Source organism: Poecile atricapillus, chromosome 5, assembly GCF_030490865.1.
Source record: "Poecile atricapillus isolate bPoeAtr1 chromosome 5, bPoeAtr1.hap1, whole genome shotgun sequence".
NCBI lineage: Eukaryota > Metazoa > Chordata > Aves > Passeriformes > Paridae > Poecile > Poecile atricapillus.
The window spans coordinates 1,089,001-1,210,896 of NC_081253.1; the positions used below are offsets into that span (position 1 = coordinate 1,089,001).

General features: G+C 51.3%; 3 protein-coding genes across 3 annotated transcripts; 1 reads left to right on the forward strand and 2 right to left on the reverse strand.

Annotated features, from left to right (window-relative positions):
• Positions 1-30,619: 30,619 nt before the first annotated feature.
• Positions 30,620-59,227, reverse strand: KCNJ3 (potassium inwardly rectifying channel subfamily J member 3). The gene is made up of 4 exons (XM_058840356.1): positions 59,150-59,227; positions 58,037-59,042; positions 53,249-53,465; positions 30,620-31,911 (listed from the first exon to the last, which is right to left on the reverse strand). The coding sequence occupies exons 2-4, from the start codon at positions 58,712-58,714 to the stop codon at positions 31,325-31,327; spliced, it is 1,482 nt and encodes a 493-aa protein (XP_058696339.1). The 5' UTR covers positions 58,715-59,042; positions 59,150-59,227; the 3' UTR covers positions 30,620-31,324.
• Positions 59,228-64,238: 5,011 nt separating this feature from the next.
• Positions 64,239-106,739, reverse strand: GALNT13 (polypeptide N-acetylgalactosaminyltransferase 13). Its single transcript, XM_058839847.1, has 13 exons — positions 106,677-106,739; positions 98,765-98,858; positions 97,728-97,941; positions 97,024-97,192; positions 93,493-93,659; positions 92,076-92,283; positions 90,466-90,636; positions 85,323-85,440; positions 79,506-79,686; positions 76,147-76,286; positions 73,130-73,228; positions 71,582-71,716; positions 64,239-64,596 (listed from the first exon to the last, which is right to left on the reverse strand). The coding sequence occupies exons 2-13, from the start codon at positions 98,777-98,779 to the stop codon at positions 64,456-64,458; spliced, it is 1,758 nt and encodes a 585-aa protein (XP_058695830.1). The 5' UTR covers positions 98,780-98,858; positions 106,677-106,739; the 3' UTR covers positions 64,239-64,455.
• Positions 106,740-113,269: 6,530 nt separating this feature from the next.
• RPRM (reprimo, TP53 dependent G2 arrest mediator homolog) lies at positions 113,270-113,938 on the forward strand. The gene has a single exon (XM_058840093.1). It carries the CDS (start codon positions 113,396-113,398, stop codon positions 113,861-113,863), a length of 468 nt encoding a protein of 155 aa, XP_058696076.1. The 5' UTR covers positions 113,270-113,395; the 3' UTR covers positions 113,864-113,938.
• The last annotated feature ends 7,958 nt before the right edge of the window (positions 113,939-121,896 follow it).

Below are 121,896 nucleotides of genomic sequence, written 5' to 3' on the forward strand. Positions count from 1 at the left end.
GGTGCTGGAGTCACCATCCCTGGGTGGGTTAAAAAACGCTGGATGTGGCACTCGGTGCCAGGGGCTGGTGGAGGTGTCAGGGCTGGCCTCGATGGCCTTGGAGCCTCTTCCAGCCCGGTGATTCTGCTGGATTCCATTGCTGAGTTCTGTATTCCTGCCTGGGAAGGGATGGATTTGCTCAGAGGAAACACCAGATTCCTTGCTTGAGGCTTCCTTGGAAAATGCTGCACGATAAAATCAGGGAATTGTTCAGGTTGGAAAAGACCTCCAAGGCCATCAAGTCCAGGCACCAACCCCAGTGTTCAGCGCTGGCCCCTGTCCCCACATCCACACATTTCCTGGGAATTCCCAGGGATGGGGGCTCCTCCACTGCCTTCCAACGCTTTACAACCCTTTCCAGGGAAAAGTCTTTCCCCATCTCCACCCTGAAGCCCCCAGGCACAGCTTGGGACCGGAATTCACCCAGAGCTGAACAATGCACCGGAGCACCCAGATTCCCAAAGGCTTTTCCCTGATTTTCCTGAACGGTGTTTTGTGTGGATCTGAGCTGCTTCTGCACGGATTCCAGGCTCCATTCCTGGGGTTCCAGCCCTGCTCCTGGCCTGGGAGCAGCTCCTGGCATTGCTGCTGCCTCTGGAGAGATTTCCTTCGGTGCTTCTTTACAATATTTATTATTATGATTATTTTATAAATAAAATTTTAAAAAATATTTTAAATTCAATTTAAAAACTAAAATAAAGTAAAATTTAAAAACTAAAATTAAATTAAATTTTAAAAATCAAATTAAATTCAATTTAAAAACTAAAATAAAATAAAATTTAAAAACTAAAATTAAATTAAATTTAAAAACTAAAACTAAATAAAATTTAAAAAATAAAATAAAATTAAACTTAAAAACTAAAATTAAATTAAATTTAAAAAATAAAATTAAATAAAATTCAAAAAATAAAATAAAATAAAATTTAAAAAATAAAATAAAATTTAAAAAATAAAATGAAATAAAATTTTAAAAATAAAATTAAAAATTAAAAAGTGAAATAATTTTTTTTACAAAAATTAACATTTTATTTTACCTTTTTTTTTCTCCCCTGAATCTTGTGTCTCCCAGCAGGAATTGGCATGGGCTTGCTCGGGATGAATCCCGCAGGAGATTCCCAAGAGGAATTTCCATGGACCAGGCACGGGAGGAAGCTGTGGCTGTGCCATCCCCGGTGGTGACTGCGGGATCCCCTCGCCTCATCCCACTGAGGGGAGCTCTAATCCCAGCAATCCGAGCCGGCCACGGGAGCTCTTCCTCCGCATCCTCCGGCAGCAGGACCAGGCTGGAACAGAGGAGAGCTCACCTGGAACCCCTCACCTCTCCTTGGGCTTGGGCTGAAGGGACAGGCACTGAGAAAATGTCCCGTTCCTTGTGGGAATGGATTTCCCAGCCCTTCCAGAGGCTCTGGGCAGGTGGGATGTGGGGCTGGGATCCTCCTGGGCTGGGCCAGCTCCAGGGGAGAAACAGAGCTGGGAATTCCAAGCCTTGGAAACCTGGTCCTGCTGGGGAACCCCCTGGCACAATGAATAGTTACAGTGGTTGTAGCTGAAAGTTAAATTTGTTCTGGTGCAACAACTTTAGAAAGGCACGTTCCTCCCTCTAGGTATTCACCTATCCGAAAAACGGGATATTTGTTCTCCAGGGTCTCTCCAGGGAGAGCTCAGAGCCCCCTCCAGGGCCTGAAGGGGCTCCAGGAGAGCTGGAGAGGGACTGGGGACAAGGGATGGAGGGACAGGAGCCAGGGAATGGCTCCCAGTGCCAGAGGGCAGGGATGGGTGGGATATTGGGAATTGGGAATTCCCAGAGCAGTTGAGGCTGCCCCTGGATCCCTGGCAGTGCCCCAGGCCAGGCTGGAGCACCCAGGGATGGTGGGAGCTGTCCCTGTCACGGCAGGGCTGGATTGGGATGGGTTTGAAGGTCACTTTGAACGAAACCAATCCGTGATTCCAGATTTTCCAAAAAGCAAGAACAGATTTTGTTCTCTGCAAACCACATTTGCCTTTTATCTCCTGCTGACTCCGAGTGGATTTGGCCCCCCCAGGTCCCTCTGTCCTCCCCAGGCCCTGTCGAGGGCTGGAAGCCACCTTCAGCCCCAGGTAACACCTTCCTTCCAGAGCCACCTTCCAGCTCCACATTCCCAGGTGTTCCTTGGAATCTGACAACAGCTGGGCACTTCCAGAGCATAAAAACCAACCCAGGGAACATCACCCCATTCCCAGAGCCGCCTGCTGACAGCCCAAGGGGACAAAATCATCATCCAGAATCTTCCCTGGGAAGCTCCTTGTTCCTGAGGTGGGATTCGCCCGTGGAATATTTGGCTCACCCCTCGGTAAAGGGGAATTTTCCCTTCATTTTTGGACGGGATTGTGGCAGGCTCGGCGTCTCCTGTGCCTGCTGGCAGCTCCCTTATCTGGGGTGCTGGAGAGCAGCTCTGGGGTGATTTGTGGCTGTCACATGCTCTGTGCTGGGCTATTTCAGGATCCTTATCCGTGCACAGCCGTCCCCACTCCGGGGGCACCGGAGCCGAGGTGGCAGCAGAGGAGCGACAGGGACGGGCACAGCAGAGGTGCCAACGGAGTCGGGATCATCCTAAAGGCCTGGCAGGGGCTCCAGCAGAGGATTTTACGTCTTTGGGGCTGTTTCTTCCATGGGGGATCTGTTCCCGGTGTGGGAATGTCCATGGGATGGACCTCGGCCACCACTGAGGAGCCTCAAGCCCAGCTCCGCTTTTCCAGATCCTTCAGGACCTTCCAGTGACTCTCCAAAGGAATTTTATTGGAAATGGAACCTCTTCTTCCTCTGTCCTCAAGCCCAGCCTCCATGGAAGGCTGCTCCAGCTCCCAGCCCCCTTCCCTGGGCAATCCAGACCCTTCCCTGGGCAATCCAGACCCTTCCCTGGGCATTCCAGACCCTTCCCTGGGCAATCCAGACCCTTCCCTGGGCATTCCAGACCCTTCCCTGGGCATTCCAGACCCTTCCCTGGGCATTCCAGACCCTTCCCTGGGCATTCCAGACCCTTCCCTGGGCAATCCAGACCCTTCCCTGGGCATTCCAGACCCTTCCCTGGGCAATCCAGTCCTTTCCCTGGGCAATCCAGAGCTGCTGGGGGCAGCACAGTCCCCTCCCCTCTCCAAGGGGCTCTCCAGCCCCTTTCTCCCAAAAGCAGGAGCTTCCCCTTGGAAGCTGCTCTGGTCCCAGAGGACATTTTGAGGTGGATCCTTTGCTGGAAACCACTTCCATGTGTTGGTTTCCAACAGGAAAACAGCGATCTTGGAGAGCAGTGCCCAGTTCATGGCACAATCCCATCCCAAATTCCTTATCCCAGGACATCTTGCTGGAATTCAGAGCAATCCATGGTGGGGGGATGGCAGGAGCTGGCTTCCCACAGACACCCAGCCCTGGCAGAGCTGTGGGAGCTGGGAGGGAAGCAGAGCCAGCAGCTCAACCCCAAAAAAACCCCAAAACGCTGGGATCTGAGTCTGCAGTCTTGTAGCTGGCCAAATATAGCTTTTCTCCAGTGAGGAATATCGATGGATTTCATCTGACTGTGCCCAAAATAACCTCTCGAATGTGCTGAACGAGGAGTTTCTCCGTCGGTAATGGGAGCAGGGATTTCACTGAGCCCCACTTTGTGCCTGGGGAACTCAAAGCTCACCCCAACCCCACGGGCAGGGCGGCCTCCCACCATCCCAGCCGGCTCCAAACCATCCAGCCCAGCCTGGAACAGCCCCACGCCCCCGGGGCTGCTCCAGAAATCCCTTTCAATCCCAACTTCTGTGGGAAGGACAAAAGGGGCGGCAGCTCCAGCTCTATTTCTGTGCCACGAGGGTGGCAGATGGTGCTGCTTTTGTGCCTCCCACTCTCCCAACGTTTAATTACAGCCCAGAAATAGCTGCCTCGATGACTTATGGTCAGCTGCTCCTCCGGCACGCTGGGACAACAAAAGAGAACAAAACCAGCTTTTATTTCCCCCTTCCCTTCAGGAAAAATCCCCAGGAATGGTGCCAGGGGCCTTCCAGAGAGGGGGCTTCTGTCAGGTTTGTGTTTAATCTGGTTTTTCGCCAGCCACCTGAAGGATCTGGTGATGGTGGAAGGGCTGGTCCCTAGCAGGAGTGTTTATTACACTGAAAAATTCCAGATTTTCTGCCCCATCCCTGTGCCCAAGGCCAGGTTGGACATGGTTTGGAGCAGCCTGGGATGGTGGAAGGTGTCCCTGCCCATGGGATGGGGTTTAAGGTCCCTTCCACCCAAACCATTCCGGAATTCTGGTTTGATGAGACAATGGCTGGGCCAGTGCATCCCTGGGCCTTCCCTGAAAACCATCCCTGTGGAAAAGGAGAACAGCTGGATGTAAATGCAGCCATTCAACCTTCACTCCAGAAAAAAACGGGATCTCTCCCTCCTTCCCTGACCCTGCCGAGCCTCATTCCAATGAATCCAGCACCAGCAGCTTGGCTTTGGGAGTAAAACCTGGAACCTGAGTTTGGAGGGACATCCTGAGAGCTTCCACATGCCCCCAGCCACGGGGAAATATGGATTTCCTCAGGGAAAAATCAGTTCCAAACCTCGGGACAGGGAAGAGCAGGGGGTTGGGAGCAGATCCCAGGCAGCCCTGGAACATCCCGGGCTTGGATTCTGCTCCTCCAGCTGTGGGGAGGGAAAATCTCTGCAGTTAGGGGGAATAACAGCCAAGGCTGGGCAGAGAGGCCTCAGCTCCAGTGGGAATCATTCCTGGCCCTCCTGGGGGGGCTCCTTTTCCAGCAGGGAATTGCTGGGAGAGCGCGGGAGTGCCGCTGGAATGGGAGCTGCCAGAGGGGAACAGGCGCTTCCTGCAGAAAATCAGCTGCCAGGGGAAAAACAATTTTATTTGGAAAGGTGGGGAGGAAAACCTTAAATTTGAGTTCAACACAAAACCAAATATCCAGTGGATTTCAACACGAGATTTAAGTTTTCAGCTCCACCAGCTGTTTATTTCTCCAGGTGATTTGGGAAGGTGGGGAGAAAGAATCTGGAATTGGAGTTAAACATGCAGCTAAATATCAAACAGGTTTAAAGCCAAGATTTAAAATTGCAGGATGTCTATTTCTCATCCATGGCTTTGGAAAAGGTGGGGAGAAAGAATCCTAAATTCAAGTTTAACACAAAACCAAATACCCAGTGGGTTTCAACACGAGATTTAAGTTTTCAGGCTGTGCCAGCTGTTTATTTCTCCGGGTGATTTGGAAAGGTGGGGAGAAAGAATCCGGAATTGGAGTTAAACACGGAACCAAATATCAAATATTTAAACAGGTTTAAAGCCACTGGATTCCCAGAGGAGAGAGCAGACCCAGGCACAGCTCCAGAGGAAAGCTGCCCCTCTGTGCAGGATCCCTGCTCCGACAGGACCCGTCTGGCACTGCAGGAGCGCTGCCACCACCCTGCCCAGGCTGTGCCCTGCCTCTGACAGTGCCTTTGGTACTCCTGCACTGTTATTTTCATTTTCCTGGTCCTGGTCCCACATCTTTGCCTGGGATCCCCTTGGTTTCACGATTGCAATAATTTGGGGGGTGGGGCGTGGTTTATTTTTTCTTTTTTTCCGGTTTCAAGGGAGGTTTCTGCCTTCCTTAGCAGACACCTCTCTTTCCAAACCAAGGCAGGATCCAATTCAGCACCACGAAGTCACCCCAGGACAGCCAGCAAAATCCAAACAGAACAAAACAATACCGCAAAAAAACCCAGCAGGGCTCGGGGCAGCCAAAGTCTGTCCAAACCTGGCCAGGGATGTCCCAGAGGGACACTCTGGTCCCCAGCCCCCGGCTCTTGATGAGACCAGAGCCAAGCCCTCATGTTTCAGGGCAAGGAAACACTGCCGAGAGCAGGGACTGCAGGGAGGGACCTTGGCAGTTTCCTGGGAATGTCCCTGGACTGGGAATCCCGACAGGTAATTGTTGGGTTTGTGTGAAATTTCGTTAAAGGACCGAAACCTGAAATGAGGATGATTTAATTACGGTTTCTGGGCAGGTTTGGTTTGGTGCTCTGTGTTTGCTGCAGGCAGGGAGTGGATGTTTGCTTGTGGGAGAGGAGCAGGAGGCAGGACAGGGCTGAGAGCCCGGCAGGCACTTCCATGGGCTGTGCAAATCAGGGAATCCCAAAATTCCAGCATGGGCTGGGTTGGAAGGGATCCTAAATCCCACCCAGTGCCACCCTGCCATGGCAGGGACACCTCCCACTGTCCCAGGCTGCTCCAAACCCCAATGTCCAACCTGGCCTGGGACACTGCCAGGGATCCAGGGACAGCCACAGCTGCTCTGGGAATTCCAGCCCAGCCCCTCCTGACCCTCCCAGAAAGGAATTCCTTCCCAAAATCCCACCCAAATCTCCCCGTTTCCAGAGGGAGCCATTCCCTGGCTCCTGTCCCTCCATCCCTTGTCCCCAGTCCCTCTCCAGCTCTCCTGGAGCCCCTTCAGGCCCTGCAAGGGGCTCTGAGCTCTCCCTGGATCCTTCCCTTCTCCAGGGGAACATTCCCAGCTCTCCCTGGATCCTTCCCTTCTCCAGGGGAACATTCCCAGCTCTCCCTGGATCCTTCCCTTCTCCAGGGGAACATTCCCAGCTCTCCCTGGATCCTTCCCTTCTCCAGGGGAACATTCCCAGCTCTCCCTGGATCCTTCCCTTCTCCAGGGGAACATTCCCAGCTCTCCCTGGATCCTTCCCTTCTCCAGGGGAACATTCCCAGCTCTCCCTGGATCCTTCCCTTCTCCAGGGGAACATTCCCAGCTCTCCCAGCCCAGCTCCCTTCAGGAGTGGTTCCAATCCCCTCAGCAAAGGCACAAACTTTTTCCATCTGGATCCGAAACTTTGCTGTTATTCAGCAGAACAGTCTCTCTTTGATTGGGATTTGATTGATTATTGCTTTTCCTTGGAGAAATCCCATTAATTGCCTCATTAGCATAAATTGGAATGCTAATTGGCCTTGTCTCCAGATTGGAAGGCACAGCCCCAACCTGTGCCTGGCTGTCAGTGCTGGCAGCGGATCCCTGTGCCTGGCAGCATTCCAGGGGTGCTCTGGTTAAGGGAACACAGCCTGGATCTGGTTTGTTCCTTGGAAGATGAGGCTTCCAAGGCCATTTCTGAGCTGGGTTTAACACCAGGCCCGTTGATGTTTGAGGTCTGGCCTTGGCTCTCTGGCACCCTGGGATCACCAGGGATGGTCCTGCCCCTTAAACAGATCCCTCTGGCTGCAGGGAATGCAGGGAAAACATGGATTCTCCCAGCCAAGGAAAATGTGGTTTCTGTGCTTTCCGTGACCCCGCTGCTCCTCAAAAGGAGCCGAGGCCAGAGCTGCTGAGTGTTACTGACACAATGGGGCTGAAGAGGACACCTGAATGTTTAAATTATGGATAATCACTTCTGATGGGATTTGGGAGAGCTCTGGGAAGGTTCCCCATTCCCTGGGAGTGTCCCAGGCCAGGCTGGACAGGGCTTGGAGCAGCCTGGGACAGTGGGAGGTGCCATGGCAGGGGTGGCGATGGATGGATGATGGATGATGGATGGATGGATGATGGATGGATGATGGATGGATGGATGGATGGATGATGGATGATGGATGATGGATGGAGGGATGGATGGATGATGGACGGATGGATGGATGGATGATGGATGGATGATGGATGGATGATGGATGGATGGATGATGGATGGATGGATGATGGATGGATGGATGATGGATGGATGGATGGATGGATGGATGATGGATGATGGATGGATGATGGATGGATGATGGATGATGGATGGATGATGGATGGATGGATGATGGATGGATGATGGATGGATGATGGATGGATGATGGATGGATGGATGGATGGATGATGGATGATGGATGATGGATGGAGGGATGGATGGATGATGGACGGATGGATGGATGGATGATGGATGGATGATGGATGGATGATGGATGGATGATGGATGGATGGATGATGGATGGATGGATGGATGGATGGATGATGGATGGATGGATGATGGATGGATGGATGATGGATGGATGGATGATGGATGGATGGATGGATGATGGATGATGGATGGATGATGGATGGATGATGGATGATGGATGGATGATGGATGGATGGATGATGGATGGATGATGGATGGATGATGGATGGATGATGGATGGATGGATGATGGATGGATGGATGGATGGATGGATGATGGATGGATGGATGGATGGATGGATGGATGGATGGATGATGGATGGATGGATGGATGATGGATGATGGATGGATGGATGGATGATGGATGGATGATGGATGATGGATGGATGGATGGATGATGGATGGATGGATGGATGATGGATGGATGATGGATGGATGGATGATGGATGGATGGATGGATGGATGGATGATGGATGGATGGATGGATGGATGGATGGATGATGGATGGATGGATGGATGATGGATGATGGATGGATGGATGGATGATGGATGGATGATGGATGGATGGATGTTGGACGGATGGATGGATGATGGATGGATGGATGATGGATGGATGATGGATGGATGATGGATGGATGGATGATGGATGGATGATGGATGATGGATGGATGATGGATGATGGATGGATGATGGATGATGGATGGATGGATGATAGATGATGGATGGATGGATGATGGATGGATGATGGATGGATGATGGATGATGGATGGATGATGGATGGATGGATGATGGATGGATGATGGATGGATGGATGATGGATGATGGATGGATGATGGATGATGGATGGAGGGATGGATGATGGATGGATGATGGATGGATGGATGATGGATGGATGGATGATGGATGGATGATGGATGGATGATGGATGATGGATGGATGATGGATGGATGATGGATGATGGATGATGGATGATGGATGGATGATGGATGGATGGATGGATGGATGATGGATGGATGGATGATGGATGGATGGATGGATGGATGATGGATGATGGATGGATGGATGGATGATAGATGGATGATGGATGATGGATGGATGATGGATGGATGGATGATGGATGGATGATGGATGGATGGATGATGGATGGATGGATGATGGATGGATGATGGATGGATGGATGATGGATGATGGATGGATGGATGGATGATGGATGGATGATGGATGATGGATGGATGATGGATGGATGATGGATGATGGATGGATGATGGATGGATGATGGATGGATGGATGGATGGGTGATGCATGGATGATGGCTGGATGATGGATGATGGATGATGGATGGATGATGGATGATGGATGGATGATGGATGATGGATGGATGGATGATGGATGGAAGATGGATGGATGATGGATGGATGATGGATGGATGGATGGATGATGGATGGATGGATGGATGGATGGATGGGCTTTACGTTCCTTTCCCAAACCATCCCGAGGTTTTAGGATTTTCTGGAATGTTCATGGCTAAATTTTCCACTGTTATTTAAGATTCTGGTGGGACTGACCTCTAAACCCAGCTGGGAACTGGGAACAACACCTGGAACAATCTTACTTCCGTTTTTAGTCGTGTTGTCTCCTAAATTTCTTGGAATCTCAGGAAACATTTCAAGAGGAGGAGGAGGAGGAGCAAACCAGCTGCAGTTGGTTTTCTTCCTCTGGGAAAGGATGGTGAGGCTGGAGGAAAAGGAGGGAAGGCAATCCCAGGGACCTGGTGCACTGGGGATCCATTCCCTTTGGAAAACCAGTCTTCCCTCAGCCTCTGAAATTCGGGAATCGTTTCCGTGGCGAGGTCGGAAGGGATCACCTTACTCGGCTCCTGGGGAAGCTGGGCTTTGCAATTCCCAGTTTTTGGAAGGAAGGTTGCTGGAGTATTACAAGGCCACACCCAGCACATCCTGGCAGGGGATGTTCCTCTTCCACAGCCCTTGGAATCAGGAATTCCAGAGAAGCCTTGGAGAGGTCCAGGGCTAACGCAGCAGTGAAATATGGGATGTGTCAGGAGTTTAATTAAAGAGAGAACGATCCCAGTCCCTCAGCTCATTTAAACCACAGCTCAGGAGGGTCTTCTCTTCTCCCAGGTAATTATCCAAGCGTTCCCTGCAGTATTCCCCAGGAAAAGTGGAGTGTGCTCATCCATCACCTGCTTAATGCCAGGGCTGGTGATAAACAGGAACGAGGAGTTACCGGGGTGAAATGGGATTGGGATCTTCTCAGCTCCCTCAGCACCAGAGGAGCCTTTCCCAAACCAACCCCAGGAGGCATTTCAAAGCAGAAATACTTTAAAATATCAAATAATTATTAATAAAATTTAATTAATTCGATAATTGATTTAATTTCATTTCAATAACTAAATGATTAAATAATCTCTTCCCAGCGCAGAGAGGAAGAACAAACCCTTCCATGGCAGGGATGAAAATCCACCATTTCCCTGTGTCCATCCTCTCCAGGGGTGGGAGCAGGAGCCTCAGCCAGGCTGAACCTCCCTGGGGGTGCTGAATCCTCAGCATCCCTGCCGTGAATCCTCGGGAAAGGAGAGGGAAAGCTGGGCAGAGCACGGCTGCTGCTCCTGGCAAAGAGCACCTGGAAGCTGCACCAGAACCTTTGGGTTCGGCCCGGAGCAGAGCCCAGAGCAGAGCCCAGAGTGCTCCAGGAGGGCACAGCTCCTGTGCTGGCAGCTTCTGTCAGACACGGCTGCTTTGTGCCCTCTGCCTCCCATTCTGGTGCAGAAAAACACAATTTAAGGGGCATAAAAAGCCCAATTTAAGGGGGGAGAAAGCCGAATTTAAGGGGCACAGAAAGCCGAATTTAAGGGGCACAGAAAGCCCAATTTAAGGGGCACAAAAAGCCCAATTAAAGGGGAGAGAAAGCCGAATTTAAGTGGCACAGAAAGCCCAAATTAAGGGGAGAGAAAGCCCAATTAAAGAGGCACAAAAAGCCTAATTAAAGAGGCACAAAAAGCCCAATTAAAGGAGCACAAAAAGCCCAATTTAAGGTGTCTCCAAGCAGGGCTGGAAGGTTCCCTTCCCTGCCCATGGAGGGGGTAGAACCAGATGAGTTCTAATGCCCCTTCCAACTCAATCCAGTCTGGACACGATGGCCAAAAGGCTCCTTAGACCCCGCAGCTGCACCCCTGGATGGGCTGGGAATGCAGCAGCAGCAGGGGTGGAATGGGCTGGGACCCCCGGGCTGTCCCTCGGTCCTTCCCGCGGGTGACGGGTGTCCTGCGGGAACCCCAATGGCCCCGTCCCTGCAGGGCTGCTCGGGGGGCTGCAGCTCCACATCCCAACCCCAGAACCCCCAACCCATCCCGGGGGGGCTGCAGCTCCACATCCCAACCCCAGGACCCCCATCCCATCCTGGGGGGCTGCAGCTCCACATCCCAACCCCAGGACCCCCATCCTGGGGGGCTGCAGCTCCACATCCCAACCCCAGAACCCCCATCCCGGGGGGCTGCAGCTCCACATCCCAACCCCAGAACCCCCAACCCATCCTGGGGGGCTGCAGCTCCACATCCCAACCCCAGAACCCCCATCCCGGGGGGCTGCAGCTCCACATCCCAACCCCAGAACCCCCATCCCGGGGGGCTGCAGCTCCACATCCCAACCCCAGAACCCCCAACCCATCCTGGGGGCTGCAGCTCCACATCCCAACCCCAGAACCCCCAACCCATCCTGGGGGGCTGCAGCTCCACATCCCAACCCCAGAATCCCCAACCCATCTCAGGGGGCTGCAGCTCCACATCCCAACCCCAGGACCCCCATCCCGGGCGCTCCAGAGATCCCACCCTGGGGCTCCCTGATCCCAATCCTGCAGGAGGCCCCGGATGCGGCGGCTCCTGCTCCGAGGCTGCTCCAGGGCTGAGCTCGGCAGCTCCAGAGGAGCAGGGATATATTTGGAGTGGGAATGATCTGCATTATGGATGAAGGAAGGCGTCACGCCAGCCCTACACGGAAAGGCACTCGCAGCTCTCGGGCGGGCACTGGCTTTCCTGAGGGAACAGGACTTTATTCCTTTCTCCAAGGCTCATCCATATGCAAAGCCTTTCCCGGGAGGCAGAAACCTTTTATGCTCATCCATAGATAATGAGGGACAGAGTTATAAATACCCGATGGTGCTGAGATCTTTCACAAGTTCCTGCTTTCACTCTTCTTCTGGGCTCGAGTTTTCTCCTGCCAGCCCCATCCCAGCCTGTTTTCCCTGGAGAAGGGGAGCGCACTTGGAGCCAGGAATGGATTTAATGAATAACTCTGGGCTCTCAAGGAGTGCTCAGAAGTTGTTCCAGTTGTGTATCCGCACCGAGGGGCCGGGAGGAGAGGGGTGAACAGCTGAGTCACGCAGGAATGTTCCACGGAGCAGGAAAAGGATGTCAGGAAAACTGCAAGCCCCAGGAATTCAAAGGTGTAACTCATAAATCAGCTCCCCACAATAGGAGGCAGAGAGGAAAAAAGCAGGAATGGCATCGCTAAGGTTGTTCCCAGCCCAGAGCATCCCGTGATTCCCAGCCCGAGCAGCAGCGATGATTCCAGCGGGAATGATTTGTTCCAGAACATTTGGAGTGCAAAGAGAGCCCAGGCCCTCCACGTTCCCAAATGCCGCAGGGGCTCGGGGATGGGGACAGTCCCCTGTCCCCGGGGAGGTCACACGGGCCTGGCCCTGCCCAAACCCCCCACATTTCCCCCAGGCTGGGTGGGACACTGGGGACAGAGGGAGAACAGGGAAAAGGAAAATCGCTTGGGAAAGTGCAAAACCTGCCTGGGGGGAAAAGGTGTCAGGGCTGCAGCGAGAGCACAACCCCCAAGCTGCTCCTGCGAGGCCAGGAAAGGGTTACAGATCGTGTGCTAATTAGCTGAAGCGCTAATTAGGATCACCGTGCCCTGTCCCGGGTCAGGCCCAGGTGGGAGCTGCCCTGGAAGGGGCAGTCTGGGATGCAGGAATTCCCTCCAGGAATTGTCCTTGCTGCTGGCCTGGGATGCAGGTGGGTGTGGGGTGTCTGTGGTGCCCGTGGGATGTGTGGGGTCCCTGTGGGATGTGTGGGGTGCCCATGGGGTGTGTGGGGTGCCCGTGGGGTGTGTGGGGTGCCTGTGGGATGTGTGGGGTGCCTGTGGGATGTGTGGGGTGCCTGTGGAATGTGTGGGATGCCCATGGGGTGTCTGTGGTCCCTGTGGGGTGTGTGGGGTCCCTGTGGGATCTGTGGGGTCCCTGTGGGGTGTCTGTTGTCTCTGTGGGATGTGTGGGGTGCCCGTGGGATGTGTGGGGTGCAGGGATGTGTGGGGTGCCCGTGGGATGTGTGGGGTGCCCATGGGATGTGTGGGGTCCCTGTGGGATGTCTGTTGTCTCTGTAGGATGTGTGGGGTGCCCATGGGATGTGTGGGGTGCCCGTGGGACATAGGGATGTGTCAGTGGGATTTTGGGAAGGGCTTTGGGTGCCTGGGGTAGGTTGGGGCTGGGCTCAGGGTGGTCCCTGCCCTTCCCGCAGCTCCAGGAGTGCCTGGGGAGGGTTTGTGCTCCTGTTTGTGCTCCCGCTTTTCCCGCTGCCCCTCCCGCCCGGGGGATGCGGTTCGGTGGTGTCGGCTGGAGCGGTGCATCCACAGAAATCCCATGGGAGCTCCACGGATCTTCCCCTCTTGCCTGGCTGGATTCCAGCAGCTCTGCCCATTTCCCACCCTTTGGACGGAAGGTGCCGGTGCCAGGCTCCTGGAGCAGCTGCCCTGGCCTGGGATGGGGCTCCAGCAGCTCTGGACAGACGGGGAGAGCCAGGGGTGTGAAGATCGGGATGATTCCAAAGCCCTGAGCATTTCCAACATCTGGGACCAGATCAATCTGCCTGTCCCTGTCCATTCCCCGAGCCGTGCTGGCGACTTGCTCAACCTGCGCCTGCACAGCTCCTGAAAAACGGCACCATCTCGTTATTCTGCAGCACACGGATCCATCCCGAGCCAGCACAGCTCCTCTGGAATGTTCGCTGCCGTTCCCAGCTGGAAGAGGGAGCCAGTGCTGTGAGAGAGCTCCTCAGGCTGGAGGAGCCCCGAGCTGCCCGAGGAGGTTCCGATCCCATGGGGCGCTCCCAGCTCCTGCAGCTGGAGCTGGATTTGCATCCCGAGCTGGCCGCTGGCTGCTCCGGCTCTGGGATCGCCTTTGGATGCTCCTGGATGCCGTGATCCCCCCCCGGCCCGCAGCATCCCAGAGCTCCCGAGGGCTCTGGTGGCTCCCCAAGCGTTCCCCAGCTCCGTCCTGCTCCCATCCCAGACCAGGGCGGCCAGGGGAGCGGGGAGGGGGAGCTGGCGCTGCCTGGAGCTCATTTCCATGGAGCTGAGGTGCCCTGGGAGCGGGAATAAAAGTCCTCTGGACGGGCTGCAGGCTTGGAAAACAAAGAGCAGAGCCCTCCTCCTCCATCTCCATGGAAATCCGAAGCTTTCCGGGCTGTGCTTCACCGTTTGGGATTTCTAAGGGTCCCTGCTGTATTTGGGCTCTGATTACTTTAACCCTGAAGGATTTAACCCTTTGCTGCTCCTGAGAGATCAATACACGCCGGGAATGGTTTTCCTGAAGATAAAATGGGAATTAGGGAGAGATTTTTCTTTTTCTGGAGGAGGATTTTCTCCCTGGATCTTTAAGTGCCCTTCCAAGGACAGTCTTTGGGTTTGGATAAGGAAGGAATTGGGCAGGAATTGTTCCCTGGGAGGGAGGTGAGGCCCTGGCACAGATCCCACAGCAGCTGTGGCTGTCCCTGGATCCTGGCAGTGCCCCAGGCCAGGCTGGACACTGGGGCTGGGAGCACCTGGGACAGTGGAATGGGATGGGATTTAAGGTCCCTTCCACCAAACCATTTTCTGTTTCCTTTCTCTTCACCTCCAGACCCCCTGGAAGCAGTGCCTGGAATGAGAATTTCCCCCCAGTGATTAAACCTGGGCAGGGAATGTCGGTTCCGAGCTCCTGGAGCAGCAGGCTGGCTCCTGGGTGTTTTCCTGGAGCAGGACGGATCCCAGACTGCTGAGGAAGGACGTGGCACGTGGGCACCCAGCTCAGGCCAGCCATGCAGGCAGAGCTTCGTTAGCAGCTCCGTAATTAAAGGGCTCTTGTGAGGGCAGCCCTTTGATCCCCTCTTGGTGAGCGGCTCGGCACGACCAGGAGCCAACGGGATCCTTCCCAACAGGATCCTTCCTAAAGGGGATCCTTCCCAATGGGATCCTTCCCAATGGGATCCTTCCTAAAGGGGATCCTTCCTAAAGGGGATCCTTCCCAAAGGGGATCCTTCCCAATGGGATCCTTCCCAACGGGGTCCTTCCCAATGGGGATCCCTCCCAAAGGGATCCTTCCCAAAGGGATCCTTCCCAATGGGGATCCCTCCCAATGGGATCCTTCCCAAAGGGGATCCTTCCTAAAGGGGATCCTTCCTAAAGGGGATCCTTCCCAATGGGATCCTTCCCAACAGGATCCTTCCCAAAGGGGATCCCTCCAAAGGGATCCCTCCCAACAGGATCACTCGGTTTGGAAGGGATTAGCACAAGGGCCAGGGTTAATTGTGGGGCCGGGGTTAATTGTGGGGCCGGGGTTAATTGCAGTGTGAATCCCGTGTGGAGGGAGCTCCAGCACCAGCGAGAGGATCCCCAGGAGCTCCTGAAACGATTTGGTGGGAGCCGCCTCTGGAACCCAGCGCTGGAATCAGCCGTGCCCATAAATGTCCCTTCTCCATTCCTGGGATGATCCATGGGTTGGATCCAGGCACGGGAACAAGCGTGGAACGGCTTTTCCAGCTGCTCTGGCTGTCCTGTCACCTCTGCCCCCCGGAGCTCTTCCTCTGGGATGAGTGACTGGATGAGCCCTAAGGCTCCTTCCCACCCAGACCCTCCTGGGATTTCGGAGTGCTCGGGGTCCGGAGCTGGGGCTGTGACAGCAGAACCTCAGAGCCCCAAACCTCTCCCCTGTGCCAAACCCCGCAGCAAAAACCCCTCTGCAGCCAAATCCCTGCTCCCATTCCCTCCCTCCTGCCCCTCCCCGCTCCCAGCATCCCGCTGTTTGTAGGGACAAACCCCAAATCCCGGAGAGGCTGCAGGGGCAGCTCAAACCCTCAGCTCGTGTTTACCCCCGGGCACAGCCGCTCTGCTGGGGAAAATGCAGCTCAAGGGTGCTGGAGAGGAAATTGGGGTTTTTTCTGGGTGTACAGGGCTGTTATCCTTTAAATTCAGACCAGCTAATGAGCTCCAGCCCACCCCTGTGCAAGATGAACTCTCGCTAGATAGAGAGCTGTGCTTAATCTTGTAATTAGCAAATGAATGAAATGATTCCTAACAGCCTGTAATTTCGTGGTCAAGCAGATAATTGCCACCCCTGCCTAAGGCAGGGAAAATCTGCCTTGCTGGAAATCCGCTCTGGCCCCCAGGTCCGAGGGCAGCGGCTTCTCCTCATCCCTGGCCCTGGAGGCTCCCAGGAATGTCTGGAGGTGACCCCCAGGGCTGAGCTGTGCAGAGCCCCTGAGCTCCTTCGCTCCAGGCTCAGCCCCTTCCCAGCTCCCTCAGGAATTCTCCAGCCCCTTCCCAGCTCCCTCAGCAATTCTCCAGACCCTTCCCAGCTCCCTCAGGAATTCTCCAGACCCTTTCCAGCTCCCTCAGCTGATCCAGGTATTTCTGTTTAGGGAGGGGGAAAAATTTCCTCAGATTTGGTCATTGCTAAAAATACGTTTCCCTCAAAGTTTTGACAGCTGGAAATAGAAAACCAACAAAAAACTGTTTGAGAGGGGAGTCACCTGGTGCTCAGGGCTGGGGAGGTGGCACAGGATGGATTTGATGATCCTGGAAGGGGCACAGGATGGATTTGATGATCCTGGAAGGGGCACGGGAGGGGTTTGATAATCCTGGAAGGGGCACAGGATGGATCTGATGACCCTGGAGAGGCACAGGATGGATTTGACAATCCTGAAAGGGACACAGGATGGATTTGATACCCTGGAAAGGGCACAGGATGGGTTTGATGGCCTTGAAAGGGGCACAGGATGGATTTGGTACCCTGGAAGGGACACAGGATGGATTTAATGATCCTGGAAGGGACACAGGATGGATTTGGTACCCTGGAAGGGACACAGGATGAATTTGATGATCCTGGAAGGGACACAGGATGGATTTGGTACCCTGGAAGGGACACAGGATGGATTTGATGATCCTGGAAGGGACACAGGATGGATTTGATACCCTCGAGGAGCACAGGATGGATTTGGTGCCCTGGAAGTGACACAGGATGAATTTGATGATCCTGGGAGGGACACAGAATGGATTTGATGATCCTGGAAGGGACACAGGATGGATTTGATGATCCTGGAAAGGGCACAGGATGGATTTGGTACCCTGGAAGGGGCACAGGATGAATTTGATTATCCTGGAAGGGACACAGGATGGATTTGGTACCCTGGAAGGGACACAGGATGGATTGGATGGTCCTGGAAGGGACACAGGATGGATTTGGTACCCTGGAAGGGGCACAGGATGGATTTGATGATCCTGGAAAGGGCACAGGATGGATTTGACGATCCTGAAAGGGACACAGGATGGATTTGGTACCCTGGAAGGGGCACAGGATGGATTTGATTATCCTGAAAGGGACACAGGATGGATTTGATGATCCTGGAAAGGGCACAGGATGGATTTGGTACCCTGGAAGGGACACAGGATGGATTTGATGATCCTGGAAGGGACACAGGATGGATTTGATGGTCCTGGAAGGGACACAGGATGGATTTGGTGACCCTGGAAGGGACACAGGATGGATTTGATTATCCTGGAAGGGACACAGGATGGATTTGATGGTCCTGGAAGGGACACAGGATGGATTTGGTGACCCTGGAGGGCTTTTCCAGCCCCAGGGACCCTGGAATTTTGCGGTGTCAGAGCTGCTGGGTGTGAGTTCAGCCGAGGCCCCAGCCTGGCTCTCCCAGCAGATCCCAGCCCCTCCTGGGGTGGACATCTCACCTTTCCAAGCTTTTCCTCCTCCTCCTCATTCACAGCCATATTTGAAACCCCTGCTGCTCAGGAGCTGCTGGAGTTTCATTTTTCCTTGCTCCCTGTGCTTTGACCTGACTGCTTTGCCTTTCATTAAACAACTGCTGACTTTCCCCTTATTAACATTTGCTGCTGCTTATAAATAAGAAACGAGGTTCTAATAATAACAATCGCTTTCTTTGCTTAATTAAGGCACTTTCATTTGAGGACTGCTGAGTGTTTTTCTGCTTCCCGCTTTGTTTTTCACCACCGTGCCTCGATGATCCCGGAGCTGGAGGGATGGCCCTCAGCAGGGGGAGCTTTCCTGGACAAATTAGGGGCTCTCTGGGGACCCAGCCATGAGTGGTGACACTCAGGTGTGAGCCAGGGCTCCTCCATTAATGACTTCCAGATGGCTCCAGCGAGGTTTTCAGGGAATATCCCGGGAGAGGCAGGTGATGACAGCAAATACCAAACCCAAGGGCAGCTCCTTGTTCCTCACCACCAGCCTGGGAAAGGACGGAGCAGGAATAAATGGATCCATCCAAGTGGGGCTGAGGAATGTGAACAGTGAAACGCTGGAGCTTTACCAGCCCTCCCCACATTATTTAACGTCATTCCCTCTAAAAGGTGCTTTTAAAAACACGGCGGCCTCGGAAGCAGAGGGAACCTGGAGATGACATTTTTATAAACACCCAGGGAATGGTGGAACGAGTCCATATCCCGGATAAATCGGGATGTTTGGGATAAAACCTGGAAGGGAAGGGTTGTTACCCGTGGTTGGAAGAGGAGCAGGTGCAAGGCGGAGATTCCTTTAGGGAATGTCAGCCCAGACCTTCGGGCTGTGATCGTCTCCCTGCAGGAGCCAAGAGGCTGGAAAAGGGGGACAGCAGCAGGGATTTAAACTGGGTTTAAGGGAGATTTTCACAGTGAGGGTGGGGAGGCCCTGGAAGAGCTTCCCAGAGCAGCTGTGGATCCCTGGAAGTGCCCGAGGCCAGGCTGGAGCAGCCTGGGGTAGGGGAAAGTGTTGGGGTTGGAATGGGGTGGGGTTTAAGGTCCCTCCCAACCCAAAGCAGGTTTCACACCCCAGAACGGCCCCGAATTCCCCTCGGGGTGGGAAGAGCCGATCCCATCTCCCAGCGATTGTTCTGAGGCAGACGCTGAGGTTTGCCTGACAAAGGCCGGTGATTGGGAATTGTTTGGGATCGCTGCCCCTTTTTGGAGAGCTCTGATTGCACCATCGGAATGACCAAAATACCCCTCCCCAGCCCCACCCCCCGGGCAGTCTCCCTCCGAAGGGACTCGGCTCTGGAAAACATATTTTCCGATGGTTTTCTATTTCCAGCTGTCAAATGTTGGAGGGAAATGTGGTTTTAGGAATGACCAAATCGAAGGAATTTCCCCCCCGCACCCCCAAAATAGAAATACCTGGATCTGCTGAGGGAGCTGGGAAAGGGCTGGAGAATTCCTGAGGGAGCTGGGAAGGGGCTGGAGAATTCCTGAGGGAGCTGGGAAGGGACTGGAGAATTCCTGAGGGAGCTGGGAAGGGGCTGGAGAATTGCTGAGGGAGCTGGGAAGGGTCTGGAGAATTGCTGAGGGAGCTGGGAAGGGGCTGAGCCTGGAGCAAAGGAGGATCCCGAGGGATCTTTTCCCTCTCTGGAATTCCCTGGCAGGAGGGGACAGCCGGGGGGGTCGGGCTGTGCTGGCAGGGAACAGGGACAGGAGGAGAGGGAACGGCCTCAGGCTGGGCCAGGGCAGCTCAGGGGGGATTTTGGGAACATTTCTCGCCCATCCCAGCAATTTCCCACTTTGTTCCTGGTGGGATTTACGTGTGAAGCCCAAGGAGTGACATTTCCTGCCCTTTTCCAGAAGGTTTCCATGGAATCCAGCGGGTCCTGCCAGAGCCCCGCAGGTTCCCACCCCTCCCCTGGCCTTTCCGTGCCCACCTGCTCCAAGGTGTGCTCTCCGGCTAAAAAAAGCTCCTTAATGAAACATTCCCACCTGGGCCAGATGGAGCCGAGCTTCCCGGGGCTCGCAGGGATTTGGGATCCTGGGAAGGCACAGAGGATCTGCCAGCCCCACTCTGGGAGGGATTTGGGATCCCAGGAAGGCACAGAGATGCTGCCAGCCCCGCTCTGGAAAGGATTTGGGATCCCTGGGAAGGCACAGAAGAGCTGCCAGCCCCACTCTAGGAAGGATTTGGGATCCTGGGGAGGCAGAGGAGCTGCCAGCCCCGCTCTGGGAGGGATTTGGGATCCTGGGGAGGCAGAGGAGCTGCCAGCCCCGCTCTGGGAGGGATTTGGGATCCCAGGAAGGCACAGAGGAGCTGCCAGCCCCGCTCTGGGAGGGATTTGGGATCCCAGGAAGGCAGAGGCGCTGCCAGCCCCGCTCTGCTGGGCAGGGGTGCCCAGTCTGGGGTGACAGCAGAGCCACCCCCGTGCTTTAAAGGGGCATTTTAGGGGAAGGAATTTGGAATGTTGCGCTCCCCGGCTGGGCTGGTGATGGAAGAGCGGCTTTCCAATTCCTCCTGCGAGCAGGGGAATGGTGAAATGTCCTTTCCAGGCAAGGTTGTTTCCATGGCAACCGGCCGGGATCGCTGGGACCGGGAATGGCTCGGCTGCCGGTGATGGGAATTGCGCTCTGCTCTTTTCCCCACGAGCGGGCAGAGCGGGGAAAGGGCTGGGAATAATCCTGGAGCTCCAGAACTTTCCTCTCACATGCCCTGGCTCGTGAGAGAACCGCAGGGATTTTGGATGGAAAACCTGCGGCTCCTCCTGGGCTGCTGGGCAGTCAGGGGCTGGGGGAATCTGCTGCACCTTGCCCTGGGATTATTTCCTGTGGGATGAGCTGGGAATGTTCCCCTGGAGAAGGGAAGGATCCAGGGAGAGCTCAGAGCCCCTTGCAGGGCCTGAAGGGGCTCCAGGAGAGCTGGAGAGGGACTGGGGACAAGGGATGGAGGGACAGGAGCCAGGGAATGGCTCCCAGTGCCAGAGGGCAGGGATGGGTGGGATATTGGGAATTCCTGGCTGGCACAGTTTATCCCATGGCTGCCCCTGGATCCTGGCAGTGCCCAAGGCCGGGCTGGAGCAGCCTGGGGCAGTGGAAGGTGCTGGGCTTGGAACGGGCTGAGGTTTAAGGCTCTTTTTCACCCCAGCCAGTCTGGGGGTCCGTTTTTGGTGGTATTTTATGATATTTTGGGTAAATACATTTTCAGTTCTGTTATTCCAGCGGGTCCCGGGGGAGTCTCCTGTTCCAGCCGGATCCCGCATTCCCTTCCCGAGGTTGTGCTGCTGAGCCACCACCGGGAATTCCTTTGTCCCTGATTTGGGATGAGGGACCCAGCCGGGATTTGGGATCCTCCTGAGCCCAAAAAACAGCAACGCCTGCCCTGCGGGACTGAGGGGACTGCAGCAGGGAAAACCTGGGATGAGGGATAGAGGGAATAGCAGCAGGGAGAACCTGGGATACGGGATAAAGGGAACAGCAGCAGGGAAAACCTGGGATGCAGGACAGGGAAACAGGAGGAGGGAAAAGCTGGGACACGGTGCTGGGAGAAGTGGGATTCCAGCAGCGAATCCGCTTTCCAAACCCTTATTCCCTAATTAGAGCCGGCTCTCAGTCCCAAACCGCCGCGGATTCCAATTATCCAGCGAATTTCAAGCTGGAATAATGAAGCCGTGGGCCGGAGGGGACCTGCGGGACCTCTGGGTGACGCTGCCATTGTCCCGCTCCCTGTTTTTCCAAGGCTTTCCGGGATGCAGGCAGCTCTGTCTCTATAGAAACGGGCCCGGGCTCGGCTGCAGGAGCGCTCGGAGAGGGAGCGGCGGGAGGGGGAGGAAGGCAGGGATTGGGAATGAGCAGCTGGAATGGTCTCGCAAGAACAAATGTGGGGTTGGGTCGCCCTCAGAGGGAGGGGAAATGTTTCGGGTTCCGTGGCTTGCGGTGGTGTTTAATGGAAATCGAATAACGGGAGGATCTGGGTTCCTCTTGACCCCAAAATGGGTGGGAAAACCGGAGCTGGATGGGAAATAAACCCAAATTCCTTCCCTTGGGAGAGATCGAGCTCCCTGCTGTTCTCCCCTCTCTGGAGACAAACCCCAAATGTTCCTTTGGTGAAATCCTGATTTTGGATGGATTTGTTGGTATTTAAGGTTGATTATCCCGTCGGGGTTTGGAGACCCATCCGTGACAGAATTCCTGCCCCATTCCCAGCAAGGGCTGCCATGGGCCGGGATTCCATCGGGAATTGGATCTCCTGGTGAAACTCATGGCTGCTCCCTCATTGATTCCCCCTTTGGAAGTAGATTTCATAGGAATTTTCATTCCTTTGCTTGAAATTCCAGGGACATTATTCCAAAGGGTGACTTGCCTACACTTTGGGTTGGGTTCATCTTTTTTTAGTGCGTGATTTAGCAAGAGCTGGAAATTTTACTCCATGCTCGTGCGGTCTCTGCCTCCAAAATATCCCAGAAAAAAGCCTGGAATGCAGCATCCAGCTCTGCCAGGAGCAGGGCTGTGTGGGAAGCGCTGTACAGAAACAGAAGCACTCCTGAATAGCAGCAGGAAAAGAGGAATAAAACCCGGGAGGTTTGTACTGCTGGAAATGACTAATTAAAAGAAATAAAACCCAAACCACCTTTCCGAAGCATTGTCTCCTGCTGGAAGAGGGATTTTCCATCAGATTTTCAGGATTTGGCAAGAAATGCCTGAAATAAAGCAGGATGAGTATTTCAGATGTTCAGCTGAAGTTCACTCCGGGAAGGAATTCCAGCTTCAAGTCATTCCCTTTTTATTTGGAATGATGCTCTGCGATCTTCAGGATGGGGCAGGTCCCTTCCCAAATATCCCAAGGGAGCAGGAACACTTCAGAATTCCTGGGATGAAGCAGTTTGTCCTCAGCTTTGGCCATCCCAGGTCCGTGAGGATTCGGTGCTGCCCTTTGAAGACTTTCAAAAGCAAACGGAGCCGGGAGGAAACCCAGCTAATATATAAAATATATAAATATATATAAAATAAATAAATACATACAAAAAATGTATTTATAAATGTATTTATTTATTTTTATTTGTTTATTTATATTTATTTCTATATTTATAAACAAATATAATATATAATATAATATATAGTTATTATATATATAATATATATACACTTATCATATAAATAAATATAATATGTTATATATTTTTATATATTTATTTTGATATATACATATATTTTTATATATTTATATATAAATATTATATATAATTTTATATATTTATATATAAATGTTATATATAATTTTATATATAATATATATTTATATATATGTATATATATTTGTATATATGTATATATATATATATTTATATATATAAAAATATGTATTTTATATATTTATATATAAAATACATAAAATAAACCAAATTTCTAAATATTTCTAAATATATAAATACATATAATATATATTTCTCACCCCAGGGTGAGATCCCCTCATCCCTCCCAATTCCCAGCCCCTGGAAGAGGCTGATCCCAAAACCCCGATGGGAAAAGAGGGATCCAAACAGGAATTTGGGATATTCAAGGTTTAGGAGAGGAGTGCTGAGACCCCAGCTCAGCTGGGATGTGAATCACGGCAGGATAAGAGGATGATTGGGATTCCATTCCAGCAAAAGTTGTATTCCAGGATTTCGGATGCTGGGAATGACTCCAGCTCCCGGCAGCATTTCCAGGTGGAAGGGGTTGATAATATTCCCGTTTTGCCATCTCCTGGCTCCAGAGCTCTCCTGGGTGGTGCAGAGCTCCCACCGGGCTCTCCCATGGATGTGGGAGCCAAAGCAGAACTGGGACATTCCAGAGCTAAGGACAAAAGGGGAATAATTGGGAAAAACATCCTTTTAAAAACAAAATTCCCTCACAAATAATATTCCAGCTTTGAAGCCTCCTGGCCTCCTTTACTGGCTGTGCAGGGATTTGCACAATCCCTCTGGATTTTCCAGCTCCCGACTGCTCCGTGGCAATGGGATCATTCTGGCTCCACAGACATTGGAAAACATCTGGGATTTCCTTTTCCCCCTTTTCCTGCCACCAGGATTGGGGAATTATTCTCTGTGCTGGCACAGCCCAGAAGTTCCTCATGATGTTTCATGGATACATCCCATGGTTTCCTCCATGGATCCCCACAGATGATCCCTGGGGAACTGGATGCCGGATTTTTGGTGTGGATAAGGGAGAACTGTGGGAAAGCAGCTGCTGAAGGCACCGGGACCACAACAATTCCTGGGCTTCCATCACCATGGAAACGGAGAATCCACGCGTGGGCCACGGATACAACCGGATTCCAGCGGGAAGAGCAGTGGGATGGCTCTGGAACAGCTCTGGGTGAGCAGCAGAGAGGAAAATGTGGGAAAAACTGTTCCCATCTCCAGATCATCCCAGTGTTCCCGGTGTGGGAGAGCTGCGGGATGGAGCAGGAGGATTCCACTGTCCACGTGAGGCCAAGGACAAGGAAAATCCCTGGGCTGATCCCACCGAGAGAATCCCAGAATGGTTTAAGCTGGAAAATCCATCCAAGATCATGGAGTCCAACCATTCCCAGCATTGCCCCTGTCCCCAGTGCCACATCCACAGGGATTGAAATCCCTCCAGGAATGGGGACTCCACCCTTTCCATGATGGAATTGTCCCCAAATCCCCCCTGAGCTGCCCTGGCCCAGCCTGAGGCCGTTCCCTCTCCTCCTGTCCCTGTTCCCTGCCAGCACAGCCCGACCCCCCTGGCTGTCCCCTCCTGCCAGGGAATTCCAGAGAGGGAAAAGATCCCTCGGGATCCTCCTTTGCTCCAGGCTCAGCCCCTTCCCAGCTCCCTCAGCAATTCTCCAGCCCCTTCCCAGCTCCCTCAGGAATTCTCCAGCCCCTTCCCAGCTCCCTCAGCAATTCTCCAGACCCTTCCCAGCTCCCTCAGCAATTCTCCAGACCCTTCCCAGCTCCCTCAGGAATTCTCCAGACCCTTCCCAACTCCCTCAGGAATTCTCCAGCCCCTTCCCAGCTCCCTCAGGAATTCTCCAGCCCCTTCCCAGCTCCCTCAGGAATTCTCCAGCCCATCCAGCTGGTTATGAACCAAGATTTTCCTGCCTGGATTGGAGCAGCACCTGGGAACTCCAGGAGGTCCCTCCAGGGTTGTTCTTCAGCTCCATCCCAGCTGGAATTGCGGGATTGGGATCATTTGGAGCCTCCGCCTTTCCCTCGCGGATTCTTCAGCATCCAAAGAACCGGGAATGAAGCACAAGGAAAAATATCCCGGAAAAGGCATCGGGATGCAGGGGAGGGATCGGCCTGGGGGCCTCGTGGGGAGGGAAAAATGGAGTGTGGGAAGGATTGGGATGAGAGCTTGGAAAATGGGGAAGAAATGGAAAAGAAATAAAAATAATAAGAAGAAAGATGTAAAATGTAAAATGAAAACTAGAAATGACAAAATAAAAAATATAGTGTATGAAATATTAAATATAGGGTATAACATAGAGAGTATAAAATAGAAATTGAGAATAGAAATTGAAAATAGAAACTGAAAATAGAAATTGAAAATATAAATTGAAAATATAAAAAGAAAATACCAAATATTAAATGCAAACTATAAAGAGTAAAATGCAAAATATAAAATAAAAACTGTAAAATATAAAATTTAAAAAAAAGCCATATATAGAATAGAAAACCCAAAATCTAAAGTTTAAAATATAAAATATGAAATAAAAAATGAAAAAAAAATTTAAAAATAATTTGCAGTGTACTGAGGAAAAGATAAAGAAAACACTTTGGCTTATTTAGTTAAAAAATTAATTTAATTAAAAAATGAAATGAGTTACCAAGTATGGATTTAGCAGCATTGCTAATTAACAGAAATTCTGTAATTCCTCCTTGGAGAGGGGAATAATATCTCTGATAAGATTTTATATTATTTATTTTGCTATTTATTCTTTATTATTATTAATTATTAACATTATTTAATAATTCATAATAACACAAACATTTATTTTATTATTTATTAAAATTATTATTTATTTTGTTATTTATTAATGTTATGTATTAATTAATGTTATTTATATTGTTATATAGTTATATTTGCATATATTTATTATATAAGTTTACATTATATGTTTTAATATTCTATTTTATATTTAGTTAAATGTTATATTCTTGACTTATATATTATATATATTTATTTCAAGAATAGTTTTATGTTTATACATAATTATAATTGTGTATAATTATATTAACAGAATGTACAAAAATTACACAATAAATAATATACTGACATTAGAGTTAACAGCAATATAACATTTATATTTAGCTTATATTTAAATATATTTATTATAAATATAATATAAAATAATAAAATAAAATAATATATATTTAGCTTACATTTAAATGTCATTAGATATATTTTTTTATCTATTATATCCTTATTTTCTATTATTTAATATTTTAATAAATAAAATAATTATTATTAATTAAAATTAAATGAATGAAATAAAATTTATTAAATAATATTATTTAATTGAATAGAAATATTTTATTATTTCTATTTCTGTTCCTCATCCCGAGCCTCATCCTGCCCCTGGATTTTATCCCAGCCTTGGAATAATTTGGGATTTTATCCCTGGTGCTGCAGGGGGCTCCTTTTCCTGCAGGGGAGCGGAGCTTGGAGCATTCCCAGGGAGATGCTGAGGGAAAAGTGTCCATGGATTGTTCCATGTCCATGGATTGTTCCGTGCCCATGGATTGCTTCCTGTCCATAGGTTATTCCATATCCCTGGATTGTTCCATGTCCATGGACTGTTCCATGGACATGGGTTATTCCGTGTCCATGGATTATTCCGTGTCCATGGATTATTCCGTGTCCATGGATTGTTCCATGTCCATGGCCTGTTCTGTGTCCATGGATTGCTCCATGTCCATGGATTGTTCCGTGTCCATGGATTATTCCGTGTCCATGGATTATTCCATGTCCATGGATTGTTCCGTGTCCATGGGTTATTCCATGTCCATGGCCTGTTCTGTGTCCATGGATTGTTCCATGTCCATGGGTTATTCCATATCCATGGATTATTCCATGTCCATGGATTGTTTGGTGTCCATGGATTATTCCATGTCCATGGATTATTCCGTGTCCATGGATTGTTCCATGTCCATGGGTTATTCCATATCCATGGATTATTCCATGTCCATGGATTGTTCGGTGTCCATGGATTATTCCATGTCCATGGGTTATTCCATGTCCATGGCCTGTTCTGTGTCCATGGATTGTTCCATGTCCATGGATTGTTTGGTGTCCATGGATTATTCCATGTCCATGGATTATTCCGTGTCCATGGATTGTTCCATGTCCACGGGTTATTCCATATCCATGGATCGCTCCATGTCCATGGATTGTTCTGTGTCCATGGCCTGTTGCATGTCCATGGGTTATTCCATATCCATGGATTGTTCTGTGTCCATGGATTGTTCCATATCCATGGATTGCTCCCTGTCCATAGGTTATTCCATATCCCTGGATTGTTCCATGTCCATGGACTGTTCCATGGACATGGGTTATTCCGTGTCCATGGATTGTCCTGTATCCAAGGATTATTCCGTGTCCATGGATTGTTCCATATGCATAGACTGTTCCATATCCATGGATTATTCCATGTCCCTGGATTGTTCCAGGCCCATCCCTGCCTTGCATCCATATTTTCCTGCCTTTAATTGGGGCAGGGATGCAGATCCCCAAAGCATCGGAGCTGGGAATAAATGCAGGAACTTGGGAATGGGGCTCAATCAGTGGGGCTTTAATACACAACATCATTACTATTATTACCATTATTATTATTACTATTATTGTTATTGTTATTATTATTATTATTAATAGTAACAATGTCGGTCTTATTAATTTTTATTACTTTATTATTACTCTATTTAGATTGTGATATATTATTTAATAATTTATTATCAACAAATTATATTTCTATTTTATGTTTATATTATTGTTACTATATTTATATTAATTATAATTATTGATGTATTCAAATTTTTAATTTTTTTTTTTTTCTCCCCAAGTGTTGGTGCCCAGCACTAAAATTTCTCCTCTAATCCCCAGTCTAACACTAAATTCACATTAAATCCCAGGGAGACAAAAACGCTTTCATTTCTTTTATTTCTTCTTTTATTTTAATGGAAATATTTACAATTTCCAGGAGAATTCAAGCGGGAATTCGGCAGGAGAGAACACAGACCGGCTGTGCAATCGATCAATCAATCAATCAATCCTTGTTAATTACAGTTCTTTTTAATGAGCAGAAGCAAGGGCCGGCTGCAGATGTTCATTAATTAATTAAAGTGAGCACACCAGAAAAATTAAATATGAACACGAGGAAGTTCCTAAAATAAATAAATCCAGGCAGGTGCCTGTGTTTGTACCTCAATCCCGGCCACAAACCTTGGGAATTCTGCATCCAGCAGGGATGGATTTAAAATCCAACAACCCCATCCCCTCCAGCACCCAAACTGGTTTTTACCACAGCAATAATTCTCTTAATATTTGCTTTTTTTGGCACATTTTCATTCAAATATCAGAATTTTCCAAGTAATCCCAACTTCAGATTTTTATGGCATTAATTGGATTAAGTGAGGCTCCTTTCCCAGTTTTTGTCCCACTTCCAGGGGGGTTTTAGAGGGGTTTTTTTTCCAGCTCCAGCTCTTCTCCCTGGAATGTTTTCCACTGGATTTGTGGAGATACCCCTGGGGGACCCCAAATTGCACCTGGGCTGCTGTGCCAGAGGCAGGAAATACAGTGGAATAAAATGGGATAGGATAGGATATGGAAATGAGAAAAAGGAAGAAAAGGAGAAAAAAAAGAGAAAAAAGAAGAGGAAAAAAAGAGAAAAAAGAAAAAAGATAAAAAATTTAAAAGAGAAAAAGAAGAGAAAAAATAAGCAAAAAAAGGGGAAAAAGAAAATAAAAAAAAAAAGAAGAGAAAAAGGAGAAAAAAGAGAAAAAAAGAAGAGAAAAAATAAGAGAAAAAAGGAGAGAAAAGATAAAAAAGAGAAAAAAGAGAAAAAATGAGAGGAAAAAGAAAGAGAAAAAAGAGAAAAAGAATAGAAAATAGAAAGGAGATAATATAATAGATTAGAATATATTAGAATAGAATAGAATAGAATAGAATAGAATAGAATAGAATAGAATAGAATAGAATAGAATAGAATAGAATAGAATAGAATAGAATAGAATAGAATAGAATAGAATAGAATAATAAATTAAAACCAGAATAGAATTAAAGTTAGAATAGAATGAATATAGACTAGAACAAGACAAGCTCAAGAATAAGAATAGGAAATAGAATATATTAAGAGGAGAATAAGAATAAAAATAGATCAAGACTAAGAATAGAAAATAGAGTAAGAGATTAGAATAAAATAAAGTAGGAGAGAAAATAGAATAGGACAGAATTAGAATGGAATAGGAATAATAAATAGATTGAAGAATAAAATAAGGGATAGAGAAGTAATGGGTTAAGAAGAATAATAGCAGCAAAATTATTAGAATAAACACAAATGAGAAAAAGCTATAAAACAAAATAAAGAAAATAATAGAATTAGAAGAAAAGAATAAGAGTAAGATCAGGATAAACCACAGAAAGGAACTCTGGGAATTGTCCAAATCCCTTGGGAATACGGTGACAGTCACACATTGAAGCTCCCGGGGAAATGGTGGCTGGGCCAGCTCCAGCAGGGTTGGATTCCCAAGCCCTTCTTCCATGTCTGCATCTATAAAATCCCAATTTTCACTCAGAACCTGCTCGGTTATTAATTATCCAGCAATCCATGGCTGCAGGGAGGGCTGGGAGCCAGAGGCGCCCAGGCATGGATGTTCCAGTGCCGGGAGCGGCTGGATGTGATCCCAAGGGTTTCAGGCACTCGGAGCCAGAGGTGCCCAGCCATGGATGCTCCAGTGCTGGGAGCAGCTGGATGTGATCCCAAGGGTTTCAGGCACTCGGAGCCAGAGGTGCCCAGCCATGGATGCTCCAGCTCCAGGAGCAGCTGGATGCGATCCCAAGGGTTTCAGGCACTCGGAGCTCCGCTCCCGGCTGCTGCCCGGTGCTTTCCCTGCCCAAGCTGTGACAGTGCCACCCCTCTATCCCAAACCTCCTCCAGGAGCCTCTGGAAGGCCCCAGACACAGCCCAGGGGTTCCACAGGCACCTCAGCCCTGTGGATTTTGGGGAGGTGCTCCACCACCTGCGGGCCCCAGCACAGATCCCAATCCAGGCGGGCAAAGGATGCCCAAACACCACCACAGAGGAATCAGCCCCAGCATCCCAACCCTCATCCAACCTTCCGCAGCGCCCAGGGTGACCTTCGGCTCAAAACAAGGTCCAGCAGGGCTCCCACCACCGAAGAGCCCGGCCTGGGACCACCCTGGGGGGGAAAGGCAGGCCCAGAGGGATCGGGGGGATCAGGGCTCTGCTTTTGGGGTGCAGTTCCTCCAAGGGGAGAGCCCACTTGGCACCAGGGGCACACGCAGCTTCCTTCGTGGTTGGATGTTTCAGCAACAGGAGAAATCCAGCACGTTCCGCTGATTTCCTTCCACATATGAAGATTTTATAAAAATGTTACCCATTGTACCTAAAGGGTGAACTTGAGTCATTTATTTATCACTTTGCCCAGGCTTAAGAACACAAGTTTCTTCTCTAAACAAAGCCTAATGAAATACAGATTATTTTTTTTTCCCCCCCCAGTGTTTTTCCCGGTGGCTTCGACACAGGGAACAAAACCCTCCCCCCCAAAAAAAAGAAATCCCTGAAAGCAAACTAGAACCCAGCAGTGGATTTAAGGCGAGCAGCTTCAGTGTGAGGGGTGAACCAAAACACCTCCTTGGAGGGAAAAAAAAACAAACCACATGCAGCAAACAACTCGGGTGAGCAAATCACGACCCACAGCAGGAAAAACAAAAACCCCAAACGCTTCCAACTCAAGTTCAACTTACCCTGCAGGTTCCCCACTCCGTGTCGGCCCCATTCCCTGGGGAATACAGGGGAAGGAAGGCCCCTCTGCGTGTTTTTCGGGATACAGAGTATAAATACAGGAGGAGTCATGCCACGGACTAGATGCAGAGGTTGCACACTATTATTGCATGCGCTGGGATCGTACACGCCGAGGACGCGGCCCTGGCTCAGAATCCCGCGGGATGCTCCCATCTCCCGGAGCACCGAGTCCATCCCGGCTCCCTCCAGTCCCTCCCGGCTCCCTCGAGTCCCTCCCGGCTCCTCGGCGGCCCCGAGCCCCCGGCAGCCCCCGCTGGCCCCGCGGTCCCGGCCGCGTGGGATCCCCCGGGCCCGGCGCGTTATGTGAAGCGGTCGGAATTCATTTTGCGCAGTTTGGGCGGGAGGTTCCCCTCCATCCTCCCCCCGCCCCCCGAGAGCTTCTGCAGCTTGGGGGGCAGCTCGGCCACCGACTGGCTCATGGGATCCGACATCATCTTCGTGGTCTTAGAGCCCAGTTTCTCCTCGGAGTTGCCGGGCACCGAGCTGATGCGCTGGAGTTTCATGGGCAGATCGCCCATGCTGTAGGCCTTCTCCGAAGTGGTGGAGCTCATCCTGAGCAGTTTTTTCGGGAAGTCGTCCCTCCCGGTGATTTTCTGCAGTTTTGAGGGCAGCTTTGTGCCCACCTCGTCGAGCCCATCCAGGCACTCCACGGAGTTGTTCCTCTCCTTGCTGTTGCTGACGGCGGGCGGGATCAGGGGCGAGGACATGAGGAGCATCTCCTCCTGCTCCTTCACGCTGTAGGGTGGGGTGGGCACCTCGAAGGTGGCGTGGAACTGGGAATAATCCACTTTGAAGAATCCTTCCTCCAAGGAGATCACCGGGAAGAAGCGATGGCCCCAGAGCACCTCGTCCTCCGTGTAGGATGTCCTGGCTTGGCACGTCATCCCTGCAAGGAGAAGGGAGGAAAAGCTTCCACCAGTTCCAGGAAATTTGGGATGCACAGAAATCCTGGAGCAATTCCATGGAATTAATTCCACGGGTTTAAATATATATTAAAAATAAAAAGCACTGGCCTGCCCTTGTTTGGAGGAAATGATGCACCAGGGGAGGTTTAGTTTGCTATGAGGGAAAGTTCCTTCATGGAAAGGGTTGTCCAGGGCTGTGCTGGAGTCCCCAGCCCTGCAGGGACTTCAAAGCCCTGTGGATGTGGCACTTGGGGACGTGGGGCAGTGGCACTGCCCCATGGTTGGACTTGGCAGCCTCGAAGGTCTTTTCCAACCGTAAGGATTCCGTGGTTTTAGGATTCTACAGCTGCTAAATCGTCATTCCCGAGGGGAAAGGAGCCAGCATCCATGGAAGAGGTGGAACTGAGGAATTCCCACCTACATTTGCAGGCCCTTTGTGAAGGTGCTGCTGCCAAAGGGACACCGGGGCTGCCTGAGAACCCTGGGACCAATGCAGGAGCTGCAGGGGTGAACGGGACTTGTCAGCTCCTAAAGCATCCCTGAGTTATTCCATGTGTCCCTCATATCCATGGACACACACAAAACCAGCCCCTCACCAGCACATCCCAACCCAGCAGCCAGCCCTACAAATTCCTTTATTCCTCCTCAAAGGCCTCCCCAATCTGCTCCCACATCCATCGCTGCCGGGCCGGGATCCAGCTCCGAAACATTAACAGGGAATAAAATCCATGACTAAGGCACAACACTGCCCTTCCTCTTCCTCCCACCATGGAGTAAAGTCCCCCCAAGCACCAGACCTAGCCACCCTGGTGACCCCTGGGAATCAGAGGGAGATGATGCTCTGGAAGTTTCCAGAAGAAATCCTGCTCTTTTTTTTTATCCTCGTTATTATTATTACCATTATTTTTAACCACTCTCTGCAGAAATCTGTAAATAGAATTACGCTGCCACTCGCTCCTGCAGCCGAGTGGAAATGTGACATTTGGATTTCAGGAAGCTCCATCCACCTCTGCAAACACATCCCCTGCCTGGCTCACCAGGAGCCAGGAGCAAAGGGAAGGAACTTGGGAAGGCACAGGAAAAACAACAGCGGGGCTGCAGCGAGAGGGAGTGGGATGGAATGTGACACACAGCCAGGAAAATTCCAGTTTATCCCACCTCATGCTACTGCTGATGGAATTGGTGATGGTTTTGCTGCTGGTCACAAGACAGAACTCCGTTTCCCACTTTATCTCTCGGGAGGAAAACGTGAATCCAGGGATTTTAGCACTGGATGCTGCTCCTGCTGCCAGGGAGGCCTCACATCTGCAGGAGCCATCCCACAGCCTCACCCAGGACGTGCTCTGTAGTTCCCAGGGAATTTCCACCCAGAGCCAGGTGCTCCTGGTTATGGAGTGCAGTGGGAACAATCCCATTCCTGAAGGGTTTAGGGAAAAGCTGCGATTCTGAGGGAAAGGGCAGTTTGGGAGAGCTCCTCTTCCAGCTGTGCCCCCACTCTGCAGCTGCTCAGGAGCTCCTCTTCCAGATGTGCCCCCACTCTCCAGCTGCTCCAGAGCTCCTCTTCCAGCTGTTCCCTCGCTCTGCAGCTGCTCCAGGGCTCCTCTTCCAGCTGTGCCCCCACTCTGCAGCTGCTCAGGAGCTCCTCTTCCAGCTGTGCCCCCACTCTGCAGCTGCTCCAGGGCTCCTCTTCCAGCTGTGCCCCCACTCTGCAGCTGCTCAGGAGCGGCTTCAGCAGCAGCTCCCGGAGCTTCCCCTCCTTGGCCTCAGCCTCGACTCCGACTGGCACTTCCTCAGGGACTGAACGTGGGATTCCACATCTGAATCTTCATCCACATCTGCATCTGCATCCCTATCCATATCTGTATCCCCATCCACATCTCCATCCCCATCCCCATCCAATCTGTATCCCCATCCACATCTGCAACCACATCCCCTTCTGCATCCACATCTCCAGACCCAGATCCATCTGCATTCCCATTCCCATCCAAACTCCCACCCCAATCCCCGTCCCCTTCTGCATCCACATTCCCATCCCAGCAAATCCCATGGCAATGTCCCAAGGGCTATTTCCACCTCCTGCCCCATGGTCCTGCCTCTCCCAGCAGGCTTTTCCAAGGAGGAATTTCATACCCACTATTACCACGGAAAAACGTATCAGCAGAATCTCGGGAAAATCAGCTGCAGATTCTGTCTTGTTCCCACACCAGCTCACTGGAGGGAAAAATACTTGCAGGAATATCATTTGTCCTTCAAATCCATTTCTCTCCTTCCCCAGCAAATCCAAGGGCACAAATTATTTAAGAGCCTCTCAGGATGAAGAGCAGCAGCCAATATTCCCAACATTCTTGGGAATACGTGTCAGCCAACGAACAGTGCTGAGAGGTGCTGCCATGGACAGGACAAGAAATCAATTCCCAGCTTTTCTTCCAGCTCTGCTGTGTTTTCCAGCTTTTCCTTTGTGTTCCATTCTCTCAGCAACGCCTCAGCCCCGGCTCCGAGCTCCCGGTGTTGTTCTGCTGTTCCACACTTGTATTCCAGCAACACCAGGATTCCAGAATGGTTGGGATGGGAATGGATCTTAAATCCCATCCCAGCCCTGCCATGGCAGGGACAGCTCCCACTGTCCCAGGCTGCTCCAAATCCCAAATCCAGCCTGGCCTTGGGCACTTCCAGGGATCCAGGGGCAGCCACAGCTGCTCTGGGAATTCCCAGTTCCCAATATCCCATCCATCCCTGCCCTCTGGCACTGGGAGCCATTCCCTGGCTCCTGTCCCTCCATCCCTTGTCCCCAGTCCCTCTCCAGCTCTCCTGGAGCCCCTTCAGGCCCTGCAAGGGGCTCTGAGCTCTCCCTGGATCCTTCCCTTCTCCAGGGGAACATTCCCAGCTCTCCCTGGATCCTTCCCTTCTCCAGGGGAACATTCCCAGCTCTCCCTGGATCCTTCCCTTCTCCAGGGGAACATTCCCAGCTCTCCCTGGATCCTTCCCTCCTCCAGGGGAACATTCCCAGCTCTCCCTGGATCCTTCCCTTCTCCCGGGGAACATTCCCAGCTCTCCCTGGATCCTTCCCTTCTCCAGGGGAACATTCCCAGCTCTCCCTGGATCCTTCCCTTCTCCAGGGGAACATTCCCAGCTCTCCCAGCTGGGCTCCAGAGCAGAGGGGCTCCATCCCACATCAGGACCTGTGTCCCCTCCACCCCTCCTGGAAAGCACCAAACCCCAAATCCCTGAGTATTTCCATGTTATCCCACAGAAAGAGCGGGATCAGTTGCCTGCTCCCCACCTCTGCCAGCCCTCCTGCTAACCACCCCAGGACTATATTCCATTAATTTTCCTCATGGATATCCCTCCTGGCTCCCAGTTTTCAGTTCCTGCTGTTGGCATGGGTGGGTTCTCATTTTCTGAGCTTTTTTCCCCTGAGCAGGACCCGATGCCCCCCACGCCCCCACCCCCATCAGGGGCCTGCTCCTGCCTTCCCAAGTTCTCCACAGGGTTTACATTCATTTCCAGGATAAACTCCCAGCTCTGGCTTGGAAGCAAACAGGCTGCCTGCAGTGGAATTATTTATTCTGGAATTAAGGAGCCGTTTGTCAAAGGAAAAGGCTTTGGAGTGTTTTGTTCCCTGCTCCCAGCTCAGCCTCCCTTGCTGAGGGCACTGGGAGCAGCAGAGCTCTGCCCGCACACAAACCCCACCTGAACAGGTACAACAGCACACAGATTTCAGGAGAAACATCCCAAAATACCCAACAAAACCCCTCTCCATCGCTTCCCAACCAGGGAATTCTTTTTGTGCCTACAGGGAATCCAGAGGAGCTGTGGCTGCCCCATCCCTAAAAGTCCACTTGGCCACTTGGATGGGGCTTGGAGCAGCCTGGGACAGTGGAAGGTGTCCCAACCATCCAATTAAGGATGATCCTTAATTTCCTTTCCAGTCCAAGGCATTCCATGATCCTGTGACTCGCTGTCAGCCCAGCTCGGAGCTGCATCCCCAGATTAATGAGGGGGCAGATGGAGGCCAAAAAAAAAAAGCCGTAAATAAATGCTTTGACTAATTCCAGCCTCTAATAATCCTCCAATTACTTCCAAATTTCCAAAGGACCCAGATGGAGCCGGCTGTTTCCTAGAGCTCATCATAAATTGCCTTGAAAAGAATCCCAGCCCTGTTATTTATCCCATTTGATTATTCCCTGGGTTGGCCGCTGCCTGAGGAATCACGGGTCGTTAATCAGATTTTTACAAACCCCCTCCCTGCTCTGGGAGAGGCCTCAGAAGCAATTTTGGCACCCAAAGGTTCCGTGGCTCTTTTCCCTCTCCAAAGGAATGTTGGGAATTTCACCTTCAGAGCCCTTGGAGCGCAGTTTGCTGAACACAGGGACACCGGGTGTCCTTCCCAACGGGGAAAAGCTCATCCTCACCCGTGGGGAAAGAGGGAATTTATTGGGAATTACAGAGACTCAGCAGCACCTGCTCCCAGCAGCCACAAAAAGGGCATCTCTGTGTCCTAGGATTGGGAGGAAGAGGAATCTCCAGCAGGAATTCCTGGCCAAAATGCACAAATATCCTTCTTTTTTGCCAGGTTTTTAACTTTTTCCTTCATAAGAGCTCCTGCCCTGCAGGTTAAAACCCTGGGGCTGAGGCAGGGGCTCTTCCCTGTGCATTTCTGGGGCACTGATCCACCTCAAACCTGCAGTTTGTCTGTAAAAGCTCCAAAACACCAGCTAAAAATGAATCACATGGCAAAATCCGATGGATTTCTGCTAACGGAGCTAATTGGGAATTGTCGTTTAAGGCCCAGGAAGGGAAGAGCAAAGCCCGATTAGGACTGGATACAAAACCCCACAACGCTCACCCTCTGCTCCTGTAGGACTGAGCGAGGATTTGCTGCTGCAGGGAAAAGGATTCCCACAGCAGCCTCTCCTCTTCCAGAGGAATTGATGGAATGGTTTGGGCCACAGGGGAAATCAAGGATCATGGCAGGGACACCTCCCACTGCCCCAGTGTCCAACCTGGCCTGGGATGCTCCCAGGGATCCAGGGCCAGCGTCACCCCAAACACAGGGATAGCAGCTGGCTCATCCCACTTTTCTCAGGAAAACCGGGATATCCAGATGTTCACAGCTGGAACGGTGACAGACGGCTGAGAGCTGCGACCAGCCCGGGAAAACGGGGACACAGCCGGGGGGCAGCCCCTGATCCAGGGGGGTTCTGGCTCTCAGGCTCCTCCTCTCCCCCTGCACTTCCATGTTTTCCATGGAAGTTCAGCTCCAGGCTGGCCCTGACTGAAGCCAGGATGGCTGGAATGCTCCAGAATGTCCAATCCATGGCTGGGGAGCTGGGAATGTTCTGGAGAAGGGAAGGATCCAGGGAGAGCTGGGAATGTTCTCCTGGAGAAGGGAAGGATCCAGGGAGAGCTGGGAATGTTCCCCTGGAGAAGGGAAGGATCCAGGGAGAGCTGGGAATGTTCCCCTGGAGAAGGGAAGGATCCAGGGAGAGCTCAGAGCCCCTTGCAGGGCCTGAAGGGGCTCCAGGAGAGCTGGAGAGGGACTGGGGACAAGGGATGGAGGGACAGGAGCCAGGGAATGGCTCCCAGTGCCAGAGGGCAGGGATGGATCTTGGGATATTGGGAACTGGGAATTGTTCCCTGGGAGGATGCTGAGGCAATTTTTTCCATAAAAACCCATTTTGGTTAAAGAGAATAAAAATACAGCATTTCCTGACATGGAAGACACCAAATGTGTCCTAAGGGTACCAGCCATGAAAAGCCCTTTATGAATCCATGGAAACACCATAGAATCCCAGGATTGTCTGGGTTGGAAGATGATTAAAGACCCTCTAATTCCAAGCCATGGGCAGGGACAGCTCCCACTATCCCAGGGTCCTCCAAGCCCCATCCAGCCTTGGCCACTTCCAGGGATCCAGGGGCAGCCACAGCTGCTCTGGGAATTTTAATCCCAGGGAATTCCAGCCCACAGAGATTTAACACGTGAACTCTGTGTGCAAAGGGAACCAAGATGATCTCCAAGATCCCTTCCAACCCCAACCATCCCATGCTCCCCTGGCTCCAGATCCTGTCAGTCAGACATGGTTTTATCCCAAAAAATCCCTTTATTTCTCCTCACCCCGAGGAGCAATCCCAGGCTCCTGCCCTGCTCCTCAATCCAGACACGTGCTTTATCTCCATTCCATAAATACCTCTGCGCTATTCCCACTGTTCTCCCGGAGCATTCCTGACATTTAAACAGAGCCATGACACCAAAGGCATTTTCCTTATCAGCCAGGCCTCTTCCAGGGACACTTTTTAATCCCTCACACCCCCAGTTTCCCTGGCACCCTCAGCAGCTCATCCTGCTGTTTGCCAGGACCATCCTTAGCCCAAATCACTGCAGGTTTCCAAAATCCCATGGAAGCAGCGCAGGAAAGCACATCCTGCTCCAGCTCCCACATCCAGGGATGCTGCTGGCAGGTGAGGAACCTCCTTTTGCTGTATCAAAAAAAAAAAAAGAGGGGAAGATGAAAGTTTGGAGCCTGCAGGGCTGCCCTTCCAGGCCTGGAGCAGGGTTTTCCATCCTCTTGGAAAAGCTGAGGCAGGAGCAGTTATCTGGATCAGACATTCCATGCAACAGCACACATTCCACGCAGTAATTAATCCTGGCTGAGAATCTGCCCTGCTATTTTTATCCTCTCCCGATTTTTTTTTTTTTTTTCCCTTAATCCCAACCCCAGGCTCCGCTCCGTTCCTCTTCCCTACGGCCGGAATGCGTCAGGGCCGATCCCAGCCCCTCCAGCTCCCTCCTCGGAGCAGGTTCCTTTCCCAGAGCCATCTGCCACGTTCCCAGGTTTGCATCACTCCCTCCCACCCGGCTGGGATTGACTCAGCAGCAGCAGCAGCAGAAGGGCAGGATTGCATTCCCTGCTCCAGGCAGCTCCTGCTGGGAAGCACCGAGAAGGGCAGGGGGGAAAGGGATGAGGGATGGGAATGGGAGAGGTGATGGATCCCCTCTCCTTGGATGGGGAGGATATTCCCAGGCAGCTGGGGACATGGGTGAAATGGGGTTTGGATAAAAGCTGGAATTGCCCACCCATGCCCTGGAAAATGCTGTGGGTGCTCTCCAGAGCTCAAGTATTCCCAGATTTTTCCCGACAGCACAGCCCCATGGAAACATTCCTTATGCTGAACAGAGAACCCCAGGCTGCCTTGGGTTGGAAGAGAAATTAAATCCCATCCCATCCCACCATCCCAGGCTGCTCCATGCCCTGTCCAGCCCGGCCTGGGTCATTTCCAGGGATCCAGGGGCAGCCACAGCTTCTCTGGGAATCTGTGCCAGGGAAAAAACTCCTTCAGGGAAAGGGCTGAGCAGCCCTGGCTGTTCCCATCCCTGAGGAATTCCAAAGCCCTGTGGATGTGGGGACATGGGGCAGAGGTGGCCTGGGCAGTCTGGGAATGGCTGGGAATGGTCTCAGAGGGATTTTCCTAAAAGGAAAAAGAGCTGGTTCTGCTTTTCATGGAGTTAGGGCTCCAAAGTGCAGCTGGAAATGAGGGGATTCACTTGTAGCTGGATGTTGGGAATTCTGGGGAAGAGCCACGGGGAGAAAGGAATGCTCTGTTCAATCCCAGGAGAGCAGTGGAGGTCAGAGCAACACCTGAGGGGAGTCTGGGGAGCAGGGAGGAAAGAGGAGAAAGCCCAAAGCTATTTACAATATTTTCTGCTCTCCAAACGGGAACATTTCCATTGTGAGCCCTCCCCTCCCCTCTCCAGCAGCTCCTCCAAACACCCACCCGGCCATATGGGCTCAGCACCGAAATAGAGCTTCCCTCTGCAGCCCCACAAACACCCCGAGCCACCCAGAGCCGCCTGCCCGGCTGGAAAACCCAGCTCCCCTCACATGGAAAGGGACAATTTCCTGGGGGGAAATTCCAGCAGGGCCACACAGGCAGAGAGAGCATTCCTGGGCTCCAGGATCCGGGGATGCTCCCTGAGCGCTGCCAGAATTGCTCCTGCCTGCATCCCTGCCCGCAGGCACCGATGGAAAATGGGAGACTGATGGGAATAGAACAGTCAGCAGCCACTTTCTGAGCTGAGAATATCCTGCACCCACAGCAGGGATCATCCACCTCGGATTGGCCAGAGGAGCTCTGGAATTCCCTTCCCTGGAAGTGGCCAAGGCTGGACGGGGCTCGGAGCAGCCTGGGATAGGGGAAGGTGGAGCTGGATGAGCTCCAGGGTCCCTTTCCAGCCAAACTGGGCTGGGATTCCATGATTTTACAGCATGGAGCAGGGTTTGGGAATAACCTCTCGGGATTTAGGGATCCATTTGTTGAGTGTCTTTAAAGCACTGAACGTTTGGAGTCCATCGATTCATCCCCGGAGCTGCTTCCAACAAAGCTGCTCTGCGATTCCTGCTCCTCACCTGCTGCCTCTGCCTGGCCAAGGAATTCCAGGAGAAACCCCCCAGATGGATCCTGGGAGAGGGAAAACAGCTGGAGCTGTGCCAGAGGGTGTTGGGATGGAGATCAGGCAAGGCTCTTCCCCCCGAGGGTGCTGCTCCCAGGCTCCCCAGGGAATGGGCACATTCCCGAGGCTGCCGGAGCTCCAGGAGTGTTTGGATCCAGGGATGCCCAGGGTGGTGTTTTGGGGTGTCTGTGCAGGGCCAGGGGCTGGATCCACAATCCTGTCAGTTCCTCCCAGCTCTGCTATTCCACACTTCTCTGCAAACCTCATTCAGTGTCCCCTCATGGGATCCCATATTTCAAATTCCTGGGGAACACAGACTGCTGTGATCCCGGGAGCGTCCCAGGGCTGGATCCAGGGGGTGATCCCAGAGCCTGCAAAAGGGGATCAGCAGCCCCTGGCAATCCCAACCCTCCTGTTCTGAGGGATCCTTCTGCTCCTCTGTGTCCCAGGCAGCTGCTGAGGCTGCGCTGGAGCAGCTTTTCCATCCCTCACCTGCATCCCTCTGGCACTGGGAACATCTCGCTTCCCATTCCCAGCATCCGGAACAGCTCCTGCCGTGGATTTCAGATCCGTGCACAGCTCTAACACCGCAGCCCTTGAACTAAACATAGACTGTGGCACGCAGCCGGCGGGAGGAGCTGACAAACATTCCCTGCCTGGCATCGGGAGAACAGATTCCCAGGAAAGAGAGGATCAGGGCTGGCAGCTCTGTGGGAACGGCTGTCAGGCTGGATTTGCGGCTGGAAAAGGCTCTTTGGGAATCCACACACGCCTTGCTGGGCCACAGATACACAAATCCATACAAATACCATGGAATGACAGGCTCCCAGAGTGGTTTGGGTTGGGAAGGACATGGAATCCCATCCCATTCCACCCCCTGTCTCCCACTACCCCAGGCTGCTCCAGCCTGGCCTGGAACACTCCCAGGGATGGGGCAGTTTTCCCTTCCCATGCAGCGAGCAGAGATCCCACTGGGACCTCCCCAACTTGGAAAACCTAGGAAAAAATTCCCAAAGAGCATCTCCACACCCTCAGCAATTCCATGCTGGATTTCCCCCTTTGCTGACACTCTCCCGATGCCCCCAGGTGCTCAACACCTCCGAGCTGCTCCTCCACCTCAAACCTCTCCCGGGGGAGAACAAACATCCCAGAACTCCTGGGATGACCATCCCCAAATCCCACGGGCCCCACATTTCCTGCAGCAGAGGCTCCCAGCTGCTGGATGCTGCTCCCTGCCCGTGCCTCCGACCCGAGGGAGGCACAGGGAAATCATCTCCTGCAGCGTGGGAAGGGAGGGAGGCGATCCCGATCCGATCCCGCAGCCAGGGAAGGTTAATTAGGGCCCCCATCCCTGGGGATGTGCTGGAATCCAGCGGGCTCGTTATTCCCAGGAGGATCAATGGCCACATCCCAGCCCGAGCTGCACCAATCCCACATGCCTGCCAGGGGTTTCTAATTTTACACGCCAGCCCTGCCTGCCGTGCCCGCGCTGCTGATTTAGCTCTCCCCAGGCCGCCTCAAAAGCCTCCCAGTCTGCAGCATTTTTGCCATTTTAGGGAAAGCGATGCCTTTTTTTTTTCCCCTGAAGGTTTCAGAAGCGGCTCGGTGTTTGTCATAAAATTTTGTCATTGGGAATTCTGGTTCTTTGCCTTTTCCCATCCCAAATGTCAGGGCACTGCTGTGCTTCCAGGAAAAATCCTGGTGGGCTGCAGAGGCGCTGCCACACCTTCCCAGGATCCCAGCCTGGTTTGGGTGGGGACCTGAAATCCCATCCCACCATCCCAGGCTGCTCCAGCCCGGCCTTGGACACTTCAAGGGATCAAGGGGCATCCATGGAATAACCTGTGCCAGGGTCTCCCTACCCTCCCAGCCAGGAATTCCCAATTCCCAACATCCCATCCCTGCCCTCTGGCACTGGGAGCCATTCCCTGGTCCTGTCCCTTCTTGTCCCAGGTCCCTCTCCAGCTCTCCTGGAGCCCCTTCTCATCTCTGGAAGTGTCCAAGGCCAGGCTGGACGGGACTTGGGAGCACCCTGGGATAATGGGAATGGTCAGGGGTGGACTGGGATGGGCTCTGAGCTCCCTTCCCAGCCAACCCATCCTGAAATCCTGGAAATTCCTAAAGCTTTCTGGGTAGGAGCCACTGCCGCTGCCTTTTCCCATCTTTTTCCCACGCCCCTCTCATTCCCAGGTTCCCAGTTTGGGATGAACAGGGAGGAGCCCCAAAGCAGGAAGCCACAGGCACCCACCCATCATCCCGGCCCTTCCACACCCCCAAAGGGCATTCCCGAGGGAATTCCCTCGGCAGAGCACCCCAGAGCCCCCCAGATCCAGCTGCTCCCCAGCACACCCGGGCCAGCAGCAGCCGCTGGAATGCTGGATCCCACTCCCAGAATATCATTAATTGCTTTGTTTGTGGTGCCGGGGCTCTCAGGCTGATCCGCTCAGCGCTAATGAGCCATTAACTCCCAATTAGGAGCCTCTCCCGGAGCAGAGCTCCAATTCCAGGCAGTTCTGCTGATGAATTCATTACCAGGTGAGCTCAGCCTCGGCACCCAGGGCCTGGCATTCCCTAAACACCCCGGAGACATTCCCGTGGGAATAGACACCAAGGTGGGATCCCGGGATGGGATGGGTGGGAAGGGATCCTCAATTCCATCCCAATCCAGCCCTGCCATGGGCAGGGACACCTCCAGCTATCCCAGCACTCCAGCCCGGCCTCGGACACTTCCAGAGATCCAGGGGCACCCACAGCTCCTCTGGGAATTCTATTCCAGGGCTTCAGCATCCTCATAGCCAGGAATTCCTTCCCAATATCCCATCTACAGCAGAAACCTGGGATGCTTGCACAGGCATCGGGGATCAAGCCCCAACTCCAGGCATGTTTTCCACGCGGTTTTTAAATTCTTAACCTCTTCCAGGTGGAAAAAAAAAAAAAGAAAAAAAGGGAAAATCCCCTTTTTTTTCCTGGCTGAGGTCCTTGGCACAAAGCACTCCAGGTATTTTTCTGAGCTTTCCAGCCCTGCCCAGGTCTGGCTGCTGAGAAGGGAAATTGTGGGGAATATTAAATATAAATCCCAGGAGCCAGCAATATTCCAGTGGGGGAAATTCCATCCCCAGCTTCATGTCCCGGGAATTCAAAGTGTCTGCAGCACAATGAGGAGCAGGAAAGACTCCAGAGGAACACAGGGAATGTGCTCAGCACCACGGGAAAAAAGATGGGAAGAGTAACTCTATGGAATAAAAAGGGAGAGGGATGGACACTGACAGGGATCAGAGTTTGGGGAGCTCTGGGATGTGCTTTTATCTGGGACTCAGGCATGGCTCTACCAAGCACAGTATCCAGGAACCCCCACACATCCAGAATCCCAGCATCCCGAGGCTGGAAAAGCTTTCCAAGGTCACCGAGCCCAGCCTGCACCTGATCCCCACCTTGTCACCCAGCCCAGAGTCAGATGGGATACCGTGAGGAATTCCTGGCTGGGAGGGTGGGGAGGGGCTGGGATGGAATTCCAGCTGGGGCTGCCCCTGGATCCCTGGATGTGTCCAAGGCCAGGTTGGACATCGGGATTTGGAGCAGCCTGGGATGTGGGAGGTGTCCCTGCCACGACAGGGGTGGCACTGGAGGGGCTTTAAGGCCCCTTCCCACCCAAACCATTCCATGATTCTGCAATTCCATGATCTTTCCTGCACTGACAACACATTTTAAATTTAAACATGTTCCATTTCTCGGTTACACCGATCCCTAAAATATCCCAGAAGCCACAAGCAGCCCCACGCCCACCTCCAGCCCACGCAAAATCCCTGGAGAAGCCAAAGCCGGGACACAGCCGGGAGCAGGGAGAGCAGGAAGATGGAGAGAGCTCTCCCTGTGGGACACGAGCCGTGCCAGGTCCTTAATCCCAATCAGTGCCGGGTTATTGATCCCGGAGCTGTGTCCCGGCAGATCCGGCTGCGGCCACAGATCGATACCTTAACGAGGAGAGGAAATCTCAGCAGGAAAATCGCTGCTCCAAGGGGCTGCCTCGCTGCTCTGCTCCTCTCTGCACCTCCACGCTTTCCCTGGGGCTGTCCCCATGGAGCAGGAGGTGATTCCTGAGGGATTGGAGTGCCTGACTCACCCCAGAGCAGCTGTGGGACCTCTCAGCATCCCAAAGCCATCCCTGCCATGAATCCCAGAACATGGAATGGTTTGGGTGGGAAGTGACCTTATATCCCATTCCACCCATTCTATGGGCAGGGACAGCTCCCACTGTCCCAGGCTGCTCCAACCCTGCCTGAGACACTTCCAGGGATCTGGAAACATCCATGGAATAACCTGTGCCAGCCAGGAATTCCCAATTCCCAATATCCCATCCATCCCTGCCCTCTGGCACTGGGAGCCATTCCCTGGCTCCTGTCCCTCCATCCCTTGTCCCCAGTCCCTCTCCAGCTCTCCTGGAGCCCCTTCAGGCCCTGCAAGGGGCTCTGAGCTCTCCCTGGATCCTTCTCCAGGGGAACATTCCCAGCTCTCCCTGGATCCTTCCCTTCTCCAGGGGAACATTCCCAGCTCTCCCTGGATCCTTCCCTTCTCCAGGGGAACATTCCCAGCTCTCCCTGGATCCTTCCCTTCTCCAGGGGAACATTCCCAGCTCTCCCTGGATCCTTCCCTTCTCCAGGGGAACATTCCCAGCTCTCCCTGGATCCTTCCCTTCTCCAGGAGAACATTCCCAGCTCTCCCAGCCTGGCTCCAGAGGGGCTCCAGCCCTGGAGCTGCCCCAGGACTCTCCAGCAGCTCCATGTCTGTCTGTGCTGGCCCCAGGGCTGGGGCAGAATCCCCTTTTCCTGCTGGTCCCAGACTCCAGAGGCACCGGGACACCCTGACACAGTGCCCTGCTCCGGGCAGCCCCATTCCCGTTCCCATCCCTGCCTGGATTTGCTGTGGAATCCTGGGGGTTTATCCCAGGCACTGAGTTTGCTCTGGAATTTGTTCATCTCCTGCACCATGAGCCCAGGAGCCCCAAGAGCCACTAAGGCTGGAAAACAAGGACAAGGAACCTGTAATAAATATTGCAATTAGAGGAGGGAGCTGTTCCCAGCATCCCCAGAGCTGGAGCAGCACACACAGCTCCCAAACCTTTGGAATCCCGTCATGGGCACTGGTGAGCTCCATGTGGGCTCCCGGATTCATTCCCAACCTGGCAGAATGATCCCTTCCCTGGAGGCCTCCCAGGGCAGCTCAGGGGTCAATGAAAAGGAGCAGATTTTATCTCCATCCCCAGGAAGGGTCCTGGGGTCCCCCAGGAGTGGGGAGTGCCACATCCCAGGAGTGCCACATCCCAGGAGCACCATTCCCACAGGGATGCAGCCCCAAATCCCACAGAACCGCAGGGAGGGGCGGCAGGAGCAGCCCCCAGCCCTCCAGGCTCTTTCCAGCCCCAGCACAGCTTTCCCCTGGGGAAATTCCCAACTCCTCCTGACATTTGGGATGACTCTCCGGAACGTCCCAGCGTTTTACCCACGCCAGGCCTCTCCCCGTGGTGCTGCCAAGTGCTTTTATCATCACCCGGCTGCGGCGGCCCCGCCGTGACCTCGGTGCTTGTGTAACTCACAGCCAGCTAAAACCCAGCTCTGCCCTAAAGCTCGGCCTAAAACCACCCGGGAACGAGGCACAAAGCAAGGCCTAAACTCCACCACTCCATGGAAACCGGGAGCGCCCAGCTGGGACAAATCCGGGAAAACAACGGGGCCTGGCTGGGGTTCTTCCCATGGGATAAACCCCCAGGAGGTGTGGGAGTCTGGGAAGGGATGGGATGGGATGGGATGGACAGTGTCCAGGGAGGGAAATGGGATTGGGAAGGAGCTGGAAAATTCCTGAGGGAGCTGGGAAGGGGCTCAGCCTGGAGAAAAGGAGGATCCAGGAGGGCAAAGCTCTGCAGCAGAGCCCTCCCCAAACTCCCCTCACTTTTTTTTCCCCTCACGTTTTCTCCCAGTTTTTGATTTTCTCCTCACGGCTGGGAGAGACCCTGAGGGGCTGGAGCGTGGCCAGGGAAGGGAACAGATCTGGGAAGGGGCTGGAGAATTCCTGAGGGAGCTGGGAAGGGGCTGGAGAATTCCTGAGGGAGCTGGGAAGGGGCTGGAGAATTCCTGAGGGAGCTGGGAAGGGGCTGGAGAATTCCTGAGGGAGCTGGGAAGGGGCTGGAGAATTCCTGAGGGAGCTGGGAAGGGGCTGGAGAATTCCTGAGGGAGCTGGGAAGGGGCTGGAGAATTGCTGAGGGAGCTGGGAAGGGGCTGGAGAATTGCTGAGGGAGCTGGGAAGGGGCTGAGCCTGGAGCAAAGGAGGATCCCGAGGGATCTTTTCCCTCTCTGGAATTCCCTGGCAGGAGGGGACAGCCGGGGGGGTCGGGCTGTGCTGGCAGGGAACAGGGACAGGAGGAGAGGGAACGGCCTCAGGCTGGGCCAGGGCAGCTCAGGGGGGATTTGGGGACAATTCCTTTGGGAAAAGGCTCTCAGGTGGATCAATCCCCATTCCTGGAGGAATTCCAGTGTCCACAGACAGCCCCTCTCCCCTCAGCACATCCTGCTCCCCACACACTTCCCAGAGAATTCCAGGGGTTCAGAGCCCTGAAAAGGCAGAGGAATCCCAGAGTTCAGGAGGGGAGCTCGGGGCTTTGTGCCTTTCCAGGAGACATCGAGTGCGGCTGCTCAGGGATTGCAACAGCCGCACTGGGAAGGCCGGCTCAGCTGGAATCGTGGAATTCCAGAATGGTTTAGCCTCGAAAAGCCTCTCAGAGCATCGAGTCCAAGCATTCCCAGCACTACCCCACATCCACGGGGCTTTAAATCCCTCCAGGAATGGGGACTCTGTTGCAGGCCTGGACAGCCCTACCTGTGAAGAAATTTTCCCAAATATCCAACCTAAACCTCCCCCGGTGCAATTCAAGGCCTTTCCCAAGCCCCGATCCCTCAGGAGAGCGAGTCCATGAGGAAGCAGCCGGAATATTCAACACCCCCACATTGTGCAGAGCTGTAAATAAAGAATAACGAGCACAAAAGTATCCAGGCCAAGGAACAGGTATCCATGGAAAAGCCAGCTGGGCGTTCCTGGCGGGTTGGGAGCAGCACATCTGCCTGAGGCAGGGCCCTGCTGCCGATTATTGAAACAATAAATAAATAATACTGAGGAGGCTGCTGACAAAATCCTCCAACAGCAGCATCCATAATTCACTGAGGGCAAATATCCAGGGAAAGCTGCACTGCCAGCCGATCCAGGAGGGAAATAAGGAGTGGGAAGAAGTTGGTAAAGAGAAAAAATGGCTTGGATTTCAATAAAATAAAGGATTCAAGGAGCCATTGTGTGACAAGGACAGGAGGGAATGGCTTTAAACTGAAGGTTTGGGGTTGATTTAGTTGGGATATTGGGAAGAAATTCCTGGCACAGATTCCCAGAGAAGCTGTGGCTGCCCCTGGATCCCTGGCAGTGTCCAAGGCAGGGCTGGATAACCTGGGATCGTGGGAGCTGTCCCTGCCCGTGGAATGGGATGGGATTTAAAGTCCTTCCATCCCAAAGCATTCCAGGATTCTGGGAATCAGCAGCACTCCAGCACTGCAGGGTTTTATCTCTCCATGAATTTCTCCAGGAGGAGCAGTCTGGGTCTATATTTAGCCAGCAGCATCCCCACATCCCAGCACTCCAGGAAAAATTCCAGCCCTTTGCCTTCCCCTTTTCCACCATTCCCAAACCCCTCTCCAGCTACAGCAGGACACAGCTCGATGGAAAGCTGGATATTCTCCTTTTCCCTCTTCCATCTCTCCCGTTCCTGGCAGCAGGTGTGGATCCATAGCAGAGATCAAGTTTAGGTGCTCCCGAGCCATCCGGCCGAGTGCACGCGGCAAAGCTCGCTCCTGCTCAGCCTCCAACAGAAATCCATGGAAAAATGGGACTCCTCGGGGAGCCTGCTGATCCAGAGGCTGCGGAAGCACCGGATCAGCACAAGGAGGCTGCTCAAGCAGAAGGAATTCTGTTTGATTAAGCGTGAGCTGGGAATTTTGGCAGAGCTGCGGTTTCAGCTCCATCAGCACTCCCTGGGATTATCCATGGGGAAAGAGAAGCTCCTGCCCGGCTCCCGGGAAAAAGCATTCCCTGTTTTCTCTCCTGGGCCTCCAAAGAGACCTCAGGGAGAAAAGGAGGGAGCAGGGAAAGCCTGATGCGGAGAAATGCGGGATTTGGGGGAATTGCTGCCTCAGGCAGGAGGAGGGAGCGGTATCTGAGATAAAGTTACATAAGGGATGGATCCCAGAATCCCAGACTGCTCCGGGTTGGGAGAGACCTTCAATCCCATCCCATTCCAGCCCTGCCACTCTCCCAGGGGTCCAGCCTGGCCAGGGACACTTCCAGGGATTTGTTGTTCCCAAGCTCTTCTCTCCCACCAGACACTTCCCTGCGTCTTCCCAGCACATTCCACCTTTTCCTCAGCTTTCCAAATCCCTTTTTCCCCTTCTCCAGCCCAGCAGCTCCAGGGGGGCAGAGGGAAGCTGGAGCTGAAGGCCCCAATCCCAGGAAATCCTGGCTCTGCTGGGACCAAACGTGTTTGTCCATGTCACCAAAAAATATTGGATTTTCCACTGACAGATTTCCTATAACGGCAGCGCTGGTAAAAGATCTGCGGAATGGTCAGCCCTGAGAGCTTTAAAGGAATATTTTATCATGATCAGGCGGTACCTAAAAATAAATAAAATAAAATAAAATAAAATAAAATAAAATAAAATAAAATAAAATAAAATAAAATAAAATAAAATAAAACAAAATAAATAAAATAAAGTAAAATAAAATAAATAAAATAAAACAAAATGAAACAAACTAAATAAAATAAAACAAAATAAAGTAAAATAAAATAAAACAAAATAAAATAAAATAAAATAAAATAAAATAAATAAAATAAATAAAACAAAATAAATAAAATAAAGTAAAATAAAATAAATAAAATAAAACAAAATAAAACAAACTAAATAAAATAAAACAAAATAAAGTAAAATAAAATAAAACAAACTAAAATAAAATAAAACAAAATAAAATAAAATAAATAAAATAAAGTAAAATAAAATAAAAGCAATTTGAAAGCCATTTTTGATATGTGAATCTTTTTTTCCTGTTGTCCTCCCATCCAACACACAAAAAACTCCCAAAATTTGGATGGAAAGATAAAAACACAATAAATAAATTGACCTCTAAAGGTCCCTTCCAACACAAACTATTCCAGAATTCCCATCTTTTATGTTCCACCCTCAAAGCTGCTGAATTTGTATTGAGGTTTCTCACTGACCCTGAGAACAGACATCCAAAAAAATCCCCATTTTCAATGGAATTATCGGAATCCTGGTAATTTTCATATCTGTCCCAGCCCTTGATTCCCTCAAGTTGCTGCATTCCAAGCTCAGATCCCATGGATCTGAGAGAAGCCTTCCTGTGCTTCCAGAATTCCAGGTTTTTTCATGTTTTTAGAAGCAAAACCAGAGGAAAATGCCTTTGATGCCGTCCCTACTTCTTTAATTAAAAAGCCTGGCAGGCTCTGGAGTTCTTTCATCAGCAAATCACGGGAAGAGGTTTCCAAAATAAATTTAATGAGTTTGGAAAATGGATGCACAAACCATCCCTGCAGGGTTTTGTCTCCTTCAGATTCCCATTAATGGCTCATTTTTCAGGAATTTTAGTGTCTTATCAATCAACTGCAGGATAACACAAAATGATAAAGGATTATGCAATCCCAAACACATCCAGAGGCAAATCCCAGCAGGAAAATCCAGGATGAAAGTCAAATTCTCCCCAGGAACGGCACCAGGAAGCTTCCAATTCTCCATCCCAACAATGGAAAATGAGGACAAAATATTTGGAAAACAAACCCTTGGAATGTTCTCCCCAGTTCCAGGTTATCCTAATAATGGAGGGGTGGAAGAGACACCCAAAATAACCGGGAATGATCAGCACTGACCCTCAGGAATTGTCACCAGCCCCGGGTGCTGAAAAGCCATTGGAGCATCTCCACTGGGAAAGGCTCCAAAAAATGGGAACAATCCCAGTGCCAGAGTGGGGCTCCTCCAGCTCCTGGGATTGGGAGGAATGCAGAGCCCTCTCCACACAGGAATTTTAGGTCATGGAATGCTGGAATGGTTTGGATTGGGAGGGACCTTAAATCCCATCCCACCCCTGACACCTCCCACTATCCCAGTGCTCCTGGCCTTGGGCACTTCCCGGGATCCAGGGGCAGCCACAGCTCCTCTGGGAATTCCAGCCCATTCCCCACCCTCCCAGCCAGGAATTCCTTCCCAGTATCCATCTAAATCTTCCCTCTTTTAGTTAAAACTAAAAATAAAATAAAAAAAAAATTCTCTTGGCCAATTTCAAGGAATCACCTCCATCACCCTTGGCCAGGACCCCTCCCGTGATTCCTAAAAAATCCCTCAGAGGAGACACTTCCCTAAAGGAAAGGCCTGGCTGGAATGTGGGAAGGGCAGGAGAGCTCAGCTCAGCCCTGCTGCTCTCCCTAGGGAATTCCAGGAAGGATCAGAAGCCCTCAGGGAATTCCAGGAAGGATCAGAAGCTCCCAGCTTCCCTCCTCCCTGCAGGAATTCGCTGGATCCCCTTCCCACGTCTCTTCCTCCCCACAGCCCAAAGCCTGCGATTGAGGAGGGTAAGGAAAGCAGGAAGGAATGTGGATATTTCCCAAAATTTGGATTGCACTGAGGGGCAGCACACGAGCTCCAGCCGGGCAGGAGGCATCCCAGAAAAACCATTTGGATCCCGTTTCCCGAGGAAAGGCAGCGGAAAGGGGAATTTCCATCAGACTGGTCGGCAAGAAGATCCCACTTAACTCATTGGGAATCTCCCAGAAACTCTCCAGTGCCTCTGCAGCCGGGAACAGCCAAATTTCTGTGGGATATTCCCTCATTATCCAAAGCCCTCGCTGCGGGAGCTGATCACAGGCAAGGATCAAAGCAGGGAAGGAAGTTGAAGGAAAAAATTCCCCCCCAGCAGCCCTGGAGCCAACCAGGAGGCTCCAAATCCACAGGAAAAGACAGAGGTGCCTCAAACCACGGATATTCAGATTCCTAAATCCCTGTTTATCATAAATATGAGAGGGAGGAACACCCAGCACTTCGGATCCTGGCTGTAATCTGGGAGGGATTTGCAGCACAGGGAGAAAGGGGAGGAAGGGAATGGGAATAACCCGGGAAATGGGAAGGAAAACAGGATCCTTCAATGATTAAAGGAAGGGAAACAATTCCTTACAAGCACCTGCTGGAGCCAACCTGGAGGCTCCAAATCCACAGCAAAGACAGCTCAAGCCATGGATATTTGGATTCCTAAATCCCTGATTATTGTAAATGTGGAAGAGGAGGAGAAACGCACCCCTGAATGCTGATCCCATCAGCCTTCCATTATTATCCCATCCCTGGAAGTGACCAAGGCCAGGCCATGATAGTGGATCATGGATCGTGGATCATGGATCATGGATCATCCTTTCCTGGCCAGAACAGGGGCTGGACAAGGTGGTCCAGCTGAATTCCCTCCAAATTATTCCACCAAGAGGAAAAAAAAAACGGGATTTGAAAAATTTTATATTTTTTACGGGTCTGGTCAAAGCTGATCATTCCAGGCCTTCATCCCAGTTCCAGAGTCACATTCCCAATTCTGTACTCAACCTCTCCAAAACCCCTGGATTAATCCTGTTTTTCCCTTCCCAGAGGCATCCAGGGATGTGATCCATAGGAAATGCATCCCACCATTCCCATTCTTGCCCTGCCTTCTCCTCCTCTTCCCTTTGCTCCCACTGGAAGATTTTTCCACCTTCCCAACCCTTTCATTCCCTCCTGTTTTATCCAGATCCAGCACATTTTGCTCTATTTTGCCCAATTTTCAGCTCAGCTCCCAAAAATAGGTCACAACATTTGGAACCTTATCCCAATTAAGCTTTAAAGACACAGAAATTCTTTTTTTTCTTTTTTTTTTTTTTTGTTTGTTTTTTTCTTTTTTGCCCATTCCCTGTATAATTTCCAGGTCAATAATAATTCCCAAAACAAAGCCAGGGCTTAAAATTCCAAGAGTTATTTATAAAAGGGTTTTTCTTCCCTCATTTTGTTTGGAATTAATTTTTTTGAGGAATAAAAACAAGAAACCTGCGAGGTCTGGTCTGCAGGTCAGGCCTGCAAATTCTCTATGAGCTTTTCCAAGGAATTTTTATGGAAATGTCACGAAATTTTAAGGGAAGTATCAGGAAGTCTTTAGGAAAATACGAGGGAGTTTGTAGGGAAATATCAAGGAGATTTTTGGGAAACACCAGGAGGTTTTTTAAGGAAGTATCAGGGAATTTTTAGGGAAATATCAGGAATTTTTTAGGGAAATATCAGGGAGTCTTTAGGGAAATAAGAAGGGGTTTTTAGAGGAATATCAAGGAGATTTTAGGGAATTATCAGTAGGTGAAGATCAGGTTTTTTAGGGAATTATCTGGGGGTTTGATGGGAATATCAGGGAGCTTTTATAGGGATACCAAGGAGATTTTTGGGAAGTATCAGAGGGGTTTTAGGGAAACGTGAGGGAGTTTTTAGGGATGCCCATGGAGGATCCACCTTCCTCTCTCTGGGCTGTGCTCTCCTGCCCTGGGAAAGCGGGATGGGAACGCTGGGGCCCAGAGCTGGATCTGGGATATCCCTCCCGTTCCCTGGGACACGCGGGAACGCCGCATCCCAGCCGGGAGCTCCACATTCCCAACCCCACATCCCAGGAACACCAAAATCCACCCCCTGGGACAGAGCCCAGCGCCAAAACCGGAGAACGCCTCCAAAGGAGCCGGAAGGCGCGCGGAGAGCGGAGTTTTCCAAGGAATTCCCACTCACCCGTGGTCTCGACGATTCCCTCGAGGATGACGACGATCTCGAACTGCTCGGTGTGCATGCTGCGCTGGGACAGGTCGTAGAAGGGGCTCTTGGAGTCGATGACGTGGCAGATGGTCAGCGGCGACACCAGGAACAGCTGGTCAGCGCCCGTGCTGAAACCCACGTCCAGCTCCAGCTGATCCAGGGGCAGGAATTCTCCCTCCGGAGTCTGGCGGGACTGCGAGGGACCAGGAGGGGGAAGAGAGATTGGAGCTCCTCATCCCTGGAAGCGCCCAAGGTGAGCTTGGAGCAAGCTGGGGTAGAGGAATCCCTGCCCACGGGATGGGATTGAGCCACTTCCCGCCCAAATATTCCAGGATTCTGGGAATTCGCCAGGTGGAATCGGGAATTAAGGACAATGCGGTGCCTGGGGCACAGCCAGTCCAGGGAAACAGGGTGAGCTTCAGGGAGAGGCAAGGAAATCAGGGAATCCCAGAAAGTCTGGGTTGGAAAAGCCCTCCAAGATCGATTCCCAACCATTCCCAGCACTGCCCAAGTGCCACATCCAAGGCTTGGAAATCCCTCTGGGAATGTGACTCCATCCCAGGCTTGGAAATCCCTCTGGGAATGTGACTGACCTCATCCAAAGCTTGGAAATCCCTCTGGGAATGTGACTCCATCCAAAGCTTGGAAATCCCTCTGGGAATGTGACTCCATCCAAGGCTTGGAAATCCCTCTGGGAATGTGACCCCATCCAAAGCTTGGAAATCCCTCTGGGAATGTGACCCCATCCCAGGCCTGGAAATCCCTCTGGGAATGTGACTCCATCCCAGGCTTGGAAATCCCTCTGGGAATGTGACTCCATCCAAAGCTTGGAAATCCCTCTGGGAATGTGACCCCATCCCAGCCCTGGGCAGCTGTGCCAGTGCCTGACCTCCCTTGTCCTTCCCATGGAAAAATCTTTCCTAATATCCAATCTAACTCCAGGTGGAATTCCCACAGCACCATCACTGTGCTCCCTCCCTCCCCCGGGATCCGTGGAATTCCCAGGGAATGCAGCACATCCCTCCCAGCGCTGCCGTGTGACAGCTGCACGGGGGATTCAGGTGTTCCCGGATCCAGCTGGGATGTCACACACTCCGAGCTGCTCCCAGGGAATTTAGATGGAATTCCAGAGAAACCAAATTTAATTTTACACCTCCCCGATTCCCGGGAAGAATCCAGCCCCAGGCAATTCCGCAGGGAACGTTTTGTAAAGGAATTAACCCTGAGTGACCCCTTGGCTCCACGTGATGAGGGGGTTACTCAGGAATTCTGAGCGACATCCAAACTCTTCCCAATCCCAAAAACCCATCCCAAAATTCCCATTACAGCAGAAGAGCCTTTGCACAGATTTCCCACTTTCAGGCTCTGGGGTTGGCTTTGCTCCTGGCCTGAGCTCAGCAGGAAAAAGAAGGAATATTTCCCCATGGATTTGGGATTCCAGTTCTGCAGGAAAAGAACCTTTTCCATAACAAAAACCCTTCCCAAAGGAAATCTGAACCCCCTTGGGGCTGCCCCTCTCCTGGAACAGGTGAGACCCAGCCTGGAATTCCCCAATTCCTGCTCCACATCCCTGGGCTTCGGAAATCTGGGAATATCAGCCAGCCTTGGCAGTGTCCTGGGAACAGGGGTGGCTCTCCCCGCTGCAATCCCTGGCTTCCTCTTTTTTCCTCTTTATTTTCCCATTTATTGGTTTCCTTCTCCTCCTTTTCCCCTTTTTTCCCCCCTTTTCCCTCTTTTTGGTTTTCCTTTCCCCTGCTTTTTTCCCTTTTATTTCCTTTTCATTTCTTCCTTTTGTTTTCCCTTTTTCCCATTTTCTTTTAGTTCTCCTCTTATTCTCCCCACCATGGGTCCCTTTTCTTTTCCCTTCCTTGCTTTTCTCTTTTTTCCTTCTTTCATTTTCCCTTTTCCTTTATTTTTTCCCTTTCTCCTCTTCTTCCCCTTTTTCTTCTATTCCTTTTTTTATCTTTTTTATCCTTTTTAACTTTTTCCCCTTTTCCCCTTGCATTTTCCCTTTCCTTTTCCTTTCTTCATTTTATTTTTTCCTCTTATTTTCCCTTTCATTTTCCTTTCCTCCACTTTTTTCATTTTACTTTTCCCTTTTATTTTGCTCTTCCCCTATTTTTCCTTCTAATTATCCTTTTTCTCCCCCCCTTCTTTTTTTTCCCCAGGAGACCCGGCCCTGCTTTTCATCCAAGCACAAACCTTTCCTTTCCCATATTTCAAATTCAGGGAATTCTTTTGGAGCCACGCTGTTCTGAAGCTCCAACTTTCAAAATTCCCCCCCTGGAACTTCCAGAGCCAAAAGAAAAAACACCAAAAGCCCCAACAATTTTCAACTGCTGGACTGGAAATGACTCATTTTTGATCTTTTATAGCTTGAAAGAAATTAAATTATTTAAATATATTTATATTTATATAGTATGCAAATATATATCTGCACATTATTAAACGTTTTAAAATAAAATGTATAAATTATATATTGTTAAATATAAATATCTATGATTGGGTATGATATAAATAAATGAATTTCGTTATAATGCAATTTTCTATATTTATCCATATAACTAATATTTATAAATAATGTTTCTAATATTATTAGAAATTAATTTATTTTTATTATATAATGATATTATATATTATTTTATTTAATTAATTAAATAATTCTGATATTAATAGAAAAATATTATTTCTATATTAAAATAATTTTACAGCTATTAAAAGGTTATTCTGGGAGGTTTTGAGGAATTCTTTCCCTCAGGGTTTAGGGGACCCCAGCACTGGGCCAGTCCTGATCCTGAAATCCACGGGAAACAGGGATTTGGGAGATCAGGACAACCTCAGGAGCCTCCCACGGGGTGAGCATCCGTCCCTGGGGGCTGCAGGGAGGAAACCGGGAACATTCCCAAAGGGGATTCTCCTGGGAATGGGGACCCTGCCCCGCCCTGCCCAGCACCCACATCCCGAGGGAATGGCACCCCTGATCCCACTGGGACACCCCAAATCCTGCCAGGACACCACTGATCCTGCCAGGATATCCCCGATCCTGCCAGGACACCCCAAATCCTGCCAGGACACTCCCAATCCCACCGGGACACCCCAAATCCTACCAGGACACCCCTAATCCTGCCAGGACACCCCAAATCCTGCCAGGACACCCCCAATCCTGCCAGGATATCCCCGATCCTGCCAGGATATCTCCAACCCCACTGGGACACCCCCATTCTTGCTAGGACACCCCCAATCCTGCCAGGACACCCCCAATCCTACCAGAACACCCCCAATCCTGCCAGGACACCCCCAATCCTGCCAGGACACCCCCAATCCTGCCAGGACACCCCCAATCCTACCAGAACACCCCCAATCCTGCCAGGACACCCCCAATCCTGCCAGGACACCCCCGATCCCACCGGGACACCCCCGATCCTGCCAGGACACCCCCGATCCTGCCAGGACACCCCCGATCCCACTGGGACACCCCCAATCCCACCAGGATGCCCTTCCCAAGGAAAGAGCACCCACATTCCCTGCACAGCACCCATCCCAAGGGTAGGGCACCCCAATTCCCAGGAGAACATCCATGTTCCCTCCACTGCAGCCACATCCCGAGGGAAGGAAGAACCCCATTCCCTGCCGGACACTCCATCCCAAGGACAGGACACCAATCCCAGGGACAGGACACCCAATCCCAGGGACAGGACACCCCATTCCCTGCCCAGCACCACCCTGTGGGCACCCCAATTCCCGGGAGATCCCTGTGGGATGCTCCACATGCAGCAAATGCCCCCCGAGCCGGCTCCTTCCTCCCACCCGCTCCATCCCGGTTCCCGATTCCCTCTCCCCTCTGGATCCACGGCTGCCGGGCGAGCCCCACACCACCAGTGGCTTTTCCCAGCCCTCCAGGGCAGGGATTTTCCAGGTCTAACCCTGGCACTCTGCTTTCCTTGGAGCTCACGTCAATAAAGTTCAGCCTGGCTGGGCTCAGCGTTGCCCAAAAAGCTCTGGATTATGCCCGGAGCTTTCTCCTTCCCGGCTCACGGAAAGCTTGGAGCTACAAAGGATTTCCTTGTCAGGGAAATGGAGCATTTTATAGGAATCTATAAATATCCATCCCAGTCCTGCGCTGAATGTAGGAATTATCTCCAAGGAGGTTGGGAATGCGGTGCTGAAGGCTGAGCCTGCAGCCCGAGGCTCCCGGAGATGTTCCCTGTGCCAGGAAAACAGGACAGGGATGCTGGGACAACAGCAGGTCCCAAAAAACGATCTGGGATCATCCAGTCCTAGCCCTGGCCATGGCCAGGGTCACCTTCCATGGACCGGGCTGCTCCAAGCCCCAGGGACGTGGGGACAGCCACAGGAGGAGCGAGGGACATCCAAGGGACACGGAGAGGGCTGGTGGGATGTCCCCAGGGGAGCGGCAGTGGGGCCACGGCTGTCACAGAACCACGGAATTGTTTAGGTTGGAAAAGCTCTCCGAGACCATGGATTCCAACCATTCCCAGAACTGCCAAAGCCCCCCAAGACCATGGAGTCCAACCATTCCCAGAACTGCCAAAACCCCCAAAGACCATGGAGTCCAACCATTCCCAGCACTGCCAAGGCCCTCATGGAATTACAGAGGTTGGAAAAGCCCTCCAAGACCACGAAGCCCAACCATTCCCAGCACCACCAAGACCCCCACATCCCAGGTGGGATGGGGACTCCCCCACCGCCCCGGGGCAGCGTTCTGGGAAGGAATTTCCCCGCTCTCCCAGGCAGGGCACCCACCTTGAGCAGCTTGCAGCGGATCTGCGCCGAGACCATGTGGCTGTTGCGGAGGTTGCCCACGCGGAACATGAGCGTGAGCTTGCCGTCGCGCATGGAGATGGCGGCGTGCTCGCTGAACATCAGCGTCTCGGCCCTCTTCTTGGGCTGCGACATCTTGATGAACATGCAGCCGATCAGGAAGGCGTCCACGATGGAGCCCAGGATGGACTGGAAGAGGAAGAGGATGATGCCCTCGGGGCACTTGTCAGTGATGTAGCGGTAGCCGTAGCCGATGGTGGCCTCGGTCTCGATGAAGAAGAGGAAGGCGGAGGGGAAGTTGTAGACGTTGGCCACGCACGGGGTGTAGCTGTCGTCGTGCGCCTTGTTGAGGTCCCCGCGCATGTAGGCGATCACCCACCACATGGAGGCCATGAAGAGCCAGGCCACGGTGTAGGTGAGGATGAAGATGAAGAGGTTCCAGCGCCACTTGAGGTCCACCAGCGTGGTGAAGAGGTCGGACAGGTAGCGGCTGGTCTCGCCGCCCAGGTTGCCGTGCTGGACGTTGCAGCGGCCGTTCTTGTCCACGAAGCGCTGGCGCTTCCCGCGGGGAGCGCTGCGCGGGGGCGGGAGGCCGCCGCCGCTGGCCGAGGTGCTCACCACCTGGTACTCATCGCCCAGCTTGCGCCGCAGCGCCGACATGCTCCGCGCAGCTCCGCGCAGCCCCGCGCAGCCCCCGACAGCCCGCGGAGCCCCCGACAGCCCGCGGAGCCACGAACACCCCGCGGAGCCCCAAACAAACACCCCGCGGAGCCCCGAACAAACACCCCGCGGAGCTCCGAACACCCCGCGGAGCCACAAACACCCCGCGGAGCCCCGCGCAGCCGGCGCTGCCCCCGCAGCTCCGCGCACCGCTTAGCCCCGAGCACAGAGCTCAGCCCCGCGCAGCCCCGCACACCGCGCACCGCTCAGCTCCGCGCATCCCGCAGCTCCGCGCACACCCCGCAGCTCCGAGCACCGCTCAGCACCGCTCAGCTCCGCGCATCCCACAGCTCCGCGCACACCCCGCAGCTCCGAGCACCGCTCAGCACCGCGCAGCTCCGCGAACACCCAGCAGCTCCGAGCACCGCTCAGCACCGCTCAGCTCCGCGCATCCCGCAGCTCCGCGCACACCGCGGAGCTCCGAGCACCGCTCAGCCCCGCGCAGCTCCGCGCATCCCGCAGCTCCGCGCACACCGCGGAGCTCCGAGCACCGCTCAGCACCGCGCAGCTCCGCGAACACCCCGCAGCGCCGCACACCGGGCACCGCTCAGCTCCGCGCACCGCTCAGCTCCGCTCAGCTCCGCGCATCCCACAGCTCCGCGCATCCCGCAGCTCCGCGCACACCGGGCACCGCTCAGCCCCGCGCAGCTCCGCACATCCCACAGCTCCGCGCACCGCTCAGCCCCGCTCAGCCCGCCCGGCCCCGCCGCGCCGCGGCCGCGGAACCTCCGCCCGGCGCCGTCGCCTCCCACGCGGAGCCGCCGGCAGCGGCCCCGGGCAGGGCGGCACCGCCCCGCGCAGCGCCACTCCTCCCGCACCGCCCCTGGATCCGCCCCTGGAGCCGCGCACCGCACCTGGGCCCGCCCCGCCACCGCAGCCTCTGACCCTGCGCGGCTCCGCGCGCATCCAGCCCGCGCACAGCCCGCCCTCCGCATCCCCGCATCCTCCTCCTCCCATCCTCCTTCCCTTCATCCTTTCCCCAGCCCGCCCTCCGCATCCTCCTCCTCCTCCCATCCTCCTTCCCTTCATCCTCTCCCCAGCCCGCCCTCCGCATCCTCCTCCTCCTCCTCCCATCCTCCTTCCCTTCATCCTCTCCCCAGCATCCTTCGCTCATCTTCCTCCTCCTCCCATCCTCCTCCCCTCATCATCTTCCTCCTCATCTTCCTCTCCCCAGCATCCTCCCCCGGGGCTCCATCCCTCCTCCTCCTCCGAGCTCCCACAGAGCCAAGCAGGAGGGGCCGAGGGGAGGTCAGACACCCCCACCTTTCCCATATCCCATTCCATCCCATTCCATCCCATCCCGGTTTTATCCTCATCGCATCCGGTTTTATTTGAAGTTTTCCAGGTGCTTTGATCCCCCCAGAGCCCCCCAGCACTGCCAGGACGCAGAGGGGCACAGCCCCTTCCACCCGGGAAGAAATTCCCCGGGAGAAGCCACAAAGCTTAGCCCTGATCCAGAACCGGCGGCGGGCAGGAAATGGGTCCCGGGATGCGGAAAAATGACCGGGAATGATGGAAGAGTTTGTGTGGGAAGGGAGCTGCTGATGCTCCCAGGGGTCAGGCTGGATCCAGGGCTGCTCCAGGACTGCTGCCGTCAGCTCCACAGGAATCTTGGATTGTCACCTTTTAGCCATGTGATCGAGCCCAGCCACACCTCTTGTTTACCCAGTATCCCTTCACCTTCCTCGGAACCGATTCCCAAGGATTTTTCTTGCCTTTGCTTTTCTATTCCAGCTTTTTTTGGTTTTCTTTCTGTCATTACATTAATTTAGTTTCTCACTTCTCTGTTTTTTATTTATTCCAAATCTCTCCTGTTCCACACCCTTTTTTCCTGGGATTGGCAAAATGCCTGTTAATTTTCCCACCAATTAAAGGAAATTTTGTATGGAATTCATCCCAAACTCTGGCCACGCTGGCAGAACCCTCCTGGCGCAGAGATCCACCAGCCTTGCCAGCCTCCCCTCTCCTATTTCTCCTTCCTCCATCCCTGCCGTGTTCCCAGAGGCCTCTCCATGGGCTGGAATTGGGCAAAGCTTCCCTGTGATCCATCTGGGTGTGCCAGAGCCAATCCAAGGGGAGCCATTCCCGGGAATTGCTGCAATTTGCTTTCGTGGGGATGAGCAGATTCCCGGCACCCGCGTTCCACCAGCCATGGTGGGAGGAGGAAATCGTGGGAGTGGGAAGGGAATGATGGACATGGAGATGCCACCCAAAGGGTCCTGGAGACTGGAAGCTGCTCCAGGAGCACTGGAAGAGCTCTTCCCCCCTGGATCGATGGAATTCCCAGCTGATCCCGCTGTGCAGGGACGCCTCCCACTGTCCCAGGCTGCTCCAAGTCCTGCCCAACCCGGCCTGAGACACTTCCAGGGATCTGAAAACATCCATGGAATAACCTGTGCCAGCCAGGAATTCCCAATTCCCAATATCCCATCCATCCCTGCCCTCTGGCACTGGGAGCCATTCCCTGGCTCCTGTCCCTCCATCCCTTGTCCCCAGTCCCTCTCCAGCTCTCCTGGAGCCCCTTCAGGCCCTGCAAGGGGCTCTGAGCTCTCCCTGGATCCTTCCCTTCTCCAGGGGAACATTCCCAGCTCTCCCTGGATCCTTCCCTTCTCCAGGGGAACATTCCCAGCTCTCCCTGGATCCTTCCCTTCTCCAGGGGAACATTCCCAGCTCTCCCTGGATCCTTCCCTTCTCCAGGAGAACATTCCCAGCTCTCCCAGCCTGGCTCCAGAGGGGCTCCAGCCCTGGAGCAGCTCCATGGTCTCCTCTGGACTCTCCAGCAGCTCCACGTCCTCCTTGTGCCGATTATCCCACAGATCCAACCTTCCCACGGCTGCTGCGGTCCCAGCCCAACGCTCCAGGTGAGGTTTCCCATCCCAGGTTTGCGTTGATCCATTTAAACTCTCCTGGGCAGGAGTTCCCCTTTTCCTGGATCCGCTTTTCCTGCAGTTCCATTCCTCACCTGCAATTCTCTGATCTCAGCACCTGGAGGCTTTTCCAGGCTTTAGCTGACGTGGGGATGATGATAAATAAAATGGGTGAAATTAATTATTTATTCCCAGAATTAACAGAGACATTCCCAAACCTGTCTCTTCCAATCCCACCGCCTGGATATGGATTTGAGGGCAGATCCTGCTGCTTTCCCTCGGAAAATCATTTCCAGTTTGAAATGGGAGTGGGAGCAGGCAGACAGGATTTTCCTGACCCCCAAAATATCCTAATCCCTAAATCCCTAAAATAAATCCCAAAAAGATCAGTTTTCCAAGGAAATGAGATGGAGGTTGGTTCCCTCTCTGTAATTTTCTATCAATCCTAAAAATTAACATTTCTGAGAAATTCCAAAGAAAAAGTGGGAAATACCTCCGTGCCTGCATTCATCCCTTCCAAAGCGATTCTTGGGTGATTCATTCCCAGGCTCCACAGCCCATCATTAACAGGAGCAGTTAATTACCTCAAATGCTTTAATTACCAGGGGCTTCAGCAGGGTTTGGTGTCACCTGCAGCTCCAGCCCCCCAGACAGCTGCAGGGACACCCTGGAGCAGGGAATTCCTGAGAAAAGGGATTTTATTGGGGGGCTTTCCGTATTTTTCAGACAAGGAAGCAACTCTGGATGCGGGGAATCTCATTAAAGGAGTTCTTAATTAGTCCTGTTGGCATCTAATTGATTGAAGGGCACTTCAGCAGTGTAGGAAGAATTATAAAATTAAATATTAATACAGAAATTCTATTTATAAAAATCCTAATTTTATAAACACAAAACCCTCATTTTAAAAATAGCTGCGGTTCCGATGCCGAGGAACCTTCGGATGGGACAGGGCAGCGTTGGGAATGTGGAGCTGAACATTCCCACTTGGAATGTTCCATAGGGAAGTGCCAGCCCCCTCTGCCACTGTCCCCAGGACATTCCCGACCTCCTCCATCCCATCCCAACCCCAATTCCCGGCCCCAGGACACACCCAGGGCTCTGGTGTGGCCAAAACCATCGGGAAGGGGATGAAATAAAGAATTGATTCCTCTTTTCCTGAATGGAAATTCCTGTTTAAATTTGATCCTGAGGTTTTCCCGCCTTTTTTTTTTTTTTACAAAGCAGAACAAAACCTCCCCCTTTATTTTGGGGGGAGGAGCTGTTAAATCCCATTTTGTATTTTTGGGGTGATTGGAGGATGAAGAGCAGGAATATTTGGCGGCTGGAGCCCCTGATCCAAGTTATTCCAGGATATTCCAGCGCCATGCATGCCCAGCAATCCCTTTCCCAACTGAACTCCCTCCTGCTTCCCGTTTAATGCATTTATCCAGGAAATATCCTCTGATTTACACCTCACCCACAAAGCCCGGGATGAATCCAGAGCCACCAGAGCAGGGTACAGAAAATACCGGCATTTTTAATGACCCAGTGCATTTACAGAGATTTTTGGGAACTGTGAGGGAAATCCTGGGGAATATTTCCCCACTTACCCGCGCTGGGATCCCGCTGCCCTGGGATTTCAGTCTCCTGAACCCTCTGGGCAATGAGAATTCCCAAAATCCCAGCCCAGAGGCCCGCAGCTGCATTTGGGGTGGCTCCCAAAGGAACGTCCCCAGCACATCCCGGGAATGTCCCTGTCCCCACATCCCAGCTGGAGCAGCCCCCGAGGACCAGCAGCGCTTTGGGAACAGCCACACCCACAAAAGGACGGAGCCCCAAATCCCTAAAACCAGAAAGGAGCCTCTGTGATTCCAGTGGGAATGGGAACACCCGGAGGTGGAGCTGGGAGCAGATCCAGGGACGGAGCCGTGCCTGTGGCTGGTGGGATGTGTTGGGATGGAGGGATGGAGACCCTCCAAGCTCCAGAGGTCTCAGCTCTGGTCCTTCCAGGAGTCCCCTGAGCCCCAGGTCTGGCCCCAGCTCCATTCCCAAGGAAGGAGGGAGAGCTCCATTCCCATGGAAGGGACAGCTCCATTCCCATGGAAGGGACAGCTCCATTCCCATGGAAGGGACAGCTCCATTCCCAGGGAAGGAGGGAGAGCTCCATTCCCATGGAAGGGACAGCTCCATTCCCAAGGAAGGGGCAGCTCCATTCCCATGGAAGGAGGGACAGCTCCATTTCCATGGAAGGAGGGACAGCTCCATTCCCAAGGAATTAGGGACAGTTCCCTCCGTGCCACTCCGAGGTCCCGCGGGTGTCGCTGCTTCCCCTCGGCATTGCCGTGTCTCCCGTGGCCTCACCTCTTGGAATTCCTGGTGAAGTGCAGTCTTAGCCTGATTTTCCCAACACCAGATCCCATTTTTTTCCCAGCAAAATCCCAGGAAGCTTTGGTGCTGTCAAATCCCACTGGGCACGAGAGAACACCCCAGATCCTCCAGGATATCCTCCAGGACATTCTCCAGGATATTCTCCAGGACATTCTCCAGGATATTCTCCAGGACATTCTCCAGGACATTCTCCAGGAGAGCCCAGCACATCCCAGCAGCTCAGGCCACACCTCCCAGGGCCACCTGTCCATGGTGACAGCAACACCTCCACATCCCAACGTCTCCAGGGTCAGCCATGCCTCTGGAATCTCGGGAGCGCTCTGCCGCCGGTATCCGCAGCTCGGATCGCTCGGAGGGACCGGGAACTCGCCGGTGGCTCCGCTGGGACGGGGCTGGGCGCTGCTGGGAGCAGCGGGAGAAGCGGGAACAGCGGGATGTGAGCAGGAATCAGGCTCCCAGGGTCATGTTGCGCAGCAGCCACTGCTGGGAGCGGCCGCTCCCGCATTCCCGCATGGTGGGAACCAGCCGATCCTCCTCCGACGGCTCCGCCAGGCACTGGTTGCTGTTCAGGTGCCTCAGGGTGAGCTTCTGCAAGGGGGGACAGAGAATTCCCGCTGAAACCCAGAATTCCAATGGAATTCCAGTTGGGGAATGCCATGTCCCGGCATTCCAACCCGGTTTGGTCAGTGCGTGGAGCTCCAGGAATCTCCTGGAGCTCTGGGACATCCCCACCACACGGAGCCACCCTGCTCCTCCCTCTGCTCAACCAGCAAATCCCTCTGCACAGGGAAAATAATTCCAGGGAAATCTGATATTCCCAAGGCACAGCTGCTGGATGGAGGAGCTGGGTCTCCACCTGGACACGTGGAATGTTTGGGACCAGAGCAGGAATTGCTGCTGGTGGGAATGTGTTTGCTTGGTATTCCATGGAAACGCTCCTGTTCCCAGGACATTTTTCCTTCTCAGGATCAGCTCCTTCTGATCCCACCACATTCCTGAGGGATGGGAGAATTGGAAGGACACAAAACAAATTGGAAGGAATAAAACACCACCTGTTCCACTGGGAGAACAAATTCCCAGAGAAATCCTGGGAAGTTAAACAGGGAATTCTGCCAAATAACACCAGAGAGGTTCAGTCCCGGCTGAGCTGGGAGCGTTCCCACCATCATTCCCTGGGAGTGTGCCAGGGCCTCACCTCCCAGCCAGGAATTCCCAATTCCCAATATCCCATCCATCCCTGCCCTCTGGCACTGGGAGCCATTCCCTGGCTCCTGTCCCTCCATCCCTTGTCCCCAGTCCCTCTCCAGCTCTCCTGGAGCCCCCTCAGGCCCTGCAAGGGGCTCTGAGCTCTCCCTGGATCCTTCCCTTCTCCAGGGGAACATTCCCAGCTCTCCCTGGATCCTTCCCTTCTCCAGGGGAACATTCCCAGCTCTCCCTGGATCCTTCCCTTCTCCAGGGGAACATTCCCAGCTCTCCCTGGATCCTTCCCTTCTCCAGGGGAACATTCCCAGCTCTCCCTGGATCCTTCCCTTCTCCAGGGGAACATTCCCAGCTCTCCCTGGATCCTTCCCTTCTCCAGGGGAACATTCCCAGCTCTCCCAGTACCCCTGGGAATGGGGAATTTCAGGGTGGAAATCCCGTCTGCAGATCATCCACTGGAGCAGGGCCCGATTTTATGGCAAGGGAACAAACAGGGAAAACCAGGATGGGCAGGAAAATCCTGGAGCCCTGAGGAGAGGGGAGAAAGGAGGAATTAATCCCAAAATTCATCCCAAACAGCCCAGGCTGATGCCAAACCTTGGGATCTCCCTAGGGATAGAGGGGCTGGAATGGTGGGAGCTGCTTGAGGGCTTGGGCTCAAGCAGGAGCATAAATATTGATGTAATATTAAAAAAATATTTATATAAAATAAATAACAGGAGAAAAATAAAATAATATTAAATAGTTTAAATGATAAGATTATATATGATATTAAAATAATATATTAAATAATGTAGATTATATATAAAATTAGTATAAAATATAGATTATACATTATATTAACGTAACATAATTATTTATATTATATTATATTATATTATATTATATTATATTATATTATATTATATTATATTATATTATATTATATTATATTATATTATATTATATTATATTATATTATATTATATTATATTATATTATATTATATTATATTATATTATATTATATTATATTATATTATATTATATTATATTATATTATATATAGAACAATGAAAAATTAAGATACAAAAATATATTAAATAGTATAATGCAGAATAATATAAAATAAGAGATAAAATGATGCTCTCAGGGCTTATAAACACCATTTATATTCATTATTTATAAGATTTCACATAATTATTTCTTTATATATTATTTATGTGTATTATGATTTATATTTAGTGGAAAATATAGCATAATATTTATATATTACATAATAAACATATATTGTTGTTTGTTTTATCTACTGTAAATTTATAATAATTATAAATTATATATTATATATATTATATAATGAAATTATAGAATAATTACCTGGTGCAAATGTGTATATACTGTATTTAATATATTATCAATATATTATTAATATATTATTAATATATTATTGATATATTATTATATTAATAATATATTAATGTATTTAGTATATTTTTAATATTAATAATAATTATTAATATATTTAATTTTAATTTTATTTATAGATAAAAATATAGAAAATAAAGACACATATAGATAAAAACTTTTCAATATATATCTACAAAAAGGCTTTTTATCCTCAACCAAACTCCTGGGAAATTCCAACATGGAATTTGGTTTTCCTACCCCCATCTCTCTATCCTGCTCCACTGAATATGAAAAATTCCATGATAATTACAGGAAAAAAATCTGGAAAAAATTCAACTTCTAGGAAAAAAATCTGGGAAAAATCTGGGAAAACTGTGGAAAATCCTAGGAAAAGCTGAGCCTTTGTGAGAAAATATTTTGCAACTGGAATTATTTTTATGTCTTGGAATAGGAGGCAAATCTTCAGCTCCTGCAGGTTGGAAAAATCACAGTGACAGCAAGAGATCAAGGGAGTTGAATTAATCCAAAATGAATTAAAACTAACAATTAAGACTAATAATTACTAGTAACTAATGATTACTGAGAACTAAGAAGAACTAACATTAAACATTTGTTCTATCCTATGGCTATAGAATCGTCTTCTGTCTTGTTCTATGGAAAAATCTGATATGAAATAAAATTTATTTAATTTTTTATTAAATTCTCTGAAAAAATTTCTATCAAATTCTGAAATTCTATTAAATTTTATGAAAATTCTATCCGAAGGCTATTAAAATTCTATAAAAAAAAATTCCATTAAAATTCTACCAAAAAATTCTGTTAACATTCCAAGGAAATTCCACGAAAAATTCCAGGAAAAGTCTGCAAAAAACGCATGAAAATTTGATGAAAAATATGAAGGAAAATTTGAGGAGAAATTTTCATGGAAATAGAACTTTTCATGTCAAAAACGACATGAAAAAAATGTGTCAAAAATGAGAAGAAATGATGAAAAACGTGTGAAAAAGTGAATGAAAAATTCTCATAGAAATTCCATGAAAAATCTACGAATTCCATGAAAAATTAACGTTTTTGAAACCGTCAAAAACAAAAAATAAAAATCTAAAAAAATACAAAATTTTCCAAAATAAAACAAGACAGAATTTTCGCCGAGCTCCTCCAGCAGAGCCGGAATATTCCTTGGGAATTCCTTACCCCACCACATCCTGGATTTCCTTCCAATCCCAACGTCCCTACAGGAAATAATCGGTGGGGCTGGAATAAACCTTCCTAAAGACTTCCAGGCGGGAATAATTCCTGAGGATCCAGGTCTGCAGGGGGCTCCCATCGCAGGCCTCCACCGTGGGGCCCTGGGAGCCGTCCTCGATCCTGCCCAGCGTCAGGCACGACTGCGTGATGATGTGCAGGAATGTGCGCCTCTGGAAAAGCGGGAACGCTCAGCGGGAACGGCCGAGGGCGGCGGGAAGAGCGGGGAAAACGTGGGAATTGCTACTGGAGAATGGCGACGGGAACGGCGAGCGGGTCGGGATTTCGGAGTTTAGGATTCACCGAGGTGAACGTCCAGAGGGAAATTCATGGAGTGGGATTGAATTCCAGACAAAAATCTCCTCTTGAGAGCATTCCCATGATCCAGAGTGGAATGTGGCTCTCAATCCCGTTCTCCCTACCCCTGGATTGCTGCAATTCCCTGCTGGAAAGATCCAGGCAGAGATGGGGTTTTCCTAGCAGGAGTATCCCAAAACTTCCAGGTTGCTCTTGAGAGCATTCCTGTGATCCGCTGCAGAGCGTGGCTCCCAATCCTGCCTCTCCAAGCCCTTGGATTGCTGCGATTCCCCATGGGAAGGATCCAGGCAGAGATGGGTTTTATTCCTGCACAAACATCCCAAAATTTCCTGCCTGCTCCTGAGACCATTCCCAAGCTCCACCACGGAGCGAGGCTCCCGGTCCTGCCTCTCCAAGCCCTTGGATGGACGGCTGAGATTCCTGCCTGGAAAGATTTGGGCACAGCTGGAGTTTTTCCTGCACAAACCACCCTGGATCCCATTTGGGAATTACTCCATTAAAACCAGAATTCATTAAACATTTATGTGGGTTTGGCTTTTTTTCCCCCAACCACAATTCCAGCTTTTCCTTCCCGGTGCCCATTCCAGGTGGGATGAGATGAAGGGGAGCTTCCACTTCCCTGGATTCTCCCCACTGGCATCACCCCATCACCAAGGGCTGGAATGCTCTTCCCACATCCCAGCTCCTCTCCCGCTCCTTTCCCGTGATTTTGGCTTGGGAATGGAAAAAGTGACGTGAGGATAAAGGAGACACTAAAAATACCAGGGCCAGGTGTCCCTGAAATGTCACTTGGAGGCACTGACAGGGCTGGATCGCTCCGGATCCGCACTCCCTGCTCCCTCCTGCCCGGGAATCTTTCCAGAGGTCCATAAGAAAAGGACCTGGAATTCTCTCTCTGGTGTTCACAGGATATGAAATATCCCAAGGCAGTGGATTCCTCACATGGGGATCAACATGAATGTGGGAATCTGAGCAGGCTTTTCCTGGATTCATGGAATGGTTTGGGATGGAAAGGCCTTAAATCCCATCCCAATCCAGCCCTGCCATGGCAGGGGCACCTCCCCTCCAAATCCCAAATCCAGCCCGGCCTGGGACACTTCCAGGGGTCCAGGGGCAGCCACAGCTGCTCTGGGAATTCCAGCCCAGCCAGGAATTCCCAGTATCCCACCCATCCCTGCCCTCTGGCACTGGGAGCCGTTCCCTGGCTCCTGTCCCTCCATCCCTTGTCCCCAGTCCCTCTCCAGCTCTCCTGGAGCCCCTTCAGGCCCTGCAAGGGGCTCTGAGCTCTCCCTGGATCCTTCCCTTCTCCAGGGGAACATTCCCAGCTCTCCCTGGATCCTTCCCTTCTCCAGGGGAACATTCCCAGCTCTCCCTGGATCCTTCCCTTCTCCAGGGGAACATTCCCAGCTCTCCCTGGATCCTTCCCTTCTCCAGGGGAACATTCCCAGCTCTCCCTGGATCCTTCCCTTCTCCAGGGGAACATTCCCAGCTCTCCCTGGATCCTTCCCTTCTCCAGGGGAACATTCCCAGCTCTCCCTGGATCCTTCCCTTCTCCAGGGGAACATTCCCAGCTCTCCCTGGATCCTTCCCTTCTCCAGGGGAACATTCCCAGCTCTCCCAGCCTGGCTCAGGGAGCGGGAAGCTCTGGAATGTTGGAGCAGCAGCTATGGAGAAGCACTGGGCAAGGGCACAGCTACAGGAGCTATTCCAGGGATCGGGATTTGGCACAGGGATTGCTCCAGACTTACCTCAAAGCTATATTCCCATTTCCCAAAATACTGAGGGAAGGGGAGACAGAAGGAAAGTGGAGTCAGAGATCCAAGGAACATTTTTTGTGCAGCCCCTCAGCTCTCCCCGGATGGAAATTCCGCAGCTTTGCACGGACACCGTGATTGGGGACAAATAGTGGCAATTATCCGGGAAAAAATCACGGAATTCCGAGCAGGAGGGGATCCATAGGGATCATCAATCCAACCTCTGGCCCTGCCAGGAGATCCCAACAATCCCATCCTGTCCCTGAGGGCGTTGTCCAAACACTCTGGAATTATTTACATTGGAATATTATATAATATTATATATATTATATATATTATATTGGAATATTATGTAATATTCCAAGCTCTGGCAGCCTTGGAATAGACCCTGAGGGATCCATCTGGAATAAATCCTGAGGAATTTGTTAGGAATAAACCCTGAGGGATTTTTCAGGAATAAACCCTGACATCACCATCCATCCACAGGGAATTAAACTCCTTCCTATCAGCTGTGACACATTTCCAAGTCTGTATTTTCCCTGGATTCCTTTGCTTGTGTCCCAAGATTTCATCCCTCCCCACATCCAGGGGCTTTCCCTGGATGTCACAATGGGAATCACCAGGCGTGGGAGCCTGGAATTTATTCAATATTTAAACAAATTAAATTAGAAAAGTATAAAAATTAACAATAGCAGGAAATTGTAGAAAATTCCATGGAAATCCCTCAGAGAAATCCCTTTTTTGGGATTATTTCATGTCCAGCTGTGCCTTTGTTGTCCCTTGCCAAGCCAGAATTCCTAAAAATTCCTAAAAACTACCCAAAATCCTTCCATGCAATTCCTGAATAAGTAAGGAAAGGAAAAATCAATGTAATTCCACTGGAAAATCAAATTAATGAATACAAGGGACTTAGGAAATGTCCTGTAACTGCTTCTCTGGGAAAAGAAAATAAATGGAATATCACAACTTGTTGCTTTCTTGGGAAAAAATCCTGGATATTAGGAATGTTTGGAGGCTAATTGATATATAATTAATGGGAATAATGAAATGAAAGGGAAAACGGGCAGCTGAAATCAGAATATTCCAAGGAAAATTGGTGATGAAAAGATTTGCTCAATAAATCCAGGGATAGGGAATGCAATGGGATGTTTTCCAGGAGAACAAGCAGCCAACCCTTGGAGATGCCATAAAAACATGGAGCATTCCTGTTTCAGGAGCTCCATCTCATGGCCGAGCTGGGTTTTACACAATTCCCGGGAAATTCTGCTCAATTTCAGGGAAAATCCAGCACATTCCCTATATTCTTCCAATATTTCATTGGAAGAATTCCAGCCTTCCAGGCAGGAAGGGCGGAGGTGTCCAAGGAATTCCTGGATGTGGCTGGGGACAAGGTGGGGATGGGGCACGGCTGATGATGAGCTGGGAGGGCTTTTCCAGCCTCAGGGGGGACAGCAGCAGGAATTTCCCCATGGAAAGGGCGCTCAGGCCTTAGAAGTGCCCAGGGAGGTTTGCAGTGCCCATCCCTGGAGGTGTCCAGGGAATTCCTGGAGGTGACACTCAGGGCTGGGGACACGGTGGGATCGGGCACAGATGGGATTTGATGACCTTGGAATGCTTTTCCAGCCCCAGGGATGGTGGGATTGTTCCCAAATCGCCCCGGGATGGGGATACCTCGGCGTCGTACTCCCAGAGCTGGTTGCCCCTCAGGTGGTGGCACTTGAGCATCAGCACGGGGCCGTTGAGGCGCGACACGTCCAGGCACAGGTCATCCGTGCGGATCTCCTTGTCCGCCGTGTAGGAAAACACCTGGAACACAGAGAAAGGCTGGAAAAGGCCCGGGAACTCCGGCCCCAGCTCGGGGAGGGACCCCTCAGGAGCTGGAGCCTTTAATCGGAGAAATCCACTGGAATTCACGGGAACTGAAAGGTTTTCCATTGGAGGAATCCATTGGAATTAAAGGAGGAAAAGGTTTCACATTGGAGGAATCCATTGGAATTAAATAAGGGAAAGGTTTCCCTTTGGAGAAATCCATTGGAATTAAACATTAATTAGAATCCATCAGAATTAATCCATTAGAATTAATCCATTAGAATTAAAGATTGGGGAAATCCACCAGAATTCATGGGAATGGAAAGGTTTTCCAGTGGAGGAATCCATTGGAATTAAAGATTAATTAGAATCCATCAGAATTAATAAATTAGAATTAAAGATTGGGGAAATCCATTGGAATTTAGAGGAAGGGAAAACCTTTCCCATTGGAGAAATCCATTGGAATTCAGGGGAAGGGAAAGGTTTCCCATTGGAGAAATCCATGGAAATGAGGCCAAGCTCCAGTGAGGATGGAGGAAGTGACAGGAGGAGATGGCAGGAGTTGGGATGGAGCTCCAGGATAAATCAGGGATGGGAACACGGAGCACCCCGGTCTTTCCCAGCAGGAATGGGACCAGGAGCAGGTGTCTGGAATAATTCCAGAGCTTCCAGGGAATTGGACCGTGCCACCCATGGAAAATTCCACACATTAATAACAAAAAACTTAGAATTAATTAAATTAGAATTAATTTAAAATATGCTTAAAAATCCCTTCATTCTAATTTACATCCCAAACCCCATCTGGAGCAGCCATGCTAATTTGAATATCCACTGGAATATGCAAATTTTATTCTAATTAACCCAGAGTCGCCGGTCACAAGACCAAGAATTCCAATCCACTTTTCTCCTCCCTTTCCAGCCCCTCCAAATGAAACACCCCAGCCCCCTCCCCACTGGAATTCCACTGAAGAACTCAACTTCCATGAAAATCCTGGATATTTCTTTTCCCCCCACACATCCAGAATGGATGGATCCAGCCACGCTTATGGAGATTCCTGCCCAGTTCATTTTAATGAAAATAAATTCAAATTCCTGACCAAATTTCCCGATGTTCGTGTCTAGAATGTTAAATTTATTCTTAAATGACATCAGGGCCCTATTCAATATATTCCCTGGGATACTTCCCATGGATTTGCACCAATATTCCCCCAAAATCTGGAGCTGAAATTGAAGGAAATGGCTGAGTCCTCTTAAAATCCTTCAGCCCCAAACCGAAAATATTTTGGAATTTTCCTTGTTTATTTTGATATTACTTTCACACAAAATCTAGAATGGACTTGAAATAGACATTCAAAATATTCCTAAGGAATTCTTGGCTAAAGAAGCCAATTTTCCCCAGTTTTTCTTTACCTGGTTCCCTCCCATGCCGTGGCAGTTGAAAAATCCCACTTTTTCGTTCTCCTTGCGGCCCATGTTGTCCAAGCACTGGTTGGTTTCAACATTCCTGATCTGGAGAAAGGAAAAGAGGTGAAACATCCCTTAAAATATTTCCTGGACCGGCCAGATTTGTGCAGAAAATTGCAATTTGGAAACAGATCACGTTCCCAAGCAGTCACGGAATGGTTTGGGTTGGAAGTGGCCCCAAAGCTCATCCAGGGCCACCTCTCACTGTTCCATGCCAAGCCGTGAGGGAATTCAGGATGATTATCCTAAATCTGTCAAAATCTCCTTTTTTTCTGCCTGTTCATCCCAGAAAACAACAAAACATCCACCTGGGAAATGCCCTTGGAGGCCTGGTGCTGCTCACCTTTGACTGACACCGTTTTCCCTTGGATTTGAGCCCAGGAGGAGCCATCCAGGGCAGGACATGGATCATTTATGGCCTAATGATGCTGCTCCAGCTTGGCTGGATCAAATCCTGCCCAAACCTCTTCTGAAAGGCAGGAAAATCTCCAAAAAAACCGCACTTCCAATGCCTTCAAAATTCCCCATTTTTCTGCTGCTCCCTGGGCTCGAGGGCTGCAATTCCCTTTTCCTGCTGCCCTGGAACAGCCAAGCCGGGCTCCAATTCCCAGCTCCTGCCTGAGCTGCTGTTTCCATGGAAACCGAGGCCACACTGCACAAATCAGGTGTTTGAATCGCTATTTTCTGCCTTTCTCATCCCATTTTCCAGCCTGCCAACGGGGCACAATCCCACTTTATTTGACATTCCCTAGACAAGTCCTTTCCTCGCTGGAAACCCCCGTTTCCCTTTATTTTGGCAGGATTAAACCTGGAATCCTCCAGTGCCTTTTATTCCTGCCTACAATGACAAATCTCAATGGGAAATCACTTCCCTGGATGTCAAAAAAAAAAAGAAAAAAGCCATTTGTTCCTTGGAGTGCTATTCCAGGATTGTAATTCCATCATCAAATCCTTTGATTGTTATTCCATCATCATCAAATCAACCCATTCCAGAGCTTTGAAAAGGCAGCGTAGGAACAACTCAATGTAATGTTTTTTAATTGTAAATTTGTTGAATTGGAAAGAAATTCCAGCTCCTGGTGGTCTCAGAACCTTGGGATAATCAGGAATATCCGTGATCCTCAGCTCCAGCCTGGAAAACACTCAGTGAGCAAACATTCCTTTAAAAAACAATCCCCCAAAAAGCCATTTTTAGTCTCTTTCTGAACGATAAATGATGATGGAAGGTTCCCCTCTAGGGCTGCATATCCATTGTGTCAAAATATTAATCCCAAACTCCACTTTTCCAATCTCCTGCTCCATTTGGGAAATAAATGTGCCAGGTGAACACTGGGAATAGACACTGGATTTAAAGGGAGATTTGTAAGGAGAGGGAATATGTTTGGAACAGCGACTTCTCCTCAAAAAGGACTTTAAAAAATGGAAATAAAGAGAAATAAGAAATCAAGAGGAATAAGAGACAAGCAGGGAACTCCAGCACCGGAGTCTTGGCTCCGAAGCCACCTCATCCCTTTGGGAATGGATCCATTGGCTCTGGACACTTCCTGCTTTCCTTCACCTGCTGGTTTGTTGTTCTTACTCCTTTCCTTGCTGGTTTTTTGTACCCACTGGTTTTCCTTAGTGACTGCTTCCAGTTCTTACTGGTTCCCTGTATTTACTGGTTCCCTTCATTTACTGGTTCCAGTTCTTACTGGTTCCCTTCATTTACTGGTTCCAGTTCTTACTGGTTTCCTGTATTTACTGGTTCCCTTCATTTACTGGTTCCAGTTCTTACTGGTTCCCTGTATTTACTGGTTCCCTTCATTTACTGGTTTCCTCTGCTACTGGTTTTTCCTTTATTTACTAGTTTCCAGTACTACTTGTTTGCTGTAGTTACTGGTTTCTTGTGTTTACTGGTTTTCTTTACTTGCTGCTTTCTTTACTCACTGGTTCCCTGGATTTACCGGTCCCCTGGATTTACTGGCTCCTTTACTCACTGGTTTCCTGTAGTTACTGGTTCCTTTATCTACTGGCTTTCTTTACTCACTGGTTTCCTGTAAGATTCCTTTCCTTTGCTTACTGGTTTCCAGTTCTTACTGGTTTCCCATACTACTGATTCCCTTCATTTACTGGTTTCCTGCATTGCTGATTTCCTTTACTCACTGGTTTCCAGTACTACAGGTTCCTTTACTCACTGGTTCCCTGCATTACTGATTTCTCTTTCTTACTATTCCTTTACTCACTGCTTTCCTGTAGTTACTGGTTTCCCATATGATTGGTTCCCTGGATTTACTGGTTCCTTTATTTACTGGTTTCCTGCAAGATTCCTTTCCTTTGCTTACTGGTTTCCAGTTCTTACTGGTTTCCTGTACTGATTTCCTTTACTCATTGGTTTCCTGTATTTATTGGTTCCCTGCATTGCTGATTTCCCTTACTTACTTTTCCTTTACTCACTGGTTTCCTGTAGTTACTTGTTCCCTCAATTTACCCGTCCCTCTACTTACTGGTTTCCTGTAAGATTCCTTTCCTTTGCTTACTGGTTTCCAGTTCTTACTGGTTCCCTGGATTTCTTGGTTTTCCTGCTTTCCTAGACTCCCTGCTTTGTGGTAGTCACTGGTTTCCTGGATTTCCTGCTTCCCTTTCCTTACTGGTTTCCAGTTCTTGCTTCACTTACTGGTTTGTTGTGCTCCAGGTTTCCTGCACTTCCTGTTTTCCTTTCATTCCTGGTTTCCTGCAATTCCTTACTCCTTTTATTCCTGTTTTCCTTTCATTCCTGGTTTCCTGCAATTCCTTACTCCTTTTATTCCTGTTTTCCTTTCATTCCTGGTTTCCTGCAATTCCTTACTCCTTTTATTCCTGTTTTCCTTTCATTCCTGGTTTCCTGCAATTCCTTACTCCTTTTATTCCTGGTTTCCTTTCATTCCTGGTTCCCTGCACCCCTGGATTGCCGCATTTCCCGTTTTCCCGCGATTCCCGGCCCGTACCTCTCCCAGGGAGTAGTAGCGCCGCGGGATCTGCGAGTCGGGGTAGACGTTCTCCAGGTACCAGGAGAAGGGTTTGCATCCCAGGCTCTCCCGCAGAGCTTTCCTGACGGAAACGTCTCCATAATCCACCTTCACCACCCCTGGAACGGTGAGACAAGAGCCCATCAAACATCTGGGAAAATCCCGGAGCCGCCTCCAGATCCCAATTCCAATCCAGGTGCTGGGACTGGGAGAAGAGGGATGGGAGTGATGATGGATGATGGATGATGGATGATGGATGATGGATGATGGATGGATGGATGATGGATGGATGGATGGATGATGGATGGATGGATGGATGGATGGATGGATGGATGGATGGATGGATGATGGATGGATGGATGGATGGATGGATGGATGGATGGATGGATGATGGATGGATGGATGGATGGATGGATGGATGGATGGATGATGGATGGATGGATGATGGATGGATGGATGGATGGATGGATGGATGGATGATGGATGGATGGATGGATGGATGGATGGATGGATGGATGGATGGATGATGGATGATGGATGATGGATGGATGATGGACGGATGGATGATGGATGGATGGATGGATGGATGGATGGATGGATGGATGGATGATGGATGGATGGATGGATGGATGGATGGATGGATGATGGATGGATGGATGGATGGATGGATGGATGATGGATGATGGATGATGGATGGATGATGGTTGATGGATGATGGATGATGGATGGATGGATGATGGATGGGATGGATGGATGGATGATGGATGGATGATGGATGGATGGATGGATGGATGGATGATGGATGGATGATGGATGGATGGATGATGGATGGATGATGGATGGATGGATGGATGATGGATGATGGATGATGGATGGATGGATGATGGATGATGGATGGATGATGGATGGATGGATGGATGGATGATGGATGGATGATGGATGGATGGATGATGGATGATGGATGATGGATGATGGATGATGGATGGATGGATGGATGATGGATGATGGATGGATGGATGATGGATGGATGATGGATGGATGGATGATGGATGGATGGATGGATGGATGGATGGATGGATGGATGGATGGATGATGGATGGATGGATGGGTGAAGGGATGGATGATGGATGGATGATGGATGGATGGATGATGGATGGATGATGGATGGATGATGGATGATGGATGGATGGATGGATGGATGGATGGATGGATGATGGATGGATGGATGGATGATGGATGGATGGATGGATGGATGATGGATGGATGATGGATGGATGGATGATGGATGGATGATGGATGGATGGATGGATGATGGATGGATGGATGGATGGATGATGGATGGATGATGGATGGATGGATGATGGATGATGGATGATGGATGATGGATGATGGATGGATGGATGGATGATGGATGATGGATGGATGGATGATGGATGGATGATGGATGGATGGATGATGGATGGATGGATGGATGGATGGATGGATGGATGGATGGATGGATGGATGGATGGATGATGGATGGATGGATGGGTGAAGGGATGGATGATGGATGGATGATGGATGGATGGATGATGGATGGATGATGGATGGATGATGGATGATGGATGGATGGATGGATGGATGGATGGATGGATGGATGATGGATGGATGGATGGATGGATGGATGGATGGATGGATGGATGATGGATGGATGGATGGACGGATGGATGATGGATGGATGATGGATGGATGATGGATGGATGATGGATGAATGGATGGATGATGGATGGATGGATGGATGGATGGATGGATGGATGGATGGATGGATGGAGAACTGCTGGAGACCAGTGGCTGTGGAGGGAATATTTTGGGCACAGTTTGTGCTCCGGGAGAGGATCCCAATCCCACTTTTTGCCCTCCCACACAGGCAGGGAAGAACCTGTTTTCAGACAGAAAATTGTGAGGATTTGCTGTGATTTAGGAGGAAAATCCCTCCCAGTTTCCTCTCCCGGGATCATCTGAACCTCACCTGGCCCAAACTGGGCCAGGCCCACACGTGGCAGCTCCTGGATTCCAGATTCATCCATTCCCTTTCTTTCCTAACAAAGGGACCTCCTCTAATCCCATTTGAAGCGTCTCCAGGATTTCTGGGATTTCTGAAGGCCTCCCAGGCTCTTCCCAAGGAAAACTCCGACTCCTTCTTAATGCAGGCTTAGACTAAACCCAAAAGGGGACTTTTCCTCACTGCTTTGGGAATTTTTCCCTGTTTTTTTTCTTGGATTTATTAAAAACTGCCTCCTGACTCATCCCAGCACAAAGGAAGATTTTCTTGTTATCCAAACAAAAAAAGAAGAAAGTTGCTTAGATGAAAAATCTGCTCAACATCCCAAAAATTACAGCAGGGCTCTCCTCCAGCAGAATTCGATTTTCCCAGGAACCAGATCGCTCCAGACTTTTAATTTGGGATTTAATTACGAGATGTGCCCCTCATCACGCTGAGAATTCTATTTCTCCCTGGGAGCAGCGCCCGGCTCCTCTCTCCTGGGATCTCAGCTCAGGAATGGGATGAGACTTCCATAGTCCATGGGCACTCCCTGCCACACGTGGGGAAGAGAATTCCAGGTGTTGTGTTCCAGGGGGTTCTCCATGCTGGGACCTCTTCTGCCCTTCCCACTGATCCCTTGGGGATTCCAGGGATAACCTGGGCCCCTCCTGACAATGGAGACCCTGAGGGGCTGGAGCGTGGGCAGGGAAGGGAATGGAGCTGGGAAGGGTCTGGAGAATTCCTGAGGGAGCTGGGAAGGGGCTGGAGAATTCCTGAGGGAGCTGGGAAGGGGCTGGAGAATTGCTGAGAGAGCTGGGAAGGGGCTGGAGAATTCCTGAGGGAGCTGGGAAGGGACTGGAGAATTCCTGAGGGAGCTGGGAAGGGGCTGGAGAATTCCTGAGGGAGCTGGGAAGGGTCTGGAGAATTCCTGAGGGAGCTGGGAAGGGGCTGGAGAATTGCTGAGGGAGCTGGGAAGGGGCTGAGCCTGGAGCAAAGGAGGATCCTGAGGGATCTTTTCCCTCTCTGGAATTCCCTGGCAGGAGGGGACAGCCGGGGGGGTTGGGCTGTGCTGGCAGGGAACAGGGACAGGAGGAGAGGGAACGGCCTCAGGCTGGGCCAGGGCAGCTCAGGGGGGATTTTGGGACAATTCCTTCATGGAAAGGGTGGAGTCCCCATTCCTGGAGGGATTTCAGTCCCTGTGGATGTGGCACTGGGGACAGGACAGTGCTGGGAACCGTTGCACTCCATGATCTCAGAGAACTTTCCCAACCCACCCCGTTTCCAGCTCCCGTTTCCCGGGAAGCCGATCCCGTACCGGGGGAGATGATGTAGAAGAAATCCTTGAACTCGTCCATCCACACCTCGGCCAGGCGCCGGTTGTTCTTGTTGATGACGTGGCCGGTGCCCCCCGGGAAGGAGTAGGGGGTGGCCTTGCGGAACACGTGGCCCACGTGGGAGCAGGTGACGATCTCCAGGGAGCCGCCGCACTGCCACACCTGCGGTGGGAACAGGAACCGGCGGGAAGCGTTATCCTCAGCATCACAATTAGCCAGCTGAGTTATTGGGATAATCCCAAAGAATTCCATGGAATAACCCCAAACACTTCCATGGAATAACCCCAAAGAATTCCATGGAATAACCCCAAACACTTCCATGGAATAACCCCAAAGAATTCCATGGAATAACCCCAAACACTTCCATGGAATAACCCCAAAGAATTCCATGGAATAACCCCAAACACTTCCATGGAATAACCCCAAAGAATTCCATGGAAGAGCCCAAAAGAATTCCATGGAATAGCCTCAAAAAACTCCACGGAATAGCCCCAAATAACTCCATGGAGTAACCCCAAACACTTCCATGGAATAACCCCAAAGAATTCCATGGAAGAGCCCAAAAGAATTCCATGGAATAGCCTCAAAAAACTCCATGGAATAGCCCCAAATAATTCCATGGAGTAACCCCAAACACTTCCATGGAATAGCCCCAAATAACTCCATGGAATAACCCCAAAGAATTCCATGGAATAATCCCAATTTTACTTCAGTTTTTTTTTAATTTCAATTATCTATTTTAATTATTTCAATTATTTGAGTTTGGGTTTTTTTTATTTCTATTATTTGTCTCAAATATTTGTCTCAATTATCTTACTTATTTTAATTATTTTAGTTCAGTTTATCTCAAATATCTATCTGTTATTTTAATTCAGGTTTTTTTATTTCAATTATCGATCTCAAATATTTGTCTCAAGTATTTCTCTCAATTATTAATCTCAAATATTTATGTCAAATATTTATGTTAAATATTTGTCTCAATTATTTGCCTCAATTATCTTAATTATTTTAATTAGTTCCATTTTTTTACCTCAAATATCTATTTCAATTATTTTAATTCTTTTAGTTCAGTTCTTTTATTTCAATTATTTATCTCAATTATTTATTTCAGTTATTTATTTCAATTATTTATTTCAATAATTTCAGTTTCTTTTATTTCAATTATTTCAGTTCAGTTTTTTATTTATTTATTTATTTATTTATTTATTTAATTAATTCAATTATTTCGGTTATTTATTTCAATTCCTTATTTCAATTCTTTATTTCAGTTCTTTATTTCAATTCTCTCAGTTCTCTTTTTTTTGTTTAGATTCTTTACCTCAAATATTGATTTCTATTATTTCTTTCAATCTTTAAATTTCAATTATTCCTTTCCTATTTAATTTAATTATTATTATATATTATAATTATTATTATTTATTTCCAATTTAATAATTTCAAATTTTTTTTACAATTCTTTGATTCCAATTCTTTTCCTTCCGGGCCCTTCCTGGTGTTAAATCCCTGAGTTTTGGGGGAATTTTTCACGGGAGCTCCGGCAGAATCCTGGAATTAGAGCTCCTGCGTTCCCATGGCAACCGCAGCGGATCGCGTTAATCAGGGCTCCCTCCGCTCCCAGAATTCCATGGGAATGAGGAGGGATGGCTCCTGTGGGATCCACAGCCAACTGCTCAGGGGAACTTCGGGATGGGGGGTGCCGAGGAATTCCAGAGGGAAAAAATCCCAGATAGGCACCAGGGATGGGCTCATGGAGCAACCTGGGAGCATGGAATGACCCCAAGAATTCCATGGAATGACCCCAGAGAATTCCATGGAATGACCCCAAAGAATTCCATGGAATGACCCCAGAGAATTCCATGGAATGACCCCAGAGAATTCCATGGAATAACCCCAAAGAATTCCATGGAATAACCCCAAAGAATTCCATGGAATTACCCCAAAGAATTCCATGGAATAACCCCAAAGAATTCCATGGAATAACCCCAAAGAATTCCATGGAATAACCCCAAAGAATTCCATGGAATGACCCCAAAGAATTCCATGGAATGACCCCAAAGAATTCCATGGAATGACCCCAAAAGATTCCATGGAATAACCCTGAAGAATTCCATGGAATAGCTCCAAAGAATTCCATGGAAGAGCCCCAAAGAATTCCATGGAATAACCCTAAAGAATTCCATGGAATAACCCCGAAGAATTCCATAGAATAACCCCAAAGAATTCCATGGAATGACCCCAAAAGATTCCATGGAATAACCCTGAAGAATTCCATGGAATAGCTCCAAAGAATTCCATGGAAGAGCCCCAAAAAATTCCATGGAATGACCCTAAAGAATTCCATGGAATAACCCCAAAGAATTCCATGGAATAACCCCAAAGAATTCCATGGAATAACTCCAAACACTTCCACTGAATAACCCCGAAGAATTCCATGGAATAACCCCAAATATACATCAGGGATGTATTCCCAGAGCAACCGGGGAGTGTGGAATAAATCCCAAATACACGCCAGGGAAGAAATCCCAAAATATTCCCCATGGATGTGCTCATGGAGCAATCTGGGAATAACTGGACACACAATTGGAGACGCCTCCATCCCAAATCCCAGCATTCCCTGGCTGTTTTCCCACTCCAGCTGGCAGGAAATTCCTCCCACGGCACCATTTTTACACAGCTCTGTTCCCGGACACTTTTCCAGCGGATTTTTGGCTCTCCCTGGAGCAATCCGCTCCCTGTGCCAGCTGGGATTGCATCTGGGGGAACCTGCACCCTCTCCTTAGGGAAAAGGAATTTTCCAATGTTTCCTAAAAATCCCAAACAAATCAGCCTTCTGGGATACTCCCTGGGAATGTGACTGCTGCCCAAAAATTCCCATCCTGGCTAAGAATTGTGGGATTTCAGGGATCTGTTCCCCACACAGACTATGGAATGCATTCATCCCTCGCTGCTGGGACTCCAGGGAGTCGGGGAATTATGGAATGGTTGGGGTTGGAAAGAGAATTAAATCCCATCCCAATCCATCCAGGGACAGCTCCCACCACCCCAGGTTGATCCAAATCCCAAATCCAGCCTGGCCTGGGACACTTCCAGGGATCCAGGGGCAGCCACAGCTGCTCTGGGAATTCCCAATTCCCAATATCCCACCCATCCCTGCCCTCTGGCACTGGGAGCCATTCCCTGGCTCCTGTCCCTCCATCCCTTGTCCCCAGTCCCTCTCCAGCTCTCCTGGAGCCCCTTCAGGCCCTGCAAGGGGCTCTGAGCTCTCCCTGGATCCTTCCCTTCTCCAGGGGAACATTCCCAGCTCTCCCTGGATCCTTCCCTTCTCCAGAGGAACATTCCCAGCTCTCCCTGGATCCTTCCCTTCTCCAGGGGAACATTCCCAGCTCTCCCTGGATCCTTCCCTTCTCCAGGGGAACATTCCCAGCTCTCCCTGGATCCTTCCCTTCTCCAGGGGAACATTCCCAGCTCTCCCAGCCTGGCTCCAGAACTGGATTCCGATTGGATCCTAAAGGAATTAACCCTTCCTGCTCCTTATCCATTTCCTGTCACAATTCCCACAACAACCAAAGCAGGAATTCCAGAGATCAGAGCAACTCTGGCATCGTCACATCCCTGGGGAAATCCCCTTTTCCCTGTTCTTCCTGCACTACCAGCAGTTCCAGAAATCCCAAATAAATCCCATCCTACCCCGCTCAGAGCTCACATTCCCTGTCCCATCCTGCCTGGATTATCCTAAGGAATTATCCCAAAGGAATTTTTTTTTTCTCTGATGGACAGATTCATTTTAATTCCCTTTCCAAATCCATAGGAATTCCTTTCAGAGCATCAAGTTTTTTCAGGGAATTCTCCAAGCGGGATAAAACCAAGTGGAGAATTTAACAGGAAATGAAAAATTCCAGTAATTCCATCAATAAAAATAACGTTTAGGAATAAATCAATTTTTCCTTGACTAAAACAAACCCTCGGAAATGTAAGAGATTCCTGCCAGGAATTGTCATTATTTTTCCCTAATTAAAAGACATTCCTAAAAGGAATCATTAAAGACTCATCAGCAATGAGAAGGAGCTAAAAGATAAAACAGGGATTTTCCCAAAATAATCAAATTCTACCCCATGGATGCTCTTCCTGGAAATGCCTCTGAGAGCAAAAACAACTGGAAATCCTTGGAATTATTCTTTGGGATAACGATGGAGCTGGATGCAGATGAGATAGGCATGATCCAGGGAAAGAAAGGATAACATTTTTGGGGATTCAGGAGCCCTCAAAATATGGAGGGAAGCTCGGGTTCAGTTTTTTGGGGGATTTCTTTTTTGGGATTTCTTTTTTGGGATTTCTTTTTTGGGATTTCTTTTTTGGGATTTCTTTTTATTATTCTGAAGCAATCCCAAATCTCTCCCCTCCCTCTGGTGATAAATCCTGGATGGAAGAGCAGCTCCCTGTGCTCCGATCCGTCACCTCCCACAGTAGGGTTTGCTCCCAGCACTTTCCTGACCCAAATATTCCAGATATTCCCAAATCCCGCTGGACAGGGGCAGCTTTGGAGCTGCAGGAACCTTCCCGATCCCTCAGCTCTCCTGGCTCCCAGTTTCCCAGGGATTTGTTCCCTCAGCTGGGATCTGAACCCTTTGATGTCCCTGAGAAAGTCACACCAAATATCCCGGGATTTTCAGCTGCTTTTCCTTCCAGAGGCTCCCCATCCCAACAATCAGCACCAGGGGATTCCCACGGCAATATCCTGATTTATTCCTGTCCCTGACCCCTTCAATTCCCCGGTTTAGGGTGGGAAAGGCCCATTTGGAATGCTTTAACAATTCCCTGCTCCGGGGATCTCCTGTAAAATACGGAAAACCGAGGAAAAGAATTCCTGCCCAGGGGCCTTGGCACATCCAAGGACGAATTTTGGGGGTTAAAACAGCAAAAAATGTGGGAATCTCCTGGTTTGAAGCACCCAGGCTCAGGAGGGGATCCAAAGCCTTTGGTTTTCCTGCAAAGGGAACAATCCAGGTTCAGAGGAATGGCCTGGGAAAGCTTTTAGACTCCCAGCTGGTCTTCCCTGGAAAAATCTGTTCCCTAAAAAACTTCAGAGGGGTTCCCAGCAGGGAAGATGGTTCCAGTTGAATGGAAAAGATGGAAAAAAGGGGGCCAGGCCATTCCCAGGACGTGCTGTGGGTTCCAGAGCGATCCTGGGCGTTATTCCCAGCACTAAATCCAGAAATCATGACACATCAGAGCAGCTCAAAGCCATTCCCAACATCCCTTCCAACCATTCCTTCTCCAAGCCTCAATTTCCCACTTTTCCTCTCCAGCCGAAGGATGGTGGCTGGATTTCCCTCTGAGGCGTGGCTGGCAGTTATCCCAGCGGGAATAGCAGCGTTTTCCGCAGGATACGGAATGGCCCCGGCACAGAGATGGAATTCCAGCCAGAACGTGCAAGTCCATGATGTCACCATTCCCAAAAAACCTCCCGGAACGTCGTTTTTAACTTGGATTTTTAATTGAGATCAAATTCCCACTGGGCACCTCGTTTTTTCCATGAAGGAACAATTAAAGCAGATGGAATTTCGGAGGGATAAAAACCCCTCAATATTAAAATATTAATTAAAATATTCCACGCAGCAAAAAAAGTTCCCAAAACACCCCAAAGTGGCTTTCCCCAAATTTTAAAAATTCCATTTAACCCATGGCTTGCAGGCCAGCTAAAGCAGGAGCTCCCTGAAGGAACGACAGCACAAATGGGGGGATTTATTTTTTGGGGTTTTTTTTTTTGGGAAAAGAAAAGGAAGGAAAACAGGAATTACCCTAAAGGACATTTCAAGATTCTCGCCACCCCAGATATCCATTCCCGAATCGTAAGTTCCTATCTCTTCAAAGTAGTTCCTGTCAATAGAAAACAGGCCACCAGCCATAGTTGGGGTCCTGGGTGGAAAACAAACAGGGAAAAAAAACAAAGGAAAACAGGGAAAAACAAAACAAAAACAAAAACAAAAAAAAAAAGGGAGAAGAGAAAGAAAAAAGAAAAAAAAAATAAAAGACTTTTAAAGGACACTCTGGAATTTCACATTTCACTGCCTCCCGCATCGCACCACACAGGAATTCCTACGGGAAACATCTAGGAAAGGGGAATTGGAACTGAGTTTTCCCTGCTCTTCCCCAAAATCCATGGATATCAGGCCCAGCCACGCTCCAAGGAAAAATAATGACAATTTTGATTGGATTTTTCCTGCATTTCCCCAAAATCCATGGAGCTCGGGCCCAGCCACAGTCCAGGGAGGAATAAACATAATTTTAACTGGATTTTTCCTGCTCTTCCCCCAAATCCATAAATTTCAGGCCCAGTCACACTCCAAGGAAAAATAATGACAATTTTAACTGGATTTTTCGTGTTCTTCCCCAAAATCCATGGACTTCAGGCCCAGCCACACTCCAAGGAAAAATAACAACAATTTTGATTGGATTTTTCCTGCATTTCCCCAGAATCCATGGATATCAGGCCCAGCCTCACTCCAGGGAGGAATAAACATAATTTTAACTGGATTTTTCCTGCTCTTCCCCCAAATCCGTAAATTTCAGGCCCAGCCACACTCCAAGGAAAAATATCAAAAAATTTTGACTGGATTTTTTGTGCTCTTCCCCAAAATCCACAGAACTCAGGCCCAGCCTCACTCCAGGGCTGCTCCCATTCCCATGGATTATTTCAGGAGAACTGTGAGGGGGGGATTTGGGGTCTCCTGAGGGAGCAGCAGCTCAAATCCAGCTGGGAATGCTTGGGAGGATTTCCATGGCTCAGCTTTGCCCCAGAGGGAGCCCAGAACGGGTGGAAGGAGCAGGAAAATCGCTGCTGAAGGGAGGAGAAATCTCCTAGGCCTTGGCCACATTTCCCTGGAAACGGCTGCTCCCAGTTTTCCAGAAATCCCAGCCTACGTGACACAGGAATACCCAGCCCAGGGATTTCTTTGGGAAGGAACAGCTCAATCCCAAATCCCAGATTTCCTCAGAGATGTCCCAGCACAGCCAAAGGGGCTGGAGCTCAGCTCATCCCTGGAGCACCAAACCTGCGGAATCTGGGGGAGCAACCCCTAGGAGGAGGATCTGGAGCTGCTCCAGGGCTGGAGCCGGGCTGGGAATGTTCCCCTGGAGAAGGGAAGGATCCAGGGAGAGCTGGGAATGTTCTCCTGGAGAAGGGAAGGATCCAGGGAGAGCTGGGAATGTTCCCCTGGAGAAGGGAAGGATCCAGGGAGAGCTGGGAATGTTCCCCTGGAGAAGGGAAGGATCCAGGGAGAGCTCAGAGCCCCTTGCAGGGCCTGAAGGGGCTCCAGGAGAGCTGGAGAGGGACTGGGGACAAGGGATGGAGGGACAGGAGCCAGGGAATGGCTCCCAGTGCCAGAGGGCAGGGATGGATGGGATATTGGGAATTGGGAATTCCCAGAGCAGCTGTGGCTGCCCCTGGATCCCTGGCAGTGCTGGAGCAGCCTGGGATGGTGGGAGCTGTCCCTGCTGGACTGGGATGGGATTTAAGGTCCCTCCCAATCCAAATCTTCTCCTTCCTCCTTCCCCTGCATGGAGACACTCTCTGCCTGACACAAAATTCCCCATTTTTTCCCAAGACTGAGCCTGTAGGGAATTTGGAAGGATGAAACTGAGCTTCCACAGGATCCCGGTGTCCTTTGACTCCGGACTCCAAACTCTTCCCAAAGCCCTCCTGACCAAGCTGGCAGTGCCCAGTTTCACGCTGGAAAATTCCCTGATCCTGCTCCAATCCCCAGGCAGCTCCTGGGATAACGGGAATGTTCCCTGGGATGTGAATTCCATGGGACACAGCCAGACCTGCAGAGCTCTCCCTGGAAACCAAAGCATCAGGAAGATAAAGGGGCTTAAAGTGGTTTTTAAAGGGGAAAAATGAGTTTTTTCCTCAGCTCTGCGTCTGTTCCCTGCGGGATCAGCTGACAGCTCCTGGGAATTGCAGCGATTGACTCTCATCATCGCCTGATCCTGCTTTATTTGGGAAGCACCATCTGCTTCCCATTCCCACACAGAAAACACGGGAGCAATCCCAGCTTCTCTGCATCCCGGGAAAGCCATCCCTGGATTCCATGATGGGAGAGGAGGAGGGATGGGGAAGGGATTCCAGCCCTGGAGCTCCCACCACCTCATCCTGCTTTTCCCAAGGAATCCCATCCCAGGAATCCTTTGGAAATCCCATCCCAGGAATCCAAAGGGCTCCACCAGCACCAAATCCTACTAAAGCTGTGGATATATCTGGGAATTAGGGATCGGCACCGAGATCAATCCCTGCCGCTCGTCAGAGCCAATTAACTGCAATCAACTCCAAGTTTAATTATTAATAATTAAGATATTAATATAATATCAAGATAATAAGTATCATATCCATAATATCCAGAATTCATTTGGAAAATGTTCCCAGGCACGGGGGGGATTTTTGGGATCTCTTGCAGGGCCAGGGCTTGGATTGATCCTCGTGGGTCCCTTCCAGCTCAGGAAATTCCATGATCCTAACACATTCCTGATATTTCATCTTGTATTTTCCATATTTTTTGACCTGTTTTTTTTTGGTTTTTTCCTAGGATTTGATCCTGCATTTTCCCTCTCAATCCCTAATTTATACAAAACATTTCCTGGACCTCAATCCGTATTTTTAGTATTTCTAATCCCAGCCTGCGGTGCCTTGAGCTTCAAAAACAGAGGGAAAAGCATGGAAATATCCATGAAAATGGGCTGTGCTGAGCCTGGCAATGGGAAATTCCCAGCTCAGCCTGAATAATTCCACGATTCTGGAATTCTCAGACACCAAAGGCTGAAATTCCAGCTCTAAAACCTGAGATTTTGGATTTAGCCCAGCCTAAAGCACCAAGCCTTCCCTCTCAGCTGGTGGTGACAACCGTGGCACCGGTGATATTTGTCCCTCTGCCCCCTTTGATTCCCAACTCCCTTATCCAACTTCTTTATCCAGAGAATTCCCCAAAATCCCAGCGGAAAACTGATGGGAAAGGAAAAGGAATTAAACAAATCCCGTTATTTTTGTTTTCTCAGTTTTAAGAGCTGATTCCGTGTCTGAGCCGGGGTTAATTTTGAGCCCTGCTCCATCTCAAGGTAAGGGAAGAGGGATTGGGATTGAATTCCTTAGGAAATTCCCTGTGCCTGGAATGGATTCGGGAGGGCCGGAGCTCAGCCCTTAATTAATTAAAAAATTAATTTTCCCAATTTCCATCCACACCTGAGCTTTAATCAAGAGCTGCTGGCCCGGGGAGGAGGTTTTGGATCAGGAGGAAAAAATTCCCTTGGCTCCAAAACTCCTTCCCGTGACAGCCAGAGCCTGCTGGATTTTCCTGGGAACAAACCCCAGGCCTGCCCTTCCCTGATTCCAGCCTCTCCAGGACAATCAGGGACAGAAATGGGAATTTGGGAAGCGAATTCAGAAGGTTTTTCCTGCCCTTCCATCCCTTCCTCGCCTGGACTGATCCCTGAGCTGCCCCTCCCTCCACCTGCAGGACTGGAATTCTTCCCACTTCCCACATTCCAATCCATTCCATCCACTCAGGAAACCTTTCCTGGTCTCTTTTGGAATTTTGCAGGAAGCCCTGGCAGCTGTTGGAGCTGAGCAAACATCCCATGGCCAGGAATTTATTCCATTTGTTCCCTTTTCAGCTCCATTTCCAATTTTGGAAGAGGTTTTGTTCCACCCCGTGATTCCAGCAATTCTATGGAAGAGGTCAGGACACACTGCATCCATTTTTCCCATCCAGCCCATTTTCCAAGCGATAAACCAGGAATTTAAGTGCAAATCACTGGGCTTCCATGCTCAAAAATGCTCAGAAATCCTTTGGAGCCTCTGCCTTAAATTCCCAAAAAAAAAAAAAAAAAAAAAAGGGAATAAAAATCCATTCACAGAGGGAGCTGAACAGGCAGAAATCTTTGGAATTCCTGAGCTTTGGGAAGAGGATGGGATAGGGTTCAGTGCAAATCACTGGGATTCAAAGCTCAAAAATGCTCAGAAATCCTTTGGAATATTTGCCTTAAATCCCGAAAAACTGGGAATAAAAATCCGTTCACAGCAAATTCACAGAGGGAGCTGAACAGGGAGAAATCTTTGGAATTCCTGAGCCTTGGAGCTGAACAGGCAGAAATCTTTGGAATTCCTGGACGTTGAGAAGAGGATGGGATGGAGTTTGCCCAACTGTGACCTCCTGTCCCCTCCCCAGCCCTGCTCCAGCTCCATTTCCCCACTTTTGGGTCATTTCTCCCATTTTTTAATTCCTTTTTCCCAGTTTTTTGTTTCTTTCCCCCTTTTTTTCCCCCTTCCTTTCATTTCTCCCCATTTTATGAGATTTCTCCCCATTTTATGAGATTTCTCCCCATTTTACGAGATTTCTCCCCATTTTATGAGATTTCTCCCCATTTTATGAGTTTTCTCCCCATTTTATGAGTTTTCTCCCCATTTTATGACATTCCTCCCCATTTTATGACATTCCTCCCCATTTTATGAGATTTCTCCCCATTTTATGAGATTTCTCCCCATTTTATGAGATTTCTCCCCATTTTATGAGATTCCTCCCCATTTTATGACATTTCTCCCCATTTTATGACATTTCTCCCCATTTTATGACATTCCTCCCCATTTTATGAGATTTCTCCCCATTTTATGACATTTCTCCCCATTTTATGACATTTCTCCCCATTTTATGACATTTCTCCCCATTTTATGAGATTTCTCCCCATTTTATGACATTCCTCCCCATTTTATGAGATTCCTCCCCATTTTATGACATTTCTCCCCATTTTATGACATTTCTCCCCATTTTTCACCCTTTGCTGCAGCAGCGAGGAGACGCCGGGATTGGGGTTCAGCCCCGCGATTCTGCCTCCGATCCCACAGCGGAATTTTGGGAATGGGGAGGGATTTTCTGGGAGCAGGGGAGCACTGACCTGACGGGCAGGGTGCGGTCCCCTTTCCTGCGGTCCATCTCCCGCTGGGGCACGGGATACCAGCGGAAATTCAGCTTCCAGTTGAAGCCCCCGTAGGTCATGTCCGAGCCCGCCATGTACTCGAAGGTGTCATCGCTGATCACGTCGATGATGGGACACACCACGGTTTTCCTGCGGGAAAAACGGAAAAACACCAGGAATTTGGGGGTTGTGGGGGTGTTTGGGCACGGGGGGAGGTGGAGGGGAAGGGGGGGAAAGGGGGAAAAGGAGGTGGGAATAAAATGAGGGAGGAGGGGAAAAGAGGAAGGGAGGGAGGGAAGGGGGGAAATGGGAGGGGAAATGAGAAGGGAAAAGGTGGGAATGGGAGGGAAAGATGGGAAAAGGGAAAAGGAAGGAAAAGAGGGAGGGATAAGGAGGGGAAATTGGGAGGAAAAAGGGGAAATAAAGTGAGGGAGGAGAGAGAGAAAGGAGGGGAAGGAGGGGGAGGAAAGGGGGGAATGGGAGGGGAAAAAGAGAAGGGAAAAGGGGGAAGGGAAAGCAAAGAGGGGAAGGAGAGGGAAAACAGTAAAATAGGGAAAGGGGGAAAAGGGGGAAAAAAAGGGAGAAGGGAAAAGGGAGGAACGGGGAGGAAGAAGAGAAAGGGAGGAAAAGGGAAGAATGGGGAAAAGGAGGGGGAAGAGGGAGAGGAGAAGAGGGAAATGGAGGGAAAGAAGGAAGGAAAAAAGGGGGAGAGCAGGGGAAGAAGGAAAAAAGGAGGGAAAGGGGGAGGAAAAAAGGGGAAAAAACTATGTGAGAAAAAAAGAAAAGAGAAGGGAAAAAAAAAAGTGCAAATTTCCATGAGTTCAGGAGGTCAGAGGGAGGAGCTGTTCCTGGTAAAAACCAGGGAGAAAGCCTCCTTTGGATGGGAGCGATCCAGAACCTTGGGCAAGCTGCTCCCACATTTATTCAGGAATGAGATTTTAAAAATAAAAATTTTAAATCATGAAATTTTAATTAATTAAATTTAAAAAAATAATTCTTAATGAAAAAAATTAAAAATATATTTTAAAAATAAATTATTTTAATTAAAGTATGTATTTATATGTATATGTATGTTTATATGTATATCTATATCTATATCTATATTTATATTTATATGTATGTTTATATGTATATTTATGTGTATTTGTATGTATATTTGTATGTATATGTATATTTATATTTATATTTATATGTATATGTATATTTATATGTATATTTGTACTATATGTATATTTATATGTATATTTGTACTATATGTATATTTATATGTATGTTTATATGTATATGTATGTTTATATGTATGTTTATATGTATATTTATATGTATACTTATGTTTATATTTATATGTATATTTATATTTATATGTATATTTATATTTATATTTATATTTATATTTATATTTATATTTATATTTATATTTATATTTATATTTATATTTATATTTATATTTATATTTATATTTATATTTATAAAAAAAAAAATTAAAATTTTCCTCATTCCAGCTCAGCGAATCCTTTCAGTCCCTGTTTTTCAGCAGGCAGGGAAGGGCCTGGAGCAGATCCCTGTCCCTGGATCCGGGAATTCCTCACCTGTCCTCCTTGATCCTGGCCAGCAGAGGCTCCAGCCAGCCCAGGGTGCACTCGCAGTGGGCATCCAGGAATGTGATCACCTGGCCCCGGGAAGCCGCTGCCCCTCGGAGCCGCGCCCGGATCAGCCCCGACCGCTGCTCCATCCGCAGGATTTTGACGGGCACTTCCAGCTTTTTCACGTAATTCTCCAAGGACGCCTTCAAGAACTCTGCCGGGTTTGGGGGGAGACAAAGGCCAGCGGGATTTTTAGGGAGGTTCCGTTCCGAGGCGCTCACGGAACCGCCTGGAGCATCCCATGGGGGTGGGAATGAGCTGGGCTTTGGGGGCCTTTCCAAAACCATTCCCTGAGGCCAGGATCACTTCTCGGGAATTTTAAATAAAGCACAATCCGTTCCTTGGAATTAACCAGCAACCACAAAACAAAGACAATTTGCTGCTGGTTCAATCCAAAAATAAAATGGTTTTTTTGGGGATGGGTTTCCCCATCGGAGCTCTTTGCATGCTTTTAGGAAAAACGGGAATTACTTGGCTCAAATCCTCCTCCACCCTTCCGGCACAGGGAATCATTAATGAGCAGGGAAATCCAGGCAGTAATTAGGGTTCAATTAATGCTCCATGGGGCAGAACTGAAGGATGGAGCAGCTGCAAGGCTGAGTTTGCCACTGGGCTGTCCCAGGATCCTTTCTCATTCCAGTGATTCCATTTAAGGAACTTGATGGGATTCCTTTTCCAGGGAGCCCCAGTTCCACAGGCAGAGTTTGCTTTTTAAAGTCTGGGGTTACAGCAGAAATGAAAAGGCAAAAAAAAAAGTGAAGGGTGAAGGAAACGAGGCATGAAGAGCAGCAATAAAGGCAGAGCTGGAATGAGATGGTCCCTTCCAACCCAAAGCACTCTGGAATTCCATGGGATTGACTTAATGGGGATATTGAGGAAAATCTGAAACACGGGATGAGGAGGGTGGAGAGACAGGAAGGAAAGGATTGACCTATCCAGGAACACCAACTGCACCGAGCTGGATCTGATCCAGGGCCTGAAGGGGCTCCAGGAGAGCTGGAGAGGGACTGGGGACAAGGGATGGAGGGACAGGAGCCAGGGAATGGCTCCCAGTGCCAGAGGGCAGGGATGGATGGGATATTGGGAATTGGGAATTCCTGTCTGGGAGGGTGGGGAGGAGCTGGAATGGAATTCCCAGAGCAGCTGTGGCTGTCCCTGGATCCCCGGCAGTGCCCAAGGCCGGGATGGACGCGGGGACAGTGGGAGCTGCCTCAGGTGCCCTTTAAAGCTCTCCTCCAAGCCAAACCATCCTGGCCATTCCAAAATCATTCCATGACTTCCTCCCCCCTCTCCCCACTCCCAGCCCTCCCCTCTGGAAGGAAGGGACGGGAATGTGGGACGGGAGCGGGCGGCCCGGCCCCACCTCTCTCGCTGGCATCATCCACCAGGACGATCTCGGCCAGCAGGCGCGGCGGGGAGCGCTCCAGGACGCTGTGGATGGTGCGGAGCAGCGTGCTCCAGGCCTCGTTGTGGAACACGATCACCACGCTGGTGTTGGGCAGCTCCTCCGGGTACACCTTGCTCTTGCACCTGCCCGAAAACAGCCGGGAAACGGAGCTGGAGGAGCGGCCCCAAGGAGAGCTGCGTCTTTCCGGGATGGATGAAGGGGCTGGGAAGGAACCGCGGCGCTGCGGCTGCGTCCAGGGATGGTGGGGATGATGAGCCGAGGGGGAAAGGGGAGATCCAGAGCCTGGAATTCCAACAGCTCTGGGGCAGGATGGAAAAGGGGCCATGGCACTGCTCCAACGGGGAGGTTCCACATCCAGGGAGTTCAGGATGATGGGGATGGATTAAGGAACAAAGAGGAGAGCCAGAGGTTGGAATTCCAACGGCTCTGAGGATGTGGCAGCCTGGAAAAGAGGCCTGGAAGCAGCCATGGCACTGCTCCAAGGGGAACCTGCCACATCCAGGTGGTTCAAAGGAATAAATGAGGGGAAAACCGGAGATCCAGAGCCTGGAATTCCAACGGCTCTGAGCATGAGACAGGCTGGAGAAGGGGCTCCTCTCCCTCTCCCATTCCTGACATTCCCAGCAAGGACCCGGCTCAACCCCACGGATCCGACGTCAGCCCCGCGCTGCTCAATCAGGAATTCTAGGGACAGCCATTCCCAGGTGGATTTGGCTCCAGGGAGGTCTGGAGCACGCAGGGAATAGCCTGGGATGAGCTGCCAAGGAGCAGCAGAGCTGATCCAGGACTGATCCACCTGGAATGTTTACATCCCGCCTGTTTTCCCAAAGTTCCCACACAAGGGCCAAACCCTGACAGTTTAAACCATTCCATTGTTTGGGGTATTTATGGGAAAAGCGGGAATGTGGGGCACCTCCATGAAAAATGGGAACTTGCCATGGGTTTTTCAAAGTTAATCCATCAAAAGCCCTCAAATCCCCCTCCCAATCCCCATTTCCACAGGTCCGTGGGAAAAGTGGGATCCCAGATTTCCTGCAGATTCTCTGGGAGAAGACATCACGGGAAGGAGGTGAGGGCCCTTACAAGGCAGGCTGAAAACTCATCCTTGGAAAAAAAATTCCCTGCAAAATAACCCTGGAGTTTATCTGGGCTTTTATCCACACTGCTCCAGCATTTCCTGCAATTCCAAGCCCCTTGAAACCAGGAATAAAAGAAATTTAAAAAAAAAATCCCCTTTGGAACAATTTTCCTTAAATAAAATCTGTTTTCTCCTCCATCCGGGGATGTCTTGGGGGCCCCTCTGAGGCTGCCAGGGAGGAAAATCTGTTTTCCATGATTTTCACACTAATTAAGGAGCTGACAGCTCCTCTTTTCCAATTATATCTCCCGATCCAAACGGCTGCTCCGAAGGCAGCTGCAGCCCACGTGGAAAACATGGAAGGGAGAGCAAGGATTGTGCTTCTGGAAGGGAAATTTTCAGATATTCTCGGAATAAAGGAGAACTTCAACCATCCAAGTGTGTCCATGCCCATGAAAAGCATTCCAGTCCTTACGGGTATTCCATGGAGTGAGAGGAATGCTGGCATTGCCATCACTCGTCCATGGAATCGGAGAATCCCAGGATGGGTTGGGATGGAAGGGACCTTAAATCCCATCCCAGCCCTGCCATGGGCCCCTCCCACTGTCCCAGGATGCTCCAACCTGGCCTTGGACATTCCAGAGATCCAGGGGCAGCCTCAGTTTTCCTGGGAAAGCTGTGCTGGGATCTCCCCGCCCTCTGAGGAAGGAATTTTTTATCCACCACGACTTAGAGCTGGAAAAACCCCAAATCCAAGAGGTCCTGGTGCAGAACAAATGGATCAGGTGTGGCCACCCCAAAATAAACCAATTTTCCCTCCCCTGAGGGCTGAATTTCAGGAACAACAAATTTTGGTCTCGCCTAAAAACCCAATCAAGAGTTCTGAGGGAAGGATTTTCCCAGTTAAAGGGAGTTTTCCCACAGATCCACGGCCAGCCCTGCACTGCTCCTTTCCCCCATCCAGGATCACATCCCAGTGTTTTTTTCTTTGGAGAATCGCCACAAAATTCCAGCTCCTCATTTATCCCCGGCTGCTGTTCCAGAAATCCCAATGTTTCTGCTCAGCCCCGGATGTTCCCACAGCCAGGAGCCAATTCCAGCCTCAATCTCCAGGAAAAAATCCAATTAGGATGCTCCAGCAATCCATGGAACGGCACTTGGAGCCTCACTCATCCAGAAAAGATTGAGGATGGATTTCTGCCCTCGCTGGAGAAAATCCTTGGGAATGAAACGAGGCCTTTCCCTGGTGAGTTAAGCTGGGTTTAAGGTTTAATCAATAGCTCCCAATTAGAGCTGGCTCTGAATAAAATCCCCAGCCTGGCCATTTCCAACAGGACCCCGGAAATCCAGGGACATTCCCTGAGAGAAAACTCAGGATGGAACGGGAAGAAAATGAAATTCCATGGATCAGCTGGAATGAAACCACCAGTCCTGGGACAGGGATAGCAGGGGAGCCAGTCCTGCTCGGATACAGCAACGGGATGGGGAATCTGTGGGATCCTGATGAGGAATCCCATTCCCACGGAATGCCATTGACTCTGGAGCCCGGCTGGGAGAGCTGGGAATGTTCCCCTGGAGAAGGGAAGGATCCAGGGAGAGCTGGGAATGTTCTCCTGGAGAAGGGAAGGATCCAGGGAGAGCTGGGAATGTTCCCCTGGAGAAGGGAAGGATCCAGGGAGAGCTGGGAATGTTCCCCTGGAGAAGGGAAGGATCCAGGGAGAGCTGGGAATGTTCCCCTGGAGAAGGGAAGGATCCAGGGAGAGCTCAGAGCCCCTTGCAGGGCCTGAAGGGGCTCCAGGAGAGCTGGAGAGGGACTGGGGACAAGGGATGGAGGGACAGGACACAGGGAATGGCTCCCAGTGCCAGAGGGCAGGGATGGATGGGATATTGGGAATTGGGAACTCCTGGCTGGGAGGGTGGGGAGGAGCTGGGATGGAATTCCCAGAGCAGCTGTGGCTGCCCCTGGATCCCTGTCAGTGCCCAAGGCCAGGCTGGAGCAGCCTGGGATGGTGGGAGGGGTCCCTGCCATCGCAGGGCTGGGATGGATGAGCTTTTAACTTCCAGCCCATCCCATCCCAATCCCCAGCATTCCCAGGATGGAATTTTAACTCCCAGCCCATCCCATGACCCAGCACTCCCGGGATGGGATTTAAACTCCCGTCCCATCCCAATCCCCAGGATTCCCAGGATGGGATTTAAGCTCCCAGCCCATCCCATCCCATCCCATCCCATCCCATCCCATCCCATCCCATCCCATCCCATCCCATCCCATCCCATCCCAATCCCCTGGATTCCCAGGATGGGATTTAAGCTCCCAGCCCATCCCATCCCATCCCAATCCCTCAGATTCCCAGGATGAGATTTAAGCTCCCGTCCCATCCCAATCCCCAGGATTCCCAGGATCTCACCCGTCCAGCCGCACGTCGGGCAGGCTGCGGTTGAGGGCGATGCGGTCGCTGGCCAGGAGGTTGAACTGGTTGATCTTGAACAGCTCCTTCATCTTCTCCTGCTCCTCCTTGGGGATGAGCACGGCCCTGCCCATCTCCCCCGGGCCCTCCTGGCTCCGGGAAATAACGGCTGGAAAACGGAACAGCAGGAGCTGCTTTGAGCACCTGGGAATTGGATTTATCCTTCAGGGAACTTCTGCTTTTCCACAAGGAATGCTGGAAATCCAACCCCTGTTTTCCCTGCTCCGCTGGGAGCTTTTATCCCCCTCTGGATCCAAGAACATCCAGTTTTATTCCAAGATGATTGAACCCCCTGGATTCAGTCCTTCCCGCTATCCTAGGCTGCTCCAAGCCCTGTCCAAGCCAGCCTTGGCCACTTCCATTGATCCAGGGCAGCCACAGCTTCTCTGGACACCCTCACAGAGAATTTCCTGGACCCCTGGAATGCCCCAGGCCAGGCTGGACGGGGCTTGGGGCCCCCTGGGATAGCGGGAGCTTTCCCTGCCCATGGAATGGGATTTACGGTCCCTTCCAACCCCAACCATTCCCTAAACCACAAACACAAACTCAGACAGCACCAACAGCAGCAGATCCCGGGATTTCCTCTGCTGGGCAGAGGCACAGACGGGAGGCCAGGGATGAGGAATGGCGGGCTGGGCGCTCACCGCGCAGCGCCGGGAGCAGGGAGCGCTCCTTGGGCCGGTCGCACTTGTTGCACTCGCTGAAGTAGAGCAGCAGGAAGACGTCCAGCAGCACCCAGAGCAGGGACGTGGCCAGCACCACCCGGCAGTAGCCAAACCTCCTCATGGCTCCTGGGAGCGCGGCGGGATCACAGCCCCACGGCACGGATCCAGCAGGGAGGCAGGGAGGAGCATCCCGCTGCGGGCACAGGAAAAGCGGATTTTCATGGATTCGGGGGAGTTCATCCTTCCATCAGGCACTGTTTGATACCCAAACATCCGCTCTCCTCAGGGAACCACTTTCATTTTCTCCAGTTTTTCTCCTGCCAAAATGTTTCAGGCTCCACATCGTGACTGACAAAGATTCCTTGGAAAAGGGCACGGCAGTCACTGATCCATGGATTTGGGCTCCTGCCCCAAATAGGGAGTTTGGAAAACAAAGCTAAAGGTGAGGCCTCTCCAAAGGGTGGAGCCAGGCTGGGAGAGCTGGGAATGTTCCCCTGGAGAAGGGAAGGATCCAGGGAGAGCTGGGAATGTTCCCCTGGAGAAGGGAAGGATCCAGGGAGAGCTGGGAATGTTCCCCTGGAGAAGGGAAGGATCCAGGGAGAGCTGGGAATGTTCCCCTGGAGAAGGGAAGGATCCAGGGAGAGCTCAGAGCCCCTTGCAGGGCCTGAAGGGGCTCCAGGAGAGCTGGAGAGGGACTGGGGACAAGGGATGGAGGGACAGGAGCCAGGGAATGGCTCCCAGTGCCAGAGGGCAGGGATGGGTGGGATATTGGGAATTGGGAATTCCTGGGCTGGGATGGAATTCCCAGAGCAGCTGTGGCTGCCCCTGGATCCCTGGAAGTGCCCAAGGCCAGGCTGGATTTGGGATTTGGAGCAGCCTGGGATGGTGGGAGGTGTCTCTGGAGGACTGGGATGGGATTTAATGTCCCTTCCCACCCAAACCTTTCCTTGATCTCTGCCCTGGCTGTGATCTGTAATTATAGGTCTGTAATTAACGAATTAACGCCTCCCACTCACCATCAGCGCCTGCATTCCAGACTCCAAGTCCTGCCCCAGCCATGCTCCCACAGAATTCCCTCAGCACTGAACCGCTGGATAATTTTCCAAGTGCCTGGGAAAGAAAAGGAGAAGAAAGTCCCATCACTTTTCCGTGTTTCCTAAAACACAAAGAAATTCCTTCCAATTAAAAACCCCTCCTCGGTTTTATCCACATTTCAACTTCCTTATCCTCCCCTGCTCAGCTCCTCATTCCCAAGTGAGGAATTCTCTTTCCCTTTTCCATCCCATTTTAATTGGTGCTCACCCGAGCCAAGGATGGAAATCAATTCAATAAATGATTTATTTAATTATTCTGGCAGCATTTCTGCACCAGCTCCTCGTTGATAACAATTTCCATCTGTCCCAAATATCAACCAATGGCTCTTCCTGCTGAGGGATTCCCAGGGAGCTGATTTAAAATTCCAGGAATTGCTGGTCCGGGATAACACATTCCATTTGCACGGGAATGTGCAAACGGGAATGGTTTCATTGTAGGAAAAAGAAATGAGGAAGGAAAAAACAAATTTCCCAGCAAAACTGTGGATGATCCATCCTGGGAAGTGCCCAAGGTCGGAAGGGCTTGGGAAGGATTCCCTGGGAATATGGGATGAGATTTAAGGTCACTTCCACCCCAAAGCATCCCAGGATTCTGTGATTCCATAAAATCCCCTCCTCCAAACCTCCAAAAGGAAGAAGATTCCAAAAAAAAAATTAAAAAAATAAGATGTAACTGAAACTCAGCCTCACAAGGTTTGCAGGAAGAGGAGGAAGGGAAAAATCCCGAGGTTCTGAGCTCCCACTTCCTGGAATAAAGCCAATTTTACCCCATGATCCTGCAGCAAAGCACAGGGAAATTCCTGCCCCAAACCCTGCAGTAAAAGCAGGATTTGGGAACAGGAAACAGGAGGAAAAAGGAGGAATCCTAGAAGTGACCCCACCCAATGCTGTGGGCGGGAATTCCGGAGGCTGCGAATCCAAGGGAACGACAATTCCCGATTCCAATCCTTGATTTGCCTTTTCCCTGGATTAAAAATTCCGAGTTTTCTGCGGATATAAACCGATTGTTCAGGAATTCTTCCTGGAACCCCCCAGCCACTGTCTCTCCCCACAGCCAGGCCATGCCCTGAGCTGAATCTCCTGAGCCTCAAAGGCTCAGAATCCATCACCACTCCCCAAAAACCTCTTCATTCCCGTTCCCAAGATCCCTGCAAGGGAAATAAACATGGATACGACAAAATTCCCAACTCTTGAGCTGTATTTGCCCACCAGGGCCAGGAATTTCATTCCTTAGTGAAATTTGGGATAATTTCTGGCTTTTTTTCTGGGCTGAAAATGTGGAAACTGCAGCAGCACGGGGTGGGAAATTGAGGTGATTTCAGAAGAAACTCAGCGGAACTTTGGGGAATTGCGGAATTCCAGACTGGTTTGGGTGGGAAGGGACATGAAGGATTATCCCATTCCACCCCCAGGGACAGCTCCCACCATCCCAGGCTGCTCCAGACCGGCCTGGAGCACTTCCAGGGATCCAGCCCAGCCAGAAATTCCCAATTCCCAGTGTCCCATCCATCCCTGCCCTCTGGCACTGGGAGCCATTCCCTGGCTCCTGTCCCTCCATCCCTTGTCCCCAGTCCCTCTCCAGCTCTCCTGGAGCCCCTTCAGGCCCTGCAAGGGGCTCTGAGCTCTCCCTGGATCCTTCCCTTCTCCAGGGGAACATTCCCAGCTCTCCCTGGATCCTTCCCTTCTCCAGGGGAACATTCCCAGCTCTCCCTGGATCCTTCCCTTCTCCAGGGGAACATTCCCAGCTCTCCCTGGATCCTTCCCTTCTCCAGGAGAACATTCCCAGCTCTCCCTGGATCCTTCCCTTCTCCAGGGGAACATTCCCAGATCTCCCAGCCTTCCTGGCCTCATTCCAGGAGGTCAAAGCCCTTCATTCCCAAATGGGCACTTCCTGGAAATCCAGCTCAGCAGAGCCCTGAGCTGCTCCTTTAATCCTCCGTCCCTCCTCGGGCTCGTGACGGATGAAGTGTCCTAATCCTCATCAGGACAGGAATAACCCGGGGATGGAAATTCCCAAAGAAAATCCCCAAAAAAACCCAGAGGAATTGTCCAGTTTCTCACCTGGATCTTTGACTGATTCAGGGAACTCTTCGAATTCCCAAATCCAGCTGCATCCCAGGCACGCAATTCCCAATCCCTCATTAACCCCAGGATTACCCCAACCTCGGTGTGACCTCAGACTCCAGCTTCTCCTGGCCACCCACATTCCCGGGAATACCAAACCCTGCCCACATCCCACTGCTGGGGTAAGGAAGGCTCCAAAATCCACATTATTACCAGGGAAGCCTTGTTCCCGACATAAACATTCCCATTTTTATGGGATGGATCCCCAGCCAGGCTGCCCCGTTTGTCCAGGATGGGGAGCCCAGCTTCGGGATCGCTCCAGGGATTTGTTTTCCGTGCTCCAAGGGGCTCCCAGGGAGCATCCAGGAATCCATTCCCACAACGAGGGAACTTCCCATGCTCTGGTCACAGCAGAAGGACGGAGGGAGAGGAATAAAATCATCCCAAAATCCACACTGGCTCTCCCAGGGGATCACAGCTCAGCCATGGAAACGGAATCCAAAATATTCCCGGGAATCTGTGGCCATTTGTGCTGCTGCTCCGACCGAACGGAGAACCAGACCTCTCCCAGCCGTCCCCAATTCCTGGGAACAACTCCCTCCTCTTCCCGACATCCCTCGGGAAGCACCGAGGGAAAAACTCCCCGAGGAGGGGGTGGCAAAGTGCCTTGGCCTTGGAGTTTTATTTCCATGGAAAACCTTCGGAGTGAGGCACATCCCAGAGACAGGAAATGCATGGAATCACCTCCCGCTCCAGAGCTGAATTCCTGCCTTTCCGTTCGTTTTCCAGGGAATCTCCTGTTTGCCGTGAGAGCCCAAATCCAGCACCTCTCCCACTCAAGGGATTTGGGCTGGAATTGGATCCTTGGGATGGCCTCTGGAATGCCACGGATCCCAGACAGCAGAATTCCAGAGGTTTAGGAGCAGCTCTTCCAGATGGAAATCCCTGCTGGAAAAGCTAAAGCGACCCCTGGCACTCGGGGATGCTCCTGTCTGCAGCAGAGGAATTGGAATTTTTAATGGAATTTGTAATGGAATTTGTAATGGAATTTTTAATGGAATTTTTAAATGGAATTTTTAAATGGAATTTTTAATGGAATTTTTAAATGGAATTTTTAAATGGAATTTTTAATGGAATTTTTAAATGGAATTTTTAAATGGAATTTTTAAATGGAATTTTTTATGGAATTTTTAGGAAATCTGGGGGCAAAACCTCCCCAGGTTTTGAGTTTGAGGAGGGTTTGAGGCTGCCAGGACCGCGAGAAATTCCCAAGCAGGAATGAAACCACTCACAAATCCATTTCTCCACCTAAAAAAGGCAGAATCCTCATGCAGAATTCCCAGCTTTTCCCTCCGAGAGATGAAAGGATTATTCCTCACATCCCAGGATTTACTACCACAAAAAAAGAGAAAACTCCCCCTTTTCCCCGTTTAAAACTGGATTTTAGGGCCACGCTGGTCTAAGCAAATCTGGATATAAAATTCTCCCTCCAAAATCCATCCTTTTATTCCATGAGCAGCTCATTAATTCATGGATGAGGAAGAACTTCTAATTCCAGAACTGTCAAACTCAGAGATCAATCCAGGAAAGCTCTTGCACATTTAGTAAGGAATAAAAATAGGGGGAAACAAAAGGAAATAAAAGAAGAGGAATTTGGGTCCCTTTAGTCAGCGTTTTGTCTTTTCAGAATTCCGTTTTTTCCGCCTCTCTCCTCTCCTGAAATTTATTAATAGCCCCGTTCTTCCCTTGGGAATTCATTCCCGTGACTCAGGAATTCAAGTGGAAAAGCCTCGTTAATTCCTCTCATCCCAGATCCCGGGAGGAAAACCTGTCCTGGCTCAGGGGGGGCTCTGTTCAGGCTCCAGCCACGAAATTCCCAGCTCCAGCCCCGGAATTCCCGGCTCCTCCTCCCCAATTCCATCCTCAGCAGCTCCGGAGCCGCTCAGCCTGGGAACGGTGGGAAATTTGGGAAGAGTTTACCTGGGTTTATTCCCTCCTTTCAAGGCCTGGGGCTGTGCTGGTGCAAAGCGCTGGAATCCTGCGGATAACGCAAATAAAAATTCCTAAAAATCCTCAAAATCTCCCTGGGATAGCACAGAACTGTGGAGTGGTTTGGGAAGCGAGGTTAATCCATGGGCAGGGACAGCTCCCGCTATCCCAGGCTGCTCCGAGCCCCATCCAACCCGGCCTCGGACACTTCCAGGGATGGAGCAGCCGCAGATCCTCTGGAAGAACCAAAATGTTGGGAATTATCTCCTTTTCCCAAATGTTGGAAGCCCCAAATCCTCCTCCCATTCCTTTGCTCACCAGCTTCCCAAATTCCTCCTTCCCAGCCAGGCCTGGCGCCTCCCATTCCCAAACCTCCAGGATTTCTCCTGGAGAAAAGGAGATTCCAGGATTTCTCCCCTTTGGAAGAGCCTGGTGGAGGCCGCCCGGAAGCTGCCGCTGTTTGTTCCCATTCCAGAGCTGGGATCTCCAGCCTGGAGGAGTTTTCCAGCTCCTCCAGCACAAGGAAATGTTGGAGAGAGCCAGAACGAGCCGAGGAGTGGGAAATCCGGGAATGGCCACATTCCCAAGGCTGCCAGAGCTCCAGGAAATCCGGGAATGGACACATTCCCAAGGCTGCCGGAGCTCCAGGAAATCCAGGAATGGACACATTCCCAAGGCTGCCGGAGCTCCAGGAAATCCGGTAATGGACACATTCCCAAGGCTGCCGGAGCTCCAGGAAATCTGGGAATGGCCACATTCCCAAGGCTGCCGGAGCTCCAGGAAATCCAGGAATGGCCACATTCCCAAGGCTGCCGGAGCTCCAGGAAATCCAGGAATGGCCACATTCCCAAGGCTGCCGGAGCTCCAGGAAATCCGGGAATGGCCACATTCCCAAGGTTGCCGGAGCTCCAGGAAATCCAGGAATGGACACATTCCCAAGGCTGCCGGAGCTCCAGGAAATCTGGGAATGGCCACATTCCCAAGGCTGCCGGAGCTCCAGGAAATCTGGGAATGGCCACATTCCCAAGGCTGCCGGAGCTCCAGGAAAGTCGGGGCCAGGGTGGGATTGTTGGGGGTTGTATCAGTGAGCCCTCCCGATATTCCAGGATTCTGGGATCTGAGGAATCCACGGAGCAGAATTCCATCCCTTTTCCCCAGCCATGAATCAGGAAAGATCCCAAATTCCTGAGCACCAAAATCCCTCAAAACAACCAAGGAATTCTTCCAATCCTCACAAAAGGAATCTCCCCTGTGCATTCCCGGGTTATTTCTGCCCCAGCTCCTGGTTTTTGAGGGAAGAGGATTTGTCGGGATTTCGCTCCATGGGATTGAAAAATCAAACAGGAAAAATTTGATTTTCCCGTGTCCGTGAAAACGCAGCCACTGGAGCTCAATTCTCCCACATTCCCAGGCAAAGTTTTCCTTGGATTCACCTGGTGGACAAAACCCTCTGGAATTTTCTGACACTAAAAAACACCAAAGGAGAAATTCCCAATCCCGTATTTCCAGGCAATTCCGCTTTTCCTTCGTGAGCCGCCGTTTTCCCATCAGCCACCAGCTGGATTCCCACATTCCCACATTTTCCAAACCCCAAAATTCCATGAAATATTCGGAGCAAGTAACTCCATCCCATTCCACACATTCCCACGTTTCAGTCTCGACTTTCCCTACGGAATTCGGTTCTGGGGCTGCAGATGGTGGGAAGAGCTCCGGCATCTCTCATTCCCAAAAATCCAGGAGCTGTTTCTGGAGCAGGTGGGAAGAAGGTGGGAACAGACAGAAAATCCCAGAACCTCCTGGTCTCGTTTGGGAAAAAAAAATAACCCAGATTTTTTCATTAAAAAAACAGATTTTTACCCAAAAAAAGCAGATTTTTAGACAAGAAAATCACTTTTTTTTTCCCAAGAAAAGCAGAATTTTACACAATTAAAGTTTTACTCAATTTATCCCAAAAAAATGAGGTTTTGACACAAGAAAAGCAGATTTTTACCCAAAAAAGCAGATTTTTAGAGAAGAAAATCACTTTTTTTCACAATAAAAGCAGATTTTTACACAATAAAAGGGGTTTTACTCAATTTACTCCAAAAAATGAGGTTTTGATACAAGAAGAGCAGATTTTTACCCAAAAAATGAGGTTTTGACACAAGAAAAGCAGATTTTTACACTGGTATTTTCCTAAAGCGTGGCTTCATTGCTAACACAAAACACCTAAGGAGGAAATGAGAGGAAATTTTTAAAAGTACCAAAAAATACCAAAAAACACTTAAAAAATACCTTAAAAACACAAAAAAAAACCCTTAAAAAAAGGCATAAAAATGTAAAAAAAAGACCTTAAAAACTCCAAAAAATACCTTAAAAACCCCAAAAATAACCCTTTAAAATACCTTTAAAAACCCTTAAAATGTAAAAAAAACCCTAAAAAATACCCTTTAAATACCTTAAGAATAACTAAAAAAATACCTTAAAAAACCCTTTAAGCACCAAAAAAAAACCTAAAATATGCCCAAAAATACAAAAAAAAGCCCCAAAAAATAAAAAAAAAACCAAAAAATACCTAAAAAATGCCTTAAAAATACCTTAAAAATACATTAAAAATATCTTAAAATCCCCCCAAAAAACACAAAAAACCCTTAAATACCCCTTAAAAATACCTAAAGAATACCTTAAGAATATCCTAAAAATACTTTTTAAATGCCAAAAAAAACCTCAAAAATACCTTAAAAATGCCTTAAAAATATCTTAAAATCCCCTCAAAAAAACCCCAAAAAATCACAAAAAAACCCTTAAAAATACTTTAAAAATACCAAAAAAAAAACCCAAAAAAACCCAAAAATACCTTAAAAATACCTAAAAAACCTCAAGTTTTAAGGCCTCGTCTCCCCTTCAAAGCCCAGCAGCCAAGAGTTAAAATAATCTTTGCCTCCCTCATTCCCGGCGTGCTTTAATCCCTCGTTAATCTTTCCTGCCGCTATTCCCAGCGTCCCAATAAATTCCAGCCGTTATTTTCCGCCCGAGAGCGGAAACCGACCGGTTCTTTTCCCTTTCCTCATCCCGGCTGATTCCATTTCTCGTGGAAAATTTGAAAATAAACTCGATTTTTCCGTCAGCTGGGAAGCGGATTTTATCCGGTTCCTGGGAAAGCAGCTGGCATCCCAAATTTAGGATTTTCTGGGAAAAATCCCAGTTTTTAACAGCCGTGCCAAATCCCGTTTCCAGCATTCCTGTTTTCCTGTAATTTAAAGGGAATTTCCATTGAAAAATTCAGTGGATCCCGCTCCGGGCTGGGAAAAACCACCGGGAAAAACGGGAAGCAGCCAGGCTGAGGCGCTTCCAGGGAAACCTGCGGCTGGGAATGCCAGCCCCGAACATCATTCCAGGGAAACCTGCGGCTGGAAAAGCCCCAGACGCGATTCCAGGGAATCCTTGAGGCCCAAACCGCTATTCCAGGGAATCCTGATAGTCCAAACCGCTATTCCAGGGAATCCTGATAGTCCAAACCGCTATTCCAGGGAATCCTGATAGTCCAAACCGCTATTCCAGGGAATCCTGATAGCCCCAAACGCGATTCCAGGGAATCCTGACAGCCCCAAACGCTTTTCCAGGGAATCCTGACAGCCCCAACCGCGATTCCAGGGAATCCTGACAGCCCCAACCGCGATTCCAGGGAATCCTACGGTTGAAACCCCCAACTCAAAACGTTATTCCAGGGAATCCTGGGAGGCCAAAGCGCTATTCCAGGAAAACCCATGGATGAGAGGGATAAAAAGCCGCTCCGTCCTACCATAAGCAGCCTCCGCGTGCGGTTTTCCAGGGATATTTGGATCCTCCCTCGCGGCCCAGCCGGTGGCGCTTCCCTGGGGAGCTCCGGAGCAGATCCCGGGGAAGGGATTGGGTCGGGTTTGGGTTGGGATTGGACCGGGATTGGGTCGGGTTTGGGTTGGGATTGGACCGGGATTGGGTCGGGATTGGGTTGGGATTGGACCGGGATTGGGTCGGGATTGGGCCGGGGCCGGTCTCACATCGCTGGCCCGGCCCGGCTGAGCCCGGATTAAGCAAAGCTCCCTGGAAAGGCGGGATCAGGGAGAGAAACGGGGGGAGCGCAGGGCAGCAGAGCCGGGAGCGGGGGATCCCTCGGGATGAGGGAGCCGGGAGCGGGGGATCCCTCGGGATGGGGGAGCCGGGAGCGGGGGATCCCTCGGGATGGGGGAGCCGGGAGCGGGGGATCCCTCGGGATGGGGGAGCCGGGAGCGGGGGATCCCTCGGGATCAGGGAGCCGGTGCTGGAGGAGCGGGGGGAGCCCGGCACGAACCCCCGGCCTCACCTGCGGCGGAGCCCCGAGCTCGGAGCCGGGAGCCGGGGGGATCAAGAGCGTCAGCCCGGGGGGATCAGCAGGGTCCGGGGGGATCAGCAGGGTCCGGGGGGATCAGCAGGGTCCGGGGGGATCAGGGGGTTCCGGGGATCTCAGCAGGGTCCGGGGGGATCAGGGGGTTCCGGGGGGCTCAGGGCAGTGAGGGGGGCTCAGCAGGGTCCGGGGGGCTCAGCAGGGTCCGGGGGGGTCAGAGCGGTCCGGGGATCTCAGCAGGGCCCGGGAGGATCAGCAGGGCCTGGGGGCTGAGCGCGGAGCCGCCGCCCTCCTCCTCCTCCTCCTCATGGCCGGGGCTGAGCGGGGAGAGCGGCGGGAGCGGCCCCGCAATGGCCGCGGTGCTGCGGCCCGGACCCGGCACCGGCACCGGCACCGGCACCGGCACCGGCACCGGCAGGGACCGGAGAGGATGGGGAGAGGATGGGGAGAGGATGGGATGAGGATGGGATGAGGATGGGAGAGGGATGGGAGAGGGCGGGATGAGGATGGAGGGAGGGAGGGAGGAAGGGCCGGGCAGGTGCCGGGGGCGGCTCCGGCCTCGCGAATCGCGCAGGGAGGGAAGGGGCGGAGGCGGCGCGGGAGCGGGAGGAGGGGATGGGATCGGGAAATGGGATCGGGAAATGGGATCGGGGATGGGATCGGGACAGGGAATGGGATCGGGAAATGGGATCGGGATAGGGAATGGGATCGGGGATGGGATCGGGATAGGGAGTGGGATCGGGGATGGGATCGGGGAATGGGGATCGGGATGGGATGGGATGGGATGGGATCGGGGAATGGGGATCGGGATGGGATGGGATGGGGTCGGGGAATGGGGATCGGGATGGGATGCCGAGGGGAGCGGGGCGAGGCTGGGATGCTGAGAGGGGTGGGAGAATGTGGGAAGCGCGGAGGAGGAGAGCAGAGAGGTGCGGGAGGGAGGGAGGGCTGAGGAGAGAGGGGTGCGGGAGGATGTGGGATGGGGAAAGTGGGATGGGGAAATGTGGGATGGGGAAATGTGGGATGGGGAAATGTGGGATGGGGTGCCGAGGGGAGCAGGGGGAGGCTGGAGGGGCCGAGGGAAGCCCAGGGAATGCCGAGGGCAGTAGGGAAAGCAGGAATGGCTGCTGGAGCCATCTCTTGATTCCAGACCCACACCAGAGCAGGGTCCCCATCCCGAGGGTCCCTTCCCCATCCCAAGGGCTGTGCTGGATTCCCACCCCTCAGCCCCACCTCTCCTGTCGGCATTTGGGTGGAATTTCCTGACTTTTTCTGAGGGAAATTCACTCTCTGGGAAAGAAAATCCAAGGGGAAAAGCTGCTCATCCCTCTGTGCAGGAGGAGCGAGGAAAAGTGCCCGGACAGGAGCGTTTCTGGATCCATGGATAAATCCCGGAATGGCTGGGGTTGGAAAGGGCATTAAATCCCATCCCAATCCATCCAGGGACAGCTCCCACCATCCCAGGGTGTTCCAGCCTGGCCTGAGGCACTGCCAGGATCCAGGGGCAGCCACAGCTGCTCTGGGGATTCCATCCCAGCCAGGAATTCCCAATTCCCAATATCCCATCCATCCCTGCCCTCTGGCACTGGGAGCCATTCCCTGGCTCCTGTCCCTCCATCCCTTGTCCCCAGTCCCTCTCCAGCTCTCCTGGAGCCCCTTCAGGCCCTGCAAGGGGCTCTGAGCTCTCCCTGGATCCTTCCCTTCTCCAGGGGAACATTCCCAGCCCCTGGAATCTCTCCATGGCCTCTGGAGTGGCTCAGCAGCTGCACATCCCACCGATCCATGGGATTGTTTTCCACCCTTTCATTCCTGCTTATCCCGTTCCTGGAGCAGGAGCAAGGGGGAATTTTTATATCCCAAAAAAAGGAGGATCCTGGAATGGGCTGCTGGCCCTGCCGGCACCAGGGATTCCCAGCTGGATCCCGGGATGAAAGGGATCCTGGCACAACCCTTTCCCAAATTCCAGCTTCCCAAATTTCGGGTGCATTGCCCTGCTCAGAGCAGATTCCCATCACAACCAAAGTGAAAATGTAGGGAAAAAAAATATAGGGAAAAACCCAAAGGTTCTAAAACTTCCCTGGGGAGATTCCCAGGTTTTTATCCGGCATTCCCGGGATTGTTCCCGCAGAGAGGGGTCCCTGCCAGCCTGGGACCGTGGGATGGATCCCTGCCCATAGAAAGGGGGGAATGGGATGGGATTGAAAGTCCCTCCCAATCCCAAACCATTCCACGGCCTGTGAGTCCTGGAATTCCCGGCAATCTGAAGCTGAAGGAAGGCAGCGGAGCTGTGCGGGAACAGCGAGTCAGGGCGGTGCTGCTGGGATTTCGGGAATGGGATTTGTGTCCTTGGAAAAGGGAAGCGGTGGGGAAGGGGCTGCCCGGAGCCTGCGGCTGTGCCGGTCCCGGTTCCCAGGCTCATTCCCGGGTCCCGCTGCCTGGATCCCGGGATCCCTGAATCCCTGGATCCCAGCGTCCCAGCGTCCCAGTGTCCCGGTGTCCATATCCCGGTGTCTCGGTGTCCCAGTGCCCATATCCCGGTGTCTCGGTGCCCATATCCCGGTGTCCTGATGCCCGTATCCCGGTATCCCAGTGTTTGTATCCTGTTATCCCCGTGTCTGTATCCCAGTATCCCGATATCCCAGTGTCTGTATCCCGATATCCCGGTGTCTGTATCCTGGTATCGCGGTATTCATATCCCAATATCCCAGTATCTGTATTCCGGTATGCCGGTGCCTGTATCCCGATATCCCAGTATCCCTATCCCGATATCCCCGTGTCTGTATCCCGGTATCCCTGTGCCCGTATCCCGGTATCCCTGTGCCCGTATCCCGGTATCCCCGTGCCCGTATCCCGATATCCCCGTGTCTGTATCCCGATATCCCCGTGTCTGTATCCCGGTATCCCTGTGCCCGTATCCCGGTATCCCGGTGTCACTAGGTGTCACTGCTCTCCCGGCAATCCCGGCTCCGCTCCGCATTCCGGGATACGGGGCCGAGTGGGACACCGGGAGTCGGGAAACAGGGCCGGGATGTGTGGGATTGGGATGGGGAGTGGGATTGGGATGTGGGGGATTGGGATGAGGAGTGGGATCGGGATGTGTGGGACACAGGAGGAGCGAACTGGAGCCCCCCCTCCTCCAATTGTTCCTCTCATAACTGAGGGATGGGATTTTTCCCGCAGGAATTGAGGGATGGGATTTTTCCCGCAGGAACTGAGGGATGGGATTTTTCCCGCAGGAATTGAGGGATGGGATTTTTCCCGCAGGAATTGAGGGAAGGGATTTTTCCCGCAGGAATTGAGGGAAGGGATTTTTCCCGCAGGAATTGAGGGATGGGATTTTTCCCGCAGGAATTGAGGGATGTGAAGCCTTTCCCGGCGGAGCTGCCAAGAGCCGGGACATGAAGAGCTCCAGGCCAGAGCTTCCCCCACGCGCCTGCAGAGAAGGGACAGAACCAGGCTCCGAACGGGAATTGCAGTTCCAAGAGCCCTTCCAGCTTTTCCTCTGGCTGTGGGAACTGCCAGAACTCCCTTGGCTCGTTAGAATCAATCCCATCTTTTTTCTTCCAGCGGGAAAACAAAATGTTCCCACGGGATGAGGGAGCTGAGGGGCTCTGGGCAGCGAGGAGACTCCACGGGGGGGAATTGTTATCCCTGAAAGTGACCCGGGAATTGTCATCCCTAAAGGTGATTTGGGAATTGTCCCTCCTGAAGGTGTCCCGGGGCTGCAGAACACGGGCACAGGTGACACCCACGATCCAATTCCCATCACGGAATCATGGAATGGCTTCCTTGGAAAAGCGCCCCAAACCCAACCCAGAATTCCCCCAGTCCCGGGGGCCACCCCGAGGCACCGGAGCGGGAACAATCCGCTGGAAAGGGTTTGGAAAACTTCCTTTCTCCAGGCCCTGGCTTCTCCATGGGATCATTCCCATGAGGAGCACCCCAGGAAATCCCTGGGGCCACCGCACCCCCTGTGGGCAGGGATTGTCCCAACCCCATGGATCCCACAGGATCCCACAGGATCCCACAGGATCCCACACAGATCCCACACGGATCCCACAGAATCCTACATGATTCCCTGGGGATGTTTGGGAAGATCCCACACTGATCCCTGGGAATGTTTGGGATGATCCCACACAGGAATCCCTGGGGATGTTTGGGATGATCCCACAGGATCCCTGGGAATGTTTGGGATTATCTCACAGGATCCCTGGGGATGTTTGGGAAGATCCCACACAGCTCCCTGAGGATGTTTGGGATGATCCCACAAAATTCCCTGAGGATGTTTGGGATGATCCCACACAGGGATCCCTGGGAATGTTTGGGATGATCCCACACAGGGATCCCTGGGGATGTTTGGGATGATCCCACAGGATCCCTGGGGGATGTTTGGGATGATCCCACACGATTCCCTAAGGGATTTTTGGGATGATCCCAGCCCCGCTTGGGCAGGACAGCGCAGGGTTAATCCCTCAGCTCCACATCCACGCTCTCCTCCAGGAAATCTCCCAAGTCACGCTCGGGACTGGCTGTGCTGCCCATCCCTGGGAATGCCAGGAGCTGGAATGCCGGGATCCACACCCACCCCCGCGCGGCTCTGCCGCCACCCTCCAGCTCTTCCCAACCCTCCAAAATCATCCCTGGGGAACCGGAGGCTGGGCGCTCCCCTGAGCTGAGCGGGACGAGAATTCCCGACAATTCCCGGGCACGTGGGAAGGGTTTGGATCCCTGGGCTGGGCAGGGATGGGCGCGGGGATCCAGCCCCGTGTCCCACCCGGCTGCCGCCGCTCCTGCGGCTCCTGCCCTGAGTTCTCGGGAAGCCTCCAAAGCACCTGGAGCCGGATCTTCCATGGAAACAGGGCTGGGGAATTTTGGGAATGGGGGATTCAACCAGCCGAGCCCACAGAGCCCCATAGGGCGGCTCTGGCTCTTCCCGCAGTTCCCAGCCCGGGTCCCGCATCCCCTCACCACAGAAACCTCCCCCAAAACGTGTTTTCCCAAAAAAACCCTCCCACTTCCCCACCCCGCACTCCTTGGGAATGCACAGCCCACAGCTCGCTCCCGCTAAAACCCACCTGGGAAATCCCCCTCCCACAAAATCTGATCTCTGCCAGTTCCCCCAAAAGCTCTCCCAAACCCCATTCCCTCTGAGCCGCTTCCCAAATCCCCCTCCTTTTGGAAAGCCCATCCCTGAAATCCTTTTGCCAAATCCCACGGGCAAAACTCCTGCTCTCCCATTCCTCCAAATCCCTCCGTTCCCGAAATCCCCCTCCTCATCCCTCTCCAAACCCATTCCCCCCTTGCCCCACCCCAGCTCTCCAAGCCCCCAATCCCATTCTCCTGATCCCCAAATCCTCCCCTCGCCACACCCTGAGCCCCTCCCCACCCCCCTCCCTCCCTCCTTCCCGAACCTTTTCCCTGCCGGACCCTCTTCCCAAAACCGCCGCCCTCTCCCTTTTCCTGACCCCCCATCCCGATTCCCAAAGATCCCACTCAAAGCCGCTCCCCTTCCCGACCCTTTCGCCTCTTCTGTCTCCCCAAAACCCCTCCCTCCTTCCCGTTCCCACCCAGACCCTTCCTCCATCCCTCCAACCCCTCTCCCCTCCCTTTTCCCTCTCCCACCCCAAACCCTCCCTCTCCCTTCCCAAATCTTCTCCACTCCCTTCTCTCCCTTCTCTCCCTCCAACCCCTCTTCCCTCCCTTCTGCCCCTCCCTCCCCATCTCAACCCTCCCTCTATTGCTCCCCTCCCTCCCCATCCCCTCCCTCCCCAGCCCTCTCCCCTCCCTTCTCCCCCTCTCCCCCTCCTCCCAACCCCTCTCCCCTCTCTTTTCCCTCTCCCACCCCAAACCCTTTCCCCTCCCTCCCTCCATCCCCAAACCTTCTCCACTCCCCTCTCCCCCTCTCTCCTCCCTTCTTCACCTCCCTCCCTCCCTCCCTCCCGCCCCTCTCCCCTCCCCTCTCCCCCTCCCAGCCCATCCCGGTCCCTCCCCGGCTGCCCCGCGGGGCGGAGCGGGGCGGAGCGGGCGGTGCCGGCCGGGGAGCAGGGAGCGGCCAGGCTGGGCTCGCCTGGGCTCGGCACGGCTCGGTCCGGCCCCGCTGGGCTCGGCACGGCTCGGCCCGGCCCGCCTGGGGCCGCCTGCATGCGGCGGCGGCGGGGATGAACGGCTCGGCGGCGGGGCTGCCGGGGGGGCTCCGCGGCTCGCTGGGGCTCCCGGCGGGGATGAACGGCTCGCTGGGGCTCCCGGCGGGGATGAACGGCTCGCTGGGGCTCCCGGCGGGGATGAACGGCTCGCTGGGGCTCCCGGAGGCCCCGAACGGCTCCTCGGCGGCGGCGGGGCTGCTGGAGGGGGCCGGGGGAGCGGCGCTGGAGCTGGAGCGGGCGCTGCGCTGCTGCACCGCAGCCTCCGTGGTGACCGACGGCAGCGGCGCGGCCGAGGAGCGCAGCCTGTACATCATGAGAGTGGTGCAGATCGCCGTCATGTGCGTGCTGGCCCTCACCGTGGCCTTCGGCATCTTCTTCCTCGGCTGCAACCTCCTCATCAAGTCCGAGGGCATGATCAACTTTCTGGTCAAGGACCGCCGCCCGTCCAAGGAGGTGGAGGCGGTGGTGGTGGGGCCGTACTGACCGCAGGGCTGGCCGGACCGACAGCCGGACTGACCCCCGGACCGACCGCAAGGCTGGCCGGACCGACCGCCGGACCGACCGCCGGACCGACCGCTGGACCGACCGCCGGACAGACCCCCGGACCGACCGCCGGACTGACCGCCAGACCGACCGCCCGCGGACGCGCGGGGTCGGCTTGGAGCTTTTCCTCCTGAAAAACATCGGGCGAATGGATCCCGGCACGCCGGAGCTCGGGAGATGCTCGGGGTGGCCGGAGCCGCCCATCCCGGCCCGGTCCGGTCCGGTCCGGTCCCGCCGCCCGCGGCTGCCGAAGTAAAGCGTGCTCTGATGGCAACAGGTCTGGGCTCCTTATTCCGTCCGCCTCATTCCCATTCCCATTCCCATTCCCATTCCCATTCCCATTCCCATTCCCATTCCCTCCCGCCTGCCAGTCCCGGGATGCGGCGGACGGGAGCGGGGAGCGCCCGGGATGAAGCTTTCCCTGTCCCCCGCGGCCCGTCCGGGCGGCATTTCCCCTCCAGCCGGGCTAAAAGTTCCCTTTTCCAGGGCTTTTCCAGCGCTTTTCCAGCGCTTTTCCAGCCCCCGCGGCTGGCTGAAGGCGGGACCCGCATCCCTGCGGCCGGGAAGATGCGGGAATTGCGTTCCTGCCCCTGGATCGCGGCTGTGGCCAGGGAAAACACCCAGCCCGGCTCGGCTGGATCCCGCTGGCCGGGAGCACAGCGAGAATTTGGGCTCTGGGAAAGCACCAATTCCAGGTTTTATTATCTCAGCTAAAAGCCGGACCAACAGGTGACTCCGCGCGGGCGCATCCCAGGGAGGGAGAAGCCGCTGCTCCCACGGGATTGGGATTTCTCCGTCCGTTCCCTCCTCAGGGATCTTCCCGTGGGAGCTTCCCGAGCTGTTCCGCCCATTCCCGGGGGCTCCTCGGGATAAATCCGTGCGTCCACATCGGCTGCGGGAGGAGTAGGAGCGCCAGAAGCGCTTCCCGGGAATCCCGGCAGCGGGATGGGGACGCAGAGACTCCGGGAAAATCGCTCTCCCGACACCCAAATTCCCGCTGGGAAATATTGATTGTCCGCGGTTTTAGCGCTGGAAGCTTTTTGGAGCTCCCTGGTTTATCCCGGAGGTTGGAGATGGCCGAGCTCCCGGGATTTTATGGGCACCCCTAGGAGAGGTAATCAGGAGTTTAAATTGGGGATGGAAAAGGTGAAATCCATTTCCAGCTGGGCTGGAAGGGGGTGGGAAAAGCTGGAGCTGCCAGAGGCGCTTGTGGGAGAGGCTGAGCCAAAGCAGAGCATCCCCATGGAATCAATTCCCTGAGCCCGGCAGGAATCTCGGCGGCGATCCCTCATTTCCAGCCGCGTTTAGGGAAAGACAAAGAACAGATCTGCCTGTTCTCCCGGGAACAAACACACCCTGGATCGGGAACCACGGGACAGAAACGCTCCCAAGGCATCCCGCATGAACCGGCTGCAGAAATTCATCCAAAATTCCCCTTTTTTTACCCTTGAGTGCCAGAGGAACGTTAGGAAAAGAGGGATTTTCGGATGACACGTAAGAGGGAGCAGAAATAGAGAGGTGTCAGTCATTCCAAAGCATTTCCAGCTGTTTAACTGGAATATTTTGGGGAAAGATGTGGAAAACAACAGCATTCCCCAATCCTGGCACGCTCGGGCGCTTTGGGGGAGTTAATCCATCAGGAATCCTTTATTAATTACAGGGAATGCTTAGGGTGGAACACAATTAACCTTTGCCAGGAGCCACAGCTTTTCCCAACACTGGAATTCCAAGCCAAGGCAAACTCCCGGTTCTGACCTAAAATTGTGGGATTTTCAGCCTCAATCCAAGATGCCCCCACTCTAATCCAGCGTTTGTGCCTCTAATCCCTAAAAACATCCCTCGTTTGAGGCAGGGAAATGTTGGGAAAAGGGCTTTTCCTGCTGGGTGATGTTGGGACACATCCAGCACATCCATGGGATCCCACGGGAATTGGGCCCCTCTCCCTCTGTCCCGTGGGAATTTGGGAATTGGCGAGGAGAACAGATGGGATATTTATAACCTGTGCATGGGCAGGGAGAGGGAAGGGCAGGAAGAGCCTCTCAGACTCTGGGATCACCTCGATCCCACATTTTTGGGTTGAAGAGGAGCAGGAACCTCACCGGGAACAGAGATTTTCCAGCTGCTCCCATCATTTTTAGGAGAACACCTGGAAAGCTGCAGGAAGAATTTGTGGGATCAACAAGTCTGGGATTCTTTAGGGCTGTTCTGGAGGGCACAACACCCAAAAATTCCCTGCAGCCCCGAGAAGAACAGGAATTCCTCATGGAATATTTGGAATTCTGCTGGAGTACAGCAATACAAATCTCCAGTGTGACTTTCCCAGAGTCAAGGTTGGACCTCAGGCCTCCTGAATTCCTAACTCCTGTCTCCACAGGCATGACATCATTTTAACATTTTTATGGATTAAATCCCAGAGCTTGAGGTCCCTCAGTGCTCAGCTCCCAGCTGGAAAACCCCGGGAAAAAACCTCTCCTGGGAATAAACCCACCCAACTCCCCTCTGGATCCTGGCCTGCGCTTCCCTGCAGGAATGGGAAGAGAAATCACGGATCTTCCTCTTCCAGCTCCAAAGTGCCGCGGATCCTTCCGGAGCCAGGCGGCGCCTGGGATGAGGCTGGCTCGGTTTCTCACCAGGAGAAATCCATTAAAAACCCTCCTGGAGCATCCCTGGGGATGGCTCCGTGCTTTTCATTTTCCATTTCCCACCTCTTTTCGGGAATCGGCGTCCAGCCCCAGCTGGGGATGAGGGCAAGGAGCGCCTGGGCAGCTCAGCCAGGCTGAGACTGGAGGGGTTAATCCCCATTCCACATCCAGGCCAAATTCCCATTGATTTTTAAAGCAGCTCGGCTCCAACCAGGAAAATCTGTGCCCAAAGTTCATCTGGAGCTGAAAAGGGAAAGCTTTGTAGGGACAGAGCAGCTCCTGATTCGCTTTAATATCTCTTATTCCGAATGGAATCCATTCCTGGATCCTGCAGCTCTGGGGCTGGCAACTCTTAATGGAAGGATGTTCCCTAAAAATCCCAATATTCACCTGGAAACCTCTCCTAAAAATCCCAATATTCACCTGGAAACATCTCCTAAAAATCCCAATATTCACCTGGAAATCCACTTTAAAAATCCCAGTATTCAGCTGGGAACCCCTCCTAAAATTCCCAATATTCAGCTGAGATCCCACTTGTAAAATCCCAACATTCATCCAGGCCCCTCATTACCAGGAGCCCATTAATGCTCATTAACGAGCGGCTCATTAGCAGGGCTGCTCCTCCTCCCAGGCCTGTTTGTGTCCATGAATGGATCGGATCCCATCGATCCCAGCGGGAATTGCTGCTCCAGCCAGGGGGGACAGCCTCTCTTCCAATTCCTTTGGGAGAGAATCCAGCTGTGCCAGCTCCAGAACTGAGGTTTGGAGTTCCTGTCCCAAAATTGGATTTTTGGAGCCAAATTTCTGCAGCCAATTCCCAACCCCTGAGCCTGGGATTGGAATTCCCAGATTCTGGAGTTGCAGGAATTATTTTAAAGTGTTCGGGCACCCTTTGGAATTAAGGGTTGGTTTTTCTCATCCCAAAATCCGAGAGTCCTCCAAGGTGGAATTTTAACAACAGCATCATCTCCCATCACTGAACTGAATTCCAGACCAAGGAATACTAGTGGATATTGAATTTGTTCCCTCTGGAATATGGAGCCGGGCTGGGAGAGCTGGGAATGTTCTCCTGGAGAAGGAAAGGATCCAGGGAGAGCTGGGAATGTTCTCCTGGAGAAGGGAAGGATCCAGGGAGAGCTGGGAATGTTCCCTTGGAGAAGGGAAGGATCCAGGGAGAGCTCAGAGCCCCTTGCAGGGCCTGAAGGGGCTCCAGGAGAGCTGGAGAGGGACTGGGGACAAGGGATGGAGGGACAGGAGCCAGGGAATGGCTCCCAGTGCCAGAGGGCAGGGATGGATCTTGGGATATTGGGAATTCCTGGCTGGGCTGGAATTCCCAGAGCAGCTGTGGCTGCCCCTGGATCCCTGGCAGTGCCCAAGGCTGGGTTGGATGGGGCTTGGAGCAGCCTGGGATGGTGGGAGCTGTCCCTGCCCATGTAATGTGTGGAATGGGATGTTTTTTCCATCCCATAATTCCATTACTTATCCCATGAGCACTGATGCATTTACAGGGATCTGAGGAGTTTTTTTATGGACACCTTTATTATTTCATGCCTAAAATCCGATATTTTTTATCGTTTCCTCTGGAGATGGGAACCGGCGGGAGTCAGAGCAGATCCATCAGTTCTGCCAGGGGCAGCTCGGGACCCATCCCGCAGTTCTGGGATGTATTTTTAGCCTGTGGAAAAACAGCGCCAGGAGCACCTGGTATGACAAAGACACGAAGCAATCCATCACTGTCCCGGCTGTTATTCCAGCTGGAATAACCGTCGGGAGCTCCACCATCCCACACTCCTCACCGCTGCTTGGGAAGCGTCTCCACCGAGCCTGGAGCAACCAGGGACGGGAGATGGAGCAGGGATGGAGGAGATGGGGATGGAGGAGATGGAAATGGAGCAAGGATGGAGGAGATGGAGCAGGGATGGAGGGGATGGAGCAGGCATGCAGGAGATGGAGCAGGGATGGAGGAGATGGAGCGGGGATGGAGGAGATGGAGCAGGGATGGAGGAGATGGAGCAGGCATGCAGGAGATGGAGCAGGGATGGAGGAGATGGAGCAGGGATGGAGGGGATGGAGCAGGCATGCAGGAGATGGAGCAGGGATGGAGGAGATGGAATCAGGATTCAACAAATGGAGTCAGGATGCAGGAGATGGAGCCGGGACCAAGGAGATGGGGATGGAGGAGATGGAGCAGGGATGGAGGAGATGGAGCAGGGATGGAGGAGATGGGAATGGAGCAGGGATGGAGGAGATGGAATCAGGATTCAACAAATGGAGTCAGGATGGAGGAGATGGAGCAGGGATGGAGGAGATGGGGATGGAGGAGATGGAAATGGAGCAAGGATGGAGGAGATGGAGCAGGGATGGAGGAGATGGAGTAGGGATGAAGGAGATGGAGCCAGGATGAAGAAGATGGAATCAGGATTAAATAAATAGAGCAAGGATGGAGGAGTTGGAGCAGGAATGGAGGAGACAGAGATGATGGAGCTGGGATATGAAGGAGATGGAATCAGGATTAAATAAATGAAGCTGGGATGGAGGAGATGGAGCAGGGATTAAGGACATGGAGCAGGGATGGAGGAGATGGAATCAGGATTAAATAAATGGAGCAGGGATGGAGGAGATGGAGCAGGGATAGAGCAGGGATGGAGGAAATGGAATCAGGATTAAATAAATGGAGTAGGGATGGAGGAGATGGAGCAGGGATTAAGGACATGGAGCAGGGATGGAGGAGATGGAATCAGGATTAAATAAATGGAGTAGGGATGGAGGAGATGGAGCAGGGATGAAGGAGATGGGGATGGAGGAGATGCAGATGAAGGAGATGGAGCCAGGATGAAGAAGATGGAATCAGGATTGAATAAATGGAGTTGGGATGAAGGAGATGGTGCGGGGACTTTTCCCTGTCTCCAGCAATATCCAAGGAGCTGAAGTGAGGAACATGAGGATTCATCCACGGATATTGGGCCTAAGAGGAATTAAGGGATGATTTTACAGCGGGAGAAATGCAAATGTGGATGAAAACCTCACACAGGAGTTCCCAGGTTTGTTTGGGGCTGTATTTGTGAATGTGCCATGAAATAAATGATGGATTCGTAGTCCTGGATAACGGAAGCTGGAAATCCCACTGGGATATCACCAATGAACCGGGAAGGGAGAGGAACAAAAATCACCAGGAATCTGCAAAAGTTATGAAGAAATAAATCCACAAAATAAAAACACGTGGCCTTGGACAGAGAAATGGAAAGGAGTGTGGAATGTGGGATCCCAGCTGCAAATAATCCCTAATTCCATGTGTCAAACCCCCTTGGAATGTCAGCAGAGAGGGAAACATGAATCCTTAATTCTCTTTATATGTTCCATGCACTTCCCATCCCTTTCTGCCCTTTTCCAACGGCATCAGGGCCATTTTGACACGGGAATTACAGCTGGAACAAAGCCAATCCACGGGATATCCTTTAACTGGGGAATGAATTCCCTTGGGAAAAAAAAGAGGATGTTATTGGGAAATGGAGGCCAGCAGGAATTAGCTAATGAGCCCTGACCTTGGTCATTGCTTGGACACAAAGGAAAATCCAGACATTAATTAAAGTGAGGGTTTCGGGAAAAATGATGAGTTTTGCTATAAAAAGAGCTCAAAGCTTCCAGGGAGCTCCGTTTGTGCCATGGAGGAGCTGTGGATTAATTGGATTAAAGGCTTGGAGAGACCTGGAACAGCAGCTCTGGGCTGTGGAACAGGGGAAAGGTCTGGGAATTCATGGCAGGTCTGGGGACTTGATAGAAAATCATGGAATTGTTTAGGCTGGAAAAGACCTGAACGAGCACCAGGAGCCCTTTCCCAAGAGCCACATCCACAGGGTCGGGAACACTCCCAGGGATGGGGATTCCACCCTGGGCAGCTGTGCCAGGGCTGGAAAACCCTTCCCATGATGGAATTGTCCCCAAATCCCTCCTGCCAGGGAATTCCAGAGAGGGAAAAGATCCCTCGGGATCCTCCTTTGCTCCAGGCTCAGCCCCTTCCCAGCTCCCTCAGCAATTCTCCAGCCCCTTCCCAGCTCCCTCAGGAATTCTCCAGCCCCTTCCCAGCTCCCTCAGCAATTCTCCAGCCCCTTCCCAGCTCCCTCAGGAATTCTCCAGCCCCTTCCCAGCTCCCTCAGGAATTCTCCAGACCCTTCCCAGCTCCCTCAGGAATTCTCCAGACCCTTCCCAGCTCCGTTCCCTTCCCTGGCCACGCTCCAGCCCCTCAGGGTCCCTCCCCTTGGATCCTGGAGCTGTTCCCAGCTGCCCCAGAGGTTCCCTGGGCTGTCTCACCCCAGAGCTGGCACAGCTCCGGTGCCGGTGGCTCTTTCCCAGCTGGATACTCCCATTTTTTGGGAGATGGGAATGACTGCACCTCCTGACCCAACACCAGCACGCTCTGGGATAAACCAGAACCTCGCACTCAGCCCGGGGATTTTCCTGGATCCAGCAAAGGTAGGATGAGGGAGGAAAGCACAATTCCATGGTTCTTTCCCAGCCCAGGTGGCAGAGGATTCATCCACACCCATAGCGGGGCTCCAAAGGGGCTGGAAAATCCCTCTCCATCCCAGACTGCTGCCAAGGACGGACATCCTGTGGTTTTCCAGCTAAAATCCAGGAGCACCCAGAGCCCTGGGCTGGTTTTAAGGGTTATTAATGGCCCCGTGCTGCTGACAGCTCGTTATTCCCGGTATTCCCACAGCACATTCCGGATATCCGGAGCTGGTTCCTTGGCTCCATCCTTGCTGCCCACTGGAGCGAGGAGGGAATGGCTCTTTCTGTGCCAAGATTCATTCCCTAATTGCCTGGAAAAGGCAGATTTATCCGGGCTCCAGCAGCTCAGGGAGTGAGGAGTGCCACAATCCCACCCAGCGCTCCGAGATGAGGCTGGGAGGAATTTGTCCTGCTCCTAAGGCATCCATCGGGATCATCATCCCGGATTTAGGGCGGGATTGGGGTGCCAGGGCGGTCAGCTGGGGGTGGAGGTGACAAATTCCAGCCAGGACCAGGTTCCTCCGTTTATTCTGGAAGTTCTCCTGTCAAAACACCAAATCCTGGCAATCCAGAGGCGCCTGGAATGTGCTGGAAAAGCTCCTGGAAGAGTCCAGGAGCTCCCTCATCCTCATCAGCGCAGCTCAGAGCATTCCAAGGAGCTAGAGCGATGGGATCATGGAATTCCAGGCTGGTTTGGGATGGAAAGGATCTTAAATCCCACCTCGTTCCAAAAAAATTAGGATTTTTTTTTTCCAACCCCTCAAATGTTGTTCTCGACCTGCAGAACTTCTGGGATTACGAGGATGGGAATCTTGGATTGGA

What these genes read in the sequence shown, in the direction of transcription:
- GALNT13 (XM_058839847.1), bottom strand. An exon ending in GGATGATGCCAGCGAGAGAG is followed by an intron (nt 92,284 to 93,492) that starts GTGGGGCCGGGC and finishes CAAACCCGGCAG; the next exon opens with AGTTCTTGAAGGCGTCCTTG. An exon ending in GCCAGGATCAAGGAGGACAG is followed by an intron (nt 90,637 to 92,075) that starts GTGAGGAATTCC and finishes TTTTTCCCGCAG; the next exon opens with GAAAACCGTGGTGTGTCCCA.
- RPRM (XM_058840093.1), top strand. Translation starts at nt 113,396, where the DNA reads ATGAACGGCTCGGCGGCGGGGCTGCCGGGGGGGCTCCGCGGCTCGCTG.
- KCNJ3 (XM_058840356.1), bottom strand. Translation starts at nt 58,714, where the DNA reads ATGTCGGCGCTGCGGCGCAAGCTGGGCGATGAGTACCAGGTGGTGAGC. An exon ending in TCCGCTGCAAGCTGCTCAAG is followed by an intron (nt 53,466 to 58,036) that starts GTGGGTGCCCTG and finishes GGTCCCTCGCAG; the next exon opens with TCCCGCCAGACTCCGGAGGG. An exon ending in GGGAATCGTCGAGACCACGG is followed by an intron (nt 31,912 to 53,248) that starts GTGAGTGGGAAT and finishes TTCTCCTTGCAG; the next exon opens with GGATGACGTGCCAAGCCAGG.